This window comes from Rhineura floridana, chromosome 1, assembly GCF_030035675.1.
Source record: "Rhineura floridana isolate rRhiFlo1 chromosome 1, rRhiFlo1.hap2, whole genome shotgun sequence".
NCBI lineage: Eukaryota > Metazoa > Chordata > Lepidosauria > Squamata > Rhineuridae > Rhineura > Rhineura floridana.
The window spans coordinates 21,679,114-21,801,009 of record NC_084480.1 but is presented as its reverse complement, the minus strand read 5'-3'; the positions used below and the strand labels follow the sequence as shown (position 1 = coordinate 21,801,009).

General features: G+C 44.2%; 2 protein-coding genes across 4 annotated transcripts; both read left to right on the top strand.

Moving 5' to 3' along the window:
- Positions 1–591: 591 nt before the first annotated feature.
- NARS1 (asparaginyl-tRNA synthetase 1) lies at positions 592–44,726 on the top strand. The gene is made up of 18 exons (XM_061615313.1): positions 592–755; positions 3,156–3,199; positions 3,595–3,635; positions 7,397–7,447; positions 12,639–12,721; positions 13,700–13,765; positions 14,575–14,667; positions 17,678–17,767; positions 23,309–23,387; positions 26,302–26,372; positions 27,937–28,023; positions 32,261–32,482; positions 34,262–34,461; positions 35,263–35,398; positions 35,512–35,625; positions 38,124–38,255; positions 38,770–38,901; positions 42,861–44,726. Exons 4-18 carry the CDS (start codon positions 7,405–7,407, stop codon positions 42,990–42,992), a joined length of 1,680 nt encoding a protein of 559 aa, XP_061471297.1. The 5' UTR covers positions 592–755; positions 3,156–3,199; positions 3,595–3,635; positions 7,397–7,404; the 3' UTR covers positions 42,993–44,726.
- Positions 44,727–53,815: 9,089 nt separating this feature from the next.
- Positions 53,816–93,472, top strand: FECH (ferrochelatase). Of its 3 annotated transcripts, none has more exons than XM_061615237.1 (11): positions 53,816–54,094; positions 57,344–57,464; positions 59,002–59,121; positions 60,675–60,823; positions 72,017–72,151; positions 75,475–75,581; positions 76,687–76,785; positions 80,816–80,923; positions 82,796–82,960; positions 85,555–85,614; positions 88,281–93,472. In XM_061615237.1, the coding sequence occupies exons 1-11, from the start codon at positions 54,028–54,030 to the stop codon at positions 88,413–88,415; spliced, it is 1,266 nt and encodes a 421-aa protein (XP_061471221.1). In that variant the 5' UTR covers positions 53,816–54,027; the 3' UTR covers positions 88,416–93,472. The 3 variants fall into 3 exon arrangements, with proteins under 3 accessions (XP_061471221.1, XP_061471231.1, XP_061471211.1); XM_061615227.1 differs by lacking the exon at positions 53,816–54,094 and adding an exon at positions 54,569–54,695; XM_061615247.1 differs by lacking the exons at positions 53,816–54,094; positions 76,687–76,785 and adding an exon at positions 54,565–54,695.
- Positions 93,473–121,896: the final 28,424 nt, after the last annotated feature.

Below are 121,896 nucleotides of genomic sequence, written 5' to 3'. Positions count from 1 at the left end.
CAGGAACCTCATGTACTATCACATCACATATTGTGCTAGGTCTACAAACATTTGAGTAACAATGTGGCAGTACCTTTAAGGGAACTTTCAGAGGAGAAACTTGAATGCTGGATGGTGAGTTCAGTTCATAGTCCTCCAAGTATCTGGAACATGTCCTTTTTGCCCTTAGATTGTTTAACAGATTCTGCATTTTGTTTATGACCTCACTTTGTTCATTCTCAGTGAATGTATGGAAACTATTTAATAGTTCCTCCTCTCCCTCACAAGCAAAGTCAAATGCAAGATCTTGATTTTCCTTACTGTTTACCAGAGAAGGAGGTGACTGTAACGGAACGAAAATGGGAGCTGGTGGTGGGGAGGAGCTTACTTCATCCAAAATAATAAGATCAGAGTTTATGGAGTTAAGTGTTTCAAAGTTTAATGTTTCTTGTGCTGGGGGAGTCAAAGGGGATAAATTCTTTTCCAGCATAGTTGGTCCTAATGATAGAGAAGAGCAGTTCATGTTTAATGTGCTTTTAAGAGGAAGCTGTTCCAGGAATGGATCCAAGTTTCCAGAGTTTGATATATTTTTGCTGCTGTTCGAGGAAAACTTCCTCCTCTCATGTGAAGAGATAAGGTTTGTTGTTGGAGTTCTCTTTGTGAACAAGGAAATTGGACTGGCCAGGTTTGTGAAATGTCTCTGAACGGATATTCCATGGTAGCTGAGAAGGGATTTATTTGCAATTATCCGTGCTGTTGTCTCAGCCGATTTAAAGGTAAGTAAAGCAGACGTTTTTGTTGAGGGGTTGTAAAGGAATTCCACATACGAGATATCGTCAGGCCGTAAATCCATTACACCTAACGACTGGAGGGCGTAACACACTCTTTGCTTCCTGATGTTTACTTTTTCTTTGATGTTAAGAAGAGGAAGATTCAGCAGTGCAAGTTTGTTTGAATTATATTTGAGAAGCCAATTCCCATTTGTATTCTCTCGTCGTGAAATCTTGTTATTGGTAGAGCATATTCCGCTATAGGACCTCGGGTTGGGGTGAGTAAGTAGCTCTGGAAGATTTGGACTTTTTTTGCTTTCTGGTAAGGCTTTGCAATAAGATCTAGGGGGTGTTCTCGCTGTAGATGAAGCAGATAAATTCTTTGTTTGCGAAGCTGTTTGCTGTTGAGCTTTAAGTACTTTAAAAAGTTTCTGAAAGTTCATCTTCTTACTCCTTGGCGGTTTGTAATTTTTTATGTTTTTGGATTTTTTCTCCTTATGTGCAATACGAGGTTTCTTTCTGTTTGCACACTTCAGTGTTGTTGTTGTTTTGTGGGGGGGAAGAGTGTAGTTTAGGCTCAAATATAGTTTGGATAGTTCTTCCATAAATGATTTTAGAAGGTTGTTTGTTTCTTCCAAAAAAGCTTTGATGTTTTCAGTCTCTTTTGCCACAATGGCTAATTGTAACTGCAGACATTTTTGGCCAGTTAGAAGTAGTTTTTGGCCAATTTGTGCCAGTTCCGTGGTTTCAGTAACTTCTGTAGAGCAGGCAGAAGATGGCTGTGATTGAGTAAAAATGGGAGTCTGGCTGTCGATGTCTGTAGCATGCACAGTAGACAGAATGTCTAAGGGGGAATGTAAGTCAGTGTCCTTGTACAGAGAGGAAGATGGCGTCTCCTTGCTTTCAGGTACCTGCAGCAGAGAGTTGATCAGACTAGGTGTATGCGTCTGCCCAAAAAGGGGATCTGTGGATGTTCCATACACCAGGCTTTGTATAATTTCTGGGTCATCCCTTGCCTGGAATTCCTCACTCAAGCAGGAACAGAATTGTTCTGTTTCGATTTGGGAAGGGGTTTTCTCAATAGATCGTGACGCATTTCTCTTTGTCTTATCCGCTTTGGTTGGTAAAAAGAAGTTTGTAATTTTAAGCTGTTGATCCCCATTCCCAGATTCTTCCAAAACCTGTTCTGATTTATGGTCATGTTCATAACATCTTTTCCTTGTTTGAACCATTTTAAAAACTATAAGGTTTGCCTTTTAAACTCTAAGATGAACGGAGGTATAATTATAAATTGTCGACTCCAAGGCTAAGTAGTTTTATCTTAGGAATCCTTAGATTTTGTTATGGTAAATTATATTCCTTGAGTTAGTAATGCGAAGCAGAGTTGTGACTCACCGGCTGATAAAGAGTCTGTTTTCTTGCTGATAAAATGGTTCCATAGCCTTCAAAAAATAGGTGTTGTTGATGCTGTTAGGTTCCAGAATAAAAATTTCCAAAGAATAACTCTAAAGATAGCAAAAAAAGAGGCGAGGTGGGTATGAGCTCCAGAGCTCGCTAGTGGACCTGCCTGCCAGCAGCCATCTTCCGAGAAGCAGGCCGGGCTCATCCATACTTCTGTTTAATCTGCAAGGGAAGCCCCTGAGTCTCCATGAATTCTCCCTCTTCCACATGAAGGTTGGCCTCTAATCACTGCCTTCCCACACGTTTCCCTCCCTTAATCTGCAGTTTCTCATACAAGTTATACTGTGAAAATGAGAGATTATACGGAAGGATGCCGGTTGCATTTTCTCGCATTTTCACCTCCCTCCCCATTTCCTGCTTCTTTGGGGTACCCTCATCCCTCTCCCTTCTGATCTGAGCAAATCAGCAACACAACAAGATGAGAAGGAGGGAGGGGGAGTTTGTCAAGAAAAAAGGGCATGCCTACAAGTATGGATGAAGAAAAGGTTTGATTCAAGTGCAAAGAAAGTGCAGAGCAGTCAGGTTTGGACTACAAGCGGACAGTTCCAATAAAGAAAATGTGGGTTTTCAGTATGGTCTGGATGAGCCCAAAGATAAAAATTACATCCATTGCTTCAGCCACTTTTGTCTCTGGCCATGCCCACCACTGGATGCAGTTGCCAGAAGATTGCCCAGGACAGAATCTGGTCCTCAAGCTGAAAAATGTTCCCTGATCTAAACCAATGAATCTCCAGTAAATTGGATATAAAGGAAGGTTTGATGCCAACTTGAACATATTAAGAATGCATTTTAGGGTCACTTTGTGAGAAGATGCTTCATGTTTAATTGGAGGTGGATATACATCACAGAATATCCCAATATTATTTTTCTGCAAGAAACACCTGGCTCTATTGAGATTATAGCTCTCAATTATCAATAACAGGATTTTTTTCTTATTTCTCATAGCTGCTATTTACTGGATGAAATTTTCAGATGGTCTGTCATCCAAGGTGAGCACCTTTCTGGGCTGGAATGAAGCTGAAGTCAGTCAAAGTGAGGCATGGCTATTGTAGATGTTCTTCTAGGCAAAGGTGTAAGAACACTGTTGGTGAATTATGCATATGGTCGAAAAGTGCATCTTCCAGTGCATCTAGCAACTGCGGCAAAAGAAAAGCTTGGTGGGCGGGTAGGATGCCTAAACTAGCTTATATTAGTGTGATCTACAACAAGCAGAAAAATCATGAAGTGGTCTGCCAAGACCCAAGGCAATTTTCAAGTGGCCTGTGGGGGGGCAGTTTGGGAATCACAGACCTAGCAGATTAGGTAGGCAGCAAACGTCCCCTAAAAGAATAACAAAAGGCCCATCTATTCATTATTAATGTTGGGATGTATCTGTTTTTTATAGGAGCTGGCACAACTGTATGAAACTGAGCTGAAATCATTGTGGTAAGAAGAATTTTTAGACAGGAATTCTTCTTAAATGCAACAGTCACTAGGCTGAGCATTACTCCCTGTTGGTGCCTTCTGGGTGGATCCCTAGGCCGGAGACTAGGCTGATCAGAAACAACAGGACAACATTCTCTCTGTGGATACTTCAGGTTTAACATAATAATAATTAAGGTTGAAATGTTATACCTGGGTGTAAACCCCACTGAACTAGATGGGGCTTATGTCAGGGTAGATATATACAGGATTGCGTGGTCACTTGAGAGGGTATGGTTCTTCTAGAACAGTCGAGGACAACAAGCAAGGTTTTCTCCAAATACTCCCACCAGCTACCTGGGACAATCTGCCTCTGTACCCAGAAGCTCCTCTTGATGTCTTCCTGGCTATCTGGACAGTTTAGCCAACTTAAAAAAACCACTTGTATCACTTCCCTCTGGTAAGAGACTTACACAGGGCTGCGTCTGAGTTCTCTCACAATTCTGTCACTCGCTCCCTGAGCCTGTTCTTCCTCAGGCAAGTATAACCAACACACTGGGTATTCATATACAGGCCTCCACAGTAGTGGCACCAGAGAAAAATGTATGGGGGGGTCACAGAAGGGGCAAAGTATATTTATAGGAGAGCAAAATATTCTAGGTGGGGGGAGACAAGCTCCTTGTTTGGGGGGTTTGCCACTCCCTCTTTGGCACTACCCCTGCAGTTTTCCCCTCAGCTAAATCTCTGGCCTTATTCTTCAAACTGCCCTCCTGAACCAACTCCCTATCTCCTCAACTAACTCTGACTGACTCTGCAACTGATAGTTAACTCCCAACTGACTGGAATTTCCAGCCAATCAGAATGAACTGACCTGATCCAGGCCACAGCTAGTACATTCTAAAAGTGATCCCTTCCTTTCTCTCCCGTCTCAGAACCTGTCACCAAGCAACCAACCACTAAGCAGGCTTGTGACAATGTTAACAACACAAGGCCTCATGACAGTTACAGAGGCCCCAGAAAATACATTTTTTACCCTCTAACACAAAACACAACATATATGCAGAATTTCTCCAGTGTCCAAGAGAGACCTCCCAAGTCATGGGCCAATGAAATCCAAGCCCTGCCACAGAGCAAACATGGTTTTTTCTCTGAGGAAGCCCCCACAGCCAAACTGCATGCTTGGAAGCAGTCATTAGTCCCCACAGTAATTGCATGCTTGGAAGCAGTCATTAGCACCCACAGTGGGTCTGCAATATAAAACCCAGCTCCCTAAATTCTGTTGGAATGTATGAGGTTCAACTCCAGCTTGTGGGTTGAGGCTGCATGGGGCTAAAGGCGTAGCTAGAGAGGAGACCTCTTGGTTGCTAGGCTATACCTATATCTTTGATCTCCTGCTGTCTCTTCCCTTCCTGCTAGACTGATATGCAGAAGGATGTTGATCTCAGTTCCTTCCCTCCTTCCAGTCGTCTTCTTTCTCAAAAGGGGAGCAGACATATTTCCTTTGTCTCTCCTCTCAACCAGCATGAGGGCTAGCGCTGGGACCAGTGCCGGCTGCTCCAGCATAGCTAGTTAGCTAGATATAGGACTCTTTCCTATCAAGCATGTACTTCCAGAATAGTTATTTCTTACTTTAAAGCTTAAAGTATCTGTCTGACTAATTTGCAGAGAAGATAGAATCTTAGCAAAGATTCAAACACACACACATAAGCTCGCTCAATACTCTCTGTTCCGCTACGCAACTCTGCAGGGTCCTACAGGACATTGGGCTCAATGTTCTATAAATTCCTCCTTTATTGATTTCATATGGAAGTGACACTCCTGCCTCCTTTGCTAAGTCCTGGTCTGGCAGTAGGCTAAGTGAACTCTTGCCCACATTCACACCAGTCATTTATTCCACTCTAAACAGTCATGGCTTCCCCCAAAGAAACATGGGAAGTGTAATTTGTTAAGGATGCTGAGAGCTGTTGTTGTTGTTGTTATGTGCCTTCAAGTCAATTACGACTTATGGCGACCCTATGAATCAGTGACCTCCAAGAGCATCTGTCATGAACCACCCTGTTCAGATCTTGTAAGTTCAGGTCTGTGGCTTCCTTGATGGAATCAATCCATCTCTTGTTTGGCCTTCCTCTTTTTCTACTCCCTGCTGTTTTCCCCAGCATTATTGTCTTTTCTAGTGCATCATGTCTTCTCATGATGTGTCCAAAGTAGGATAACCTCAGTTTCATCATTTTAGCTTCTAGTGACAGTTCTGGTTTCATTTGTTCTAACACCCAATTATTTGTCTTTTTCGCAGTCCATGGTATGCGCAAAGCTCTCCTCCAACTGTTAGGAGACCTCTATTCCCCTGACAAGAGCTACAGTTTGGCAGAGTGGTTTAACAGTGCCTTCCTCTTCCCAGAAAACTCTTGAGATTTGTAGCTCTTTGAGGGGAACAGAAGTCTTCTAACAGCTTTCAGAACCCTTCACAAACTACACTTCCCAGGATTCTTTGGGGGAATCCATGGAATAATAGTGGAATAAATGTCTGGTGTGAATGTGTCCCCACGCCCAGCACCAACCTTGGCACCCATTCCAAGCCTGCTGCTTTCCCCTTGGTCCTTTTTTCAGGTGGGAGAGTGGGTGCCGGGTGTGTGTGTACGACTTTCTCTTTCCCAAAATGCAATTAATTAATTACATTAACATGAGACATTGCATCTTGGAAAAGACAAGATACCTCTCACGTAAAAAAAGCACCAAGGCCATATAGCAGTGGGGGTTGGAGTGTCTGTAAGCTGCCATGTCCTGCCTGCCCCCACATGGCAGAGGCCAGCAGCCACTTCTGGAGAGAGTCCGATGTCCAGTGTTGGTGGTGATGGTAGGCTGAGGGGTCACATTGAACCCGGCAGCTCTGCAAGTCTGCGCCAGGCTGCCAAGAAAAATATTTGATTTTATGTATTTCCACCCTGGGACCTTCGGGTGAAGGGCAGAGTATAAATGTGGTAAACGAATGAATGAATGAATAAAGTTGGCATATTTCCGCCTCTTTTCGCTACTGTTCTCTTCTGTCCAAAGGAAATCCTCATTGAAAACCAAGACGACTACGGTTGTACCTGAATGGCCAGCCTGCGTGCAATATTCTGTCAGCGATGGAGGGACATTTGTTTGTTAATTGCATTGTTCTAAGCAGATGGTTGTAAAATTTGTTATATATATGTACGGGTGTGTAATAAGTTTGTTGAGATTTTGTATTTGGCCTTCCTTCTATTTTCAAGCCCTTTCCTAGTGATCCTCAACGTAGAACTCATCGTTTTCACAGCTGTATTTAACAATCACAGATAACAGTTATTGGAAAGCCGCCTTGTATATCAGGATTGCAAGAGAAGAGCAGGGCAAAAAAAATATCTTAGCGAATACATCAATTACCCATGAAAAGATTGCGCAGGAAACGGAACCGCGCCCACTAAGGGCTCTGGGTCTGCGGCTGCTATTGCACTCGCTCTTTTTCAAGGGCCAAGGGATCAAGCTGCTGCGTGCAAAGGCCCTCCAATCCGGGCCTTCTGCATGTCGCTTCCGACGGCCCTGCTTCTCCTCCGGGAGGTGTCGCTGCGCGCAGTGGGTGGAGGCAGCCGAGCCGAGCGCAGCACCGGGAGGAGCGACTGCCGCAACCAGTCTCGCTTTGCGGCAGGGCTGACTTGTGCAGCGTGTGCCTGATGCAATCTTTCTGTCGGGAGGCGTAATCGCCGGATAAAAGGGAAAGCAAAAGCAGCCGCCGCCACCTGTCTCCTTTGGATTGCCCCCTTTTGCAGGAGCTGCGATGTCTGCGGTGATCATCGAGAAGGCGGGCCAGCTGGCCCTAGGTGAGTTTGGCAAAGAGAGCCTGAAAGTGAAGCCTTTAAAGGCCCGGTATGTCTGGGAAGGGAGAGAGGGCTTCATCCATTCATTTTTTTAAAAATAACAATATAATTAATAAATCACATCAGGTTGGATTGTGTAGCTTTTGAATGGGACAAAAGAATCGTGTGTTCCTTCCTTTATTGCGTTTTGCATTGTAGTCAAACTCTGGTTTTGACGGATAAGGGCCACCATCCGCACGCGCTGATTTCCCCCCTTCCACTTATTCATTCCATCCATCATGCCAGATTTCGGAGCAGTGTAGGCCGTAAGCCATTGAACTGCAAGCTCTGTGTATGTCAACCCTTCCTCCCTTCCGTTCCTGTGCAGCTGCCTCAAGAACTGAAAGCACCACAAGGTGCTACTAAGAAGAAAATTGCCAATTCACAGCCGTCCTTTGTCTCGGGGACCCCTTGTCAGAAATCTCTTTGGGAAGAGGCATTAGATACTCTAGGGCTGCTGATTCTATGAGGGGAAGGCTCCATTTTCTCTGCTGGTCCAATAACCGCTTCCGTGTGCTTTCCTATTCAGGAGCTCGGTGTGAGAGGATAGGCGGCTCTTCATCTTCCCTTCTGTCAGTCCCTGTCGGTAAAGTGCCGTGTAGCAATGAGTTAAGAAATGCAGCAGGATTTATCCAGTTGGGGACTGAAAGAAAGGGAGGGTAGGGCCCATCTTGGTTGATATGCGGTGGTACTTTGCAATAGGGTCACACTATTGAAACACGGCTTCCCCCAAAGCATCCTAGGAACTGTAGCTTACTCCTCACACAGCTGCAGTTCCTAGTTCCCTTAACAAACTACAGTTCCCAGGATGCATTGGGGGAAGCCATGTGCTTTAAATATATAGTGTGGATGTGTCCTAAGTCTCCTCCTTCCCTCTGTTACTGATGCCCAGGTGGTGAGTGCTGTGCCTTATGCAGCTAAAATGGCACCATCCAGGCACAAGAGGGAGGTATCTGCAGGCCTAAGGTTTACAGAAGTACAATAAGATTTAGATTGTAAACCTGTGGGCAGGGACTGTCTTGGGTTGATTGATTGTATATAAGCCACTCTGGGAACCTTTTTGGTTGAAGAGTGGGGTGCAAATGCTCTAAATAATAGTGATAGTAGTAATAATAATAATCTTTAGGGATAACATCCTCAGAGGTGGGTCCCCAAAGCAGCCCAGTAATGATTCACTGTGCAAACATACTGTTGGGAGGGGGAAATGACAGAAAACAGGAAGGGACATGCCATAGAGTAGCTATAATCCTGCACAGCAGTACTCTGCACAGCAGCATTTTGTTGCAGATCCTTCTTGTCATTTCCTCCCCAGCAAAGTGAGTAATCTTTTGTCATCTGGGAGGGGGATTCCCCAAAACAGAGAACCACAGCAGCTTGAGGGGAGAGCACTGGCAGTTAGTAGGCCTGGTGGCATTAGGCAGGGGGTGGGCGGCAAATGGGGAGGGGCACACTGTGGGCCCCTCCAGACTGGTGTTTTATTGTGGGTGTATTCTGCATCATGTTTGTAACACAGTCATAGTACATTAGAACACAGTAATAGTATGCTAGTGGTGGATTTATTCTGCTTTACTAGCTGTTCTGTGATGCTTCTCCAGTTCTACCACATACTGCTCTCTGGAGGAGCAATAGCGCAACGAAAGCAGGACAGAAATAAACCAGAACATTTGTGATATAAAAAGTTATGGGATTTGAGCAGGAAGTTATGGGGTGTGCGCCAGTTGAAAGTGAAGCAGTGTGACCGCTGCAAAATGTTTGCAGGAACAAACAGTTAGTGAAAGCGGGATTGTACGATCATGAGCACAAATCATCGTGAACGTGCAATAAAAAGAATGACTGGAGCGACACTGAGTGGAGTCCTGAATAGCTTGATGAAGTATCCTGCAGCAGGAGAGAAGTTGGATTCATGTACTCTCTAACCCGATTTTCCCTCATAGCATTTTGTTACAGCACAGGGAGCTGGAGATACAAACATGTCTCTCCCAGTGTGGACCTGAATGCTTTACTTGGTATGTTGGAAAGTTTTATGCTTTTGTGCCAGACCAAGGCATAACTAATGTGGTGCCCTCCAGAAGTTTTGGACTGAAACCCCATCAGCCCTAGCCAGTGTGGCCACAGTGTGTGATGAGGCTTGTAGTCCACAACTTCTGGAGGGCAGCACATGGGCTATCCTTGGGCCAGGGGCTGTGGTTGCAGCTTTTGCCAACCTGGTGATCTCCAGATGTTTTGGACTGCAACTCCCATCAGTCTCGGCAAGCACAGGTTGGTCTGAAGGGACAGGATAGCGATGGAACCTTGCTGTAGGTGGTTTCTGAGAAGCCTGTGCGTATTGAGCATTGAACTTGTCAAGGATTATCAATCCCTTGGCACAGTCATTAACCAAAACGGAGACAATAGTCAAGAAATTAGAAGAAGGCTAGGACTAGGAGGGCAGCTATGAGAGAAGTAGAAAAGGTCCTCAAATGAAAGATGTATCACTGAAGACTAAAGTCAGGATCATTCAGACTATGGTATTCCCGATCTCTATGTATGGATGTGAAAGCTGGATAGTGAAAAAAGCGGATAGAAGAAAAATCAACTCATTTGAAATGAGGTGTTGGAGGAGAGCTTTGCAGATACCATAGACTGTGAAAACGGCAAATAATTGGGTGTTAGAACAAATTAAACCAGAACTAGGAGGTCACTGATTCATAGGGTCACCATAAGTCAAAATCGACTTGAAGGCACATAACAACAATAGTTCAGCTCTATTGAAGAAAAGCAGGATATTGATGCCATAAACAAAACTGGATGCCTGTGGGATATTGGATTCTGATTTTCTTTCCAACCCTTTCCCTTGAATAATAAAAAGAAGCAATAAGTAAATAAATCAGCCTTCCCTTCCTTCTCTGTAGCACTCAAATGATAAAATTTGAGTGCTGATATGATAAGATTTAACTCTCAACTGGCACTTCTAAAGGAAGGTTTGGTGGAACAGCAGCAGCATAAACCAGAGCTGCCTTTTACTGAGTCAGACCACTGGTCCATCTAGCTCAGTACTGTCTACACTGACAGGCAGTGGCTCTCCAGGATTTCAAACAGGGTTCTGTCACATCCTTACATAGAGATGCCGAGGACTGAACCTGGAACCTTGTGCATGCAAGGGAAATGCTCTACCACTGAGCTATGGCTCCATATCTTCCCCAAACCTTCTACACTCCGCTCTTGTTGAAACCCCTCAACAGCGGTAGCCATTGTGGTGCCCTCCTGATGTTGGGTTGCAGCTCTCATTGGCCATGCTGGCTGGGGCTGATGGGAGTTGGTGCCCTTCAGATGTTGCTGAATTCCATGTTGGCTACCCTTGCTATACAGAGTTATTTTTTTAGGAAAGTGAAACAGAAAGTGGTGTAGATAATTGTTTTCATTAGTAGCAGGTCTTAGGCGTGTTCTCTCGGTTATCAGTAGAAAAATACATCCTTTTTTGTTTGTTGTTGAAAGAAAAATGCAATTCAATATAAACAAGTGTAAAATTATGCATATTGGAGCAAAAAATCTTAATTTCACATATACGCTCATGGGGTCTGAACTGGCGGTGACCGACCAGGAGAGAGACCTTGGGGTTGTAGTGGACAGCACGATGAAAATGTCGACCCAGTGTGCGGCAGCTGTGAAAAAGGCAAATTCCATGCTAGCGATAATTAGGAAAGGTATTGAAAATAAAACAGCCGATATCATCATGCCATTGTATAAATCTATGGTGCGGCTGCATTTGGAATACTGTGTACAGTTCTGGTCGCCTCATCTCAAAAAGGATATTATAGAGTTGGAAAAGGTTCAGAAGAGGGCAACCAGAATGATCAAGGGGATGGAGCGACTCCCTTACGAGGAAAGGTTGCAGCATTTGGGGCTTTTTAGTTTAGAGAAAAGGCGGGTCAGAGGAGACATGATAGAAGTGTATAAAATTATGCATGGCATTGAGAAAGTGGATAGAGAAAAGTTCTTCTCCCTCTCTCATAATACTAGAACTCGTGGACATTCAAAGAAGCTGAATGTTGGAAGATTCAGGACAGACAAAAGGAAGTACTTCTTTACTCAGCGCATAGTTAAACTATGGAATTTGCTCCCACAAGATGCAGTAATGGCCACCAGCTTGGACGGCTTTAAAAGAAGATTAGACAAATTCATGGAGGACAGGGCTATCAATGGCTACTAGCCATGATGGCTGTGCTCTGCCACCCTAGTCAGAGGCAGCATGCTTCTGAAAACCAGTTGCCGGAAGCCTCAGGAGGGGAGAGTGTTCTTGCACTCGGGTCCTGCTTGCGGGCTTCTCCCAGGCACCTGGTTGGCCACTGTGAGAATAGGATGCTGGACTAGATGGGCCACTGGCCTGATCCAGCAGGCTTTTCTTATGTTCTTATGTTCTTATGTTCTTAAAAAGAAACCTTCCAGAATCCTGATTTCAGAGAAGCTGTTCACCTGGGGCTTAGGTCTGCAGCAGCCCTGAAGTGCTTGGGTTTTGTGGGGGGGGGGCTGCTCTGGACCTTCCTATAACAGTATAGATTCAGCCACCAACACCATCCCCCCAAAATTCCTACTTCTAAGGGATGTATCCCTAATCTAAATGTTTTATGGGAAGGTGGGTACATGTGAGATGGGCTTGTCTGGGTCTGGGAAGGGCTTTTTACAAATAGGGTGCCACTACTGAAAAGGCCCTTCACTTGTCGCCACCTGCCATGCCTCACTTGGTGGGGGCCCTTAAAGAAGGGCCCCAGATGCCTTGTTGTGCTTTCCCCACACCTACTGATAACATTCTCCCGTGTATGGATGTTGCCGTTTTGGATACAAAAGGACTGTCACTCAGAGAATGAGTTTGCTATTGGCTGTTTCAGAAAGAAGGCTGGCACTTATTGTGCATGAGCCCCAATCAGAGTCAGTCAGTCGGCATTCTCCATCTTCTGAGGTTGTTGGAGCCCAGCTCCCACCAGCCCCAACCACCGTGGCCAATGGTCAGGCACGAAGGGAATTGGAGTCTTGTAACATCTAGAGCGATCACAGGTTCCCCACCAGTTTTGGAGTTTGATTAGTGCAGACCACCATTGTGTATAAATTGAGCCTCTGTCTGTGCGTGCGCACACACTATGTATGTAGTCAAGACTGATTTTTATGTATGCTCTTACAGGAGAGGTCTATGTCTCTGATCAAGATGGCTGTGATGCCACCGGAGATGGGACAGCAGAGAGGCCTTTCAAAACTGCTCTGCAGGTACATGACTGTCCTTGGTTGTGCTCTTCTATGGAAAAATGTAACGTATCAACTGGGCAATTCTGTGAAAATTCCTGTGATGATGACAGTTGGAAGAAGCTTGGTGCAATGACAGATTGTGCAAATTGCTGTAATGTGTATGCTTGCCTCCTTCACACATTACATTTGTCCATGTGAGGGGGTTCTTGAGAGCATTCAGGGCTCTTTGCTACATACAAGCTATATGTTGATTGAACCCAGTCCTTAGTTAATATATCAATGATTATTATAATCTAACCATGATGTATAAATTAACTGTTTTAACTGTTAGGTTCTTTTAATGGACTTGTTTATTGTACATTTTAATAACGAATGTCTTAATGTTTTGATGAAATTGTTGTACTATGTCTTTTAATTATGGTAGTCTGCTGTAATGGTTAGAGTGTCTGACTAGGACCTGGGAGACTAGGGTCTGGATCCCCACTCAGCCGTGAAGCTCACTGGGTGATTTTGAGCCAATCGCTGCCTCTCAGCCTAACCTACCTCACAGTTTTTTTGTGGGGATTAAATGAGTGGGAGAACCATCTGTGCCACCTTGAGCTCCTTAGAGAAAAGGTGGGATATGAAAGAAAGAAAACAGTTTCATAATTTGTTTTATACTTGTTTTGCTGTTGGCTTTTATTTGTTCGTGAACTGTCTTGGTATTTCTTCTTGAAATGAAAGGGGGGTATGTAAATTCTTTTAATAATCATCATCACTGATTAAGAATACTGCAATATAGGAGGCTAGCAAGGAAGTTACTAACCTGATAGGGCAGGGGTTGCCAAAATGGTCTTGGACTCCAGTTCCATTAATCCCAGCCAGTATGGCCAAGGGGGAGGGATGATGGAAGTTATCATGTAGTGACATCTGGAGGGTGCCATGTTGGCTGCCCCTGTGTTCGAAGTTGTTTCTTTTTAATACAGCTAAAGTTTTTGTTTTTCCATTTTATTTTTTAAGGCTTTGATATCTGCTGGAAAGGAGCCATTTCCCGCTATCTATGTGGACTCGCAGAAAGAAGACCAGGTACTAATAATGGATGTTTTTGCCTTTCCCACAATAAAAGGATTAGTCTTGATTGGCAGTAGATTCAGGACAGACAAAGTAGAGTGCCCTACATATAACACATAACTAATGTATGTTATTTGCAAGAGGGTAGTGACAGACATCATTTTAGGTAATTTTAAAAGGGGATTAAACAAATACACAGAGAATACATGGATTCCTGCATTGAGCAGGAGGTTGGACTAGATGGCTTTATAGGCCCCTTCCAACTCTACTATTCTGTGACTAATCAGTGGTGATTAGTGATGAGAAGTGCAACCTGCAACAAAATGTTGCAGTCTGGAGTTGTCCTGCTCAATCTACCAGCCATATCCGCACCTTCCTTCCTGGTACTCCATTACATTCTCCCCGCTGTGCAGGATCTGCATTTTGTGCACACTGAATACACTGAATTCATGTTGGAGTTTCCCCCAGAGTTTGCTGAAATACAAAAATGTTTCAGGGAAAAAAAACCTAGGTTTGTGTGTATGTGTGTGTGTACATATATAATTGTATTTCTGCAAACTTTGGGCAGTCTTGCTGATAACTCCTCTTGCCCCTGGATGGTGCCATGTTGGCCATGTAACTAACAAAGCACATAGCTTGGAAATATGTTGGAAATAATGTTCTATGGAATGTGCCTGTTCAGGGGCACTAGCAACTGAATGCCAGGTGCTTGGGAGCAACAGCGGAAGATGGCTTCCCAGGGGCATATGGTTGGCCGCTAGATGGACCAGGGTTTTAATGTTTTCATTGGAAAGCAAAAATGTATCTCTTTTCGCCTGCCCTAGAGATGGGAAACTATTTCCAAGACCCAGTTCAAGAATGTTAAAAAGTTGTGGCAGAGGGAACAACAGAAAGCTGAAGCCAGAGAAAAGAAAGAGGTAGGTTTATTTCATTTATTTATTAAATGTATATCCTGCCCTTCCTTCCAAAGGTTAGCAAATGTCATTCCTTTCTTGTGCTATCTTCAAGGTTCTGGGTAAGCTAGAACTTTGTTATTTTTTTTTCTTTTCAGAAAACAGATATATCTGTATGAGTAACTTGCTGCAAAGCAGGGGTTCACAAACTTGGGCTCACCTTTCTGGTCCAGCAAGGGGCAGGCTCTCTCCCCAGGCTACACTTCCTCAGCCATACCCCCTCTCCCCTGGCCACACCCCTCACTAGCTCTACTTTGCACCCTCCCTGAGTGTTTTTACCAGGCTGAAATGTGTCCCTGATAATGCCTACTTGGTGGAGGATATAGTGTGTGTGTGTGTATATATATATAGTGTGTATGTGTGTATGTGTAAAACTAGTCAACTGTACAAATGTAAATGTACAATTTACATTCATTATTCTCCCCACTTTTGCCCTGACTTGTCGCTCCCAGAAATTTGCCCAGAAGGGAACGCTGTCTCTGGTGTGAAAAAGGTTCATGGTGTCGCCACTGACCTCATGTTACATCTCAGTTGCGGCACAAGTTCAGTGGGAAATTTATTTATTTATTTATTTATTATACTTGTATACCGCCCCATAGCCAAAGCTCTCTGGGCGGTTTACAGTAACTAAAAACAAATACAATTTAAAATACATCTTTTAAACAACAATTTAAAACACAATTTTAAAATTTAAAACAATATAAAACACATGCTAAAATGCCTGGGAGAAGAGGAAAGTCTTGACCTGGCACCAAAAAGATAACAGTGTTGGCACCAGGCGCACCTCGTCAGGAAGATCATTCCATAATTTGGGGGCCACCACTGAGAAGGCCCTCTCTCTTGTTGCCATTCTCCGAGCTTCTCTTGGAGTAGGCATCCGGAGGAGGGCCTTTGATCTTGACCGTAGTGTACGGGTGGGTTCGTATCAGGAGAGGTGTTCCATCAGGTATTGTGGTCCCAAGCTGTGTAAATCTGCTCCTTTTCTCACTTGTAAACTGGGAGCTTGGAGAGACCAAAAAACAAGCCCCTTTCCCAACAGTTTGGAGCTGGAGGGGGCAGAGGCTTGCCACGTCTTTACACCAGGTGGGCCCTCCAGCCTCAGAGCTAAAACGGGGAAGGGGAAGCTCGTGAGCTTGCCCTGGCTGTATGCTCAGTGGGGCATTGAGCGATAGAGCACTTGGTTTGCATGCAGAAGGTCCCAGCTTCAATTCCGGGGGTCTGTAGATAGGACTTGAGCTGACAAGATCTGAACTTAAAGACCTGAACTGACAAGATCTGAACAGGGTGGTTTGTAACAGATGCTATTGGAGGTCACTCATTCATAGGGTCGCCATAAGTCGTAATCGACTTGAAGGCATGTAACAACAACCAGATAGGACTGGGAATGACTCCTGTCTGAAACCCAGGAGAGTTGCTGTGAGTCAGTGGAGACAGTGCTGAGCTAGATGGACCAAGAGTCTGACTCTGTATAAGGTGGCTTTTGATGATCTCCCTATTTTATTTTTTAAAAGGTTCTGTTTTAACTTTCATCGTTGCTAATCCTAGGGCAGGTGGCATCATATAATACATGATAACAACACAGTAAAATTCGAGCAGAAAGTGGTGCAGTGATTAGGACACATTATGCAAATCCTGTTAAAATTCAGTGGGTGTTGCAAAGATTCCACACACTTTATATCACGTAACTTCCTGGGAAAACAGCCACATTTTTAAGTTGAATTGTTTGAAATTTGGACCATGGAGTCCCGGGTTCAAATATTCACTTAAGTTATAAAACCCAGTAGGTGGCATTGGGCCAGTCGCCGTCTCTCAGCCTAATCCACCTTATAGGGCTGTTGTGAAGATAAAATGTAGAGATGAAAAAGATGTGTGGAATCCTGAGGAAGAAGTGTGTGATGCAATTATGATAGAAATCTGTCATAAAGGGAAGGTAGAGTATCTGCCTTGCTTTCAGAAGGTGCCAGGTTCAATTCTCCAGCATCTCCAGGTAGAACTGGGAGAGATTCTCTGTCTGAAATCCGGGAAAGCAACTGCCACTCAGCGTAGACATTTCTGAGCTAGATGAACCAATGGTCTCGCTTCCTGTGTTCCAAAATGGGATGCCAATTATCTATAGTTTAAGCGGAAGAGGCTGGGTGTCAAAGAGCACTTTGATAACCTGATATCAGCTACCGGAGTCTTGCTAATTTATATCCCTTTGGGCTCATTTCTATGTTGCCTGTTTATAGCGGAGGCTTGCATCTGTCTGTGATGATGCCTCTTTTGGTAACTCGGGAATGGCTGTACCAGAATAATTGGGGTGTTTTTCCTCCCCTCCAGCAAGGACATAATAAGAAAGGCATGGTTGCTGTGAATCTAGGTTGCTTTGACTCTTTGTTTCTGATGTTCACACCTAGGAGAGGACTAGAACCTTTTTCAGAATGGCAGCTCAAGTTTTCAGGAACTGGAGGATCCTGGACATTCCTCATGCTTTGGGGTTTTTATGTTGGGTTGCCCCATCTGACCTGTAATGACCCTTCAAGGTCTTTCCCAGTCTTGCTCCTTGAGATCCTTTTGAGTGGATTGAACATGGAGATTTCTGCATGCGTGGCTGCTGCACCTCTTTGAGCTACAGTCCCACCCCACTTTCTAGATGCAGTCCAAATTCCACTGCAAGTTAATGCTGAGATTCCCATTGGTTCTAGAATGCACCTCATGTGCTTTTCTTTAAAGTAGAGTCTTGAATAAACTGCTGTTAAAAAAAAAAGAAGGACATACTCCAGTTGGGAAGGGACATAGCTCAGTGGTAGAGCATCTGCTTTGCATGCAGAAGGTCCGAGGTTCATTCCCCATCATACCCAGGTCGGGTTGGGAGAGAACCCTTTCTGAAACCCTGGAGAGCCACTGCCAGTCAGTGTAGACAATACTGAGCTAGTTGGACCGTTGGTCTGACCTGGTGTAAGGCAACTTCTTACGTTCCTACAACAATCCACAGGCAGAAGACCTCTTGCGCCGTGAAAAGAACTTGGAGGAAGCAAAGAAGATAATAATCAAGAACGATTCTAGTCTCCCAGAGCCCAAATGTGTGAGTAGAACTTAATCCTTGAGAAGACATTCTTAGCCAGCTGTTTTCAGAAGTGTTGGAAGGGAGAGGGAGAGGGTCTGTAAATAGCATCCTCTAGAGGAGTCCAGGTGTTGTTGGAGTCCACTTCCCATTATCCTTGACCATTGGTCATGTGGGGTGGGGCTGATGGGAGGCGGAGCCCAATATTTGGAGGGCCACAGGTTCCAGACTCCTCATCTAAAACAATAGCAGGAGACTCCAAAAGATGAATGGGACCTGTATTGTGTGTTGTCATGGACTAGCACATTTCAAATTCTTTAGCGTTTATTTGTTTTGTTTTGTTTTTGAGGGTTGAAACCCAAGTATTTCTAAACATCTAAATCATTAGACAAATCCATGGAGGATATGGCTCTGTTCTACTTCCACTGTTGGAGGAAGTATGTCTCTGAATGTCAGTTGCTGGGAATCGCAGGCGGGGGGAGTGCTGTTGCGCTCAGGTTTTCCTTGTAGGCTTCCCATGAACATCCAGTTGACCAGAGTGAGTGCTGGACTGGATGGACCCAGCAAAGCTTTTTAAAATGTTCTTAAATTGGATAAGCCTCTGGATTCATGCTTGAAATCACTAATGTCGATTAAAATCTTTGCTTCTGCCCTAAACATTCCTTGAAATGGTAGTGAAAAATCTGATCGTATGACTGGATGGCTAAAGGGCAACTATCAGCACGTTCCTATACATGTTTACTTGAAATGAAATCCCTCTGTTCTGATGAGGCTTTCAGTCAAATTTAAATGTGCATGGCAGCCACAGTGTGTTAGCTGTTTGAAGTGGCCTTGAGTGTGTTCCTCTAGACGAGCTGTCAGATCTTGCAGAAATACATAAAATGGGCTTGCCAGACCACCAGAACGTTTTCCCTCTTCTGGAGGGAGAAATGGATTGGACACAGATTTTCACTTCAACCAAATCTTGGGCATTTTTAATTCTTTTTCCTGGTAAGCAGGGCTATTACAAACGTGCTAAATCTACACTTACAGTCTCATTAAAACAAATTAATGGCTCTGTCACATGAACACACATTGAGTTACCTACCAGTCAAATGTGGGTACAGTAGGGCCCACTCATACGGCAGGTTAGGTTCCAGACCCCCGCCAAAAAGCGGATTAGCTGTAGCGCGGGGGCCTGGAACGTAACCCGCTGATCGCGCCGGAGGAGGAGAAGATCAGCTGTAACGCACTACAGCTGATCTTGCCCTCCTCCAGCACGATCAGCTCAAGCGTGGGAGTCTGATCCCACCGGAGAAGATCAGCTGTAGCGCTCTACAGCTGATCTTCCCCTCCTCTGGCGAGATCAGCTGGAGCGCGGGGAGCTCCAGCCCCCCCTCCAGCTGAGCGCCCCGCTGGCGCAGTATTAGCAGAATGTCGAAAAGCAGGGTGCCGAGAAGCAGGGCCCTACTGTATTCATTTCAGTTTTTCATCTCATGAAAATGGCTCTTCCCTGCCTATCTACAAACTCTTCCTTCTTGGAAGTTCTGGACTTCGAGCTTCTGTTTCTCTGACTAAAGTTACATGCGCAAAGACACAGGCTGGATGGGAATGGGATTGTTCTGAGTTTATGCGGCTGTAGAGCTGGGCTACCTAAGGCAAAGGAATTAGGACAGAGCAATATAGAAAAGGATAGTTGGAGGCAGAGTGGAAAGGAAATGGCTGGAAAGAAAAAAGGGAAGCCATTCTAGTACAGACACAGTTAAACATAGTGGCCTGGCTGGGTCCACCAGAAGGCCCGGGAATTAATCATGGAATGCTCCATGTTGGCAGCATCGAACAAGTGCAGCAGGCACCATGTTCAACAGACAGCATCAGGCTAAACCCAACGCCAAGCAGACCCAGTCATGACACTCTGGGGCCCCAGGTGGGGGGCAGGCTACAATTATTTGCCAATGTCTGGGCAACCTCCATGTCTGACAGATGGGTACTAGAAACTGTTACGAAGGGGTATTCCCTGGAGTTTTCAACTGTTCCCAGAGACAAGAGGAGGTCAGTGCTACCATCGCGCAACCCGGAAAAACGACAGAGGACACTAAACGCTATAAAGCACCTCATCGATACAGGCGCTGTAGAGCCTGTGCCAGAGCTTCAGCGTTCCTCTGGGGTCTTCTATCCAGCATCGCTGGTTTCTGCATTTTGCCAACAGTCAGTATCAATGCTAATACAGGCCATGCTGTTCGGCCTCTCATCTGCCCCTCACGTGTTCACAAAGCTTGAGGTGACCATAGTGGAACATCTGCGCACTCGGGGGGTGCATGTATATCCATATCTGGGCAACCTTCTGGTTTGAGCACCATGGATTCAGGAGGCTTGACAGAGCATGGCAACTGCCCTCAGTTGCTTAGAGGACCAAGGGTTTGTCATCAATCAGGCCAAGAGCCATCTGATACCCATGCAACGCCTACAACATCTGGGGGGGGTGATAGACACAGTTCAGGTCAAGTTGTTCCTGTCGATGGACAGGATATCCAAGATTCAGGGTCAGTTCCTCAACTGCCTGCCCAACCACCAGGTCCCCTTGATGGACTTAACCAGCTTACAAGCCTCCATGATAGCACCCAATGACTCAGTTCCCTGGGTGCAGTTCCATGCCTGGGCATTACAGAGGCTCCTGCTGCCCTATCAGGACAAGATCGCCTAGCGGTGGATGGGCACCATAAGGGTCACAAGAGAGGTGAGGGAATCTCTGTGGGGTCATCAGCCCAATCTGCTGGAAGGGCTTCCACTCAGAAATCCCTCAGCCACAGTCATCACCACAGACACCAGCCTTTGGTGTAGAGGGCCACATGCCTGACCCACTTTGCTCAGACAGGAATGCAAACAGTCAGTCCACTGGCTGGAACTCAGGGCGATCAAGCAGTTCCTACCCATTCTACCCCAGGACCACGTGTTGATCTGGACCAACAGCAACACGGCCAAAGCACATTTGAACTGTCGGGGGGGGCATGAGATTGGGCCCTCTACAGATGGAGACCAATCTTCTATTCAGATGGGGAGAACAGCACCTCGTGTCCATATCAGCAATTCACGTGAAGGGGAATCTGAACATTCAGGCAGATTGGCTGAGCAGGGAACAGATACACCAGGGCGAGTGGGCGCTCCACAGAGATGTACTGTATTCTGACAACTAGCAGAGAGGTGGGGCACCCCATGTATAGACATTTTTGCCTCAGAACAAAATGCCCAGCTGGACACGTACATGTCCCAGTGCTGGGAACCCAAAGCTCAGGAGGTAGATGCTCTCTCAGCCACCTGGCCCCGGGGTCTCCTGTATGCCTTTCCACCCTTACCATTCCTTACCAGATTCCTTCGCAGGGTCAGAGCACTATAAGCCCAAGCAGTGGTCATAGCTCCCTGCTGGCCCAGACGCCCATGGTTCTCTGGAGAATCTCAACTCTGCCTCACCCTGGCAACTCCCCCAGAGACCAGATCTTCTCTCTCAGGGGGCTTTTCTCCATCCGGATCCAGACTGGCTACAGCTCAGAGCTTGGAAAAGTTACTTTTTTCGAACTGCAACTCCCATCAGCCCCAGCCAGCATGGCCACTGGATTGGGCTGATGGGAGTTGTAGTTCAAAAAAAGTAACTTTTCCAAGCTCTGCTACAGCTACATGCATGGAGAGTGGCACTCGTTAAAAGGGGAAGGTCTGTCCGATAGAGTCGTCAACACCGTATTGGCCTCACAGGGCCTCCACACATAGAATTTATGAGACCATGTGGAAGGCCTTCAACCGGTGGTGCAGGCGCAAGCACCTGCTGGACAGAGAATGTCAGGTACATGTAGTCCTAGACTTTCTTCAGGATGGCCCGGAGCAAGGGCTGGCTCCTGACATCCTGAAGCAACAAGCAGCAGCACTGGGTAGCTTGTTTCCATTGGTAGGGGGACACTCCATAGTGAGCCATCCTAAGGTTAAGCATTTCCAAAGGGGAGCAGCCATCCTCATCCGCCCACTCTGCACAGATTTCCTTCATGGGATCTTTCATTAGTTCTCAAAGCCCTTTGTTTTTCACCTTTGGAACTGGCCAGCTCCACTTCACTCAAGACACTTACTCTTAAGATGGTGTTTCTGGTGGTGGTTACATTAGCTAGGAGAGTGGGGGAAATCTGGGCGCTTTCCATCAGGGAGAAGCTCTGCACATTCCACCCTGATAAGGTGGTACTTCGACCTGACTCTTTCTTCCAAAGGTTAATTCCGTGTTTCACAGGCAACAGGACGTTACATTACCTACCTTCTGTCCTAACCCAATTCATGGCAGGGAAAAGGAATGGCACAAGTTAGACGTTAAGCGCATTCTCAGAATATACCTAGACCAGACTGAGCCTTTCCGTAAGACAGAGTCCTTGTTTGTTTTGTTCAAGAAGGAGGCTCAAGGACATAAGGTGTCTAGATTGACCATTAGCAGGTGGGTCAGGGAGTGTGTGGCCCTGGCATATCAGGCGAAAGCCAAAAGCCCGCCTCAGGACATTACGGCTCATTCAGTTAGAGGGGCTGCCATCACAGCTGCACTCCACAGGGAGGCGCCACTGGAGGAAATCTGCAAGGTGGCTATCTGTCCACCTTTATTAGATACTACAAGGTGGATAAGTTCGCCTCCGCTGATGCAGCCTTCGGCAGGAGGATTCTTCAAAGAGTAGTGGCCTAGGCCTGCATCCCTCCTAGGGATGTTAGGTTCACAGTTTCGGTACATCCCGTTCCTGTATGCTCCACTGCCCTGCTGACTGAGAGCGGAAGGTTGGCCTTACAGTGAAGTGTCCTTCTAGTCAGCGGGGAGTGGAGCACCTGCAGGGGTGCCTAGGCCAAAGGGTGGGAAGGACCTCCTCTCCAAGGCCCCTAGGCGGTTCGCGTTTGCATGGTAACCTGGACAGTGTAGGGAGGTCCTCCCTTGACAGCCTTCTCTACTGTCTTATATTCTTTGTTCTCTTACTAGCCACTAGGATATTTTGGTGGCCAGCCTTGCCGGTTCAGCTTTGTTATGACTGGCAGTTAGAGGGTGGTTTCCTCCACTTCCAGCTGGCGACCCTTCTAAGACTTTTTTTGAAAGTTTGACTCTGCCTCCAGGAAGAGTTGTGTGTACAGTACAAACACTCCCCATGTCAGCCTGATGGCAATTTAAGGATTCTCTGAAGAATCCCATGATATAAGCAGTATTACACTGTATATTACTTTATATAATTTTTCTTTTTTCTTTGCCATATACTCAAAGGCACATGTTAGCAAATACTTCCAAGCTGCACAGGAAGTGGATTGGACTGTGAAAGACCAACCCAAATTGTGTTTGCATTTTGACAAATTTGTAGGGCAGTACAATATCTCAGAGAGGAGGTCAGGTCTCCTGCTCCCCTGGTGCATTCACTATAGCTGCCCAATTTCCCTGCTTTTTAAAGTTTGATAGAAATACCTGTTGGCTATAGGTATGCTCTTAAACTGCAAGGTTTTTTTGCCTATTAGTGAATAATAGTCTGTGTTTATAGGTCAATGAGATTTTAAACAAATAGAATTTACTTAGCTGCCTTCTAACAGGTAAAGATTCGTGATTTAGAAGCCCACAGAGGGGAGAGAGTCAAGGTGTTTGGCTGGGTCCACAGACTGCGTAGACAAGGTGAGTGTTGTGTTAAAAGGAATAAATTCACTTTTATTGTGAATAAAGGGAGAATGATCAACTCCCTGACAGGCAGTGTGGTGTAGTGGTTTGAGTGTTGGACTGGGACCTGGGAGGCCAGGGTTCAAATCCCCATTCAGCCATGAAGCTCACTGGGTGACCTTGGGCCAGTCACTGTCTTTGTCTCTTAGCCTAACCTACCTCAAAAAGGGTTGTTGTGAAGGTAAAATGGGGAGGGGGAAGACCATGTTAATATGCCACCTTGAACTTCTTAGAGGAGAGGTGGTATATGAATGTAATAATAACAACAATTCTGCAATACCTTTGCAAGACTCTGAGCTTTACAAGAGTTGAAAAAATTAAGACTTCGTATGAACTCAGTTCCCTTTCCTCATTTACCACAGTTCTCTATTTTATTTATTGATTTATTATTTGATGTATATCCTGCCCTTCCTCCCAGCAGGAGCCCAGGGTGGCAAACAAAAGCGCTAAAAACACTTGAAAACATCATAAAAACAGACTTTAAAATACATTAAAACAAAACATCTTTAAAAACATTTTAAAAAAGCTTTCAAGACATCTTCAAAAAAGGTTAAAAACATATTAAAAAGCAATTCCAACACAGACGCAGACTGGGATAAGGTCTCTTCTTAAAAGGTTTGTTGAAAGAGGTAGATCTTCGATAGGCGCTGAAAAGATAACAGAGATGGCGCCTGTCTAATATTTAAAGGGAGGGAATTCTTTATGCCACCATAAAGGTAAAGGTAAAGGTGTCCCTGCACTTGTAGTGCGAGTCGTTTCTGACTCATAGGGTGACGTCTTGTGACGTTTACTAGGCAGGCTATATATATGGGGTGGGATTGCCAGTTCCATCCCCGGCCTTTCTTTACCCCCCAGCATATGCCGGGTACTTATTTTACCGACCACGGATGGATGGAAGGCTGAGCGGACCTCGACCCCTTTTACCGGAGATTCGACTTCCTCCTTTCGTTGGAATCGAACTCCAGCCGTGAGCAGAGCTTCGGCTGCATTACCGCCACTTACCACTCTGCGCCACGGTCTATTTCCTATGTTGTGCGGAACAGACCTTCTGATAAGATGGTATCTGCAGGAGGCCCTCACCTGCAGAACATAGTGGTCTGTAGTCTGTGAGGTACATGGAGCATCTAGTCAGAAGCAGCAACAGTCGATGGGGCAGCAGCACTTACCTGACCTCCCGTCACTTGCAGTGCTGCAGCTTACCAGGGGTAAGATCAACATGGTATGAATGTACTGATGGGAGCATCTGATTGGCTCTGCCAGTGCATTTACACTGTGCCAACCTTACTGCTACCATATGCCTCCCTGAAGGCCGCAGCGACATTGGTGATGGGAAGTCAGGTAAGCACTCCCACCAGCTGCTACTGTCAGAAGCCTCAACCAAGCAAGGAGATGCCATCTTGAATTATATTTCCTTGAGTGGATCACATGTGGAAAAAGCTTTGGAAAGATAAGAAGCTGCTTTATACCAAGTCACACCATTGGTCTGTCTAGCTGAATGCTGCCTGCACGGGCTAACAGCGATTCTCCAGGGTTTCAGATAGGAGTCTTTCCCTGCCTTAATGGAGATGCCAAGGACTGAACCTGGGACCTTTTGCATGCCAAGCAGTTGCTCTGCCACTGAGCTACAACTCTTTCCCAAACTGTGTCACATCTAGAGATGCACCTGTATTGCTGGCTTAAGCTGATCTAACTGATGTGGGTCTCCCTGCTCTGGGAATTGTTTGTTTAGAATATGGCCTACAACTCAATTTTAAATAAAAAATCTCAGAGCAAATGGCAATAATAATTTTAAACAGGTTAATATGAAACTTTTAAAACAGAATCGGCAAAACAACAGATTTATATAGCAAAATTTGTTCTTAAAAAACAACGCAGTGGCAATAGAAATCCAACTTCAGATGCGAGAGCAATTACAATCATTCCATATATAAAAGGCCAGTAGGTCACTTTTTGGTAAAATTATAATTTTGTGAGAGAACTAGGGAACACTTCCAGAAATTCCTCAGCATCATTACACAGTTGTAATTTTGGAAGCAGTTTAATTTTATGGGGTGACATAGTTTGTGGTACTTATCAAAGCAGTTTATACTTTGTCTTGGGCTGCTATTTCAAAGCACTTTTTCTTCAGAAACTGATTCAATTCTAGTTTCGTATGAATTTGGGCCCAGAATAGCAGAGCCCTTTTTATTTCATGGCCTTTCAACTCCTCTGTTCACAACTGAAATGGATAGTTCAGAGCGGTAACTTTGCATCTCTGTTAAGAAAGTAGCTGTCTTCTGAGGCTATAAGATCTCTGCAAACTCTTTAGGCTTTCTGATCTTTGCATCAATGCTTGCAAGCACATTTTAATTGGTATCTTAATTGGATTGTTTTATTGTCCCTTTAATTGTGGGTGTTTGTAGTTTTCTGTAACTGGTTTCTATACTTTGCAAACCGCTTATTTATTTATTTATTACTTTTGTATACCGCCCCATAGCCAAAGCTCTCGGCTAATAGAAGCCTATTCTATCATTAAGTGGTATATAAATAATAATAATAATAATAATAATAATAATAATAATTCTTTTCTTCACTTGTCTATCTTTGCCTGTGTTCAGGGTAACATGGAAACAAGCCTGTGTTTTCATCTTCCTCTCTCTGCTTCTTCCACATACAATTCTAATAGTCCACCCCAAAAAAAGGTGTGTTTAGGATGCCATGGGACTTGTCTCTCTTTGTTTTTTCTTGGAATCATTTAGCCACAGTTTTCCCTGTTTTTTTTTTTTGATAGCCAAAAGAGTTTTTGAGGGTGTGGAAGGGAAAGGGAAGAAGGAGGCCTTTCAACACAATGGAATTTATATTCTAAAACTATTAACTTTTTTTTTTTTGCTAGGGAAAACCTTGATGTTTATCGTGTTAAGAGATGGCACAGGGTTTCTTCAATGTGTCTTGTCAGATGAACTGGTAAGTTTCTTCGGCTGTCCCTGTGAAGTGGATGTGTGCTCTCTCTCACTCTCACTCTCACTCACACACACATTCACACACTCACACACACCTATGCTTGCTTTTTCTCTTCTTCCATTCCCAGGGAAAGAGACAGAGAGAAGATCTGGATCTGCAGCATCCTTGGGTCTCTTTGATAGTCAAGGATTATGGAAGTTGTAATCCAGCAACATCCTTGCCCTATGCTGTCAGATGCTTGCTTTGTGCAGTCCCCCTCACTATATATACTTCCTTTCTGTTGTGCAGCTGTAGAAAGGACCAGAATTGGGAGGAACATGGCATGGTCAACCCACCTTTTAGGGAGGAAATTTAATGATGTCAGGATGTGTAAAGATTGGGGATGGACAGACCCGTTACAGTTCAGTCCATCTCAGTTCTGCACAGGGATTGGATTAAGTCCGTCCCCTCCTGTTTTCCTGAGGATTTTAAAGAAGAAACCCTTTGAAATCTGTGTGGCACTAAAGGTAAAGGTGTCCCTGCACTTGTAGTGCGAGTCGTTTCTGACTCTTAGGGTGATGTCTTGCGACGTTTACTAGGCAGACCGTACATATGGGGTGGGATTGCCAGTTCCTTCCCCGGCCTTTCTTTACCCCCCAGCATATGCCGGGTACTCATTTTACCGACCACAAATGGATGGAAGGCTGAGTGGACCTCGACCCCTTTTACCGGAGATTTGACTTCCTCCTTCCATTGGAATCGAACTCCGGCCATGAGCAGAGCTTCGGATGCGTTACCACCGCTTACCACTCTGCGCCATGGATGATCTTTTGTGTGGCACTACAAATGTATAAAAAATTAAAGTACTTACAAGGTGATCCAGAGGCTGCAGTGCTGTCTCTTGTTGGGGTGTGGGTGTGTGTATGTTTTAATTCTTTTACAAAGCTCTATATGTCATCCATCCACTCACAGCCTGGAGTGGCTGGCGCACAGAGCTCCTTCATGGCGCATGGTTCGAACAGAATATAGCAAGTCCTCCTGGGGCGATGGGACTTAGTGATGTTCCATTGCACTTGGAGGGAGTTGTACAGCAAAAACATGGCTGTCCCCAGTTTTTACATGGGTGCAGCCATGGTTTTTCCACATATAATTCCCTCTAAGAGCAATGGATGCCATCAAGTCCCATCATTCCCTGGGGGACTTGCTCTATTCTCCTATTCAAAGCACACAGCAGTTCCTGTGCCCTAGCCACTCCACGCTGCGAGTGGCTGCATGACATCTGTGAAAGGAGGGAAAATTAACTGACAGGCAGCGCTTCAGCTCTCAAACCTCCGCATAATGGCATCAGCAGGACTGCAGATCCTAATGTGGACTCATATCTTCCTTGATTGAATCAGGCGAGTTTGCTTTGAAATCCCAACTTCCATGGATTCCTCCGCCATCCCTAGGCAAGATGTAACTCTTGGCTCTTGTGATATACCTTTCAACAACGCCTTGGAAATTATGTGTGTGTCCCCCGCATTTTTTAATCGGAGGTAGAAGTTTAACACACGCAGTCTGAATTTTCTCCTCTGTTTTTCCCTTCTAGTGTCAGTGTTACAATGGAGTTGTCCTCTCCACGGAGAGCAGTGTTGCCGTATATGGAACCCTCAACCTTCTCCCCGAAGGCAAACAGGTGAGTTGCGTGTTGCAGTGGCAGGGACCTGCTGGCTCTTGCTGATACCGAGGGAAAGGTCGTAGCTCTGGAGTGGAACACCTGCTCTGCCTACAAAAGGTCTTACATTTCATCTTTGGCATTTCCACGGGCATGGAAAGACGCCTGTCTGAAACCCTGACTAGGAGGGGTCAGTTAGCTCCCAGCAATAGCTCCACATTTTGAAGGGTCCTTTGGCAAGATTCCCTTGGTGCCCCCCCCTTCCGCCTCTGCCCATTCCCTTCCTCTCTCCCTTGGAGCCCAATCTGCACAACTCCCCAGAGGAAAGTCAAGGCATAAGAACAGAGGAAGCCGCCTTATACTAAGTCAGACCACTGGTCCATCTAGGTCAGTGTTGTCTACACTGACTGGCAGCAGCTCTCCAGGGTTTCAGGCAGACGTCTCTTCCAGCCTTACCTGGAGATGCCGGATCTCGAACCTGGGACCTTCTGCATGCAAGGCAGATGCTCTACCTGGGAGCTATGGCCCTCCCCCAAGGCTGCTGCTGTGAAAGATGGGAAGGGATGTTGCGCCATCTCTTTGCTCGTTACTGCTACAAGACAGGTACAGCAAAGCGGAGGCTGGAGGCTCAGGGCGGGTGGTGGTGGTCAACAGTAGGCCCCCTGCAGGGATGTGAGCTTCTGCAGGTTGCCCAGCCATGCCCACTTCTGATCCTGACCCCTCTAGCATTGTTTCACTGTTTCCAAACTGCCCATTTTTATCTCGCTTTTGGTTTGCTTGGAAATTATGTTTCCCCACCACCACCTTGAAAAAAGGCAGGAAGTTTGTCTGCTTACCTCTTTGACTCCATATCCAAACGTCCAGACATGGTGGGGGAAGGGCTGTGGCTCAGCAGCAGAGCACTTGCTTTGCGTGCAAAAGGTCCCAGGTTCAATCCTCAGCACCTCCAGGTAGGGTTGGGAGAGACTCCTGCCTGAAATGCTGGAGAGCCGCTACCAAGTAGTGTAGATCACGGTGGGGAACCTCATGTGCGCTGGCCGAATGTGGCCCTCCAAGCCTTTCTGTCCGGCCCTCTGGACTTTCACTAGGTTATGCCGCCTCTCCTGGCCACCTCTCTTATCGGCTCTGCCCTCGTTTGCCATAGCGGCTGGTGGCTCCATGTCAGTAAGGCAGTGGAATCCACTCGGGTGTTTTATTCTGAACTTTCAAGGAGCTGTCCAAGGTGCTTCAGTGTGAACTAAAACCCGGAGCAGATTCCACTGCTGCGCTGACATGGAGCCGCCAGCCGCCACGCCGCCTCATTTGGAAATGTCTGGCTTTTGCATGGCTGGAATGTAGCTCAAGTATAAAAGTCGCATTCCCTTGTCCTGCCACTTTTGCCTCTGGCTCTGCCCAGCAATTAGCATGCGGCCCCCAGAAAGAGGAATGCGGCCCTCAGGCTGGAGAAAGGTTTCCTGCCTTTGATAATAGATAATAATGAGCCAGGTAAAAGGCAGGTTCCTGTGTCACATGGGAAACTAGTACATAGTCTGTGCAGCCAAAATAATCTCCCTGTTCTATAGGCAGCAGGCATTTCTAAAAGCGAGAGGAGTGTCCAGACATGTGGTTTCTGCCGCCAGCAGTTGGTCGTAGACTAGTCCAGTAGACGCTGGACTGCGCAATTCTGCTGACTGTATAGGTCTGCTCTTGCACTGATGTGGAGATGAGAATCTAAACAGCCCCAAAGTTGGGAAGCTCTGGGAAATCTCCATTTCAAATACAGTGTGCATGGTGGAGAAGTGCTGATGTAGCCCCATGTAAACAATGCATCTGTTGTTCACCTGCTAAATATCTGAATGCCTCTTTTTCTGCCCCCCTCTCACCTGCACATCACAAGCCATTTGAACAAAGGACTGCCAGGTTGGCTTAACATAACATATACAATGGACAATGAAGAACAGGATTCTGAGTGTTATCTTCCCCAATCAAGTTTTTTGACTGTGATATATATTTCAGTTAGAAATTCCTTGCAAGGAAATCTGTGCCCTTTCCATACATTTTAGATAATGTGTTTGTAGTATAAACCGGTAGGGGGAGCTCTTGGAGTAACTTGTGAAAGAACATAATCATCCTGAGAAATACACTGGCCTCTTGGGTCTGTTTGGTACCATTCATGTTGTAATATTAGCTTAGATATAAAGAACAGAACAATGCAATAAAATGTTTTTATGGAACACTTTTTAAAAGACATTTTATGAATCACTGTAAATATAGATTAAAATAGTTCATGAAGTCATGTTGGCCCATTAGAAAAGATTGACTAAAAATGTCAAAGCAGTGAGTTTCACATAATACTTCCTCAGACTTGATGCAGTCTGGGATGTTATAGGCCTGGTTTGCATGTAACACTGTTTTAACAAGCCATAAGTTGTCCCACAGATAACCATGATAACCTGATAACCATGGCTTATTTCTCCAGTACTTGGTTTGCTTTCCCGCTGCTCGTCTCTTGCCTTTATAGCATGACAGGCACCTGCGGGGTGGTGGTCAAACAAACCATGGCTAAGGCAGGGTGCTGGGCTCATATGTAATGCCAAGATATAGTTAAAACAAACTAAGGTTCATTAGCCATGGTTTCAGATCATGGTTTGGTGGCAGTAAACAAACCATAGTTAAACCACTAGGCAGTGTTCAGTTAAGCAAACCATGGTTTAATAAGCCTTAGCTTAGTGTTATGTGTTAATCGTACCACAGTGACTATAAGATATTGGAGACGGCAACCTGTCACCTTTTGGACTGGACAGAAATTAACCTGTCAAGAGCTTCCTGAATCGCCGATCTTGGCAGAATAATCCTAACACCAGTCAGGGATGGTGGATCCACCACTGTACCTGAAGTCTTACTAGCTGATGCCAGCTAAAGCAGAAGGTATATTTGTGGGGCTATTTATTGTTTTACCGGCTCCAGGCAGGCGTAGCATCCTACCTTAAAACACCTCATTATAGGACTTCCAGCTTCATGCTGCAAGGGCAAGAATTGCCATCTGACTGGACAAAGCTGGGACTTTCACCAATATAGAGCCCCCCCCCCCGCAATGTTTCTCTCTAGCAGGAGAAGCTGGTAGAGAGCAGACTACATACCATCCTAACCCCTGCCCTATCAGCCATCAACATCCAGGTGGTGGTTGTGAAGATTGCACTCTTAAGACTAGCACTTGTTGAGGTCCCCTTCTCTCTTTACCCTCACTGCTTTTTAAAATATTCCCTATATTGATGATAATATTGATATTGTATTATAAGATATACAGTATTATAATTAAAAGATTTGGGGGGGGGAGAGAAGAGGACCTCAACATGCGCTAAGAAACATTTTAATGAAAAGATCCACATACAATAGTCTTACAATGGTGACTCGGAAAGGTCTTTGCAGTTTAGTTTCTGTCCAAAAGGTGGCAGGTTGCCTCTGAAGAAGGTTTGTATGCCATAGGTTCCCCAGCCCTGCTCTCCAGGGAGTTCGTTGCAACCTTGAGTGCTGCAATAGAAAAAAGGCCCTGCCTCTTCTGTATTGATGAGCCCCTTACTCCCGTCCTTTTTGACCTGATTCTCCCACCATGCCTGCAGCTTTCTGAAAGTCTTCAGGTATACAAAATCTCCATAGAGCTTAAACTGTGTAGGGGATGTACATGCTGCTAGTGCTCCCAGTGACCCCATGCACACAATCCCTATCCTCTCCTGACCTTGCATTTAACAGGAAGGCCCGCAGGGAGATTCGAACAGCATTTAGCTGAGCACGGTTAGAATCCTCCCTTTGATTAGGAAACCTGATCGTGGGAAGGGTTCTAACCTAGAGATGTGAAGGTCTGGAAAAAACACAAAAATTTGGGGGGTGGGGAGGTTTTTCCCCAGTTCTTTATTTTTCCTCCCACCCCGAATAATTGGGAAGTAACCTCCTGTTTGTCCCCCAATTTTTTTCTGGGCCTTCACATCTCTGTTCTAACCACGCTCAGCTGACTGTGGTTAGAATCCCCCTGCAGACCTTCATGGTCAATGTGTGAAGGGCCAGAGAGGAGCCAGGACATGGACAGTTTTTGGGGAGACGGGCTTGCATGTGTGCCCTCATCTCACGTTCAAGCCCACACATGTTCTTTTGAACACCTGAAGAGGGCTGCTGCTTGCTGACAGAACCAACCTTGTCGGTAGCATTTTTGGGGTGATATTAACAAGTGCAACGTTTGTGTTACATCTCTCTCTCCTCTCTTTTTTAAACACCAACTCTGTAGGCTCCAGGAGGCCATGAGCTGTGTTGTGACTACTGGGAGCTCGTTGGCCTGGCTCCTGCTGGGGGAGCTGACAACCTGGTCAATGAAGAGTCGGATGTGGATGTCCAGCTCAACAACCGGCACATGATGATTCGGGGGGAGACCCTGAGCAGAATCTTTAAGGTGCGCTCCATGGTCATCCAGTGCTTCAGGGATCACTTCTTTGACCGAGGGTATTATGAAGTAAGTATATCTGCTGTTCTGCTCACCTTAAATGCAGTTTCTCCAGTCTCTGAGATCTCTCCCTCCCACCTCTGCCCCAAGAATTACATTTGCAATTTCTTAGAAAACTGTCTCAAAATGCTCTGTAAAGGGAGATTTGTGTACCTTGTTCCTAGGACCAAAGCACCAAGCGGGGAAAGAAGCTCTGTGATCCAGCTTGGGGACCTTCATGGTTGCAAACCTATTACCACGAGGGGAATAAATGAGGCTAAATTGTTGATCATGCTTGAGGATGTTTATGCAGTTATGTCCCTGTTATATAGATGTGTCCAGATCTTGTAAGACAGGGTTGGCTAATCTGTCTTCCTCCAGAATCTGGCCGTTAGCCATGCTGGCTGGGTCCAATAGGAGTTGGAGTCCAGTAACATCTACTGCTTTGTGTTCCGCACAGAAATAAGAATATTAACCACAGAACTGGGTGATATCACTGTTGGGAAAAGAAAAAAAAAAAAGGGAGAAACTCCAAATAGCGTTTATTGTGAGCACAACGTTCTTTGGAAAAATCCCTCTATCAAGGGATGTTATTTGTAAATGGGCAAGTGACATAAATAAGAAAAGGATAATTAGTACAATATAAAATAAAGTGAAATATGTTCTCATGAACTCGTGTTAAACTATCAAATTCCTTTGTACGAAGTATGCTACAAACAGAATAAATGTTAGCAAAGTCGGATAAATAACACAGATGAAGTCCAGAGAAAAGTCTTGATGGCATTTCACTGAGCAAACTCAACAGCAAAACAATGAGGAACAGAAGAGGCTTTTGTCTTTTTGTTCAGGCCTTGCACATAGCAGGGAGACATGCAACCAAGCAAAGCAAGCAGACCTTTAGTGTTGTGGCACCTACCCTTTAGAATTCACTCCCCTTAAATATTAGACAGGCCCTTTCTCTGTTGTCTTTTCAGCACTGAATTGTTTTTTAATATGTTTTGTTTTTGAGCTGTTTTCAGTGCTTTATCATTTGTTTGGTGCCCTGGGTTCCCTTTTGGAGGAAGGGCAGGATATAAATATAATAACAATAATTAGGAAGGGCTCAGTAGTAAAGCATCTGCTTTGTGTTCAGAAGGTCCCAGGGTCAAACTCTAGCGTCTCTCCAGGTAGGTCTGGGAGAGACTCCCATCTGAAACCCTGAAGAGTCACTGCCAGTCAGTGTAGACAGTACTGAGCTAGGTGGATCAATGGTCTGACTCAGTATAAGGCAACTTCCTATGCTCATCATCTTCATCATAATGATGATGCTAACTTCCCTGGTTGCTGTGCAGCACCTCCATTCCCTCTTGGGTAGCTGACTAGCAGAGTGAACAGAATTAACCCTTATGTTACAAATGGAATGATCCCTGCTGTTGTACTCCCAACAATATGCCTGTATCAAAATATGCCTCACAAAACCAAGTTAGGAATACAGAAATAGGGCGTTTCCTGTCTGTTGATAATGCTGTATGACCCCTCCCCCATCGTTTGAGTTGATATATAATGCTCAGATTACTTCATGCATTTGAAAACATGGATCTCCGACTCACGAAAGCCACAGTATATTTTATGAGTTCTTAAGATGATGCAGGACTCTGTGTTTTTTTGCTATAGCAGACAGACAGTACTTCTGTCCTAATAAAAATTAGTCTTTCAGGACTGTACACAAAAGAATCTGAAATGTTGCTCTTTGGAATAAGTTAGCTTTTCTCAGAGGGAAAGAAAGTGGTGTTACTCAGAAGTAATATATAATCTTATCCCCCCTTCTAGATCACCCCTCCAACATTGGTTCAGACACAGGTTGAAGGAGGCTCCACGCTCTTCAAAATGGACTATTTTGGCGAAGAAGCCTTTTTGACACAGTCATCCCAGCTGTACCTGGAAACCTGTATCCCAGCACTGGGCGACACTTTTTGCATTGCCCAGTCATACCGAGCTGAACAGTCTCGGACACGCAGGCACCTGGCTGAGTAAGAGACCATTTGTGAGATGGAACTTGTTTGGTGCTATTTCAGGGCAAGGGAGGAAGCGGCCTGCAGGTAGCTAGAAGCGACACTTCACTGACTTTTTAAAAGAACCGTTAGACTGACGGAGGTGATGAGGTTGAGTTATGTAGGCAGGAGAAGTGCAGCACCTTTGGCTGTTCCCACCGCTGCAGCACCCTGGGGAACGACGTAGCACCTGACGAAGTGTCTGCTCCTGGACCAGTGCCTGGAAGCAGTCGTGGGATGGATGAGGGGAAATAAGCTGAGCTTGAATCCCAGCAAGACGGAAGCATTGTAGTTCCCTTGTCCAAGAAATTAGGCAATTGCTTGCCCTGGGTGGGGTTGCACTCCCCCTGAAGGAGCAGGTAGACTGTCCGGGTGTGCTTCTGGCTCCAGCTTTGTCACTGGAGGCCCAGGTAAACTCAGTGTCTAGAAGCGCCTTTTACCAGCTGCAGTTGGTACAACAGCTATGACCGTTCCTGGACCGGGAAAGCTTGACCTCAGTAGTTCAGGCACTGGCGACTTTTAAGATTCCTGTAACCTTGTTACCTGGCCAAGTTCAAGGAGTTAGTATTGGTATATAAAGCCCCGAAGAGCTTGGAACCAGTTTACTTGCAGGATCGCCTTACCCGTGCACCTGCTCAACTGCTTCGATCTCCGGAACCATATTAAAAGAAAGATGCTCAGGCAGTGGTAGATGAATATGTGGAGGTGTGTAGCTTGCAGGCAATAAGTCAGCAAGTTCCCAACCCGTCTTATAGAGAAGGCATCAATTTTCTCCTGCAGGTACACACACATTGAAGCTGAATGCCCTTTCATGACCTATGAAGACCTACTGAACCGTTTGGAGGATCTTGTCTGTGATGTAGTGGACAGAGTCTTGAAATCACCTGCGTCTGACTTGCTGTATGCCCTGAACCCTGTAAGCGGCAGTGACAAAAACAAAAGTTTTCCTCATTCTGTGTCTTTCTAAATTGGGGTTTGCCTTTGGGATGCTGTAGTCTTTTCAGATCTTTTCTTCCTCTATGATTGCAGAACTTTGAACGCCCCAAGCGCCCCTTCAAGCGAATGAACTACATAGATGCTCTTGTATGGCTTAAGGAACATGATGTGAAGAAGGAAGATGGCACGTACTATGAATTTGGAGAGGTAAACCACTTTGTTTATTTTTGAATCTCCCTTTGCCTGCTTCTGTTTCCTAAAAGCTATTAGATTACTGCAATGTGTTCTACACAGGGCTGACTTTTATAGACTGTTTGCATACTTCAGCTAGTTCAGGATTCTGCATCTGAACTGTTGACCAGGGCCAGTTATAGGGAAGGCATTCCTCCTAGGTTATAACACCTACACTAGCTTCGGGTCTGTTTCCGGAGCAGGTGCAGGTTATGACATTTTAAAGTACTTGATGGTTTGGGACCAGGTTATTTGAAGGACTGTCTTGTTCTGTGTGAGACTGCCTGGAGTTGAGATCTTCAGAAGGTGTCCTTTTCTGGTGGGAAGTCAAGAAAGGGCTCACTCAGTGACTCCAACATTGGAAATCCCTCTTGAGGGAGGATTGTCTAGTCCTTCTGCCATCAGGTAGAAAGCTTTTTTGTTTAATCAGATGCTTGGCTTATTGCACTTATTTGTGCTTCTCTGCTGCCCTGTGTTTTAATTGGTGTTTTAGGGTATGTTCCTAGAGTGTGTTGGGGGGGGGGTATGGGAGGAACCAAAGATGGTCTAACCACTTCATCCAATGCCAAAGTGAGGGTAGAGGAACACTCTGTGTTCTGTCTGTTTACGGGTTCCATTTTTGCCTATTTTCAGTTGTAAGGAAATGGGAGGGAGAGGTTTAAATATGCCCAGAAGCATGTCTGAATTTCCCTGTGGTTTGGGGCCATGATGGGGGACTGGGAGGGCTTAGGATCCTTCAGTTTCCAATATGGACCCCTTATGGATATGGATATCACACCTCTGATGTCAATATACTGTAGCTAGAATGTTGGAGCAGCCAGCACCATTGGAGGAGTCTCCAACACCAGACTTCCCTCTTCAAAGTTGGAGCTCTATCTTGAACATCAGAGGATCCATCCTGTTACCCCCTATGATGCCGTCCCAGGGAGCATAGGATTGCACCCTTAATTATGTTTCTAATGGGCTGCCCGTCTGGTTTTGTTTTTTTTTTTGTAAATTTTTGTAGTATTATGGCTTATTCGGTGCGGATTTGGCTATTTGGCACTGAAGAGTTGGGGAAGGGACTCAGTAGTAGAGCATCTGCCATGGATACAGAAGGTTCCAGGTTCAATCCCCGGTATCTCTTGGTAGGGCTGGGAGAGACTGGAGAGCCGCTGCCAGTCCGTGTTTACTGCCTTCAAGTCGATTCTGACTTATGGTGACCCTATGAATTGGGTTTTCATGAGGTTGAGAGGCAGTGACTGGCCCAAGGTCACCCAGTGAGCTTCATGGCTATGTGGGGATTCGAACCCTGGTCTCCCAGGTCGTAGTCCAACACCTTAACCGTTTGTGTGACTCTGTAAAAGGCAGCTTTCTATGTTCCTATGAGAGAGATATATATATATATATATATATATTAGGATCCTCTCTAGCTGTGAATGTAATTTGTTTTAAACTGTTTTTAATGCATTTTATATTGTTGTGGTCTGCCCTGGGGCCTACTGATGAAGGACAGGTAATAAATTATTGTTATTATTATTAATTGTGGATTTTATCGCTAGCTGCCTTGGGTGTTTTTATGGCGAGATGGAGTATGAATGTAACAAAAACAATATATAAATTAAAGTGCTGTGTTTCCACTTCAAGTCCTCCACCTCATTTAAGGGGAATCTTTTCCCCTAAAGATTTTTTTGGGTATTCCTGCGAAGTGTAGCATCTCCCCACTCCCACCCCCTCCAGCTGCCCAAGCCTGCTGATACTTCCCTCTTTGGGCTGTTCTAGCTACATAAGGATCCTGATTTGGAGAGTGAGTTTGCTATTAATCTATAGCAGTCTTTCCCAACTTGGTGCCCTCCAGGTGTCTTGGACTACAGTTCCTCTGTGCCCCAGCCTAGGTTTCCTCCTCTGCCGCCAGGCGATGCTCTGAAGCATTTGAAAAGGCAGGCTGCCATCACTATCTGAGCATTTATTGGTTTCATGGGATATGTGACTGTAGCCAAATACGCAATTCCTGGCTACATGCATAAATGAGCAGTAGTAGCTAAGGCCAGATTTACACCATACTTTTATTCCGCTATCATTCCACTTTAAACAGGCATGGCCTACCCCAAAGAATCCTGGGAAGTGTAGTTCATGAAAAGTGCTAAGAGTTGTTAAGAGACCCCTACCCTCCTCACAGAGCTACAGTTGCCACAGTGGTTTAACAGTTCCCTCTTCCCAGAGAACTCTGGGAACTGTAGCTGTGTGAGGGGAAAAGGGGTCTCCTAACAACTCTCAGCACCCTTTAGAAACCACACTTTCCAGGATTCTTTGGAGGAAGCCATGACTGCTTAAAGTGGAATAAGTGCATGGTGTGAATGCAGTCCTACGTGAGTATTTGGGTGTTTCAGAAAGCACTTTGCCTCTTGAGAAGGGAAGTGGCTTAACAAATGGAAGCAGGGCAGAGCTGTTCTTAGGCAGTAGATGAGCTAATAAGTCTTGTTCTTTAACCCTAGGATATTCCAGAGGCCCCAGAGAGACAGATGACGGATGCCATTAATGAGCCAATCTTGCTGTGTCGATTTCCTGCTGAGATAAAGTCTTTCTACATGCAGCGCTGCCCCGAGGATCCCCGCCTTACCGAATCTGTCAGTTTGTGTTCCTTGCACATGTTGCATGCAGGGTTTGGATGCTGGGGGTGGGGGAGCTGTTAGACATCTTCTTAATGGATGTTTTCCCCCCCCATCTAAAAGGCTCCATAAATGTATTTAAAAAGAGGCTCGAATGTGAGGATTGCCAAACAGTTGCAGTCATCTTTGTTGTTACTGTTTCTGTCCATGGCTTCTCACTTGGAAGTGTTACATTTCTCCATCCAGACACGTCATGCGAAGGAAGAATTCATTGTGTGACCCTGCCCTATAATCAAAAGCATTTGAGGTTCTCCATAGACTGTTGGTTTATGCACACTGGAACTAGCTAGTCTAGGACTTCTGTTGCCATTTTACAAGAAAAGCATTGGGCTACATGCATTGGATGGCACCAGAAGTCTTTGTTTGGCATGTCATCTGTTCCTGGAGCCACAAAAACAGGGTTTCGGGAAACGCCTGGTGTGCACAGTACGGCCAGAAGCTGACTTTGTGGCTTTGACTTGCCTCTTTTTAGGTTGATGTGTTGATGCCCAACGTTGGCGAGATTGTTGGAGGCTCAATGCGTATTTGGGACAGTGATGAGCTGCTGGAAGGCTACAAGAGAGAAGGCATCGATCCTACACCTTATTATTGGTATACAGACCAGGTCCGTAGTACTGAGTGTTGACGATCTTGTTGTTTTTACCAACTATTGCAGCACAGCTACATTGCTCAAAGGCAAAACAGACCGAGGCAGAAAACGGCCTTTTGGTGGACCAACTAGTATTTAAAACACTTAAAACTTTTGAATTGCACGCTTTTCAGTTGGCTGAAGTTTTCTGAGCAAAACAGGCGAGACGCAGATTGATTGCTAAGTGGTGAGTCTAGGACGGTGGTTCCCAAATGGACCACTTGAAAATTGCTGATGGTCTTGCCAGACCGCTTAATGATTTTTCTGCCCACAGTAGCAATTATAATGTGCTGTGCTAGATGCTGTGTGATATTTAATTGTATTTTTATTGCTTCTTTTATTTCTTATAACTCCATAGAATTCAAAGTGTAATACAGTAAAAAAACAAGATAAGAAATAAAAGCAATAAAATACAATTAAAAATCAATATGAATTTGTAATGCAGATATGTTGTGTACCACCTTAATGAAGCTTGTGGTCCATGGACCACAGTTTTGGGAACCCCTGAACTAGGAGGTTGTGACAGATGTGGTGGGGACGTATCTGTCCCTGACCTTCTGCATTGACAGTTGTCAGTTGTCACCTTGCTAATTGCATGAATGGTGTCTTGTCTGGTTTGGCCCATGGCCACCATAAGCAGCCAAGCACCTGCCTCTTTGTTTGAAGATCCTGAAACCATTTGACCAATTACATTCACAAGCCCAGGGCTTGCAGGAGATCTTTAAACGTTTTAACTAACTAAATATTCCAAGGCTGCAATTGTGGCATTGGCACCAGTGTTAACGTTAGCTTGTTTGCTTGCTTGCTTGTTTCAATAATTTATATACCTCTTAATACTGTAGTTTCTAAACTGGGTAGGATGGGGATACAGTATAAAAGCAATTAAAATTAACCATAAAATGGGGGAGGGTGTCAAAGTGCTCGCTGAAATAAAGCACTGGGAGAGAAGGCCTGTCTGATCTCAGGAGGGAGTTTCACAGAACTGGTATTTCCTATGAACCAGGATTTGCAAGAGGTCAGTTAGCCAATTCTAGTTAAGGAAGCTTAGATAACTTCAGTGGCGGTGTAACATCTTGTACCTCTATCATAATTTCTCAACCAGAATGTCCACTAACTACTACGGAAAACTTTTACATCATGATGATGATTGACCTTCTATGAGGCACCCCAGAGCGGTTACAAAATAATAACAGTTACATAAGTAAAAACAGTTAAAACAATTGGTTGAAAATAATACCAGAACACGGGGCCTCCTGATAGGATGGCTGCTGTAGGATGCTCTGTCCTGCAGAACATAGTGATCAGATGGGTATGTACTAAGTGATACCCAACGACAGCATAAAGCCCAGATTCTGGCACCGTATCATCATCTCCTGGCCTGATCAAGATGCATGCTGGGTAAGGAGGGCTGGGAGAGGAACTTTTCTTCATTCCTGGCAATTGGTGCCCCATAGCCTCCGTCTCTTATGAACTGTTGCTGCTTCACGTTCTTTTGAATTGCACTTAGCTTGGCAACTTGGGACTCATCTGGCAGGAGGAATTGGAAACTGTCTCTGGCTCAGAGACTCCCTCCTTCTTTTCTCCAGCCCTTGGGTGACCCAAATGGTCATCCTTGACACATGGCACGTTGCAGCTGGCTGGTTTCTGTGGCAGGGGAAGACTTCCCCCCCCCTTCTGTGTTCACTGAAGGAGCAATTCTTCCAATGTGTGCCATTTCCCATTGCCATTTCTTACACGGAGGCTGAAGCACCAGCCTAAACTGTCGTGTTCAGACATTCTCTCTCTTTTTCTTTATCCTGCTGGTTTTTATGATTTTCAAAAACACCATCTGTTCTGCAAGTGCTCTGTGCCAACAGAGTGTGGTCTGATTGGGCTGATTTTACTGAGCTGGTGACCCAAGGCAGCAGTTCGCAGGGGCTGGCAGAAGGGTCCTAGCTGGAGCGTAAAGCAAACTTCTTGGTTTTGCGCTCTTTTGCGCAAAGCAAACATCTGCATTTGCCAACACTAAGACAAAGCTTGAGGCACTGGGGCCCTCCTCGCTGCTCCTTTTGGGGCCACTGTTGGTTCTGTTTGCTCACCCATGGGTTGGCAGTGCCACGTGGGCAAGGGGAGGCAAGGACCAGATCCCCTCTTACCCCCTTGAGCAGCCCACTGTGTGTATATTGGGTCAGGAAGCAGCAGGAAGTCTTAGGCAGCAGGGTTGGCCTGAACGGTGGATCCCCACTCAAACACAAGGGGTTGGCTGTGGCCCTAACTGGAACATAGGAAGTTGCCTTATTCTGAGTCAGAGTTGCCAGAAGCCGCAGGAAGGGAAAGTGCTCTTGTGCTCAGGTTCTGCTTGCAGGCTTCCAACGGGCATCTGGTTGGCCCCTGTGAGAAGAGAAAGCTGGACTAGATAGGCCTTATCCAGCAGGCTCTTCTTAGGTTCTTATGATTAGCACTGGTTCTCCAGGGTTCCCGACTGGGTTGTCTACCAGCCCTACCTGGAGATGCCGGGGATTGTACCTGGGGCCTTCTGCACGCAAGGCAGATGCTCTACCACTGAGCTACGGCCCTTCCCCTAAGTCCGTGTGGGATTGAACTGGGGACCTTTCACATGTGAAGCGAACGTGATAACCGCTACTCTATGGAAACTTGCATTGCTGGCAAAGTGGACAAATTGCTGTCATGGTGATCTCTTCTAGGCCTTTGTGAATGTTTCCCCTCTTTCCAACCCATCTTCCCCCACCTGGAAAAAATAGGGGGGGGGAGGTCTGTATACTTACTTTACTGTTTTAAGGGCATAACATGCATCATCTATCATCATCATGGTTTATTTGTATGCCGCCTTTCCATAGAAATCTATTTTCAAGGCGGCTTACAACATGAAAAGATTACATAATTCAAATTCCAGTAGTCAAATAAGTTAAAGAAAACATCTTAAGAAATGTACAATAAATTTGAAACACTATTGGACTGCCTACAAGTTGATCCCGACTTATAGCAACCCTATGAATAGGATTTTCACGGTAAGTGGTATTCAGAGGTGGTTTGCCATTGCCTTCCTCTGAGGCTGAGAGGCAGTGACTGGCCCAAGGTCACCCAGGGAGCTTCATGGCTGTGTGGGGATTCGAACCCTGGTCTCCCGGGTTGTAGTCCAACACTCTTACCACTATGCCACACTGGCTCTCTGAAACACAGTTATAATTCCTAATAAGGTCTAACAAATACAAAAAAAAATCCCAATAAAAGCAAAAATAACTGACCAGCAGAATTAAATTTTGGCCCAAACAGAAGCCCTTAACACCCCACAATCAAGATGGTCTCTGGCAAGTTCAGGTAGTAGCAGCTTTTATAGCTGCAGTCAGGCAGCCTCCTGCCCCAAGCCAGGTGGAAAGAGCCTGGCAAGCAGGGTATAACGGTATATGCTCCTCTCTTGATGATGAAGCACCCTATAGGTGCAGAAATGTAGCATAGATCTGAGCGTTATATATCTCTGATACAGCATACACAGGAATTATCATTGCCTAATGCTGTAGAGGTTGCCTTGCATAAAATGCTCATTCTACACATTTGAAGTGAGTGAAACCATGTCTTAAAGAGCATTTCACTCACTCCAAAAGAGAAAATATTTCATAGGATTCCCTTGCCCCCTTGTTCCCTGAAATTGATGGGTTTTTTCCAGTTAGTAAAATTGAAAAAAAAATGGGTAAACTTCCTTCTACCCTCCCCTGGATTTTCCCATCTTTTCCCTAAATTCCTTTTGAGGAAGGATGGGATTATAAATGTAAATAAATAATCTTGTGTGTGCACCAGCGCTGGGACTCTCTGCTCTTGGCATCAAACTTTAAGGCAGCTGGAAGCATACATATATGTGGGTTCTGCTCATAGCATCTTCCTTCTGTCTCTTGGGTCAGTTGAGTGACTATGTTTCTCTTTTTCGTTTGGCTCTGCAGCGTAAATATGGCACGTGCCCCCACGGTGGCTATGGCTTGGGCTTGGAAAGATTCCTAACCTGGATCCTGAACAGACACCACATTCGGGACGTGTGTCTATACCCACGCTTTGTCCAGCGCTGCAAACCTTAATCAAGATCACTTGTCCAGCCATCTTTAAGCAAATCCCTCCTCTTAGCTTCAGAGAGTATATTTCATCATCCTGGACAGCAACCTGCCAAGAGAATCAACAGATCAACTTTCTTCTTTTCCAAATGAGAATATTCTTTGTTTTGAATTTGAACTTGACTTGCAGTCCACTGATTCCAGAAATTCCTTCTCTGTTCTTTGCTTAGTCCCTGCCCATGAGTTCTGTTGATATATTTGAACTTATTGCTAGTTTAAACAAGCAGTGTGCAACCTTGGTCATGATTTCTGTAATAGTGCTGTTAACCTGCAGCTCTTACGGGCCCATTATTAATTGGGTCATTTGATTACTTTAAAAAGTAGTTAGATGCAGGGCTTGACTTTTGGTTAAGGGAACTACTACTGAAAAGTGGAATATCAGGTAGCAAATGGAAGATGCAATGTGCTGCAACAGGGGTGGTGAACTGCCAGCCTCCAGGCCAAAGCCAGCCCACTCCTGAGTTTTTCTGCCCCCCCCCCCCAATTTTGACAAAGGTCCATAATATTGAATTTAAGCCTATCTGCCCAGTCCAACTCCACAGTGGGGAGGAAAATCGCACAATGTCCACTTGGAGATGACACAGTTTTCCTCCCCATTATGGCAGAGAGATTTCTAGTGATGAGTATGATATAAATAACATAGTGTAAAGAACTATCCAGGGGAGCGGGAGATAAACTCTGGTCCACTTTTAACCCCCTTCCTTAAAGTTTTCCGTTTGGAATCTTAAAAGGGATGGGGATGGGTGGGCCCAACCATATAACTCTGCCTTGAAAATGTCTTCAAAGTTACACTAACAAAATGTTGCCTTGAAGTTAGTACAGTTGTAAAATGTACTAACCTAATTACTAATAAGTAGCAACCAAATTGCTAATTAGTCCCTAATTGCAATGACTTGCTATGTGAAGCTGGGATAAGGTTAAAAGATGTGCCCCTGTAATGGTGGAATGTGCATTCATGGCATACTTTTTCGCCTTTCAGATGAAATTAGTTTTTGTAATTAGAGTATCCCCAGCTGAGACAACAGTGAAAATCAACGCTAAACAATTCTACTTGTAGGGAGGTTGATATATCCCTACCTGCCACTGTATTTTCATTATATCTGTATTTTGAACTAAATTAATGACTTGGCTTTCTGGAGAAAGGCTCCCAGTTCCATAAAAAGAAATTTCAGCACATGCGCTCTTGGGAGAAGCCTCTGATATTTCACACTTGGCTGGTTTGCTTTCCAACATGTCTCCACTATACAGTTGGTTCAGCGTTTTTTTGTTGACATGACTTCCCTACAAAGAGCACTGGGAATTATAGCTTTGAGAAGGTGCTGATCATTTTCAGTTTCTTGCTCACTTACTGAACTACAGCGTTCAGGATTTCTTGGGAAAGGAGATCCAGGTAAAATTTCTAGATGCGCCCTTAATATCTGCTAGCTTGCAAGTGACTAAACTGACTGACCTCTTTATTGCTGCTTCTCCTTCCAGCAAGTGTTATGAAAATAGTTTTTAGCTATCGGAATAACTTTTAACCGGAACTGCAGAAAGAGGAACACTTGGGATGCTCTAGATTCCTGCTGTCTGGTCAGCTTTCTCTTATTCTTCTCAACTTTGCATTTTTTATAACAATTGTGCATGTCCCATTTTCAAACCTGGTTGAACCTGGCAATCAATAAATTCATAACATCGGAGGAGAAGATAGACTTAGTTCTATTACTGCACTGTGTGTTCTCATTTTGCCATTTCTTCTGTGTGTGTGTGTATGTATGTATTATATATAATAAAATTATTTGGTGGGGGGAGGGAAAAGGGCCATAGCTTGGTGGCAGAGCATTTGCTCTGCTTGCAGAAGGTTGCAGGTTCAACCTCCAGCACCTCCAAGTAGGGCTGGGAGAGAGTCCTGTATGAAATCCTGGAGAGCTGCTGCCATCAGGGTAGATGATATTGAGCAAGATGGATCAATGGGTCTGACTCAGTATAGCTTCTTTTGTTGCTAAGTTAGATCCAACAATGGTTAGGTATTATCTGACAACCCTACGGCCGTGTTTCCTTCTCTTGCAGCTGAGCGTACTCGGCCAGTACACATAGTTTAGATTTTTTTAAAAAATAAAGATCTTGTTATTGACACCAAGGACATGAGAAAAAACAAGTTGGTTAAGAGTGCTAACCACCTTTAACTATCGTTGCTCTGTATCCCTCCTCAGCTTGGGCTATTTCATTCTAGTAGCCATTTTGAAAATGGGTAGGAAGAAACTAAAATGGTCCATTTTGACAGCATTTTGACACTTGCATTGACTTTTTTAAAAAAACACTTTTTTTGCCTTCCTGCATAACTACCTCTAATGATAGAAGTATCCTATCCTCCCACATCTTTTCCAACCTAATGGGCTCACCATCTGGTTATTCATTTGATTGATTGATTGATTGCACTTGTATACCGCCCCATAGCCGAAGCTCTCTGGGCGGTTTACAGCAATCAAAAACATTAAAACAAATATACAATTTAAAACACAATTTTAAAATTTAAAACAATATAAAAACAATTTAAAACACATGCTAGAATGCCTGGGAGAAGAGGAAAGTCTTGACCTGGCGCCAAAGAGATAAGTGTTGGCGCCAGGCACACTGTCAGGGAGATCATTCCATAATTTGGGGGCCACCACTGAGAAGGCCCTCTCGTTGCCACCCTCCGAGCTTCCCTTGGAGTAGGCACCCGGAGGAGGGCCTTTGATCTTGACCATAGTGTACGGGTGGGTTCGTATCGGGAGAGGTGTTCCATCAGGTACTGTGGTCCCAAGCTGTGTAAGGCTTTATAGGTGAAAACCAGCAGATTCAGGACAGGGTTAAGGAATCTCAGGCTCAGGTGTTGCATGTGATCCTCCAGGCCTCTATTAGTACTCTCCCTAGGCCACCCCCTTAAGTGTTTTTGCCTGGCATCTTGCTTCCCTCAATTGGGGAATGAAGAGTTGTGTTGAGTGTAATGCACAAATCTTGACATTTAAATAGTAGGAATGTAGGCCTACTGTACAAAGGTAACAACGGCAGCCATTGCTCCACCCACTTTTGCTTCTGGCCCCACTCACCAGTAGCATGTGGTCTCTGGAAGGTTGCTCATGAAGGAATGCTGAAAAAGGTTCCCTAACCCTGATTTAGGATAAGTGGGGTACAGTATCATTTCTATACTGAGGTATGCCAGTTGGATTAGACAAATTCATGGAAGGTAGACTTTGCCCCCATTAATTTGTCTAATCCAACTGGCACAGATCTGACAGAAGCATGTTTGTTGGCTGCCACAGTTCAGTCTAGCAAAGTATGAATCCTGCTTGTGTGCACAATCTGAGCATGTGCAAATGGGCTGTGTCTGTTTTGCTGTTCTTAATGTGAAAAAATGCCTTAGGTCATGGTAGACGCTTGATGGTGCATTTGGGTGCTAAATGTAGCTGCATTCTTTCCAAACTGTTTTTATGACGAAAAGCAGAGGATGGGGTGAGCATAGCTTTTTCCCCTGCTTCAGCCTAGTCACAATGCGGTTCTTTTATATATAAAATCTCTGCATTTCTCCTGCCAGACAGCTGTTTAGTCTTGCGTTTGCTTCCCTTTGTGGTCTATTGTAGGCCATTTTTGAGTGCACTCAAGCACACAATGCAGAGTTCAACTCCATAAAACATCAGAGACTTAATCTGAGTGGTAAACCAAGGAGCTTCTCTGCTGCAGTGATTCCTGAAATGAAACCTTTCCTTGGTTTAATGGCTCTTTGTTTTGCCCTGGGCATTCAGTAGCTCTTGTCTAACCCCTGAGAAATCCCCAGCTGGTTGAAATGCAGTAACTCTTGCTAAAATAACAGGAAAGCCAAACAAAATGTCTAGAAAAATGTCTGAGCTATGTATTAAAGTGGTGTATAAAATTCTGTCAGTTGTAGACTGCATTCACACTATACATTTCTTCCACTATTATTCCACTTTAAACAGCCATGGCTTCCCCCAAAGAATCCTGGGAAGTGTAGATTGTGAAAGGTGCTGTGAATTGATGAGACGCCTATTACCCTCACAGAGCTACAATTGTCAGAGTGGTTTAAAAGTCAGCCCCACTTCCCAGAGTACCCTGGCAGCTGTATCTCCATGAGGGGCACAGGGGTGTCCTAACAACTCTCTAGTTTGTGATCAGACTTCACTTCCCAGGATTCTGTGGCGGAAACCATGACTGTTTAAAGTGGAATAAATGTATAGAGTGAATTCCCAGGAACCCCTTTCTGTCTCTAGATGGAAACTCTTTAAGTTTGGGGCATGTGAAAAATTGGATTGGCCTCATGTTGCTTGTCACTGCTGAAAGTCATCCCAAAATTGCTCTCAGACTGACACGTGTGGGTCATCCTGTGTAGTGAATCCTTTAGCGGTCTTTCTCCCCAACCTGGTGCCTTCCAGAAGTTCCTGAACTACAACTTCCATCATATTTGACCACTGACCATGACGGCTAGGGGAGATGGGAGTTGTAGTCCAAAACATCTGGAAGGTACCAGGTTGAGGAAGCCTTTAAAAATATTCAGCAATGATCTGCCAGCTTTATGTGAAGCTAGGCAGTGGGCCACGGGGCTGAACAGCAGAATAACACTTGAAAGAGTCAAGCCATTTTGGCACATTAGTGGTATATAAATATAATAAAGAATCATAATAGACAGATTCTGTGAGTATACACAATTATATTAACTGTGCACATCTGTCAAGCAGGTTGTGCATCTTTGACTCAAGTGCTATTTTTGCACAGGCAAAATCAATGCATAACTCAACCATGCAAAAGCCTGGATAGGTCTGATCCTTATAAACTGAGTGACTTCCCAACCTCCTTTTATATGGAAATAAAATAAAGAATGCTGATGGGTTGGTCAGGCCCACTGTGGATGGTTGATTTTTTAAAAACCGTTACTAGGGTGTGATGTGGCTACACAGGGCTGTGGGATTCCCTCCATCTGTATTGATCTGGAGACAGATCAATACATTTTGGTGCCTGAAACAGAAAAGGCAATTGCCCCTCTCCATAAACACACATGCTCCATCCTAGGGGGCTGCTTTATACCAAGTCAGACCATTGATCCATCTAGCCCAGTATTGTCTACACTGGCTGGCAGTGTCTCTCCAGAATTGCAGATGGAGGTCTCTCCCTGTCCTACCTGCCGATGCCAGGGATTGAACCTGAAACCTACTGCATGAAAGGCAGATCCTTTACCACTGAGCTACAGCCCTGCCCCTACATCTTGTCTGCATGTAACACAAGGAAATGGGAGCTTCTGCACAAGTCTCATGGAAATGGATGGGAACTGAGCGACTCTGTTCCTGCTTAGTTTCAAATGGGCCCCTGTCGCAGATTTTCCCCATGAACAAATATCCTGTGGGTTGTCATCTGTTTCATCCTAAATGGTACCCCAAGTCTGCTGCCCGAGGCCAGCACTTCAACCTTGCCTCCTGGCAGGGCTACCTGCGTGACTACCTAAAATTAAAGGTTATTGCATCGTCCTTTGAAGACACAACAGCTCATGCGTTAAGTAGTTAGTGTTCTTTGGGTTGGTGGATACAAAAGAACTGAAGGAGATGATGTGCTTACTGACCTGACACAATTATCACATTTAACCTTGCTTATACCCTGGAATATAAGCATGTTCTTCCCTCTACAAGAGCCCCCCCCCCCAAAACCATGACATGACAGGATTGATTAATACTTACCCTGTGGCAAAAAGTCCACATCATGTGCACTCTTGCAGCATCTGGAAAAAAAACCCAGCTGTCTGGGCTCTTAAACTGGAACAAATATCAACTGAACATCTGGAATACTGACATACGTGCATTCCTCATCTCAGCAAAACATACAGTTTTTAAAAGTTGGCTCCACAGCACAGAATCTGGGCACTTCAGTATTCATTGTTTTATTTATTTCTGATATTTACATTCTGCCCAATAATGAAGGTTTATTATTTTATTTATAGCCCACCTTTCCTCCAAGAAGCTCAAGGTGGCATACTTGGCTCTCTCCCCATTTTATCCTCACAAGAATCCTGTGAGGTAGGTTAGACCGAGGCAACATCTGCACTGTTTAAAGCACTATGATACCACTTTAATAGTCATGCCTTCTCCCAAAGAATCCTGGGAAATGTAGTTTGTTAAGGGTGCTAAGAATTGTTAGGAGATCTCTGTTCCCCCCACAGTTACAATGTCTAGAGTTCCTTGGGAAGAGGAACTGACTGTTAAACACTCTAGAATGCCTAGGATTCTTTGAGGGAAGCCATGACAGTTTCAAGTGGTAGTGCTTTAAATGTATAGTGCAGATGCGGTTTGGGGGACAGTAACTAGCCCAAGGTCTCTAGTGAGCTTCACGATTAACAATCAGGTTCTCCAGGTGATTTACAGTAAAATTAAAACTATAGAGAGAAATAAAGCACAAGCATGAAACCTAAAACAAAATAAAACAAGTAACACCAAAAAAACCAGAGTAAAACCAGCAATAGCTGGTGTGTTGATTTTTCCTACCGAAAAGGTAAAATAAAAATATGTCTACCGTAGACATTCACTCCCTGTGTCCCTAACAGGTGAGAAATTCCAGGGGCTCTGCTACCAGGCTTAGTGTCCTTTGAGTGAAAGCATTCTGGAGAATTAGGATTGTGCTGTTGGTAAGGCTTGACCAGGAATCCTCTGGAAAGATATCCATATCAAAGCAGTCTTGGCAACCCCCTGCCTGGAATGCCCTGCCTGCCTTTTAACATGGCTACTCCAAACTTCTTTACAGACTTGACCACCACAGAGCGAGAGTGGTATGAGAAATGAGTAAGAGTTTTCTCTACCCTTTCCTGCCTACCCTGTGCGCTGCTATAAACTCACTTTGACACTCAACCCAATTCCAGTGAGTAATAATTGGCAGAGATAAAACATACATGGTTAGGTCTACCTTCATAGGCAGTAGCTTGGGAACAACAGCAATTGAAGCCACACTTCCCAGTATGTGAATTCCCTTTCACCACTATTGGGCAAGCAACAAGCCATCATGCAAACAACAAAGTACATCATCAGTGGGTTTAAGGGGGTTGAGCTGACTACATGGAACCATTGTTGTTGCTTCTATTGATGTTAGGAAGTGAGGGCAGAGAGCTTGGAAAAGTTACTTTTTTTGAACTACAACTCCCATCAGCCCAATCCAGTGGCCACGCTGGCTTGGGCTGATGGGAGTTGTAGTTCAAAAAAAGTAACTTTTCCAAGCTCTCAGAGGTAAATGAAATGCAAACAGAAAAAGGCAGTAATGATTTCCCAAATGCGATACTGTACCAACCTCAACAAGATTCCTATGAGTAAGGCAGAAAACTCAGCATCCCATAACCAGTCCGGGTTCCCAAAACTAAAAAAAAATTCCTGACAGCCAGTCAGCCAAGGTCACAGAAATCTCCATGCAGCACAATGTGATCCTGGGCCTGCAGTTTGTGCAGAATGCTGTGGCACGATCAGCACATAATACCTCTGCTATCAAATCTGTATGTATGTATGCGTACTACCTTCAAGTCGATTCCAACTTATGACGACCCTATGAATTGGGTTTTCATGAGGCTGAGAGGTGTGACTGGCCCAAGGTCACCCAGTGAGCTTCATGGCTATGTGGGGATTCGAACCCTGCTCTCCCAGGTCATAATCCAACACCTTAACCACTACACAACACAGGCTCTCACATCAAATCTATACTGGTTGCCAATTTGCTACCAGGCCAAGTTCAAAGTTGCTTTCCATGTTACAGATGCCACAGAGTATTTGTTCTGCTCTTGTAAGAAATCGATTCTTTAGTATGGCAGCACCAACGCTTTGGAACTCCCTACCTATTGACATTAGGCAGGCACCTTCATTAAACTTTTTGGCACCTGCTAAAAACATTTTTGTTTAGGCACGCCTACTCCGGCATGTGGAACCTATTATATTTTTTATCTGTTTTTAATTTATCGTTTGGTTTTATTATTTTGAATGTTTTTAAATACCCATCTTTAATTGTTTTTGCCAATAATTTCATTGTTTAATTCCTTCTGTAAACCACTTTCAGGTTTTTTACAATAAAGCAGTGTAAATAAAACACATCAATACATTTCAGAGTCACTGTAGCCCTTGGGTCTCTTTCCTCTTTTAGGAACAAAGGAATCTGCCTTATACAGACACAGGCCATTTTGGTACCATCTAGTTCAGTACTGATGACATGGACTAGCATTGGCTCTCCAGGATTCCAAGCAATAGTCTTTTCCAGAGATTGGATTTTGGACCTTCACATGCAAAGCATATGCCCTACCGCTGAGCTACAGCCCTTCCCATTTAAAAAAAAATATTTTAAAATTGTTCTTTTCAATTCACTAATGAATGTACAGCATAACTTGGGTAGATGCACACAATTCATCTAAAGCACATTCAACACACATTTGAAGCACATGAATCACACCACAGAATCATGGGGACTGTAGTTTGTTACGGGTGGTGGGAACTATAACTGTGAGGGGGAGACTACACTTCTCAGGATTCTTTGGGGGAAGTCATGGCTTTAAATGCAAGTTGGATGTGCTTTGAATGTATTATGTGGATCTGCATTACTTCATAAACTTTGCCTGCATATAAATCATTTTAATTAGATTTAAAAATTAAAATCAGCTACGAAGTTTACTAGGTGATCATGGGCTACTCACCATCTCTCAGCCTAATCTGCCCCTTAAATTGAAAACAACAGAGGGGGACCATGACCACCCCAAGGAAGAAGGGCACATTTAAAATGTAGAGGAAATAATAATGTACAGCCATAGGGTGAAATCAAATACCTATCAGGACATAGTATGAAGAAATACTTATATAAGCATGACTGTCAAAGATGTTCGTTATTTACACAACCTGTAAAGATATTTAAAGTGCGATCCTATGCATGTTTACTCAGAAGCAAGTCCCAAAGAATTCAATGGAGCTTACTCAAACAGGGAAGCATGCACAGGACTGCAACCTCAGATGATAAGAAACCTCACTCACTCAACCCAAAATTCAGAATCATGCCACTTTAAGCTGTTTTGCAACTATTTTACATTTGTTTTATTGTTATTGGATTTTAAATGGATTTTTTCTTGTGGTGAGTTGCCTTGGTTTCCAGCCCTACCTCAGAGGGTTGTTGAAAAGATTCCATATATACACACACTGGAGATGTAAAAATATATACACCCCATATAATAGTTCATTGCCAAAACCAGTTGTTCATTGCAGAACTTTTTTAAAAAATAAATTCAGTATTAGTTTCCTACAAAATAAAAGCAGTGACACCTAGGTAAGCCCTACCTAATTGCTTTAAAAAGTAGGATTGGAGAGGAAAGGAAAGATTTAAAATACTAACACAATCCTTTGCTGTGTTTACTCGAAAGTCCCATTGATTTACAGCACAATCCTAACCATGTCTACTCAAGAGTAAGTTCTGCTGAATTCAGTGGGGTTTACTCCAGATATGTGGGATGATATGTGGGATGAGCATTGCAGCTTTTATCCCAGAAAAGTGAGTAAAAGGCTTCTTACTGGGAAGGTTTTCAAAACAGACTATAAATTATTAGACAAATAAACTGCCCTCTTCAACAGGCCAGAAATTTTTTAACTTGTTTGACTCCTCATAATTAGAGAAGTATAACAAATTGTAATGGCATCATAAGCTACATGTACACTTTAAAATAATTCTGTTCAAAATTATTTGGAAGATAAAATGTATATGCTACTTTTGCAATTAAAAAACTCTGCATGTACACTTTTATTAAACTTATAACTGAAATTGTTTACATGAAACAACTGCCTACGAAGATCCTGCTGTGATTTCTTGTTCTACATCTCCTGACCTGCACATAATTTATGAGATTTTCATACAAGCGGGAAAAGACAACCGTTTTCTGGCCTTGCAATGGGTTCTAGCTATTGTCTGAACGTCAACAAATCCCTTGTCAATCACAACCCTGACTTCACTTATTGGCTACAAACCTGAAAGGGCAGTGTTAGAACAGCCAGATACCAGCTCATTTAACAGAACTTGCAGGGGGTGGGGATAGCTGATGTTTTGGTGTATACCTCTTCAACCAGACCACATAGAAACCTTATTTTAAACAAAAGTTGAGTCCAGAGATTGGGATGACTCACCAGGAAAGGACCCCAAACATCTGGAGTCTCTGGACAAAAACTGAAGTCCTGGCAACCCTATGCATAACACACACACACACACAAAATTAAAAGCTGAAACACCATCTCACACACTATCTCCCCATCTGGAATGTATTTTTTCTGTTTCTCTCTCTCTCTCTCTCTCCCATTACTCCTGGCTTTGAACTGAAACAAAACCACACATCTTCCCCCTCCCCCTTTTTTGCTGCTGGGTTGAGAACCAGACTGTAGTTAATGTCTTCCCCCACGACAACAGACACCCCTAATAGCCAATCGGCATGAAAGGGCAGTTTGCTAGCTACTGAGCAGACTCTTCTCAGTAGCTGATTCACCTTTCACTGTTTGGCTCCAATCATCAGGACAGGACACTGGAGACATAGGGACCCTGCTGGAACCCTGCTTCCAAAAAAGTAAGGGGTCTAAGACCCCCTGAGACCCTGGACGACTGGCTATCACGGTTACTTTGTTTTTCTTTTTAAAAATAAAGATAGGATGAGGCATTAAGGTGCCATCCTAACCAGAAATGCCGAGTTACTCCTGCTGCCGTCGCTGGCACCTGAATCAATCCGCGTTTCAGCCCACGACTCTCCTTTTACTACTGGCTGTGGAAAGAGCTGAGAAGGAGGCGTCGCCTTCCTCCCCTTTTGCACAAAGGAAGGCTCGCCGCCCCGCCCCTGTCGCTGGTTTGTCACAGCAGCCAAGGCGACTTCTGAGATCTCAAGCGAGATTAATATATATAAAAGCGTGGCAGAGACTCCCGGGGAAGGGATGCAACAAAGCCGCTCAGTTAACTTGAGGGAGGAACTCTACTACTCCGGCTGCGGCAGAGTCAGGGAATGTATTTGCTTAACACAAACATGGCGGCCGCCGCCTGCCGAGTTGCAAACCGAGTCTTGTTCCCATGTAAGTGAATAACCAGTTGCCTGTTTTTAAAAGGTTTGTTGCAATGCCTGTTTCCTCCCCCAGTCCTTGCTAATATGATATCTCCCCCCCCCCCTTCTCACGAATGGGAATTGGGAAAGGGAGAGTCCTTGTAACGGTTGATTTTGCAAGCTGCCTTCATGAAGCTCTGGCCTTGTACTGCCTCCTCGCTTTCCGCGTTGGCCAGAGCTGACCCGTTGGGGGTTGTTCTCGCGGATATGGTGGTGTAATTGAAGGAGAGCCTCGCGGGGCTGGGGAGAAACGGGCAGTGTTAGGCAAACAGCATTTTGCTCTGCCTGACCTTTCTTATATAAGGACCTCTGGAAAAGGCATTGCTTGAAAACCCGAAATACGACAGCGCTGAAACTGCGTTTTCACAATTCTTTATAAGGTCAGAACGCGTATGGCGGGGGGTTCTTCTAAGGGCTGGGCGGAGAAATGATGAACAAGGTTTTCAGCAAGCTTTGCATAGACCAAGAAAATAAGGCAAGCCTGGCTGGTACTGAGCGAGCGAAAAGATTATTATTATCATCATCCACACCCACCCGAGACACATGGAGTGATTATAGAGTAGACTTGCCAGGTAGGGTTAAGGAACGCGCGGTCGTGGGTTTTTTTTGCAACCGAGAGTTGTTTTGGGTGCGAAAAGAAGCGGAAGTAGATCCGCTTTGCTGATGCTAAGATCTTGTTGCACAATGTGTCTGTCAGCTAGCAGAATTTGCAGAAAGAGATCAACACAAAAAACCGGCGGTTCGGGGACCTTGTGGCTAGCATGCAGCGTTAGGGAAGGGGCATGAGGAAGGAAAAAGTGCCCTGCCTTCTGTAACGGCAGGGAGTTTAGATAAAGTACTTTAGGGAGTAATTTCTGTTAGGCTTGGAACGGTTTTGCTTGTTTTTTTTTAACCTTTTTAAGTGTCTTTATCTGTTTTTATAGCTGTACATTGTGATGCTGTAACCTGCCCTAAGAACTTATGGTGAAATATAATAAAGATGATAATGCCAGCTGTTTTGCTGGGCTGCCTCTTGGCTAGATTGATAGATGGCAAGCTGATTTTTAAGCTTGTATGCCTGTCTTATAACTTTCTCCTGCCCCGTCTCCCAATTAGGTATAACTTCCTTTAGTTGGGGTGAATGTTAGAAGTTTTGTAGCCTAAAGGGGGGTTATCAGCATGCTAGGGAATCTCAAGGTCTGGAGAACAAAAAATATTTAAGGGGGGGGGATGTAAGCAGGCAAACAGCCCAGTGAGGATGCTCAGTAGTTTGTTGAACTGGCACTAATGTACTTTCCCACAAAAACAAAATGTTAAAGTGCCACACTGGAAATGCATTTTAGTGTTGCCGGATTTACAAGTGGAGATGAACAGTTTGCACTACTGTTTTCTGCTGTGAAGTAGATAGCCTGTGACAGGTGCTCTCCTTACAACTCCCTAGACCAGGGAAAGCCAATATCATCCCAGAGTGCAGGACACAGAATAATGGGCTTAAGCCATATTTTGGCTGAACATTAGGAAAAACTTCCTAACAGAGCGGTACGAGAGTGGAACCAATTACCTAGGGAGGTGGTGGGCTGTCCAACACTGGAGACATTCAAAAGGCAACTGGACAGCCACCTGTTGGGCATGCTTTAATTCGGATTCCGGCATTGAACAGAGGGTTGGACTCAGTGGTGTTATAGGCACCTTCCAACTCTACGATTCTGTGATAATATGGTGTTCTCTTGATATTGTGGGACTCCAAGCAAGCATGGCCAGTGGTCAGAGACTATGGGAGCTGGAGTCCAGCAACATCTAGAGGGTCCCACGTTGCCTACCCCGCCCTACACAGTCAACTGTACGCGAGTCCAGCCCAGATTATAATTGTTCTTGTTTTCTACACTGTCAGTGTGATGTCACAGTGTTTCATAAAGTACAAGATCACATGCTCCTTGGACAGGGAAATGTTTTCTAAAATACAGCATGTCAACTTCTGATTTAAAAAAAAAGTTTAAGAATGTTTATTTTTTACTTAATAGATTTCTAGCCTGTTTTTCAGAATGCAAACTCTCACAAAGTGGATTACAGCATACTTAGAGATGCAAAGGACTGAAAAAACCAAAACATTTGGAGGAGGGGGAATGCTTCCCCTTCCCCAGCCTTTGCATCTCTGAGCATACTTCAAAATACAGAGAAAATAATCAAACAGAAACCACAGGTAACAATTGTCAGTACAAAAATTGTTGTAATAACAGAGTGCAGTTCTAACCCAGTAGCAGGGCTTGACAGTGGAGCATAGCCACTGTTGACACCCACATTGCTGCTCCTCCCACCGACTGGGGCGGGCAAAACCTTGCACTGTGTTATATCAGCTTGGACCTGGCATAGTGATTGGGCCCAGACAGTGCTATCCAGTGATGCCAGGTGGGCAGTTCAGCCCTGGAACACCCTGGTTTGGGGGCATTCTCATGGGATACCATCCATGGGAAGCCCACCAGTGGTACTTTCAGTGAGCAGAATGGGGAGCTCTGCAACAGAGGAGCAATGCTGGTCACTCTATGGGCAGAGGTGAGGGAAGCTGTTTTGGGTGAGCTGTGTAGAAGCCATACGTTGAAAACACAATGAAAGCCCCAAAATCCTGGGAACTGTAGTTTACCTGTCACAGAGCTGCAGTGACCAGCACCTTTAAGAAATTACAGTTCCCATGCTTCTTGGGAGGGGGGTGCTTTAAGTGTGCTTCAGATATATGGTGTGCAGCCCTATTCCCCATATAATCCCCCTCTTTCCCTATTGTGGCAGATTGGGGGTTTGGATTGCAACCTCAAGATTGCAGCAACAGATAAAAGCTAGGTTAAAAGCACAGTGCATTAAACGTTTCCAAGTGCAGAATGAAATAAATAAGTCCTTAGAATTCTCTTAAAGGCCATACTAGAGAGGCGTGCATACTTCCCTGGGGGAGGTTGTATGATTTTTCTGTTGTGTTTACTTTCTGATTGTGTTTGAAATTGTGTGTGTGTGTGTGTGTGAGTGAAGCACCATAGCTTGTGCGAGAGTATATGCTTTACATGCAAAAAGCTCCCAGGTCAATTCCTGGAGGTCAGTGTTAACTGTACCAGGCTTGATAGACAAATGGTATGACTTAGTAATATGGTGGCTTCTTATTGGTTTTATATGAATAAAATATTTATTGTAAAAATCACAATGTTTCCTAGACAGATAAACTCAGTGTGGGTTGTTCTGTTTTTGTTGCTCTGTTTAGGCACCAAAAGCAACAGCTGCATTCAGGTGAAAGTCCAGCTGCAATGGAGATGTCAGTCAACAGCAACAGCTGCAACTGTACAGTTCAAAAAAACAAAGCCTCAGATCCAACCTGAAAAGAGGTAGGGAACTTCTCTGTGTGTTCAACTATGCAGGGATTGATCGAAGTATACATACAGTTGTAGTTTATACTGTAGAAACCCAGAAAAGTAACATTTTAGAGTTGGGGGTAGGGACCGGTGACTTTCCTGATATTGTTGGACTCCAATTCCCATCAGCCCCAGCCTGCATGGCCAACAGTCAGGGATGATGGGACTTGCAGTCCAAAAACATCTGTAGGACTGCAGGTTCCCTACCCCTGCTAAACTAGAGTTATATTAGGCTGTGCACATATACCTAGCAGTAACACAGAGAGCCTTTGGGCTTAGGGCGGTATATAAATTAAATAAATAAAATAAATAAATAAATAAGACTTACTTAAGAATAAACATACCTTGGGGCAAAAGAGGTTAGGATATTTGAAATATTTCATTTCATTTCAAATATCCTAACCTTTTTGTGTGCAGAGTAAAAACCAGTTAGTTACTGCCTGGGACAGATGACTGGGAGACTGCAAAGAAGGTAGAACTTTGAATGAATTACTTGAAAAGTTGTATATAGTGTCTGGGAAAGGAATTCTTAGTCATACGGTGTAGGCCTGATGCAGATAACTGCATGCCCCTTAGGTGCATGTGCCTATCTACCTAGCAAGAAGGCTCATGTAACAAGCTCTGATTACTTATTTATTCAATTAATTTATTAGATTTATATCCTGCCCTTCCTCCCAGAAGGAGCCCAGGGTGGCAAACAAATGTTAAAATACTAAAAACATCTTAAAAACAAAACATTTAAAAAACATTTTAAAAAAATAAGTAAAAAATCTTAGAAACCATTCCAGCACAGATGCAGACTGGGATAAGGTCTCTACTTAAAAGGTCTGTTGAAAGAGGAAGGTCTCTCAGTAGGCACCAAAAAGAGAACAGAGATGGTGTCTGTCTAATATTTAAGGGGAGGGAATTCCAAAGGGTAGGTATCATAACACTAAAGGTCCGCGTTCTATGTTGTGCCAAGTGGACCTCCGGATGAGATGGGATCTGCAGGAAGCCCTCACCTGCAGAGCACAGTGACCGACTGGGTATATAAGGTGTAAGATGATTTTCCAGGTATCCTGGTCCCATGCTGTATAGGGCTTTATACACCAAAATCAGCACGTTGTTTTGTGGTGGTGCAGGGATATGGTTAGCTCTGGATCCAGTTCTGTCTACCCCTAAACAGCCGATTGATGCTGTCAGCTTTGCCGTGGTGAGTTTCTTGATCAAGCCAGATATACCAATGGTCTGACTTGATATAAGGCAGATTCCTGTATTTCTGCTTCAAACATAGAACTACCTGGCAGAGTCAAGCCAAGTTCCATCTGATCCAGCCATTCTGTTCCTTAAAACAGCAGCCAACAACATATTGAGGGCATCATGTTGGCTGCCCCCTAGTTATAAATATAGGTAAATGGGCAACAAAAGTTTTGCAAAGTGGAAGACAGCTGTCATTCTTTTATGTCAGCCTTGAATAATCGGCATATTAAACTTGCATTGCTTGTTTTCTATTCCCCGCCCCGCATAATAGGAAACCTAAAACGGGGATCTTGATGTTAAACATGGGAGGGCCAGAGACCCTGGGAGATGTCCATGGTTTCCTGCTTAGACTTTTCCTGGACAGAGACCTAATGACAATTCCTATCCAAAAGTAAGTCCACGTGCATTTGCCTGCCAGAAGTTACGCTGAATTGCTTGCTGTTTAGTTAGGAGGCTGAAGAACTGTTTAATGATTCTGTTTAAACACCTGGCTTTAGCATAATTCTTTGCCCTGTGCCTCTGCCTGGGAACTGGCTTAATTATTTGCTATCCTGCCATTTACAGCCTTTTTTCAGAGTGGTTTAACAATCAGTTTCTCTTCTCAGCAACTCTGGGAATTGTAGCTCTGTGAAGGGAATAGGGGTCTTCCAACAACCTTAAACACCCTTAACAAACTACAGTTCCCAGGATTCTTCAGGGGAAGCCATAACTGTTTAAAGTGGTATGATACTGCTTTTAATGTATAGTGGAGATGGACTCCGAGGTTTGTGGTTATTATATAAGATATAGCATGTCTGAAACTAATAGTTTTAGTTTTTTAATGATGTTATTTGTTATTTAATATTTGTAAATTGTATTGTTTTATTGATGTATTTCTATATTTGTGTTTTTCTTGTAAGCTGCTTTGAGAGCCTTTCAGCCATAAGGCAGGGTATAAATAAACTATAATAATAATAATAAATAAGTGTGCATTGGTTTGCATGTACCTGTTTCCATGTCCTGTTGGCATTCACCTATTTTTAAATTGTTTTGCAAGTTAGTTGCATTTTAAAAACCAGATGGGATTCACCTCTTTCTCCACAGTATGAGAGGGCTGCAACTTCTGGGCAGGAAAGGGGGTGGCTGATTTTTCTGCCTTTGTTGCTGCTTGTATTACATTTGCTTTAAATGTGATGCAGGCAAGCAGGAAGCTTGCAACTTCATGTAGCATATTGTCATCATCATTATTAATTAGATTTATCAGTCTCCAATTACTTACTACATCATTAGAAACAAAAGTAAATACATAATACCATAAAACAAAATAATAAAGCACCACAGCCACAGAAAGCTTGGACAGTACACTAATACAATCATCCTTTTAGTCTATCAAGTGCCTGGGAAAAAGGTAATTCTTTACCGGGTGTTGAAAAGATGTCAATGAAGGTGTCAGGTGGATCTCACTGGGGAGTGTATTCCACAGATGGGGAGCCACAACTGAAAAGGCCCTCTCTCTGATCACCACCCTCTGAGCTCCCTCAGAGGAGGGACCCGGAGAAAGGGCTCAGAAAAAGCAGAGCTTGGAAAAGTTACTTTTTTGAACTACAACTCCCATCAGCCCAATCCAGTGGCCATGCTGGATGGGGCTGATGGGAGCTGTAGTTCAAAAAAAGTAACTTTTCCAAGCTCTGAGAAAAATATCTAAGGCTCCAGGTAAGTTCATAACAGGAGAGGCATTCAGAAGATATTGGGGTCTTGAGCTGTGAAGAGCTTCATAGGTCTAAACCAGCACTTCAGCTCCTTCAAATGCATGGCTAGTGTTTCAGTGCCATGCCAGCCAGTCTATGGATCCTAGGCGTACCCTCACAATATATGTGTAAGCTCAATTTAAAAACAAAACAATTTTTTAAAGATGGTCTATTGTAATGGTCTGCTATTACTAACAGTTGTCTCTCAACTTTTTAGTAAGCTGGCGCCTTTCATTGCAAAGCGGCGCACCCCCAGAATCCAGGAGCAATACAGTCGTATTGGTGGAGGGTCGCCTATTAAGAAATGGACTGCTCTGCAGGGGGAAGGCATGGTGAAGCTGCTGGATGAAATGTCTCCTCACTCTGGTATTTGAGTCCTTTCATTATGTGTGTCCTGCTTTTTTCTTTTCTTTTATACATAAAAGTGTATACTGCTAAATCAAGAGAAGACTTCTCATCCAAGAGATGTATGTAATAAATGCAACATGGCATAATAAAATCGGAGACAAAAACCCCACTGGGGAAAGGTTATAGCTCAGCGGTAGTACATTTGCTTTGCATGCAGAGGGCCACAAGTTCCATTTCTGGGGAGGAGTGGGAATGCCCCCCCCTCTGGAATGCTGGCAAGCTGCTGCCAGTCAATGTAGGCAATGCTGAGCTAGATGGACCAATAATCTGCTCGCTATAAGGCATCTTTTTGTGCTCCTATAAAAAAGGCAAAAATCATAAGAATAGAAAAATGGGTCACGTGGCAGGGTAAGCTTGTGTAAGTGGGAACCTTGAGCTCGCACCTAAACAAAAAACGCAGAATCAACCTGCCTAGTATGAAAAGTTAATTAATTCCACAGTGTAGCTGCTTCCACTAAATAGCCCCATTCTGTCTGGTCATCAAATCGATGTAGTAAGGCAGCCTTTCCCATCATTCCTGACCATTGGCCATCCTGGCTGGGGCTGATGGGAGTTGTAGTCCCACAGGGACGCAAAGGCTGGGAAACACTGTTGCAAGGGACAGTTAGCAGTGCTTCCCCAACCAGTGTCATAGAACAGGCAGGAAGGGCCGTAGCTCAGTGGTAGAGCATCTGCTTAGCACACAGAAGGTCCCAGGTTCAGTCCTCACTATGCCCAGGTCATGCTGAGAGAGAGCCCTGTTTGAAACCCTGGAGAGCCACTGCCATTCAATGTGGGCAGTTCTTACACTCAGTATAAGGCAGATTTCTGTGTCCCTATGAATATATGGAGAAAGGTGGTCCTTCAGGTAGGCAGGTCTCAAATTGTTCAGGGCTTTGTGCACTAAAATTGTAATACCTTAAATCTGTCCCAGTAGCATTCTGGCAGCGTACTGTTCTGTATGAGGTTTTTCCCCCAGAAAAAAATGTTCAGTGATTCTTTTATTTAAAGTACCCATTTAGGTGCCTTTGTAAGTCACAATGCACTCCTCCCCCAGGTAGTGTCATTGGATGGCTTGTTCAAAAGAAAAACAAGGATGAGTGTGCTCCAGAAAGTCCCCAAAGCTAGTCTAGCTTTGAATTCTGTAGGTCTTGCTGGTTTCCATAACATGCAAAGCAGCTGTGTAACTTTAATCTGTACATCTCCCGGAGAACTCTTGATTATTTGAGTGACCCATCAATGGAGCCAATTAATAAAATGTGAACCACTGAGGAGGGGTGGGGGAGACTGAAAAGGTTCCCAGTTTGCTGGAGTCCCTCCTTCCCCCCCCATGCTTGAAGTAGAGAAACTGTCATCAGCCCCACCCAGTATTTGTGAGGTTCCTCCCTTGAATACAGGCTGGATGATAAGGAAGAACTAACGGTTTGGTTGAGAACAGACTAGGGACATACCTAAATCTTTCTCTCTGTGCTTGTCCTCTGCGGCTTGGGGACTTGTTAGAGCTGGTAGAAGCTGCATGTTGGCTTGTCCTCCCAGTAAACTAGTTTCTTGGGGAGAAAGTGAAGCTAGAATCCTCTGATTTGTCAGCTTTCCATGTCTGTGACTTTTTTAAAAAATGGTTTAAAAAAAAATTAATATGGGGAAGCATTCTGAAGTCATCCTCTCCTCCCTTCTTCCCCTCCCCGAAATTCTGAAATAACTTGCCTCAGTCAATTAGTCTTTATAGCCAAAGCAAGGTTTGAAGATGTGTAACAAAAGGAGTAACAGTGGATCTCTTGGAAAAGCATGTAGGATATAAATAAAGCTTAGGCTCTTACATCCAAGAAGCACCCCTGCTGGATCACTGGGTCCAGGATTCTGTTCTCACAAGGGCCAACCAGATGCCACAAGCCAGGACATGAATGTAATAGCAGTCTCTTGCTGTTGTTCCACAGAGACTGGTACTTGGAGGCAATATATAGCCATCATAACTAGTAGCTGATTATCCAGTTGTATGGCCCTTTAAGGGTACGCGCGCACACACACACGTGTGTGTGTGTGTATAGATGTACATACAATATATATCTGAATATATATACACATTCTCAGTTACTTGAGACTGAGGGAATCCATACCATTCATACTGAATCCATACTATGCTGTTAACCATAGCTTCGCCTGAGACACAGATTTAGGCTTCTGTTTACTCTTTCCTTCTGTTGTCTGTAGAATGCAGCTGGCCCCAACCTGGCACCTTCCAGATGGTTTGGACTACAACTCCCATCATCCCTGAACATTGGCCATGCTGGCTGGGGCTGATGGGAGTTGTAGTCCAAAACTTCTGGAGGTTGCCAGACTGGGGAAGGCTGGTATAAAGTGCTGGATCAGGCCAGTGGCCCATCTAGTCCAGCATCCTGTTCTCACAGTGGCCAACCAGGTGCCCGGGGGAAGCCCGCAAGCAGGACCCGAGTGCAAGAACACTCTCCCCTCCTGAGGCTTCCGGCAACTGGTTTTCAGAAGCATGCTGCCTCTGACTAGGGTGGCAGAGCACAGCCATCATGGCTAGTAGCCATTGATAGCCCTGTCCTCCATGAATTTGTCTAATCTTCTTTTAAAGCCATCCAAGCTGGTGGCCATTACTGCATCTTGTGGGAGCAAATTCCATAGTTTCACTATGCGCTGAGTAAAGAAGTACTTCCTTTTGTCTGTCCTGAATCTTCCAACATTCAGCTTCTTTGAATGTCCACGAGTTCTAGTATTATGAGAGAGGGAGAAGAACTTTTCTCTATCCACTTTCTCAATGCCATGCATAATTTTATACACTTCTATCATGTCTCCTCTGACCCGCCTTTTCTCTAAACTAAAAAGCCCCAAATGCTGCAACCTTTCCTTGTAAGGGAGTCGCTCCATCCCCTTGATCATTCTGGTTGCCCTCTTCTGAACCTTTTCCAACTCTATAATATCCTTTTTGAGATGAGGCGACCAGAACTGTACACAGTATTCCAAATGCGGCCGCACCATAGATTTATACAACGGCATTATGATATCGGCTGTTTTATTTTCAATACCTTTCCTAATTATCGCTAGCATGGAATTTGCCTTTTTCACAGCTGCCACACACTGGGTCGACATTTTCATCGTGCTGTCCACTACAACCCCGAGGTCTCTCTCCTGGTCGGTCACCGCCAGTTCAGACCCCATGAGCGTATATGTGAAATTAAGATTTTTTGCTCCAATATGCATAATTTTACACTTGTTTATATTGAATTGCATTTGCCATTTTTCCGCCCATTCACTCAGTTTGGAGAGGTCTTTTTGGAGCTCTTCGCAATCCCTTTTTGTTTTAACAACCCTGAACAATTTAGTGTCGTCAGCAAACTTGGCCACTTCACTGCTCACTCCTAATTCTAGGTCATTAATGAACAAGTTGAAAAGTACAGGTCCCAATACCGATCCTTGAGGGACTCCACTTTCTACAGCCCTCCATTGGGAGAACTGTCCGTTTATTCCTACTCTCTGCTTTCTGCTTCTTAACCAATTCCTTATCCACAAGAGGACCTCTCCTCTTATTCCATGACTGCTAAGCTTCCTCAGAAGTCTTTGGTAAGGTACCTTGTCAAACGCTTTTTGAAAGTCTAAGTACACTATGTCCACTGGATCACCTCTATCTATATGCTTGTTGACACTCTCAAAGAATTCTAATAGGTTACTGAGACAGGACTTTCCCTTGCAGAAGCCATGCTGGCTCTGCTTCAGCAAGGCTTGTTCTTCTATGTGCTTAGTTAATCTAGCTTTAATTATACTTTCTACCAGTTTTCCAGGGACAGAAGTTAAGCTAACTGGCCTGTAATTTCCGGGATCCCCTCTGGATCCCTTTTTGAAGATTGGCGTTACATTTGCCACTTTCCAGTCCTCAGGCACGGAGGAGGACCCAAGGGACAAGTTACATATTTTAGTTAGCAGATCAGCAATTTCACATTTGAGTTCTTTGAGAACTCTCGGGTGGATGCCATCCGGGCCCGGTGATTTGTCAGTTTTTATATTGTCCATTAAGCTTAGAACTTCCTCTCTCGTTACCACTATTTGTCTCAGTTCCTCAGAATCCCTTCCTGCAAATGTTAGTTCAGGTTCAGGGATCTGCCCTATATCTTCCACTGTGAAGACAGATGCAAAGAATTCATTTAGCTTCTCTGCAGTCTCCTTATCGTTCTTTAGTACACCTTTGACTCCCTTATCATCCAAGGGTCCAATTGTCTCCCTAGATGGTCTCCTGCTTTGAATGTATTTATAGAATTTTTTGTTGTTGGTTTTTATGTTCTTAGCAATGTGCTCCTCAAATTCATTTTTAGCATCCCTTATTGTCTTCTTGCATTTAATTTGCCAGAGTTTGTGTTCTTTTTTATTTTCTTCATTCGGACAAGACTTCCATTTTCTGAAGGAAGACTTTTTGCCTCTAAGAGCTTCCTTGACTTTGCTCGTTAACCATGCTGGCATCTTCTTGGCCTTTTTTGATCTGCGGTATGCACTCCAGTTGAGCTTCTAATATAGTGTTTTTAAACAACTTCCAAGCATTTTCGAGTGATGTGACCCTCTGGACTTTGTTTTTCAGCTTTCTTTTTACCAGTCCCCTCATTTTTGTGAAGTTTCCTCTTTTGAAGTCAAATGTGACCGTGTTGGATTTTCTTGGCAATTGGCCAGTTACATGTATGTTTAATTTAATAGCACTGTGGTCACTGCTCCCAATCGGTTCAACAACACTTACATCTTGCACCAGGTCCTGGTCCCCACTGAGGATTAAGTCCAGGGTTGCCGTTCCTCTGGTCGGTTCCATGACCAACTGATCTAGGGAATAGTCATTTAGAATATCTAGAAACTTTGCTTCTTTGTCATGACTGGAACACATATGCAGCCAGTCTATGTCCGGGTAGTTGAAGTCACCCATTACTACCACATTTCCTAGTCTGGATGCTTCCTCAATTTCATATCTCATCTCCAGGTCTCCCTGAGCATTTTGATCAGGGGGATGATAGATCGTTCCCAGTATTAAGTCCCTCCTGGGGCACGGTATCACCACCCACAACGATTCTGTGGAGGAGTCTGCCTCTTTTGGGGTTTCGAGCTTGCTGGATTCAATGCAGTGTTTCACTGCTTGGCTTAATATAGGGAGGGCCCATAATTCGGTAGTAGAGCACATGAACAACAACATTTCTTAAGTCACTTTTTAAACAAACAAAGTCTCAAGTGACCTAACAAGATAATGCACAACAGATAAAAACGTTGCTTTGCTTTGCATGCTGAAAGTCCCAGCTTGTGTCTCTGGCACCTTCGGCTAAAAGGAGCAGGTTATACGAAATACTTGCCTGAGCTGCTGCCAGTCAGAACAGACAGTACTATACTAGGTGGATTAATGGTGCAAGGCAACTTCATATTGTGGGATGATTCATAGTTAGTTCTGTGGTAGCACACCAACTTGGCATGCAGAATGTCCTCTAATTTCAATCCTTTTTCTCCTATCTTTTTTTTAAAAGAATTTGGTAGCAGGTGATGAGAAAAGCCTTTGCCTGAGACCTTAGAGAACTGCTGCCAATCAAAGTAGACTAGCCTTTTCCCCAATGTGGTACCATCCAGATGTTTCAGGCTACAACTCCCATCAGCCCCAGCCAGCACGGTTGGTGTTTATGGATGATGGGAGCTGTAGTCCAACAACACTTGCAGGGCCCCAAGATAGGAAAGGCTGAAGTAGACCACATTAGACTAGATGGGCCAACTCTGTAGAAGCTTCATGTATAGAACATGGGGGGGAAATATGTTGGCACCAAGAATCAGATCTCTTTCCCCTTCCCAGTTAACGTAATTTAGTATCTGAAGTCTCCCCATAAATAGTCCCAAATGAGGATGGGTCTGGTTATTATGCACGCCTACCTGCCACTTAATCAGGTCCTGTGTAATTTTTTAGAATTGGTTTTAAACAAAATTTATGTACCGCTTGATGATAGAAAACCTCTAAGAGGTTTACAAAAACATTAAAATTATCAATAAGAACAGTTAAAAACAAGTAATTAAAACATTTCAAAACAGTTAAAGGAGCAATAGACTCAAAAAGAGTTTAAAACACATCAACATAGGCAAAAAAGTTTTAAGCAGGTACCAAAAAGAATACAGTGAAGACACCTGCGTGATGTGAATAGGCAGGGAGTTCCAAAATGTAGGTGCTGCCACACTAAAAGAATTGGCTTTTTTTACAAATTTGGAAGGAGTTTTATGTGGTACTTGTAATAGTTCCGCACTGACTGTAAATCAGCCATTCCAGATCAAAGCCACAGAGACGGAACTTTGATATTGACGAACGCAATGCTTTTATTTATTTATTTATTTATTGTACGTATATACTGCCCCATATCTGAAGCTCTCTGGACGGTTTACAGTAACCAGAGCTGTGGAGTCTGTACGCCAAACCTTTGACTCCAACTCCTCTATTTTTCTACTGTCCGACTCCACCCAAAATTGCTTCCGACTCCACAGCCCTGGAAAGCTCTGTAAATGTCTTTTAAACAGCCCTAACAGTAACTAAAAACATTAAAACAAATATACAAATTTAAAAACACATCTTTTAAAAACAATTTAAAACACAAATTAAAAATTTAGAACACATGCTGAAATGCCTGGGAGAAGAGGAAATCTGTTTTAGTGGAATCTGTTCATGTGAGTCACCAGATGACGTGCAGCACAGCACAATGCTTATGAAACCTGCAAGAGATAACCTTACCCCTTACATGCCCAGCCGATCACTATGCTGTGCAGGTGAGGGCCTTGTGCAGATACCATCTCATCAGGAGCTCCATTCTGCACAACGTAGGAAGCGGGCCTTTAGCATTGTGGCACTTACCTTTTGGAATTCCTTCCCCTTAGATATTAGAGAGGCACCGTCTCTGTTGTCTTTTCGGTGCCTACTGAAGACCTTCCTCTTTCAACAGGCCTTTTAAGTGGAGACTTTATCCTAGTTTGCATCTATGTTGGAATTACTTTCTTAGATTTTTTTAAAGCTTTTTTTTTTTTTTTTTTTAGAAAAGATGCTTGTTTCAATATGTTTTGTTTTTAAGATGTTTCAGAATATTTTTAGTGGTTTTGTTTACCACCTTGGGCTCTTCTAGGAGGATGGGTGGGATATAAATTTAATAAATAAATAAAATAAGAGCAGGACTAGTGCATGCGTATATATTTCTTGACACAAGGAAGGAAGCTGAAGGATCCGAATGAGAGTCTCGAACTGTCCCTTAACAGGCAAGTCGGTAGCTTTTTTTAAAAAACAACACAAAATTAGTCTGTTTAAAGGGGCTGGGGACTCGGGAGCATTAAGTTAATGGTTTAGGGAGTGTTATCTGCTCCTTTCAGACCTCGTCACTCCCTTTTGCTTTACAACATGGCTTCCCAAGTGAAAGCCGCCCTGTCTTTTATCTGTTTGTACATCCTTTGCATCTTAACTTGCACTCCCATTATGTCAGGGAAGTTTGTTCTGCTTCTTATACTTTGGCTGCATGCTAATTCTTTTTTGCTAGGGAAATACAAAGCAGGGAGGCAGAGGAGCGACACTCGGAGCAATGCTTGCAACTGTGACTCTTGACATGGTGGAAATCTTTGCTTACTTGGAGTTCTGTTTAGAACGGATGGTTTCTCCTTTCTGAGTTCTCCTTTCCAGCAACCAAAATCAAATCAGATTGGCAACATTTTCACAGCTAGTGGGTCATTGGGAGTTTTTGTAATCTTTCTCGTCTGCCTACTAAAAGTGCTGTTTTAAAAAGAAATATGCAAATCAGCAAGTTTCTCTTCTGGACCAAAATACAAGAGTTGAAAATATAATGGCACAATCCACCCACGGTTAACCACATTGGTTTCAGTGGGAGAGCATAAGTATGTGCTTAGTTCTCTCCCATTGCAAATGCGATTGTGTCTCATGTAAGTAAATTATTTTTTACTATTTGAGGATTTATGTGGCACCCTTCTGGTGCAAATTCACCAGTCAGGGAGACTTGCAGCATATAACATTACAGTTTCATAAAAACATGCCAACACAGGCAGAGCTAGCAGTTGGAGATGAGGAGGAATCATAAAAACGTTGTTTGCATCATAAAATAATAGCCTGCCAGGATAAAGAAGTCTTCAATAACTGGAGGCAGCCAACTGCACTTTATAGGTAAAGTGTTCTGTAATCTGGGTGTAGACACTGAGAAGGCCCTGTTTCTTGTCCCACCCAGTCAAGCCTCCACCTTAGGCAGGGCACATAGAAAGGCCTCTCCTTATAAGGGAGTGGGTAGGTGGAAGGAAAGGAGGTGATCCCTAAGGCATTCTAAGACCTAAGCTATTAGGCTTTCATTTCCCAGAGTGCAGGACATGGAATAATGGGCTGAAGTTACAGGAAGCCAGATTTGAACTGAACATCAGGAAAAACTTCCTAACTGTTAAGAGTGGTACGACAGTGGAACCAATTATCTGAGGAGGTGGTGGGCTCTCCAACACTGGAAGCATTCAAGAGGCAGCTGGACAGCCACCTGTTGGGAATGCTTTAATTTGGATTCCTGCATTGAGCAGAGGGTTGGACTTGATGGCCTTAAAGGCCCCTTCTAACTCTTAAGATTCTATGAGTCATTTTGGCAATGCTTTGCAGTTTGCCCAGAACATAAGGAAGTCCCTGCTGGATCAGGACAAAGGCCAGTCTAGTCCAGCATCCTGTTCTCACAGTGACCAACCTGATGCTTGTAGGAAGCCCAGAAGGAGGACATCAGTGCAACAGGAAATTGGTAACCAGTGTAATATGATCCCACCAAGACCTTGTTATTTCAGGGTCCTCTTCTCCTCCTCCTACCCCCCCTTTTATTTTCCCAAGAGGCAGGCATTACATACCATAGTCCTGCCCTTCCATTGCAACCAGATTGTTTTTTCTACATGCTAGCAGGTAGCTCTGTTCCAGCAGAATAGCTCTTCTGGAAAAGACTGAAGCTTTGTCTTGTACAGCATCTTCTTTCCTATAGTGGCCCACCAGATGTCCAAGAGTAGCCCCAAAGCAAGTCATCAGAGCAGCAGTCCTGTCCCACTGGTGTTCCCCAGTGACTGGCATTCAGTGGCACGCTGCCCCTGAACACGGCCATTGCATATAGCCATCATGACTAGTAGCCATTGGTAGTCTTATTCTCCATGATCCCCATTGAGAACTTCTCCATTACAGTAATACGTCAGTTAACAAGGCTCCTAGCGGGAGGAAGGGCATGATATAAATCAAATAATAAATAAACAAATCCTCCAGGAAAGAAGCTCCTTTTAACAAAGTATTGGGTGCGGCGGGCTTGGGGGAGGCACACACTCTGATATAGTCAGAATGTGGCTCCTTGTTAATATTAGACTGCAGCTGCTGCAGGCAGCTCTCTCATGTGTGACTGGAATGGCGCTCCTTGCCAGGTGGCACAGGTGCCTGTGCAGTAAAGAGTGCTTCTGGGGGCACTAGAAGCACTGTTTACTGCAGGTGTCTGCTTGAGTGTAAGGGAGGATGGCAGAGAGAGAGACCAAGCGCAGGGTGGTGGTGATGGTTCACCCTTGTCTGCCTGCTCGAGGGTACAGAGAGGAGAACTGAGCTCAAAGCTTTAGATTGCTATAGAGAGATGCTGCATGATCAAAGAAAAAAGGCAAGGCAGGCATCCCTGGAAGCATTTTGGAAGAAGCCTTTAAGTGATCTGCATGTAAGGCTTACCCGACCTGGTTGTTTCATTTCAGACATGTGGTATTAATTTTCAATAACAAGTTTGCTAAAATATGTTGAACTGCTGTTCTTTTTTATGAGGTAGGAACCTGTCTCTATTCTTCCATGTTATTCCTACCTCTGGTACCAAAGCTGCTGTTAAAGAAGTAATGTCCAGGAACACACGTGGTTCAATAACTGAGGTATTCCTGTACTTTATACCTCCACTGTCGGAGGCAGTATGCCTCTGAGTAGCAATCGCTGGGAATGGCAAGTGGGGACGGTGCTCTTGCACTTGGGTCCTGCTTGCAGGTTTTCTATAGGCATTTGGCTGGAGTGCAAGAGCCTTTGGTGTCATCCAGCAGAGCATTTCTGATGTTCTTCTATTGTGATCCTTCTGCTACTATTACAGGAATGGAACTAACTGTATTGTTGTATTACAAAAATGAATACCCAGAAAATGTATTACCTGGGCAAGCTTTTAGCACATAGGAAACTGCCTTAAACCAGCCCAGACTGTTTTAGCAATCTAGCTTGGTATTGTCAGCTCTTAAGAACGTAAGAAGAGCCTGCTGGATCAGGCCAATGGCCATCTAGTCCAGCATCTTGTTCTCACAGTGGCCAACCAGGTGCCCGGGGGAAGCCCACAAGCAGGACCCGAGCGCAAGAGCACTCTCCCCTCCTGCAGCTTCCAACAACTGGTTTTCAGAAGCATCTTGCCTCTGGCTATGGTGGCAGAGCACAGCCATCATGGCTGGTAGCCATTGATAGCCGTATCCTCCATGAATTTGTCTAATCTTTTAAAGCAATCGAAGTTGGTGGCCATCACTGTCTCTTGTGGGAGCAAATTCCATAGTTTCACCATGAGCTTTGTGAAGAAGTGCTTTCTCTTATCTGTCCTGCGTCTTCCAACATTCAGCTTCGTTGGGTGTCCATGAGTTCTAATGTTAAGAGAGAGGGAGAAAAGCTTTTATCTGTCCACTTTCCTCTTCTCCAGGGTGTCATGCAGAGAGCGGTTCTCCATTTCCTGCAACCCAGTCCTTTTTTAACTGGAGATGGCAACCTGGGACCTTCTGCCTGCAAAGCCTGCGCTGTTATCAGCAATTAGGGCCCCGTGTATCAAATAACCACCACCTAGCATATGAAATAATTTACCATGGAGGTGGTTGTACTTCCAGATGTGCAGGCGTAGGAAGTTTTTTGTCTCTCTCTTTTAAAAAATATTTCTAAGGAAGGTGGAAAGGGCCCCAAGGTGATTGTTCCTGTAACTGAAAGACACAGGCAGTGCTTGCATCGGCTTTTGCCAACCTGACACCCTCTAGAAGTTTTGGACTGCAACTCCCATCAGCCCCAACCAGCACGTGTCCAGAACAACTGGATGGCGCCAGGTTGGTGAAGGATGGCTTACGTAATGCGAGATCATATTGCTGCACAAAGGACAATCACGCGCTGTCTCTTGCTTCCAGCTCCTCACAAGTATTACATCGGTTTCCGCTACGTCCACCCTCTGACGGAAGAAGCCATTGCGGAGATGGAGAAAGATGGCATTGAAAGGGCTGTTGCTTTCACGCAGTATCCGCAGTACAGCTGTTCCACCACAGGTGAGCTCTTACCTGAAGGACAGGGTCAGTCCCCAGCACCAAGAGCAGGCTTAGAGCTAAGCCAAGGGCCAGCCGCGGGACTGCTTATGTTATGCCTCGAGCAATAATATGCCAGGCTCTGGTCTGAAGGCACATGTGGCCAGCTCCCTGCTGAAGCTAAGCAGGGTCAGGTCTGGTCAGTGCCTGGATGGGAGACCGCCTGGGAACCATATGTAAGCCGCCTTGGGTTTCTACCATGAAAAGAAAGGCGGGGTATAAATGTAATAAATAAAATAATAAATAATAAGGTGATAGCAAAGAGTTTGCCTCTGAGCACGTGTAGAGTGTTCTCCTCTCATTGTTGAGTAACCACAGTCTGTCCTGTACCTCTGGTATTAGGGAACAGGTTCGGATCAGGTTCTAGCATCCAGGCTGGCTAGAACCTCCAACGCTTTTTTTAAAAAAATCATTCGGAATGTACAGGCACATTTCACTATCTGCTGCTCAGTGGATTATGTCCATCTTTAGCCTGTGCCACCGTTGTTTTGGAGTAGGTGAGGAGGAGGCATGGTGGGATCACAGGATTGAGAAAGCCACCATATTCCAATTCAGACCTTTTGCACTTCTCAGTGGGGTGCTCTGCCTTCTAACCGACCCCCCCCCTTTGACATTCCTCGGAATGCCAGACCACCTTTGCTTCAGAGTACACGTGGGGAGCCCTTTGTTCTCAGAACACAGGAACCTGGTTCATCACCCCCCCCCAATGGGTTTCTCCTACCCTCTTGTGCTCAGATTCCTCCCCCTTCCTTCTAGGCTGGCCTCTGTACTCAATTACCCCAGGCCATGCTGTTGCTTTTTTCCTGTCCCTAGTAACCTTCCTTTTGGCTCCCTCGGGATTGAGGTTGCAAGCCTCTTACTTTGCCTGTCATCGTTGGATCTCCTGCAGCACTGAGGCAGAGGGAGCCACCGGTCTGTGCCTTAGTGTGTTTCTCTTGGAAATGCCAGACGCTGCGGGGCTTTTCCTGCAGCCGTATCTGCCAACTGTCCTCTCCCTCTCTCTGTCCCCCTCAAGCCCACACCTCCCTCTCGGCGTTGGTTTTACTTCTGTATGCTGACAGAAGGGGTGTGCCCTCCAGCCTCACCTTGGTTGCTGGGGAAACTTCCTGCAAATACTCACAACAGCATGAGCCAATGAAAAGTGCCTCCTTGCAGACCCTTGGTCCACCTAGCTTAAACTCATTATTTGCACTGACTAACAGTCCAGTGTTTCAGGCAGGATTTTTTCCAAGCCCTAACTGGAGATGCTGTGGATTGCATCTGGGACATTCTTCAGGCAAATCAGGTGCTCTGCTACTTGAGCTATGGACCTGTCCGAGGAGCAACATCAATACAGGGTTCTCCTTTGCATTTTGGCCCCACGGCTCATCATACAATTTTTGCGGTCTTGCTTTCATAGAATCATAGAATAGTAGAGTTGGAAGGGGCCTATAAGGCCATCAAGTCCAACCCCCTGCTCAGTGCAGGAATCCAAATCAAAGAATTCCCGACAGATGGCTGTCCAGCTGCCTCTTGAATGCCTCCAGTGTTGGAGAGCCCATTACCGCTCTAGGTAATTGGTTCCATTGTTGTATGGCTCTAACAGTTATGAAGTTTTTCCTGATGTCCAGTCGAAATGTGGCTTCTTGCAACTTGAGCCCATTATTCTGTGTCCTGCACTCTGGGACGATTGAGGAGAGATCCCGGCCCTCCTGTATGTCACAACCTTTCATGTACTTGAAGAGTGCTATCATATCTCCCCTCAGTCTTCTCTTCTTCAGCCTAAACATGCCCAGTTCTTTCAGTCTCTCCTCATAGGGCTCTGTTTCCAGTCCCCTGGTCATCTTTGTTGCCCTCCTCTGAACCTGTTCCAGTTTGTCTGCATCCTTCTTGAAGTGTGGAGACCAGAACTGGATGCAGTATTCAGTTCTAACCAGTGCTGAATAGAGGGGAACTAGTACTTCATGCGATTTGGAAACTGTACTTCTGTTAATGCAGCCTAATATAGCATTTGCCTTTTTTGCAGCCACATCACCCTGTTGGCTCATATTCAGCTTGTGATCAACGACAATTCCAAGATCCTTCTCACATGTCATATTGCTGAGCCAAGTATCCCCCATCTTATAACTGTGCATTTGGTTTCTTTTTCCTAAGTGTAGAACTTTGCGTTTATCCCTGTTGAATTTTATTCTATTGTTTTCAGCCCAATACTCTAGCCCTTTGAATTTCCTTTCTCTCTTCCACAGTATTAGCTATGCCCCCCAACTTTGTATCATCTGCAGATTTAATAAGCATGCTTTATACCTCCTCATCCAAGTAGTTAATAAAAATGTTGAAGAGCACTGGGCCCAGGACCAAGCCCTGTGGTACCCCACTCGTTACTTCTGCCCAGTTGGAGAAGGAACCATTGATAAGCACTCTTTGAGTACGATTCTGGAGCCAACTGTGGATCCACCTGATAGTTGTTCCATCCAGCCCACATTTAGCTAGCTTGCTAATCAGAATAGCCAAAAGTGAGGTGTTGATTACATCAGCAAGTACCCAGGGAGGTATATTTTAAGTCAGAAGTGATCCAGATGGACATGCAGACTTTAAAACTGGTTTAGAACTACTGGATATCTGTTGCTGAAGAACAACATGCAGGGAAGATTTGGAATGTGCTTAGTTTTGCCACAGCCTAATGACTATTGGCTTGTGGTAACACAGAGGTAGGCTTTTTCACTGGTGGCAGCAGTGTTACGGAATTCTCTGCTGAAAGACAAGTGGCCTCATCAGTACTGGCATGCCACCGGCTCTTGAAGGCACACTTGTTTAGACGAGCTTTTCCCTGATCTCCTGACCTGAATCTTCTCTTTCGATGGTTGTGCTGTTTTTATGGGCTTGTTTTATTATGAATTTTTAAGTGTGGATGTTTGTTCTAATGTGTCGATGAACTTGTTTTATTGTGTAATTATGTCTGTTTATTTTTTGTGATTGGTTTTATACTTGTAAACTGCTTATAAGCCACTTTGGCAATTAAGTGCTATATAAATAAATAAATAAATCATCATCATTTGTTGCCCTCACGTCCTGTTTGAGGGCCTTTGCCTTCCTGGAAGCATACCTGTATGGCTCTGGGCGCTATGAACAGCAAGGATGCTGGACTAGATGGCCCTTTGGTGTGATCCAGCAGGGACTCTTTCTGTCTTTAGCGAAGTCCCTGTCAACCCTCCCATTTTACCACAATGCGGCTTTTCTGCCTACCCCCCCCTTCTGATGGGCTCAGTAGCTACATGCTCTGCTAACTTCATTGTTTTTGTTTACTTCAGGGAGCAGTTTAAACACTATTTATCGCTACTATAACGAAAAGGGGGAGAAGCCAGTGATGAAGTGGAGCACAATTGACAGGTGGCCTACACATCCCCTTCTCATTCAGGTATGGAATTCTCAGCAGAAATCAAAGCTAGGCAAGTTAGCATTTGGGGGTTGCTGGGGTTTTTCAAGAAAAAGTGCAAGCTGGCCAGATTTCCCAAAAAGTCATGTATCTAAGAGGATCTCTTTCTCGCTGATGTCATATGCTCCTCAAGGAGTTCAGGGCTGCAGACCTGACACTATCCCATGTGACCTTCCCAATTCCCTTGTGAGGCATCGGAGGCTGAGAGATGTTGATTGACCGAGTTTTGCCTGGTGAGCTTTATATTGGACCTAGGTTTCATCGTCCCAAGCCCAACTGTCTGTTGCTGGGGTGGGGAAACTCAAGCTCAACGGCCACCTTCTTGTCTGGGCAGCTTTCCGGGGGCCTTGTGCCAGCGGTGGAGCAGAGGCAAATAGGCTGGGCAGAGCAATGGATGTAAATTCTACTTCTGTACCATAGGCAAGTTTCTGCATCTACTCTCTTGACCTCTTTCTAGCCTCCATCCAGGCAAGCAAACGAATAAAAATGAAAATTCCTAGCCAAGTGGGATGTCCTTCTGACACAAAGTCAGAGGAATGGAGGTGTAAGGAAGTGTGGTGCAGTAGTTAGAGTGCTCGACTAGGACCTGGGAGACCAGAGTTCAAACCCTCGCCCAGCCATAAAGCTCACTCGGTGACCTTGGCTCAGTCACTCACTTTCTCTGAGGCTAATCTGCCTTACAGGGTTGTTGTGAGGATAAAAATAGGGAGGGGGCAGAAGTGTGTATGCCCCCTTGAGCTCCTTTGAACAAAGGTGGGGTATAAATGTAATAATAAATGAATAAATAATATTAGCTGGTGCTCTGGGTTACCTAGCTGGCTGAATGGTAAGGGTGTCTGACACTGGGCTTTTATTGTATTTTAAAATGGTTTTTTTTTTAATTTACTTGTATGTAAAAATAAATCATCGGCTACCTTCAGTTGGTGTAAGCCTAGAAAGGCAGAACATAAATTCTGGCATAAATAAGATAATTTTTATTTGTATTCAAACTGTCGTTCGTGATTGTGGATTGCTGTTCTGATTGGAGAGGCTGGTATTTTGACTCTTTTTTTAAAAAAAACAAAAAACCTCCGACTTTGTTTTTCAGTGCTTTACAGACCACATACAGAAGGAGCTAGCCTTATTTCCACCCGATAAGAGGAAAGATGTTGTTATACTTTTCTCTGCTCACTCTCTACCAATGCGTGTGAGTAACAGCAATCCATTTCCTTGGATGCATGATGGAATGTTGCTTAGGTTAGATCCATTCACCAGTTTGCTCGTCTATGCACAAAACGCCACCTATCTTTTACAGCAGGGGTGAAGAACCTCCAGCCTGTGGCCCTGCTTAGGTCCCAGTTTGGCCTGTGAGGCAGTTTTCCTCAAACCTGCCTGCCCCAAACCTGTGATCCTGTCAGTGAAACTAGTTAGGAGTGGCTCCACTAGGGAGTTCTCCATCGGGAATTCCCTAGTGCAGCCATGGGAGCTCACTGTTTGCACCAATCAGCTGATCAATGCTTAAGTGAACCCCTTTGAAGGTGCGCTTTCGGTGCTAATCAGCTAATTGGCACTGTCAATGTGTCTTCAAAAGGGCCCGCTGAGAGCCCCGCTTTGTCCGATTGCAAGTGTAGTTTGGATTCAGCTTTGCTACCCTGTGCTCTTTCAGCAGGAAGGGCCGGATATAAATTCAATTAATAATAATAACAACAACAACAACAACAATAATAATATGTTGTTGTCACTTGATGTCATAATGACATATTACCAGGGGAGGGGGGTAAGGGTGGTTGGGATACTGCCCAATGGCGGTAAAGGAGTGGGGACGTCTCTGGAAAATGAAGCAGCTATGCCTTGTTCCCTAAGTAAAGCCGAGCAGCAAGCTTGCACAATGGTTAGGGATATGGCTGCAAAAATAGGGGTAAAGATCAGCTACTGAAAGACTACCACTGTGTAAGAAAGGCCCTAAGCGAAGCCCCAAGCAGCCCCTGCAGCTTGGGGGGCTGGAATTTTGCTCCCCTCCTCCTTCAGACATGTGCAAAGAGGTTCCTTTTATAATAAGAGCAGAACCCTCTAAGGGCTGCAAATCCCCCTTCCCCCTAGTCAAGGTGCTTGGTATCAAAAATTGACTCAATTATTTTGGCACCTGAGGCAGAAAATTCTGGAATCTCTCTGGGAGTAAAAAATCAAATAACAATTCATGACATGCTCTGAGTAGACTGTCTGAGGCGGCCGCCTCACTCACTCCCCTAACAGCTGGGCCCTCCCTCTAGTCCTATCCCCTGGCAGGCTTCCATTACGGCTTAGCCATTTACCTCACGTACAGGACTCTTCAGTAGCTGGCATGGAGAGTACTCTCAACAGGAGTGGCATGGCCCTCTGAGGCATGGGGGGGCCTTCTGCTTTGGGCAAATTGCTTGGCTGTGATGGAGAAAAGGGGTATAAGTGTTCGTCTGTCATCTGCTCTTTAGATGCCAACACAAAGAACGTCGCTGGTGTAGTCAACCTTGGGTGCTAATTTTTTAAAAACCATATAAAGACTTGCTTGTTTGAGAGCGCTTCCAATACAGTTTGTGAGCTGGTCTGGCTCTGTTTTTGCCAGAAGCGGTACAGCATCAAAATGTGGTGGAACAGGGAAACTGATTGCCCTTGGACTCTCCATTCCCGTCAGCCCCGACAGTCAGGCATGATGGGAATTGTAGCCCAGCCAGTACCTGGAGGGCCACAGGCTCCTCATCTCTGCTGCAGAGCTTGGATATGTTGGGTTCTCAATGTCGGTTCAGTAATGCGGGGGATTTTGTGATTTGTGGAAATGTGGTGCCATCTAGTGGTTTTCAGTAGCAGCGAACGTTGCAATAAGTACAAACTTAAGAATAATTTTTAAAATGTTTTTAAAGAAGTTTTGTTTTAATGTATTTTAAAGTCTGTTTTTATGATGCTTTAAACTGTTTTTAGTGCTTTTGTTTGCCGCCCTGGGTTCCTGCTGGAGGAAGGGTGGAATATAAATCAAATAATGAATAAATAAATAAATAAATGATGCAGCTGAAAGGCACAAATGCAGCTTCAGTTGAAGAATAACCAAATTTAAATTGTTCTTATATATCCCCTAATAAAGGTTGCATCAGTCTGAAGTGCTTTGTGCCTTGTGTGAAGGTATCTCCAAGTACGTCCTTATGTAGCCGCCCACATATAAGAGGGAAGTATCAGTAGATTTGGGGGAGCCCAAGTCAACAAAAAAAACCTTTAGGGAACAAAGGAGGTGGGCAAAACGTGGCTGAAGATGTTAAGTGGGGTAGAGTGCTGTTGAGAGAGGAAAAAACCAGAAATGCAGTGTCTGTGGAGGGGATGGGAATGGTGTTTCCGTGAAGATGGTATGGCTGGCTAGTTGTAACCCTGAACTGGGCCATTGCCCACTACAACCTTTTGTTGCATGTCCTGCTTAAAAAAACAGACCTACTTGCTGGACTTGCTCCTAACAACCCACAGAAATACCCATCAAAAATAACTTCTGGCTTTAAAATAGCTTAAATGAAAAAGTACACACTTTGAAACTCATCTTTTTTTCTTCCACTTTGGAAAAAATATTTATTGTGAATTTCAATTCAGGTGAATGAACGATCAAGGTTTCATTGAGTCCTTGGAGACTGCGCACTCATGGTTATCCAGTTAACCACATTTCATCACCTCAAATTTTATTTATGTTTGAGCCTAGTTTGTTTATTTTTAAAGTGCAATGGAGTGAGGTTAGAAAGATATGAAATCTTTTGCACAGAAATAACTTACCAAAATATAGACTTTACCTTAGCATAATCCTTTGCATGTCTGCCACTAAATTCAGGATGTATGTGTAGAATTGCAGTCTGAATCTGTTGTACTACGCTCAATATAATTATCCTTTAATGCAGGGCTCTTCAACCTGGGATCTTTAGATGTTGTTGGACTACACCTCCCATCAACTCCAGTGAGATTAGCCAATGGGCAAGGATGATGGGAGTTGTAGTCCAACAACATCCGGCGACCCAACATTGAAGAACTGTGCTAAGGCAACCTTCTCCATCCTTGGGTCCGTGGACTACAACCCCCATCATCCCTGACTGTTGACTATGATGGCTGGGGATGATGGGGGCTGTAGTAGTCCAACAACATCTAGGGACTGGTAAGGGCTGTTTTAATGAGTTTATGTGTTTATTATTAAATGTCCTGTATTTGTTTGCATAAATCGAAACAGGGAGTTCTGGTTCCTTCAGTTTTTCTGCGTGCAGGTAGCCCATAATATTAACTCCTGACCCTCTGGAGGAGGAGATAGGTGTGAGACATAAGTGATAGGAACATAATTATTGCCTGGCTAGATCAGTCCAAGATCCATCCTGCCCAGCATTCTGTTTCCGTCAGTGGCTAGCCAGAATGCTTCTGGGCATTGACAAGCAAAGCATGAGAGGGTATGGCCTTCCTCTGTTGTTTGTCCCAGCATCTGGTATTCACAGGTATACTACCTCAAGTTCTCTGTACCTGGAGGTTTTATCATAGCCAATATAAGAGAGAATTGCAACCCATTACAGCGGGCTGCCTCTGTGGGAGAGGTGGGAAGCAGGGCAATTCCATCAGCTCTTCTGAAAGACCAGCTCTATTGGGCTCTTCCTGTCCCTGAACTGTTTCTGTAACAGCTGGTTATTATAAAAACTACTGTTTAACTTCAAGAACTGGTACCTGTGTATGTTGCCCCCCTTTCCCTCCCCATCACTTTTTTCTTCTGTGTTGCATCTTTTGGATTTTAAGTCTGCAGGCAGGGACTGTCCTGTTTTAAGTGATTATACGTACGTAAGCTATTCTGGGAGCCTTTCCAGCTGAAGAGTAGCTTTAAAAATGCTCTAAACAAACAAATGCATGAATAATAAATCCTGAGATCATCACGCTCAGCGTTGTAGCCCAGAGAAGGGCTCTGTTTTGTTGAAATGCAAAGTAATACTTTTGTTTGGGATTTCCACCTGCTGTGCAAGAGCCTAACTAGTTATAGGTTGGCAAGGATAAGAACAATCAGGTCCAAGCTTAGGCTGGCACTGCATCTGAAGGGACTGCTGGTGAGCAAAGATGAGCAAGGGGAACCCTTTGACCAGCATCTTCTGTCGTAAGCGTGGACCAATCTGTAGTTGTGTGATAGTGTAGGAAGTTTTTGTGGCATTTGCTTCAATCCCACAAGAGTCGTTCAAGACCTGTAGTTACTTTCCCTTTTTGTGCTGCAGGTGGTTAATCGTGGCGATCCGTATCCACAAGAGGTGGGTGCTACTGTTCAGAGAGTTATGGAGAAACTCAACTATTCCAACCCTTATAGGCTTGTGTGGCAGTCCAAGGTATTTTTTTAAAATTTAATTTACTTGCTTACATCATTTTGTATTGTTGTGGTGTTATGTGCCTTCAAGTCGATTTTGACTTATAGCGACCCTATGAATCAGCGACCTCCAAGAGCATCTGTCATGAACCACCCTGTTCAGTCAGATCTTGTAAGTTCAGGTCTGTGGCTTCCTTTATGGAATCAATCCATCTCTTCTTTGGCCTTCCTCTTTTTCTACTCCCTTCTGTTTTCCCCAGCATCATTGTCTTTTCTAGTGAATCAGGTCTTCTCATTATGCGTCCAAAGTATGATAACCTCAGTTTCAACATTTTAGCTTCTAGGGATAGTTCTGGTTTAATTTGGTCTAACACCCAATAATTTGTCTTTTTCGCAGCCCATGGTATGCTTAAAGCTCTCTTCCAACATCACATTTCAAATGAGCTGATTTTTCTCTTACCTGCTTTTTTCACTGTCCAACTTTCACATCTGTACCTAGAGATTGGGAATACCATGGTCTGAATGATTCTGACTTTGGTGTTCAGTGATACATCTTTGCATTTGAGGACCTTTTCTAGTTCTCTCATAGCTGCCCTCCCAGTCCTAGCCTTCTTCTGATTTCTTGACTATTGGCTCCATTTTGGCTAATGACTGTGCTGAGGTATTGATAATGTTTGACAAGTTCAGTGTCCTTATTGTCAACTGTAAATTTACATAATCTTCTGTTGTCATTATTTTAGTGTTTTTGACGTTCAGCTGTAGTCCTGCTTTTGTGCTTTCCTCTTTAACTTTCATCAGCATTCGTTTCAAATCACTACTGGTTTCTGCTAAGAGTATGGTATCGTCTGCGTATCTTAAATTATTGATATTTCTCCCTCCAGTTTTCACACCTCCTTCATCTTGGTCCAATCCCACTTTCCGTATGATATGTTCTGTGTCAAGATTAAACAAATAGGGTGATAAAATACACCCCTGTCTCACACCCTTTCCGATGGGGAACCATTTGGTTTCACCATATTCTGTCCTTATAGTAGCCTCTTGTGCAGAGTATAGGTTGTGCATCAGGACAATTAGATGCTGTGGCACCCCCATTTCTTTTGAAGCATTCCATAGTTTTTCATGATCTTCACAATCAAAGGCTTTGCTGTAATCTATAAAGCACACGGTGATTTCCTTCTGAAATTCCTTGGTCCTCTCTATTATCCAATGTACATCATTTTGTATACCATCAAATTAATGTCCTCTGGATGATTAACAATAAGCTGTTTGCTTATTCAGAGGGAGCTTTCCCAACCTCCTCCTACACCTCTCTGAATCCATTCTGTGTTTTATCCCCATTGCATTTCCTCCATCCATGCTCGCCCTGGACTGCATCTGTAACTCTTATGAAACGTGAGCTATGTACATCATGCACAAGTGAAATGATCCCTGCCCAAGGTTTGTGTTCAAAGGATCAATTTATACATTCAGGAAAACCACATGGTGTAGTTCTCCAGAGACTATACTGCTTGACAGTTCAGGTGTGTGTTGTTGAGGTGGTGGCGGTGGAGATGTGTGCTTGCTTGCTTAAAAATACCTTGCATCAGGAAACCTAGTTACACTGGAAGGAAGGCCACAGAACCTTGTGTCTCTGATGGTGCTAGCTTACTGCATGAAAGGGAGTTCCTGACCCCTGGAAACCATCTCCATTCTTAAGTAGTGCAGTCCCTTCCCAGTGCTCTTGCACTGCCTTGACTCATCTCAGTAGGGTTGGGGCAAGAGAGCTTTCTGGAGGACTGTGCTTATTACCTCTTGCTTCACATCCCAGCTGTCTTCCCTTCCTGTCTGTCCTACATTCTTTAAGACGCCATGTGTATATTGATGGTGTTTTTCTCTCATTCCCTCTTTGTCCTAGGTTGGCCCGATGTCTTGGCTTGGTCCTCAGACAAATGAGACAATCAAAGGGCTGTGTCAAAGGGGAAAGAAGAACATTTTGCTGGTTCCCATAGCGTTCACTAGTGACCACATTGAAACACTTTATGAACTGGACATCGAATATGCGCAGGTCTTAGCCAACGAGGTAAGCCATTTTGCTTCCAGTGGCATTCCAAGCAGGGGAATGTAAAGTTGGAGGCTGAAGGCTGCAGCTTTTAAGCCTGCCTATCAGGAAGCAAATTCCATGTTAAATGTGATGATGTTTATCTCTGAGTGAACGTGTTTAGTGTGTCCGGCTGTAGGTTTTATTTCCAGAGGGGTATTTGCATTGGCCTGTTGCAGTGGAAAAGAACAAAGAGTCTTTTGGCACCTTGAAGCCCAAGTAGTTCAATTATGGCATCGTTTTTTGTGAATCTCAGTCTACTTCGTCAGCTGCATGAAGTGTTACCCTGAGTTAGGCAGCTAGGGTGTGTGCAGTGATGGCTGGTAGCTCCATGTCATTGAGGCAGTGGAGTCTGCTCTGTGTTTTAGTCTAGGCTTTCAAGGAGCTGTCCAAGGTACTTCATGATTCCTTGAAAGCTCAGATTAAATCCTAGAGGGGATTCCACTGACATGAGCCATCGGATGTCACTGGGTCTCTTTCTCTTTCTGTCTGTCTATAATTTAATTATTATTATTTCATTTATTAAATTTATATCCCACCCTTCCTCCTGGAAAGGAGGCCAGGGAGGCATATATCCCTATAATTGAGGATAATACTTCCTGCATCTAATGGAGTGGATGGCAGTCCATGAAAGATTATGCTATAATAACTTTAGTAATCTTCAAGGTACCACAAGACTTCCTTACTACCTTTTATAGCATGCTTTTCAGCTAAGACTGACTCCTGGAATTTTATTTATTTATAAAAGTATTTATATACCACCATAAAATACCAGGGTGAGTGTTCAACAGTCTGTATTCAAGTTAAACCTAGAACACCATTAAGTGGACCCAGGTTTTTCAGGGCTTTCTATATCAACACAAGAACCTGTCCCAGTTCCAAATGTCTTCATAACAATTAAAGCCCAATACCAAGGGGCCATACATTAAAGATAAAAGGGGGTGCCTCTGGCAGTTGACGACACAGTTCAAGGTTTATCCTGTTTCCTTTCGGAGGGACAGGGTGAAAGGAGCAGGCCACCTGATGGTTAAGATGACCACCCATAGAAGCAGCTCTTTCACTGACCCTCTCTACATAGGCATTTAAAGCAGTATCATGCCACTTTAACCATTCATGGCTTCCCTCAAAAAATGCTGAGAATTGTAGTTTAAGGGCGCAGAGAGTTGTTAGGTGACTCCCTCTTCCCCTCACAGAGCTACAGTTTCCAGAGTGCTTTAACAGTCAATCCTTTTTCCCAGGGAACTCTGAGAATTTGGGGGGGGGGAATAGGGGTCTCCAAACAACTCAGCCCCTTTAACAAATGATGGTTCTCAGGATTCTTTGAGGGAAGCCCTTAATATGGTACTGCTTTGAATGGGGCCAAAATTGTGCTGTTGGTAGGATGCAACCAGTGACTACCCAGTAGAATTTGTCAAAACAGAAGCACTTAATCATATTTGTAAAAATGGGGGGGGCAGAGAGAGTTGGTACAAGTGGTTTGTGGGTGGTTTTTACTTTTTAAGGTGGAGGAGCCGCTTCCCCAGCCCTTGGCAATTTACAGTGTGTCTGCATTAAGGATCCATGTGGTTTGGCCTGTGTGGTTTCCCTCTAAAGACTTCACATGGAGCAGCATGGGGATGAACTGCAGCAGGAGTGAGTGAGGGGAAGGGCTGTAGCTCAGTGGTAGAGCATGTGCCTTGCACGCAGAAGGTCCCAGGTTCAGCCCCCAGCATCTCCAAGTCAGGCTGCAAATGTTCCCTGCTGAAACCTTGGAGAGCCACCGCCAGTCAGTGTGGACAACACTGAGCTAGATGCAGGGCCGGCACCAGATTGCAGTGGGCCCATGGGCCCCTCAAAGATGGCAGCAGTGCGGTGCCAGCAGCAACAGCTGTGCAGTGGCACAACTGCTGCTGCTGCCGCCGATGAGAACTTAAATAAACCTGGCCACATCAGTGCGTTAGCATGTGCACACCTGCCATCACCCAGGATGGCAGTGGGGGCATATTGACACAGCGATGCATGGTCAGCCCGTGGTGGTGGCAGCGGTGGTGACGGGTGTTGCCTGGGAGGGTGATTCCTGCTTCACAATCCACGCCAGCATTGGGTCGCAGGACACACTCTCCACAACTTGATGATACTGCAGAGTGGGAGCCCCACCAGCAGGTGCCCCTCTCAGCAGCAGGGACCATCGGCCAGGACCCAACCTGGCCGCCAACTGGCATCAGGCCTGGCTAGATGGCCCAATGGTCTGATTCAGTATAAGGTAGCTCCCTATGTTCCTAGGAGTGGAGGACCTGTGGCCCTACATATGTTGTTGGACTACAACTCCATCATCCCTGACCTTTGGCCATCCTGGCTGGGGCTGATAGGGAGTAAAAAGTCCAACATCTGGGCCACCATCCCTCAAGAACAGGAAAGCTACGCTGCTGCTGCTACAGAAATGTATTAATTGGGCTCAGTTCTAACTCATTAGTTCCTGTTGTTCTCCACGTCATCACTGAAATAGAAGTACTTCATTTGAGGTCTAGCCAAATACAAGTAGACTTAATCGAGTGATGCAGCATCTCAACCATTTCACCCCCTCTCTCCTTATCCAGTGTGGAGTCGAAAACATCAGGAGAGCAGAATCCCTTAATGGAAATCCATTGTTTACCAAGGTAATTTCACTCCTTGAGGCTCTCCAGTTTCCTAGTTAGGGATGGATAGATCGGTCTGTTTCCAATCAGTGTCAGTTTCGCATGTGTTAATGTATATGTCTGTTTTGTCGCATTTTGGCATCAGTCTAAAATATATTCAAATTTATCACAAAAAGTCTTATTTAGATGTGCATATCATTCCAATGTATCCATTTCTTAATGTATTTTGTACTAAAGTATGTTTGGTGGTGGTGGTTGTTTTAATGCATTTTGGTACTTCCTTGTGTCATAAATTTGGAGAAGTGCAAGATCCGAAAGATACTTGCAGTTCGGGAGTTGCAAGTGAGGTCAGTTTACTTATAAAGCCAGACAGAACAGAATTCTCCTATATCTCTACTCTTAGCTGCCAGAAATCTCAGAGCCACCTCATTTTCTTCCCTATCTGCTAAGTCTCCAACAACACAATTTCACATTTTCTTTTGGGGTGGCGATGGGCTGTAGGAAAAAACGGAAAATCTGAAGCAGCTCTGTCCCATTTAGGATCACAGCTCCCTGGGCATAGCTGGGCAGGCAGACCACTTGTAGATCTCCATTGAACTCCTCAGGAAGGGATTGAAGAGAGAGGAGCCATCTTTAGGCACTTGGCCAGAGGAATGAGCTCTGGCGCCTACGCCTAACCCTCCCCTCCCACCCTCTTTAGAGGTCCCAAGTACTTAACAACCCTCTGAGTATATCTTTCAAACGTCTTGCTTGCTTGGTCTCCTTTTGAGGGCCATTTAAAATAGTTTTCATTCAGAATGAAATTTCTTACAGCCAGAAATTCCTTATAGGCCTCAGGTTTTTCTGTAGCTTCTTTTAAGCAGGGGGAGGGCTGCGCTCAGCCGTGAAGCATCTGCTTTGTATGCTCACGACTAGTCGCACACAACTGGAGCAAGATTAACAGCTTGGGACCAGTTTTTACTTGCGGGACCCCCTTACACCTTAAGTGCCCACTCGACGGCTTTCATGTGTGGAACAGGCACTGTGGCAGGATCTGCACTTGTAAGAAATTGATCTTTTACTGTGGTGGCACTGAAACTTTGGAACTCCCTGCCTATTGACATCAGGCAGGCGCCTTCACTGTACTCTTTTTGGCGCCTGCTTCAAACATTTTTGTTTAGGCAAGTTTAACCAGGCATGTAGATGCCATCCAGTGTTTTTATCTCTTTTTAGGTTACTATTGATTTTAATTTATCTTTTTAATGTTTTTAAATATCTGTTTTTAAATGTCTTTTATTGATAATTTCAATGTTTTAATTGTTTTGTTGTTGCAAGCCACTTAGAGATTTTATTAACAATCAAGCAGTATATACATTTTAAATAAGATGGAGGCTAGAAAGTAACTATCCTATCAGTTAATGATAGGAGCTTGAGAATCTGCCTTCTGCTGAATAAGACCATTGGTCCAGCTAGGTCAGTATTTTCTGTACTGACTGACAGGGCCTCAAATGGGACATTCTGAACCGTACCTGGAGATACCAAGGACCTTTTGCCTGCAAAGCAGATTCTCTACCACTGACCTCTTGTTCAGATATGGAGAAATTATTGTACCGTTTAGGGCTAGTTTTCTCTTTAGGCAGAGCAATTCTAACTTGCTGAAGGCAGGCTGAGGGGAGGGGGTTTGAATGGGTCGGACGAGTGGCTTTGCTGGCAGGACAGTCTGCCTGCCCTGGAGGCCCCCAGTATTCTCATGGAAAGTTCCCCAGTATAGAGGTACCACCTGCAGTGCTTCTGTGGCTGTGCAGCCCATTCTGGGGGTATGTTGAAGGCACCCTTCGATCCAGTGAATAAAACTCCGCCTGCTGTCCCAAATTGGGTCATTTAATTAACTGTGCCAAGCTGAAGCCATCACAGTAAATGTCCCTCCCATTGTTTTTTTTTGGGGGGGTGAGAGAGAAAAAGATGCCCTCCCACCCTGGCTACAGTGAGATAGCAGAGCTTTGGAAGCAGTGCGTTGTCCACCTTTTAACTCCCCCTCCCCTACACACACATACCTTAAGATTGCTTTGTAACTCCCTTGTCTAACACTGAGCATTCCATATGAGCTTGCCCATATGCTCATTGAAAGAGGATCTGCTTTCTGTGGTGTGTGCATGGAACAGGGCCTTCTCGGTGGTGGTGGCCAGGCTGTAGGATTTGGTCCCTCTCTGCCTTCCAGCAACCAGTAAAATGGTGCAATTGGAATTCTTAGAGTAGTTCTTGGAGTGACCTGAGAATTTGGCTGACATGTGCTGTGGGACTTAACTTGCTAACTGCTACTGTAATGTTGGCTTTGGGGTGTGTGTGTCAGTATCACTTACTAACACACACACTTATGATTTGGAGCTCCTTTTATGGGATGGGAGGACTGGGGTATAATCAGTGTAATAAATAACTAAGATACTCAATATTCTATTTAAACACACCTGAAAGATTTGAGCTAGAGAATTCTTCCTGATCCCATTATTTTCCTAAAAATAATTGATGTACTTCCCATTGATGTACTTTCCCTTGTAAATAAATCCAATGTGGCGGTGCTAATATTTCTGTACGAAAGCAATGCGATCACTTACTAGCTCTGACTTCAGTTTGCTTTGTCAGTCAGAAGCCTGCTGTGCGGGGGCTTTGTTTTTTTTGTTTTTAAAAAACTTTTCTTCTTAAATTTTCAGGCCCTGGCAGACTTAGTTTTTTCACATCTCCAGTCAAATGAAATCTGCTCCAAGCAATTAACCCTTGATTGTCCACTTTGTGTGAATCCCACTTGCCGAAAGACAAAATTGTTCTTCACCGGTCAAGAGCTGTGATGCAGAGGGACAGCCTCAGCTCGTCTGACGGAGTTAACCCTGTGGATCCTGCTCTGCAAAGCGTGCTCCTTTACACTGCTTTCTGTTGTCCCTCTCAGGGTCACTACACACGTGATTATTGCCTCCTGTGTAAAGTGGGTCCCGCATGGGGTTTGCACTGGGCTGAAAAAGAGATAGATTTGAAACATTTTTAATTTTTTTTTCTACTGAAGGATCTTGCTTTGGAAGGGAAGTAAGTTTTTAAGGGCTCCATCCTGTGGGTTCCTGAGAACACACTTGTCTTATAAAACTGATAGGCATTCAGGGGACTCTTAGTACTTCACAGTATCAAGCCAGCACTATAGGCACTGAAATATCAGCGAAATGTCTCACACACAGTTTGTTCACCCTGAGCTGCTTATACTGCAGTAGTTCATAGACTGATGAATAGTTCATAAGATTCAGCTATAATGTTGAAAAACTGGCTGGTGGATATCAGCTTGTAGGAACTGCCCGCTGCCCAGGCTAGTTTTATTACTTAAAAAAGGACTATTCCAAAGATTTGGTTTGCAACACAGATGTCTTTGCAGTTGCCAAAGTACTATTTTTTATTTTTCCAAGTAGGATAACTACTAATTTTTGTGTGTTTATCTTTGTTTTTTACACTAGCTAACAACACTGACCAGCACGCTGCTCTCAGTGGTTTGTTTCAAATCAACTGACTCCTAATTTTTTTAAAAAGCATGTGCATTTAAAAAAAAAAATAGAGACTTGCGTTCTTTCTCAGTGGGGTCCCCTGCTCCCCTTATGCAGGATTAATTCTAAACAAGCCCAGCAGTGTTCTGTTTCTTGGACAGCAGAATTCTCCAGATGGCATTTACATAGTTTTGTTTGTTTTTCTCTTGGGAGCTCTCCAGTCTTGCAGGATTTCGGCGGCAGCATTTCCACGTATAACAATAAGCCAGGGATTGGGAACTTGTGGGCTTCCCAGATGTTGCTGGACTCCAGGTCCCATCGGCCCCACCCAGCATGGCCAGTGCTCAGGGGTGATGGGAGTTGTAGTACAACAACCTTGGGAGAGCCATAGATTCCCCATCGCTGACATCAGCCCATAACCGTAGCATAAGAAGTCATACCGTGTTCTGTCCCTCTGGCTTCCCTTATCCCTTGGCTGAGCCTGGTAAACAACCCAGCTTAGCTCAACACCCCAACCCAAGATCATGGCTTATTTCTCCCTAACAAGCCAGGACTCATTAAGCCAGCAACAAACCTTGGATTGTTAAGGAGAAACCAACCATGATCTCAGGTTCTGACGCTGAGGTGAGCTGATGCTGTCTGGAGTGAAAGTGAGAGCGATTGGGCTATGTACACAAGCATGCTGCTTGCCCACCGTACAGTGTATCAAGCTGAGTTTCGGAGCTTATCATTACGAGTCAATGTGGCCAGTGTTTGTATGAAGGGACAGCTTTTTGTACTTGGAAAACGTGTAAAGAAGGACTCGGTTTTCTTGTTTGGGGGTGAAGCTGTTGGAGAGAATGTTGATTGATAATGTGTATCTGTGGTTCAACTTTCAGAGTATAACTTTCTCTCCACGTCTTCTGGATTAGGATCATGGTAGTTCTGCATGTAAAAGGCTTGTACCTCAAGCGTGGCTGTCCTTTCTTTCTTCAGCCTGAGGACCATATTCACTTTTGGCCAATCCTTCAGGAACTGCATACCAGTAGCATGTGTGCCCAAAAGTGGCTGTGGATACCCACACTTTCACATGCGCCCACACACACACATCAGACACATTTGGCACACAGCTTCCCACTCCCTCAGCTGATCTGCGCAGATCAGTTGAGAAGGGGGATTATCACCGAGCACTTTGTATACTTCAAGTTGTTTTTTTGTAGTGCCACCACCATTTGTGGGCTGTTGGAGGACCAGAAAAAATTGTGTGTGTGTGTGTGTGTGTGTGTGTGTGTGTGTGTGTGTGTGGCTTATCAGGCCTCCAAAATGGAGGTTAAGCCACCCTTGATTCTACAAGCTAAGGACTAGTTTCAGTTAGAGACCTTCTAAGAGCAAGTTGTCTGGGTGATATTTCCATATCAATGTGTATAAATGGTGATGGTTGTGTACCTTCACACATAGGGTTGTATCCAGCTGTGTCCCACTCAGAGTGGACCCACTGGAATTAATAGACCTAAGTTAGCCATTAATTTCAGTGGGTCTGCTCTCAGTAGGCCTAGTATCGAATGCAACCCATTAATGTGCAGGGCTGCCACCAGACTGCAGTGGGCCCTCAAAGGTGGTGGTGGTGGTGATGATGATGGTGACATGGTAGCATTGCCACTGCTGCTGCCAGGGGAATTAAATAGGCCTGGCTGCATTAGCATGCTGCACATGCACGCATGCCTGATATCACTCAAGATGGTGGCAGGACCATGTTGATTCCCCCACTGCCATATTGGGTGATGGCAAGCATGCGTGCACTGATGCAACCAGGCCTGTTTAAGCCCTTGTTGGTTGCAGTAGTGTGACGGGAAGTGGTGTGGCCAGCTGGTGGTGGGGAGGAGTTGCATGGGAGGGTGGCCCCCACTCTGACCTGTGCCAGCTTCAGGACGCAGGGAGCATGCTCCATGACCCAATGCAGTGTGGATCTTGGAGTGGGAGCTACACCTGCCCAGCGGCAAGAGCCCCTCTGATCTGTTAAGACATGTGTCGATTGCGAACCTGAGTGTGTGAACCGGTACCACCCACGTGTCCCATTAAATACACCTCCTTGAGAGGAGGGGTCTGTGTCTTTTGCTGGAGATAAAACAAGCGCTTTGCCGTGAAATGTGCTTAAACAGTATGTGTATAACCCAAAAAATGCAGATCCAAACCAGACTAAAGCATGGCTTTCTTTTATTGAGAGAAAAAGGAACAGCATTACAAAATTACTGGGCGGGCGGCAGCATTAATCATTAATACACTAACCCATTCTTAACTCTACACTAAAGAAATCAAAGCTCGCTATTGCTATAAGGAATGACGGGTAGCAGAGATTACCTATCCTAGGCCCAGGAATGGGCAGTGGAATACAGCTGAAGTGATGTGAAAGAGCTCTGACCAAAAAGTAGGAAGGAATCTCTTTGCCTCAAGGTTTGCACTGAGACACAGACTCCCTTCCTGATCTGTGGCCTGTAGGCCTGCACTTCGTTACTTGAGAGCAGAGTTACACGTTTTGGAGGTCAGATTGCCACCCCCTGTTTGGGTTTCAAACCTCACTCTTAAATAAGGTGCTGGACTACGTCCTGGGAGACCAGGATTCGAATCCCCACTCAGCCATGAAGTTCACTGGGTGACCTTGGGCCAGTCACTGCCTCTCAGCCTCAGAGGGAGGCAGTGGTAAACCACTTCTGAATACCGCTTACCATGAAAAGCCTATTCATAGGGTTGCCATAAGTTGGGATGGACTTGAAGGCAGTCCATTTCCATTTTCTTACAAATCAATGTGACAAAGGAGGGGTTTGAGTATGAGGTGATCTCATGTTGCGTGTGTGTTTCTTGCTGACACTCAGAGAAACTAAGGCTACTTTCTAATGCTTTCTTTAAACAATGGGATCGTTCTACTGAGCTTGAGGGAAGCCTGCCAAGGAAGAAGATAACATTTAGTTCAGTTTCTCGTTGTTCTTTTAGTTGTGCACAGAATGGCCTTGCTTCAGTCCTCTTTCACAGTCCTTCAGGAATGCACAACAAGTCAGAAATCGGGGTGTGAGGTGGCAATTGTAGTCCAGAATACTCCAGGGCCTTGCCACTCCTTTGACTCCAAAGGAACCAAAGTGGGGGTTAGCCTGGGCACTCATTACAGAGCTGATGCCCAACCCGAACACCTGCTGGCACTAGGCCTGGTAATCTGGAGTATATGTGCAAATTTGACTTAATGGGGAATACTCCACTTTGTCCAGTTAATATGGATAATTGCTATTCATATTGAAGAATGTGAACTGATCAGAGGTGTCTTTTTACATTCTCCATTTGATATGTGTAGTCTCTATGTGAATTCTGTATTTTGGTGCATATTCCTTGAAGGCTATACTGGATATTGTATATTTAAAAAAAGGCTCTTGATCACCTGTGTATATTCTTCACACCTGTGTATATTCTTCACACCTGTGATTGTGGGTGCAGCTATTGGTGTTTATAAACCTACTTCCATTAACCACAACTTGTGCGCATGCATCTCATTGGGATGGATGTTGGATTTTTGCAAATTGCCTGGCTGATACCTATGAACTGGAACTGTCAGTTCAGGCTCTATTTATGAGACCCTCTGATTTTACATCCAGTTTTTTGGGATCGTTTATAAGCAACATGTCAGATTTGGTGAATGTTGCCATTTATTGGTAGATCTTAAGATTTGAGGAGGCCCACTGGCAAATGTCAGAAATGTGTGTCGTAAGGGCTTGTTCTTAACATTTTACACCAGGGCATAGTAAACTGCCTGTTCCAGCAAATTATGGAACTAAGAATGCCACTTGGGCACTTCCTTAATAGCAAACCTTTGAGATTTCCGGGTGAATGTCAACATTCTCCGCAATTCTTTGAGGATCTCCTAAGAATTGCCAGTAAATGTAAAACATTCACCAAAGTGTTTTGACAACAGGTGCAGTTTGTACACCAGTGCAGAAGCTACCTTGTTAAAATGTAACCTATTGTCAGAATGGAGTGCTGTAGTTTCACCATAACCCTGGTGCTTCTGTGTGAGGAGTCTCATCTCTGTAACCAGCCTTCTATTCTTCACAGAGGGCTTCCTTCTCTTCGAACAAATCAGAATATGAGACCGTTCTTCAGAGCTGCGTTATAGATCTGCTTATCGTTTTCCAGCTGTCAAGCCACTGTGGTTTTTGTGGGATTTCTATGGATGCAAATTGATCTGGATTTAATTCATGCTGTCAATTAAACTCTAAATGATCTATTAGAACGTTTTTCTTTTTCAACTGGCGGTGAACGCACAAGACTGTTGGCGGCAAGCTTGTTGTTGGCAAGCAGAGGATTATAAATTTCCTGAACTCAAATAAATAAAATGTTGGACTCTATGTATGGTGGTGGTGGTTTTTAAAGGACTCGTACAGGTAGTGTGGGGAAGTAGGCTTTATGCAATGCAACAGGATTAGGAGAATGATTCTGTCTTCATGTCATCTGGTCTTTAAATAGTTTTGCTTTGGAACAGGGATGGTGAACTTGTGCGCCCCCCCCCCACCCACCCCCGATGTTGCTGGACTAAAACTCCCATCATCCTTGACTTGGCCATGCAGGCAGGGACTGATGGGAGCTGGAATCCAGCAACATCTGGGAAACCACAGGTTCCCCAGCCCTGCTTTAGAAAGCCCACAAATTGTTGATCTGCCACAGCTCCAGACCTAGTGTGGCTATGTAAGCCAGGAGTGCTCTCCTTCAAATCATACATTAACCACAAGCTGATAGCATAGGCAAACCCATCATTCTCTGTTTCCCCTCTGTATTATGTGGGTAAAAATACCAGCCTGTCTTACAAAATTGTATATATCCCTCAGGATAGGTATGTTAAGAGTAGCCAGCGTGGTGCCCTGTAGATGATGTTGGTTGCCAACTCTAATCTTCCTCAGCCAGCATGGCTGGTGGTAAGGGATGATGGGAATTGTAGTCCAATCACAGCTAGAGAGCACCACTTTGGCTGCCTATGATGTATGTGAATGTTTTAAATGTTCAAAGTGCTAAATTAATGCTAAGTGTTAATGTTTAACATAATCCCTCCTTCATTTCTGGCTGGCAAAGGTGCTGGATTTTGTCCAGAAATTACCAACTGCCAGCCATTGATCCTAGAGCAAATTCACACATGGTATTGATCCGTGGTGCAGAGTGGTAAGCGGCGGTAAAGCAGCTGAAGCTCTGCTCACAGCTGGAGTTTGATTCCAACGGAAGGAGGAAGTCGAATCTCTGGTAAAAGGGGTCGAGGTCCACTCAGCCTTCCATCCATCCATGGTTGGTAAAATGAGCACCTGACATTTGCTGGGGGGTAAAGAAAGGCCGGGGAAGGAACGGGCAATCCCACCCCATACATACGGTCTGCCTAGTAAACGTTGCAAGACGTCACCCTAAGAGTCGGAAACTACTCACACTACAAGTGCGGGGACACCTTTACCTTTTTATTGATTGCTGTGGATGCTTTTATCAGTTTCCAGCTTGGTTTTCATTCTGGAGAGTTTTGTCTGGGCAGCAGTTATTAAAGACTGCTTTATTATGGCAGGCTTTTTACTTAACACAGAGAGACACATTTTTTATGTTCGGTTTTAACCGCTGTTTCTGTTTTGTTGGGTGGACTAAGTCCTACTCAGAGTAGAGCCATTGAAATGAATAACCCTGTTAGCCCATAACCTTCAGTGGGTCTACTCTGAGTAGGACTAGCACTGAATACCACCCAGTATATTTTTCTTTTTATGAAATGGTAATTTTAAATGTTGTAAGCAGCCCTAAGTGATGCTTTTGCACCAGAAAGGTGGGATATAATTTTTTAAATAAAATAAGGGGTGAATCCCAGTTGCAGAAGACTTACGTTAGGAAGCACTCTTTGCAACTGCAAGATGACTAACAAAGCCTGTGAGCATCTTTTAGCAATGAGTTCCAAACCATCCAGTTTGTAGCTGTCTCTAGCCTTGGGCCCAGCTTCTGTCATCCTTCAAAAGGGGGAGGAGGGCAGGGGGAGACTTTCCATGCTTTATGAATCCTCAGATTAGAGAACCAGGGAATTTTCAGTGGCAGCCAGGGATGTTGTTGCGCCTTTCAGAATGCAGGCTGCAATTTTAAAGGAACTTTGTGTAGAAAAGCAATCCCCCTTTTAATCCTATTGACAAAATAGACTATTCTGCACCGCTGCTAACAGTAGCGTAGCCCTCGTATCCTTTTGTCATAGTAGCTTAGTGGCAGAACACATGTTTTGCAGGCAAGAGGTTCCATGTTCAATCCCTAGCAACTCCAGGTAGGGCTGGGAATGTCCCATGTTTGAATCTCTTGAGTGTTACTGCCTGTCAGTGTCAGCAGTACTGAGCTAGATGGACCAAGACTTTCACTGGGTATAAGGCAACTTCTTACGTTCTGCCTCCATGCCCTACTTAAAGATTATTTAGAGGGTGGTGTTCCTTTGACAGGAGGCAGGATACTGATTACAACTACACACCAGTCAGCAGTGGTGGTTGGTGGCTCCATGCCAGTGGGGCAGGGGAATCCACTCCTTGGACAGCTTGAAAGTTTGGACTAAAACCGGGAGTGGATTCCCTCTGCCCACTGGCATAGAGCCACCAGTCGCCTCTGCCAGTTAGCATTTGCTGCTATTGTATGTCAACAATTAGACAAGGCCAAATTCTCAGGGCAGAAGGTCTAGAGCCTTGGTGCCAATGGGCCCTAGCATGTGCCTGACACTGCTGAGGGGTTATATTGCATGTAACAATGTCATTATCACTGGTCAGTTCCCCTTTTATTCCAAGCAAACGAATATGTGCCTTGGCTGAGTAAATCTGGTATACAGGCCCAGTAAGCCACTTACAATATTTACAGTGCAATCCCAACTGTTGTCTACTCAGCAGTTAATAGCCCTATGGAAATCAGTGGGTCTTACGGCCAGGTAAATGGGGTTAGGATTGCAGCCTTAGCTGTTCATTTATTAGAGCAACTTTCGATACCATCGACCATGGTATCCTGGGAAGACTGGCTGAGTTGGGAGTGGGAGGGACTGCATGGCGGTGGTTTGGCTCCTACTTGGCGGGTCGGCTCTAGAAGGTGGTGCTTGGGGAACATTGCTAGGCACCCTGGACTCCAGTATGGGGTTCCGTAGGGGTAAGTTCTGTCCTCCATTCTGTTCAACATCTACATGAAACCGTTGGGTGTGGTCATCCGGAGCTTTGGAGTAAACTGTCATCAGTATGCTGATGACACACAGCTCTATTTCTCCTTTTCATCTTCTTCAGGTGAGGCTGTCAATGTGCTGAACCGGTGCCTGGCTGCAACAATGGGCTGGATGAGGGCTAATAAACAGGCTCAATCCAGACAAGACTGAGATGCTGCTAGAGGGTGGTTCTTCTGACCGGATGGTAGATGTCCAATCTGTCCTGGATGGGATTGCATTCCCCCTGAAGGAGCAGGTTCATAGCTTGGGGGTTCTCCTAGAATCATCTCTTGTCACTTGAGGCTAAGGTAGCCTCGGTGGCACGGAGTGCCTTCTACCAACTTCGGTTGGTGGCCCAGCTATGCCCCTATCTGGGCAGGGATAATCTGGCTTCAGTTGTCCATGCTCTGGTAACCTCCAAGTTAGATTACTGCAATGTGCTGTATGTGAGGCTGCCTTTGAAGACGGCTCAGAAACTGCAGCTTGTGCAAAATGCAACGGTCATATTGCTAACAGGGACCAGACGGTTCGAACATATAAAACCGATTCTGGCCCACTTGCATTGGCTGCCTGTATGTTTCCAAGCTCAATTCAAAGTGCTGGTTTTAACCTATAAAGCCTTTCATGGCTTAGGACCACAATACCTGATGGAATGCCTCTCCCGACACAAACCCACCCGTACACTACGCTCAACATCCAAGGCCCTCCTCCAGGTGCCTACTCAGAGAGAAGCTCAGAGGCTGGCAACAAAGGAAAGGGCCTTCTCAGTGGGCCCCCCAAATTATGGAATGATTTGTGTGATGAGGTGCGCCTGGTGCCAACACTCTTATCTTTTGGATGCCAGGTCAAGACTTTCCTCTTCTCCCAGGCATTTTAGCATGTGTTTTTAAATTGCTTTTTTGAAATGTGATTTTAAATTTGTATATTTGTTTTTAATGTTTTTAATTGTAAACTGCCCAGAGAGCTTCAGCTATGGGGTGGTATGCAAATACAATCAATCAGTCAATCAATAATAGAGCCACTAGTGTTTGCCAAAGAGATAGGTGCCTCCTTCCCTAAATGGTGGTCCTGATTCTGTGCAACTTCTTTTAAGGAACTGGGTTCGAATCACCTGCTTGCCATTAATATCCAGCTGTACATAGGATTGTCATTCTTCCCATTTTGCTTCTGCTCCTATGCCTTTAACAGTAGCCTAGCACGCAGAAATTAAGTGAATGAAGATTTTCCTAGTACTAGATGGTAAATTTCTTGTGGGTGCAGACCTGTAAGCTGCATATACATTGATTGCAGTTTATAAATCATACCTAGATTGTTGCAAGGAAAAGCTTGAGATGCTAGATTTGTGTGCATTTATCTGCAGGTAAAAGCAGAGAAGCGGAGACAGAAAAAAACAAAGATTATGGCAACACAAGCCACACAAAACCCAAGGATGGACACTCTCTGTCTTGTCACTTCCTCAGATCTTCACAAACACTACCTGGCTGCCTATGCAGATTTCTTGGAAGTCGGCTGAGAATCTCTGCACGGACTCGAAATCTGAAGGCTTAAGTTTTGTGGGAATGTTATAATGGCTATAAAAATTGATTGGCTTTTTATCTGTGTACCAAAGGAGGGAGGAAGAATTAGCTGGCGTTAATTATGAGGCATCACGTTTTATTCCACAGTTGCAGGAGGTATTTAAAATTCAATTTTTATGTATCCTTAACCTCAAGTGAGATAATTACCTCAACCTGTTTGGTTTACTTTTTGCTATTAGCCCATAATGTAGATAACAATCAATTATCCAGCTTCTAGCAGACAGATGATGAGGGGGAGAACAGCGCTGGTGGTTTTTGATGAGCATGAAGTGTATAATTAGTGCACACACTTTATTTTGCCACATCATTTTGGCAGACATCTTTTCAGTAGCATCAATTATCATAATTTTAGTTGTTTCTACTTACATTTGAAAAGGATGGAAAAGCTAAGGCTCCAGTGTACTGTATGAATTACCTTTCCAAATCATGTAACCTTTTAAATGTACTGCATTGCAAGAAAATCTCAGCAGAGTATCACTGCTTTATTTGGGGTTAGCTAATTTTTGTGCATATTACTTGGCTGGAGACTGCAAAATGAAGAGAAACGCACATTTCAAAGGATGGCTCTTTTTTTGGTTCACATATTGTTTTAGAGAGTGCATTACATAAGTTCACCATTTGAATATGAATTGAATTGAATTTCTCCCCCATTCCTGAATTCAACTTAATCTGAATTGCTAAGTAATGATAATTCAGAGCTTGGAAAAGTTACTTTTTTGAACTACAACTCCCATCAGTCCAATCCAGTGGCCATGCTGGCTGGGGCTGATGGGAGTTGTAGTTCAAAAAAGTAACTTTTCCAAGCTCAACTTCAAGACTGCATGTGAAAACATAACCCTACTGGCTTTAACTCCTGCTCTAAAGTGGAGCAAAATGTTCCACTGTTGGAAGCAGTATGCCTCTGTGTATCAGTTGCTGGTAATCACAACTGGGAAGAGTGCTGTTGCACTCAAGTCCTCCTGCTTATGGGCTTCCTGTAGGCATCTGGTTGGTCACTGTGAGAACAGGATGCTGGACTAGATGAAGGCAAACAGGGCACAAGCTTGTATTGCTATAGGTAAACTCGATAAATGTGCCTTTACACTGGTTGGAAAGAACACGTTAGAAGAGCCCTGCTAGATCAGACCAAAGGTCTATCTCAGCCTTTCCCAACCAGTGTGTCTCCAGATGTTGTTTGACCACAACTCCCATCAGCCTCAGCTAGCATTGCCAATGGTCAGGAAGATGGGAGTTGTAGTCCAACAACATCTGGAGGCACACTGGTTGGGAAAGGCTGGTCTATCTAGTCCAGCATTCTGTTCTCGCATTTGCCAGCCAGATACCTATGGGAAGCTTACAAGCAGGATATGAGCACAATAGTACCCTCTTCTCATGTTCTGTAGCAGCTGGTATTCAGTGGCATACTGCTCCTGATACTGGAGGTAATATATTGCCATAATGTTTAGTGATTCGGAACCATTGACAGCCGCATGCGCCTTGAATGTGTCTAATCCTCTTTTAAAGTCATCCAAGTCGGTGGCCATCACTACAAGTACTTCCTTTTTTTTTTTTGCCTGTCCTGAATCTTTCACCATTCATCTTTATCCACAACACAGTGTGGTGTAGTGATTAGAATGCTGCACAAGGAATGGAGAGACCCAGGTTCAAATCTCCACTCAGCTAAGAAGCTTATTGTGTAATGTTGGGTTGGGTGTTGTCTTTTAGTTTGACCTACCTCACAGGTTTGGAGTGAAGATAAAATGTTGGGGAGGGGAAAATATGCATTCCACCCTGAGCTCCTTGGAATAAAGATCTTTATAATTATTTATTATTTTATTGTTGATTTCATTTATGGGTCGCCTCATACTCAATGGTCTCTAGGTAACTTACAACAGATTTAAAAACGTAGAATATAACACAAAATTTAAAACATACAATATAAAAACCTAAAACCTAACTGAAAGAAACTGAGATAGCATAGCTCTAGGGCCAAAGACCTGAGTGAAAAGGAAGGTCTTTGCCTGGCACCTAATAATGATAATAAATATAAAACAACTTGTCTATTAAGAACCTTGGAACTTTTGCAATGTAATCCCTGTGCTATTATTTAACTTATTTAAAAGATTCCTCTTTTGTGTCTTATATACAGGAAGCAGCTCTTTCTTGTAGATGTAGAGTATTCTGGGAGAATTCTGATTATTAGGCAGGTAACATAAGTACGGTTAAAAAATAGAAATAAATATTTTAGGATGCATAATTAACTAAAGACGCTGGCCAGACCGGTTTGACCTCACCATCATCCTATTTCATCTGTGAGAGTGTGCCTTAAAACCTACCAACACCCCTTTGAAGTTGCATATTACATAGGAAAATTGGTAAAAGGAGGGCAAGCTATTTTCCAAGGAAGCTTGTCCTCCATTCCTGGGTGGCAAGCCTCCCAACACGCTTCTGCGGAACACCCCTTCGAAATGACTGCTTTACGCCATTTCCCATACCCTTATCAAAAATCAGCTGAAACCCAAGGACAGCATTAACAAAGAGCTTTAAAAAGATGGCAAGAAAAGGGGGGAGGGAGAGCAAGCAATCTGACCTTGTCTCAAATGAAAACCCACCCACAACTGTTAATTTATTTGGTTATCTATTAACAGTCTCTAGGCAGCTTAGTTTTTACGTTTAAAATTAAGTGCTTGATTGATTATTTTCTGGAACAGTGATGGGATGTTGTTCTATACTTAAGCCAATCCATTAGTGAGCTCTCATTACTGATCTCTGCAATGTGTGTGTGTGTGTGTTTATGTAGAAAAGCATAGAGGTGGGCGGAGGGGGAGACCAGGGTGAGCTCAGATTCAAGATGTTACGGACAGTCATTTTTGTACAGCCAAGATCATTAGTTAAATACAAGGCCAACATTAATGACACTTGGCATGTGCCATCTCTGATCCAAGTCCAGGCAGAATAGTTACTGTAGGTGCGCACCTGCACACACAAACATGATTCTCATTCATGGTTGTATTCAGCCACAGAGAATGAACTGCACACTGTTCCCTTATGGGTAACCTGTCTTCCAGACCACTCTTCCTCACTTCACTTGGCCTAGGCCCTAGATCAGCCTTTCCCAACCAGTGTGCCTCCAGATGTTGTTGGACCACAACTCCCATCTTTCCTGACCATTGGCAATGCTGGCTGAGGCTCATGGGAGTTGTGGTCCAACAACATCTGGAGGCACACTGGTTGGGAAAGGCTGCCCTAGATGCTCACACAGCCGATCCCTGTAGAAGGCAGGACTGAACTTCCTGCACGTCTGCTGTTGCATAGTGATTTCAATCCTGCTTAGTTCAGGTCCTGCGGGGAAGTCACTTGCACACCCAATCCCTGCTGAAAGCAGGATTTAACTCCCTGCACATCAGCTGTTGTGCAGGGAGTTCATTCCTGCTTGGTCACTATCTCCTCTCACCCTGCAGGTCAACTCAGACAGGTGGATAAGATCACCCATCTGTCAATCACCTGATGCCAATATGATATCAGATGATTGACATGTGAGTAGCCCTACCCACTTCTCAAAGTTGATCTACAGGATGGGGGGGGGGAGATAAAGATCCAGCCCAGTGGGCCAATAAGGTTTCTCATGCCTGGTCAGAGATAAACCCTGCTGCAGGCCTTTATTGAGAGCCCTGCCAGAGAGCTGTTTGTACCACTGTTTAATAAACAGCTTACATTACCAACATCTGTACAGAGTCAGAATCTGTACTTGAGGTTCAGTACAATATCACTTGGGTTGCCAGTCTTTCAACCAGCCCCTTGTCCTGTGTCTTTTAGCAATAGCTTAAGTGCACAGGCATTAGCAGTTGATAATGGTTAGCTCAAGGCTGTGAAAAGCTTCACCTACTAATTCTTGCCCTTCCAACAAGACACAAAATCAGGCTAGGCAGGATGCTTTTCTGGTCTGTTGGTAACCCTAAATTGCATGAATAGGGTGTGACTAACTATTATTTCCCAACCAATTGGAGTGTGTGTGTGTAAGAGAGCGAGCGAGCAGAGAGAGAGAGAAGCGAGAGAGCGCAAAAGCATTGTCTCAAGCTGTCCTGGGTCAGTCTGCTGTACCCATTCACTTAAATATAGTAGTCCTTCAAAGGTTTCTTCAAGTCTGCTAATGAAACAGCTATATGATTTTGTATTATCTGTTCTTTTCTTTACAAGGGCTATTATGGGCCCTGTTTTTTAGGCCACATTTTATTTATTTATTTATTTTATTTTATTTATTGCCCTTGTAAACCGCCCCATAGCCAAAGCTCTCTGGGCGGTTTACAGTAACCAAAAACCTTAAAACAAATATACAATTTAAAGCACATATTTTAAAAACAATTTAAAACACAATTAAAAAATTTAAACAATTTAAAACACACAGTTATTTTTCTGACTAACTTAATTCTTTAGATTTCTGAGTGAGGCTGTGAACACACTAGTCTCCTACAGCAAAGCGTTTCCATTAGCGAAATCTGGAGGGTGAACGAGTTGATTTGCTGACTAGTTGTGAAATCTTTTTGTAGCTGAATTTAAAAAACAAAATAAAACACTCAAGCTGCTTCCACCAGGTTTTACAGTAAAAAGGGGTGGGGTTTGACTAGCATTGTGTGCCCCCATTTTCAAAAAAGAGAAGTCGAGGCGCACTGGAACTTGCAGAACAGTGAGTGTGTTTCGACCCTAACTTAATTTTTTTATTGTTCCATAAACAGTTCGATGAGCCATGTGCAAAAGAGAGGTTTGATGCCAAAGACTTAAATCCCTTTACATTAAAAAGGGTAACAGCTTAACCTGCGCTGCTAACAGTGCTGTAGTTATTGTAATCTACAAAAAAGTTAGTGCAAGAAATTCTCTTCAGATCCTTCGTCTATTTGCATCTACTGGAAGCCTATTCCGTATGTGGATTGCCTTCTCTCTGCTGGACTTAGCTAAGAAAGCAATATTCCATCTTGAGTGTGGTTTTGGGTCGTTACAGATTTCCACAGAGCTTTCTTTTGAAGGGACATAATTCTCAGGAGAATTTGAAGGCCCAGTCTTGGCAACCCAGAGATCACTGAATGGAAGTTTGTTTTTATCTGTCATTATTTTTAGAACAATTTTAATTGTTTTTAGAGTGCTTAATTTTTGTTGTTAAAATATTTTGTTGATGTGTTTGCCACCCTGAGCTCCTTGGAAGGAAGGGCGGGATGTAAAATAGATAAATAAATATCACAAGTCCAAAACTGGACCTTTAAAAATTGCTGAGAATTATGCCTCCCCAATGGAAATCTAAAATGGTATTTTGTTTTATTTATTTGATTTATAATCCACACCGCTTCAAGGGCTCAGGGCAGAAAACAAAATCTTTACATGATAAAACTCTAGTTACGATTGTTAGACCATAAGAGCCAGTGTGGCACAGTGGCTGAGTGTTGGACTAGGACCTGGGAGACCAGGGTTCAAATCCCCACACAGCCATGAAGCTTGCTGGGAGACCTTGGGCCAGGCACTGCCTCTCAGACTAACTTTCCTCATAGGATTGTTGTGAGGATAAAATGGAGAGGGTGAAGAACCATGTATACCACCTTGAGCTCATTGAAGGAAAGGTGGGATATAAATGTAGTAAATAAATGTTCACTACATCAGCATGGAGGAGTGGGTAGAAGGTTGGACTGGGTCTAGGCATACCTGCTCAGCCACAGAGCTCATTGGATGTCCATGGGCCATTCACTCTTGTATAACCTAGCCAACCTCACAGGATTGTTGTGAGAATAAAAGATGGGGACGATGTATGTTGCCCTGAAGGCCTTGGAGGAAGGTACAGGGATCAACATGTAATAATCTCATGCTGTCCATGGCAACCAAAAGCAAACTTGATTTTTTTTAAAAAAAAAATTGTTGCAGCAGACATGTCGATTCAATCCTGTGCGCTGCACACATACAATCAATGTGTGGAGGGGGATACTAACATGAAAAGGAGTGCCTATGAATGTACAGTTGGTTGTACATGTGTAGGTGCTTCGTCCAATCAGGATCTTCAGCTTTCTGGGGTGCTGATCACTAGGAGTAACTCTTCATGTACAACAGAACACACAGAGGCAATCCTTTGACAAATCCTGCGCAATGTGCAGATATCAGAAGAAAGCAGTGTGTGGGGGAATGTCAGCCAAATGTGGCCCTTCCCACTTCTGTGTGTTTTCTGCACATGTGCAGCACACATAAGTAGAGTTTCTAATTTGGGCTTTGGAAGGAATTGAATTCCAGTACCATCTGTGACCCCTCAAAGTCCTGACTTGTCATCTAGGTGACAGTTCACGATTTGCATTTTTTAATACAGTCAAAAGAATTTTGTGCGTTGTTTTTTGCCTGGTGAAAATGGTGCAGTGTCGTGTTTAAGACTGTTGGGAGTGAAGCGCCAATGCTTGCAATAAATAACCTGAGCCGGGGTGTGTGTGTGTTTGTGATAGACAGAAAGGCAACTGATTCTTCCTTTACCGATTCCTTCTCTAGTAATCACTTGTTGGTATGTAGGTTGCTTTTCTCAGGCTTTACTTCCTTATTCTTTCTTCTGAGGTAGAATCTGTGAGTGCTCCTTTGATAACTCTTTAACGGCCACATGTATGTCTGTATGGCTTTTATTTTCCAGCAGTAATAAATCTTTAAATTTTCTTTATTCTTTCAACTACCAGTCTTGCTAGACTATTCATTTCTACACTCAGCTGCTATATACACAAACTTCAAAACAGATGTTAACTGCAAAGTCCTCAGTTCAAATCTCACCTTGGCTAAGAACTCACTGGATGGCCTTAGATACATCTGAACCTATTTCATGAGGACTAGCCTCTCCCAGCCCCATCTTTCAGCCATAATTTCCTCTATTTCAGATGTGAGGGCCATTGCATCCAAAATGCAATCGTTCGTGCACAAGAAGAGATTCCCAAGGTTTGCAGAAGTACAAAAAAACTTTAGGGAAAAAACCCTGTAATGGAGAAACCTCCAAGCTGCCCAGTGAGGACGGAGCACGGTCATACAATGCTGATTGGGAGTGGGGGATGGACAACCAGGTAATGGAATGGAGTGACTGGAATCCTGAACAGCAACACTCCACACTGCAACATTATTTTGCAGGACCCACTTCTATATGGATAATTCTCACCCACCTTACAGAGTTGTTGTAAGAACAACTGAGTTACAGAGCAATCCAGCTCCCTCCACCTCCCCCTTACCTGTGCTGTGGAGGATTTGGATTCAGCCAAGGCAAACCTCTGCTCAGCTCTGCTGGCTGAGCCAAACTCCCTCTCCTTTCTCCCTGTGGTAGGCAGGAGGCCTGCTGATGGTATCCCTGCTAGCAGACCCCAACAGAAAGCCCCCAAAGGGGGCACTGACAGAGTAGGACTGAGCGGACCCAGAACTGGGTCTTAAGCCACTCTTGCCTCCATTGGATGATGGCATTGACCTGGTCTGGACCCAGTCACTGTGCCAGCCTTGAGATGGTGCAAGGGTGGGGCCTGATTGTCCTGCCTGTCCCATCTTCTGCTGTGGCTGCTGTGAGCACCTCAGATGCGCAGTGGGCTCATTGCTCTGCAAAGCCCTGTGTGTGGTGGGTGTGCATTAGGACTGCAGCCTTAATATAAGGGGACTGGCCTGAATACTCCAGAATTGTATGTGAGTACAAAGTATGGCCATTGTTTCATTCATCACCATAGAGTGGAATACGATTAACTACATAGAATCATTGAATTGTAGAATAGTAGAGTTGGAAGGGGCCTATAAGGCCATCAAGTCCAACCCCCTGTGCAATGCAGGAATCCAAATCAAAGCATTCCCAACAGATGGCTGTTCAGCTGCCTCTTGAATGCCTCCAGTGTCGGAGAGCCCACTACCTCTCTAGGTAATTGATTCCGTTGTTGTATGGCTCTAACAGTTAGGAGGTTTTTCCTGATGTCCAGTCAAAATCTGGCTTCCTGCAACTTGAGCCCATTATTCTGTGTCCCGCACTCTGGGACGATTGAGAAGAGATCCCGACTCTCCTCTATGTGACAAACTTTCATGTTCTTGAAGAGTGCTATCATATCTCCCCTCAGTCTTCTCTTCTCCAGGCTAAACATACCCAGTTCTTTCAGTCTCTCCTCATAGGGCTTTGTTTCCAGTCCCCTGATCATCCTTGTTGCCCTCCTCTGAACCTGCTCCAGTTTGTCTGCATCCTTCTTGAAGTGCGGAGACCAGAACTGGATGCAGTATTCAAGATGAGACCTAACTAGTGCTGAATATAGGGGAACTAATACTTCACGCGATTTGGAAACTATACTTCTGTTAATGCAGCCTAATATAGCATTTGCCTTTTTTGCAGCCACATCACCCTGTTGGCTCATATTCAGCTTGTGATCAACGACATTCCAAGATCCTTCTCACATGTCGTATTGCTGAGCCAAGTATCCCCCATCTTATAACTGTGCATTTGGTTTCTTTTTCCTAAGTGTAGAACTTTGCGTTTATCCCTGTTGAATTTCATTCTGTTATTTTCAGCCCAATGCTCCAGCCTATGAAGGTCCCTTTGAATTTTGTTTCTGTCTTCCATGGTATTAGCTATGCCCCCCAATTTTGTATCATCTGCAAATTTGATAAGCATGCACTGTACCTCCTCATCCAAGTCGTTAATAAAAATGTTGAAGAGCACTGGGCCCAGGACCGAGCACTATGGTACTCCACTCATTACTTCTGCCCAGTTTGAGAAGGAACCATTGATAAGCAATCTTTGAGTACGATTCTGGAGCCAATGGTGGATCCACCTGATAGTTGTTCCATCCAGCCCACATTTAGCTAGCTTGCTAATCAGAATATCATGGGACACTGTGATGTTCCTATATATTAGTGTATATATGGTAAGTGCTGGTTGTACATGGTAAGTAGTGAAAGAGGAGGGGGAGTGAATGGGCAATAGAATGCTTGATGATTGGCTGAATGTTTAAAATGGCTGACAGTATAAATGAAAGGATGACAGGTAAATCTGGGTGAATGTGAGGTGGTGAATTGTGGAATCTGGGGGGAGAAGAGAAAGAGTGGATTGCTTGGTGGGGTTTAGAGAGTTGTTTACCAGGAGGGAGGTGGAGTTCGGATTAGTATTGAGTAAAACCATATGCTTATGTGCCTTAAGAAGAAATCTTGTTAATCTTGTTAGCTTTGTTATCTTTAATAAATACTTAATTTGGTTTACCAAAGGCCTGATCCTTGGGTGGGGTTTCACAGACCAGAAGGGAGGGTAAGGTAATGACCAAGGCTGAAGGGGAACTGTAACAAATGGTGGCAGCGGTGAAGAGAATAACAATACCAGTATTCAGAGTCTCTGGGAATACTAGTATTGGGACGTTACTGGTGGTTGCCTAGCAGGGGGATCTGTTGAGATCTGTGCTAGAGCGGGGAGAGAAACCATAAGAGAGTGCGGTCCGGACTGGTGGAGTCCCTGGTGGTGCCTAGTGACAGGCAGTAGCCACGTGCAGGTAGGAACCTGACAGGGAGAGCCAGAGAAGGACGCCTCACAGACACTTTGTCAAAAGCTTTGCTGAAGTCAAGATATGTTATGTCCACAGCATTCCCACAGTCTACAAGGGAGGTTACCCAATCAAAAAATGTGATAAGATTAGTTTGGCAGGATTTGTTCTTCATAAATCCATGTTGGCTCCTAGTAACCACTGCATTGTTTTCAAGATGCTTACAGATTGACTGCTTTATAATCTGCTCCAGAGTTTTTCCAGGGATTGATGCTAGGCTGACTGGTCTGTAGTTCCCTGGTTCCTCCTTTTTGCCTTTTTTGAAGATAGGAACAACATTAGCTCTCCTCCAGTCATCCAGCACTTCACCAGTCCTCCATGATTTCGCAAGATAATAGACAGTGGTTCTGAGAGTTCTTCAGCCAGTTCCTTCAATACGCTAGGATGCAGTTTATCAGGCCCTGCCGATTTGAACTCGTTCAAAGTGATTAGGTATTCCTTGACCATTTGTCTATCAATCTCAAGCTCAAATCCTGCCCCTTCTACTTCATGTTTCCCGGGAGGGTCACAGATCCTTTTTTGGGAGAAGACTGAGCCAAAGCAGGAATTGAGGATTTCTGCCTTTTCTTTGTTATCTGTTATCATTTTGCCATTCTCATTGAGTAGCTGTGCCACCGTTTCTCTTCTCTCTCTTTTACTATGGACGTACCTGAAGAAAGCTTTTTTGTTGCTGTTAGCATCCCTTGCTAACCTCAGCTCATTCTCAGCTTTAGCCTTCCTAACACCATCCCTGCAATTCTGTGATTCCTGCCTGTACTCTTCCTTTGTGGCCTGGCCTTCTTTCTACTTCCTGTATGTCTCCTTTTTTGTTTTCAGGTCCTCTCTAAGCTTTTTGTGAAGCCACATTGGCTTCTTCTGTTGTTTCCCCACTGTTTTCATTGTTGGAATTGCTTGCCATTGCGCTTTTATAATTTCATTTTTTAGAAACTCCCACCCATCTTGATCTCCTTTTCTCATTAGGGTGGCTTGCCATGGAACCATATTTACAATTGTTCTGAGTTTATTAAAATCAGCTTTCCTGAAGTCCAGGGTGCATGTATGGCTACTCTCAGCTTTTGCCTCTGTTAAAATCAAGAATTCAAGTATGGGGTGGTCACTTTCCCCCAGAGTTCCCGTAACTGCCATTTCATCCACCAAATCATATATATTGGTTAGGATCAAGACAAGGATAGTTGATCCTCTGGTTGCTTCCTCCACTTTCTGTAGGAGAAAGTTATCAACACAAGTCAGAAATTTCATGGAGGGGCCGTGTTTGGCAGAATTTGTCTCCCAACAGATATTGGGATAATTGAAACCCCCCCATTACTACTACATCATGCCTCCTCGAAACATTGGCAATTTGCTTTTCAAAAGTTACATTCTCGTCTTCTCCTTGAAGTATCGTACAATATCGTAAGTCATTCTACTCCATCCATGCACTGAATCAATGTATGGAGGAAAGAGCAAGATACTATTCACATTTGATTGGTGGCTCAGCCCAGAGGATTATAGGGCAAGGCTAATTGAACTAATTAAAGATATAATAAATGGGCTACGGGATTTCTGTTGATCCTGAAACTGGGGTTTATTATTCATGTATTAAATTCAGTCAGATCAGTATGGCAGCTAGTTAGGGGTGGTGTGAGGGAATAATTTCCCAACATTCATGCTCATATGGAATAAATATGGAAATAATGTAGTTCTCACTGGTAAAATCAAAGTAGGGTGACAACTGATAGGTCTGTAGAAAATAGGGTTTGATTCACTCAATATGGAATTAAGAAGTACAGTGATAATAGGCAGCCATTTTCTTCATGCTAATTTATTATTGTTGTTATTATTATTATTATTAATTAATTGATTGATTGATTGATTGATTAAAATTATATCATTCCCCTCCTTCTAAAGGGAGCTCAGGCCGGCAAACAAATGATAAAGCACTAAGAAATCTTTATTTATTTATTTATTTATTTATTTATTATTTGATTTATATCCCGCCCTTCCTCCCAGCAGGAGCCCATCTTAAAAAGCAATTCCAGCACAGACGCATACTGGGATAAGGCACTGAACAGACAACAGTGGCGTCTAATATTTAAGGGCAGGGAATTCCGAAGGGTAGGCGCCACTACACCAAAGGTCTGTTTCCTGTGTTGTACAAAACGGACCTCCTGATTAGTTGGTATCTGCAGAAGGCCCTTGCCTGCAGAGCACAGTGATCAACTGGGAATATAAGGGGTGAGATAATATTTCAGGTATCCTGGTTCCAAGCTGTATAGGGCTATATACACCAAAACCAGCAGCTTGAACTTAGCCCAGGAGGTAACTGGCTTTCTTTATTCTCATCATAAATTATGGACAAGGCTAATTCCTTTAATTAAAGGTATAATAAATAGGATATGAGTTGTCTATTGATCTCAAAATAAACTTTAACAAATCTTAAACAATTTTGGCCACAATCCTTTGCACACTTCCTTGGGCATAAGGCCTGTTGAATGTAGTGGGACCTACATCTTCATAAGCATGCCTAGGGTTGTGCACTTGGCCAGCTACTTATCCACACTCACAATAGCCACCAGCCTCATCAGGGCGAGGGAGAGGGGGAGCAGGCAGGTAGACCTTTAAACAAGGCCACACTAATATGGTTCACCTTGTCATAGCTCTGAGTACTCCTTTGTCATGTCCATTAAGGAAGTATATTCCCCGTTTCTTGCAGAGAAGGATGAATAGTGCACATTTCTGGCTATCACAGACCTAATCACTGCAAGCAGCAATTCTTCCCAGACAGATTATGAAGTGTTTGTCCACAGCTAAGGAAATACTCCACAGGACTATTGTGGACAAAGAAATCTCAAGACATTCTGATGAAAAAATCTACATGGTGGTACAAAATTTAATTGTCAGTGAAACAAGTGACAATTTGCTGGCTTAAAAATGGCACCCAACACTGGCTGCCTCATTGCCTCAAACAGGTTTCCTCACCCTGCCTAATGATAGAGCTGACCTTACCTCAGCATCCTAAATTTTCCTCTCTTGCGTTTCAGGTATTGAGAGGATTGTTGTTGTTCCATACATTCTGGTAATATTGATTGGGACAGGATGATGATACTATTGACTTAAAACAATAGCAAAAACCTGGGTAATCTCGTCTATATTTGGAGCCAACATTAACATCCTTTCAGCATCAGTTCAAGGCCTCCCAGGCAACTGAGGGAATATTATCATTGTTGTTTCTGTGTTATATTTTATTTATTTATTAGATTTATATCCTGCCCTTCCTCCCAGTAGAAGCCCAGGGCGGCATATATTTGGGGTATATATGTGTATTGTTTCAATTCACATAATATTATAATAAAATTCGATAGTTATTTAAAATGTTGTATGTAAGGGACCTAGTGATGTTTTTAATTAGGCAACAAATAATTTGAATGGGCCGTGGCTCAGTGGCAGAGCATCTGCCTTGCAGGGAGAAGGTCCCAGGTTCAGTCCTCTGCATCTCCAGGTAGGACTGGAAGAGGCTGTGATGCGTCCTTCCCTGGCTCTCCCTGTCAGGTTCCTACCTGCGCATGGTTACTGCCTGTCTCTAGGCACCACCAGGGACTCCACCAGTCCGGACCGCACTCTCTTCTGGTTTACCTCCCCGCTCTAGCACAGATCTCAACAGATCCCCCTGCTAGGCAACCACCAGTAATGTCCCAATACTAGTATTCCCAGAGACTCTGAATACTGGTATTGTTATTCTCTTCACCGCTGCCACCATTTGTTACAGTTCCCCTTCAGCCTTGGTCATTACCTTACCCTCCCTTCTGGTCTGTGAAACCCCACCCAAGGATCAGGCCTTTGCTAAACCAAATTAAGTATTTATTACAGATAACAAAGCTAACAAGATTAACAAGATTTCTTCTTAAGGCACATAAGCATATGGTTTTACTCAATACTAATCCGAACTCCACCCCCCTCCTTCTTCACTCTCTCCTGGCAAACAACTCTCTCAAACCCCACCAAGCAATCCACTCTTTCTCTTCTTTCACCAGATTCCACAATTCACCACCTCACATTCACCCAGATTTACCTGTCATCCTTTCATTTATACTGTCAGCCATTTTAAACATTCAGCCAATCATCAAGCATTCTATTGCCCATTCACTCCCCCTCCTCTTTCACTACTTACCATGTATACTCTAAACAACCAGCACTTACCATATATACACTAATATATAGGAACATCACAGAGGCTTCTGCCTGAAACCCTGCACAGCTACTGCCAATCTGTGTAGACAATACTTAGCTAGATGATGGTCAGACTCAGAATAAGACAGCTTCCTATATTCCTGTGTTCACCATCACTTGACAAGCCTTAGCCAACAAGCAAAGCCGGCATCTTTCCCTCGATCAGATCGCCACGAGGAATGAGTCGCATCTGTCAGTCACGACTTCGAACACCTTCCTGTTGGTTGGACGCCACAATTTCTTCACACCTCACAGAGCTGGCGCAGAGGGACCCTTCTCCCCTGCTCTGATGCTGCTCCCCACCCCCCCTGCAATTCTCCCTCTCGGTCCCCAATACCCAAGGCAAATTTAGATTCAGGGGAGTGAACACCAGGGAGAGCGTCATTTAATTTGTAGGCCGCACTCTGATTGAATGGCATTCTTTATTGTGACCGTGCCGAGATGGATCGTCTCTCAGGGCTTCACAGTCTTTTATCCTCTGGAGTTCAAAGGTTACATCAAAAACTGCCTGCCTGCTGCCTGAGGTGACCTATGAACCGCAAAGGCCAGGAGGTCATGAGGCCACTGAAGAAGGCAAAGGCACTGAGGGTGTCATTCCCATTGTTCTGAAAGGAGAAGTGTTTCAGACTGGATCACATGATTCACACTAGGTGGAATAACAGGATAATGTATGGAGGGGAGAGAGAGAAATGGCACTTGCAACAGCATTGTAATTAAGAACTGGTTGTGAACCTTCGGCTCCGTCTTACGCATCACATGTATTCTGATACGCTTCCCATTTTAGCAAGGGTGTGGTAAATGTTATTTTCTAGTGTGCTCTTTACATCGATAAAGCCAACAATGAAATGTTGAATGTTTTGGCTGCCTCACACATATAAATGCAATGGTGCACTGAGGCTGCTAGATCTCCTGGGTTTTTTGTTGTGGTCAGGATTGCCCAGAAATTCACTGTTATGTCAAATATAAAGAACAATGACTCCCTGTACAGGCCAATTTAAAAAATATATATTTTAAGGACTGTACGTGAAGGAATTGTACTCTTAAAAACAACACTTAAATATTACAAGGAATCTTGTAGCATTTTAAAGAGTAACTCGTTTATTGTAACGTAAGGTTTGACAGGCCAGAGCCCGCTTGCAGCGGATGTACAAAAGCTTATGCCACGGTATATTTATTAGCCTTTACGATGCCACAGTAGTGTGCTCTTGTTTTTGCTACAACAGACTGGTACCACTGCTCCCCTGGAATCCTAAATACTGGATGCAGGAGGAATTCTGCCACCAATTCTATTTTCCCAGCCACAAGCAACTGTTTCCCACAATATGTGGGTTGCCTCAACACATATTTCCTGAGGTCTTTCTACATCCCCGGGCTTCCTGATTCCCCTCCCCCCACTTGATATAATCTACTTCTCAGCAGCATGCATGCATACATTTTCACATGTGGTCGTGCTGCATTATGAGTCTGAATCTTAAAAATACATAAACATTTTGACTAGGATCCATTTTGCAAGCACACTTGATTATTTCCTGAGCTGACTCCAGAAGCATCCCTCTCTGAAAACCTGAACTATTTTTTTTAAACACGGGAGGGTTTAAAAAACAACTTAGGTAATGGCTGTGAGAATTTTTCAAAAGGGGATATAATGCTGATAGGCACAGATTTTCTTTTGTTTCCTTAACAGACAATATACTTAGCATTTCTATAGAGCATTATATAGAGCAAATTATGATACAGTTTGCAGCATTTGGCCTTATATCAGGGATGGGGAAAACTGTGGTCCTCCAGATGTTGCTGGACCCAACTCCCATCAGCCCCAGCCAGCATGACCAATGGTTAGGAGTGATAGGAGTTGTCCAACTGCATTTGGAGGGCCACAATTTCCCCATCTTTTCTTACATGGTAGCATCTCAGAAATATCTGCTTGTGTCTAATGATCTTTAGCAGAGCTTGGAAAAGTTACTTTTTTGAACTACAACTCCCATCAGCCCCAGCCAGCATGCGCTGGCTGGGGCTGATGGGAGTTGTAGTTCAAAAAAGTAACTTTTCCAAGCTCTGATCTTTAGTCAGGGAGGGGGTATCCTATAGCAAATATCAAGCATGAGGGCCTGGTTGATTTCGATTGAGACACTAGTGGGAGCACACTGTTAAAGCCCACACTACTGTCCCAATTTGACTCCCTCGCCATGCCTGCCATTTCCATGACCACACAAGGCCAAACAACATGAATTGCATCATATATGTTTTCCTCCCTTAAATTGTTCAAATATACCATCTCAGGAATCGGTCAGTACTATCTCCATATTGCAACAGGAGGTGGGCGAAGACTGAGAAATTGCCTACAGCCCACTTGATTCATGACAGAGTTGAGATTTAGTTGAACCGTGGAATTCTTCATTCAACTCAGTCTTCCACCCACTGCACTACAGTAACAAACCACACCAACCTCCACATAAGAACCTGCTGGATCAGGCCAGTGGCCCATCTAGACCAGCATTCTGTTCTCATTGACTGTGTTCTCATGGATTGACAGATCCCATTGGTATCTGGTCAACCAGATATCTGTGGGAAGCCTGCAAGCAGGATCTGCATGCAAGAGCACTCACCCCTCCTGTAGTTTCCAGCAACTGGTATTAAGAGGCAATTGGGGAGAACACAGCCATCATGGCTAGTCGCCTTATCCTCCATGCATTTTTCTAATCCTCTTTTAAGGCCATCCAAGCTGGTGGTCATCACTCCCTCTGCCTCCTGGGGGAGCAAATTCCATAATTTCTCTCTCTCTCTCTCTCTCTCTCTCTCTCATGTATGTGTCCATCTGTCTGTCTTGTATATTATCAGAACAAATGTTCCCAGTTTCCATGATCTGCACCTTTGGTTCTTACTCACTCAATTGTCCTGGGTAACTGGGGTGGGTGTAGGTGTGTTGTTACTATCATTCATCCACTCACACGTTGCTTATGCACCCCTCCTCCCCACTCACATGAGTGCTGAGACTATATTCCCTCCCTGACCAAAGATCTTATGACGTTCATTAGGCCCAAGCAGATATTCCTGAAAGCTCTTTTAAGAGCTATTTGTCTTACTAGTAATGGGGGGAATGAAGGAAAAGGAGGGGGAGAGGAACTACCCTCGCTGCTCAAGCAATGGATTAAATAGCTTTTTAAAAAGTGTCATATTAGTAAATTACTGCTTTTTAAAAACAAAGCAAAAACCCAGGAAGACTGGTAGCAATCCAAGCTTCAAAACACAGCAAGATATCATTAGAGGTAGGAACGGATGAGTTTCCCCCCATTTGTTTGTCTCAATTATTCATTTTTCTGGTTCAGTTCTTCACAGTTCCGCATCAGTTTGCTAAAAATAATAATCAGTATTTAGTGTGAGTTTCTCCAGATTAAAATCATTTTTGCAAGGAATTTCCCCCAATACAATGCATTTTTGTATGTCACTTTTCATGAATATATGCATGTTTAGGCACACATTCTCCTAATATACATATTTTTGTACATATTTGGTTGGAGAACTGCAGTGCAAAATTTGGAAAGGTGCGGATTTTGAAGGATAGATGCACATCAGTTTGCGTATTGTTTCAGGACATGCAAATTTGGGAGTTTCATATTGCAGTGCCTCTGCAACTGTATTGGAATTGTTTTCATGTATTTTCATTGTTTTATCGTTGGTGTGTTTGCTGCCCTGGGCTCCTTTGGGAGGGAGGGTGGGGTATAAATTTAATAAATAATAATGCAAACTGAATTTCTACCCACTCCCTAATTAGAGGTAAGAAAATCTGTTTGGAATAAGGGCAGTATTATGTTTTGTGGCTGGCTAGCATAGCAATACACAGCAAATTAAAACAACAAGCTGATGCTTTGAGGGATTGTGCACCCTAGTGCCCCTAAAGACTTTTATGGAAGCCTTGGGTGTTCAGAATTTCCCAGCAAGGCAGTCCTCCACGGAGTACAAGGGAAGTGTCTCAATGTCTCGCTACAAAAATACATTACAAAAAATTAACTTCTGCTGATTTATGCCAAGGCTTCAAAGATCTTTTCAGAAATGCACGTGGAGGCACATTTACACTCCCCAGAGGTCCAGAAAACCTTATACAGCAGCAGAAAAGCAAAATACGCGAGTGAAGCTGAAAGCTTAAGAGCAGCAAGTGCACAGCCGTGTCTGAAAAGAGCCATTATAAATAGAAATCTCTCCTCAAACAATATCCCCTGACGGTCATGATAGTGCACCTAGCTCTGTGCCAGAAGGGCTTTGGAACACAATGTGCACACACACACCAACCATAGATGGTCACATGCTCTCCAGCAATTCACAGATGGAAAAAATTGGAGAGGGAAACTTGTATGTGTTTGCAATGCTCCTAGTTCTCTACCAAGGATTGTTTTCCCTCCCCTCCCCTCCTCCATACATTGCCGAAGCGCCCCCTGTAAATTGTACTAATCCATTCTGCCTTTCTCTGGTTTCTGAAGCAGGCAGGCTAATCAACTGACCCTAACAGTTCGACCTCCCCCCCCTTCTAACACACTCAGCAATGTTCAATTGAAAGTCCATAGACCTGTTGTCCTTACATTAAAAGAACTGCCTGTTTTTAAAGCAACGTGTAGACTGCAATCCTATAAACGCTTACTTGGGAGCAGACTTGCATCGGATTGCACTGTTGCTATTCATTTAGGCAGCCATAGGATGGGCTAGGGGAAATGGAGGTGAAGTCCTTGTGTTTTGTGCACCAGAGGAGCACAAGGAGGTGGGTTAAGCACCCCATGACAAGGGTGGTGAAGTGGTTAGAGTGGTAGAGAAGAACCTGGGAGACCAGAGTTCAAATCCTCTGCTCGGCCATGAAGGTCACTGGGTGACCTTAGGCCAGTCATTGTCTCTCAGCCTAACTTACCTCACAGTGTTGTGAGAAAAAAATGGGGAGGGGGAGAACTATGTATAACGCTTTTGAGCTGCTTGGAGGAAAGGTCGGATATAAATGTAATGATCAACTAGATGTTTTGAAAAGTTGTCCACTATGCATTTGGACACCTCTTGCAACTAAAGTTTGCATGATAGTTTGTGAGATCAAAGAGCAGGCTTTTGTCTATGCTTGAATACAATTGGGCTCCATTTTGAATCAAGATGGCGGACTGGACCTTTCAAAACTGAACTGGTTTTAACCAGATTTTGCATGATAATTCTTGACATCAAGCAGCAGGTTTTGGTCTGTGTTTGGATACAGTTGGGCACCTTTCTGACTCAACATGGTGGACTGAAACTTCACTGATTTTGGGATTTCTTAGAATTCCTGAGCAACGCTTGGTATGAGGCTACGAGTGAATAAATAAATAAAAAGTAGCTTCCTCCACTCCCTGTTCCCAAGATTTCACACCTATTTTTCAGAAATCTGACATGTGGGACAAAGCATTCCATCCCCTCAGAAAGCACTTTGTCCCTTTTTAAAAAAAAATTATATCCTGCCCTTCCTCCCAGCAGGTCCCTTTTGTGACCCCTGTGATTTTTCCCCCTGGTGCCACCACTTCATGTGCTCGTGTTTGCCTATGTGGGCACTAACCAAAGTGGTGAAGTGGTTAGCGTGTTGGATTATGACCTGGGAGACCAGGGTTCACATTCCCACTTCGCCATGAAGCTCACTGGATGACATTAGGCCAGTCACTGTCTCTTAGCCTAACCTACCTCCCAGGGTCATTGTGAGGATAAAATGAAGAGGGGGAGAACCATTTCTCCCACCTTGAGCTCCTTGGAGGAAAGGCAGGATATAAATGCAGTAATAAATAAATAATAAATAAATAAGATGCATCTGCCCCGTATGTGGAGATATAACTTCTAAAGAACCAAAAAAAATGTAGTGGACGTGTGTGAAAACTTCCAATAGTTATTAAAGTGTCTCCCTCAGAGGCAAAATAGGGGCAGTGTTTTACCAGGCACTGGTCCTATAAAGTAGGCAGTATATTTTGTAAATATAGACAGCTGTGGCACATATGTGAGCAGAAGCAGAAATGCTATAGGAATAACACTGGATGTGTGCTATATAAAATGCTATAGGGATAATCAACTGGAGAGTGAGGGTCCATCGAAGTAAGAGGTTTGCCCACCTCCAAACCTGGTTAGCTTTATGCCCAGTTATTAAAGGTTCAGGATCCATTAGGCAAAGCTGCCTACAAAAATGCATTTACTAGGGGAAATTTGTGCTAAAATGCTAAAGAATGTTCATACAGATCTTTTTTTAAAAAAAATGCAAATTGCTGCAGAAATGTGGAGAATGGTATTTAAGACTGGAAAAATTAGAATCTGAGAGGACTGAAATTGGTAGATCCTTCCAACCTATCTGTTTTGTTTTTGTTTTGAGGACACATTTCCCCTCCCCCCTGGCTTTCCCTGATCATTAAAGCTGTCTTCTGTACGTTATAATGCTTTTTTCCGTCCCCAGCAACATATCTGGAAGAGTTAACTTTCTCACACTATAGATTCCTGTTCTCATGTGCAAGATTCAACTGTCTGCCATCTGCTCTTTTAACGGGTCGTTTCCAAGGCATCCCTCTAGAAAGACGATATTGTATCTGTAATCAGAACTTGCCTGAAACTTTGGAACATGTCTTACTTAATTGCGAGATATATAATGACCCAAGAGCCAAATTGATTTTACCTTCCATTTCTGCCTTTTCTGATAGAACTCCAGAATGGATTGTTTACTTTCTCCTGTCTGATAAAGACAAAATTTTAACAGAATTAGTTGCCAAATTTCCAGAGCTTGGAAGATTACTTTTAAAAAGTAATAAATTACAGTTACAATTACTTGGCCCAAAAAGTAGTAATTACCGTTACAATTACAATTGCTCTGAAAGTAACTGATTACTTTGCTTTTTCTCAAAAGTAATCACTACAATTACATTTCAGTTACTTTTTAAAAAAAAACTCCTACAAGGTGCTGGCCTTGGCTGCTGCACATCTAAGAAGCCTAAAACAATATTAAAAATAAACACACACACACAGGGGGTAGTAGAATAAAAAAATGTATCCTTAAGAATAACATAGTGGCATAACAGAATCTCACATCCCCCCAAGCAATGAAGATACCCCAACTCTTGAAATCAAATTTTACACTTGAAATGCTTTTATAATATGTTTCTGTTATGTCTCAAAAGAACAAGATGCTCAAAGAGCATGTCAGACAAGGAATGTCTTTTTACAGTCATTACGTTGCCACCAGTACTGAACAGGCGTTCTATTGCGGCGCTTGAAGGCATGCCTGTGTTGTGCTGCAAAAAACACCGCAGCACATGTGGAAAGCCATGGAGTGATGACACTTCCCTGCTGGGAGACCTCAGGTACCTCACCAGTTCCTCCTCAGCAGTGTCCACTGCTGACTTCTTGCCCTGGGGCAGAAAGTTAAAGAAGTCATCTTCTAAGTCATCTCCTTCCTGGTCTTTATCTGAAGACTGATCACTGTCCTCATTAAGTACACCCATCTTTATTTCAGCTTTCAACAAGGCTTCCATTGTGTATCTAAGAAAGAGAGATGATACGTTAACACATATATGTTAGGAAACCATCATCTGCTCTTCATTTCCTGATGCTTGTCATGTCCCCTGGTTCAGGGTCCAGCCTGAGCCTGTGGATGATGACATGGAAGGTAGGAAGGTGACCAAGTCACCACACTCATGGGGCAGCACAGCAGACCCTTAAGGATTACCTGCAGCAACCCAAGGTTGTGATGAGGAGCCCCAGGAAGAAAAGGCCCAGCCCCTGCCTACCACCTTAAGCCCTCTGATGCCTCCCTTGAGACAACATTTCCCTTGGAGTAATCCACCCAGAGGGCTTCCCTAATGTTCTTACTTGTTGGTATGGGTGGTGGCCTGACACGATTCCAGCCGATCTAGTTTGAAGCGAGAGTGTACACAGGCTGCCAGAAGAAGCAGATCCCTGCCAGATCCCCACCTCTCAAGGGTTGTCTGCTGCTGCTTCAGCATTTTGGGAGGAGGGGTGTCATGCATTGGTTCAGGAAGGCCACGTCTCCTTGCCTTTATTGCTTCTTCAATTGCTCTCAGCTTCTCAGGGTGTGCCCTCTGAGGAAGAAGAACAAAGCATGAATCCAAGAAAAAATGGAAGAGGAACTTCACAATTTAAACATCAATAGACAATGGACACTCTTTGAGGACCAGCATGACAAAGGCTTACCTCAAAATGTTTCTTCACATTGGATGAGGGGGAAACAGCTGATCTCAGATTTTTGATCCTTGGAAGGCAGTAATTGCATTGTACAACAACATTTTTCCCACTCTGGCTCACAAATGTACAAGCTTTCTCAAAGCCAAACCATGGTACTTGCTGTTCTGCAGATGTGGCTGTGGGCAACTGGCACTGCTTCATGCCCTCCTCCTCCTCGTGCACAGGGCCTCCTTTCTGAACCTCACTTTCTAGTTTTGCCTCCTCAGGATCAACAAGCTGTGACTCAAGTGGCCGCACTAACTGACTGCTGCTCTCAGCAGCAAAACCTGCAACAGGCGTCTCTGTAATAAACAAGAGATAATGCTCCTATATGGGTGAACTTCAGCTGTGATGTGCCCCCATCTCTTCCCCATGCTGCAAGATGCCCCAGTCAGAGTGGAAGTAAGCAGGTTGATAGCACAATTAAAAGAGATCCTATTTGCATCATTTTTGCTCACTGAATAACCCTGCCTGGGCCAGTCTAACCTACTATCTCACAGGGTTGTTGTGAGAACAAAATGAGACTAGGGTTCAAATCCCCACATAGCCATGAAGCTCACTGGGTGACCTTGGGCCAGTCACTGCCTCTCAGCTTCATGAAAACCCTATTCATAGGGTCACCATAAGTTGGAATCAACTTGAAGGCGGTACATATATTTTTTATTTTGAATATGATGATTATGATAATAAATATGCAGCATTTCAAATTAATTCTGTATGAGAAGCATTCCATGCCAAGCTTGGAAAACCAAGGATGAGGTATAAAATGTAGACAAAAATACTTTTGACAAAATGCCGTTTATCTTTTATATCTATATCTATAATTAGCAATACAGCTGAATGATGTATGTAAAGTATTTTTTCTTTCCCTTTTCTTTTTTATTAATATTTTAGTACTACTGCTAAAGTTCTGATGAAAGAATAAAGCATTCATTAGCCAAATTCAAATGATTAGAACACATCACATAAATTCCACTGAAGTTGGGAGTTTTTGCCATAGAAAATGAAAAAAACATATAACCTATCATAGCCCAATAGACAATCAGAACTAATATAAAACCCTATTGCTTCTCATTTGCAAATCTTGCAAGATCTAAGGTAACTCTAGATCATGTGAGTTCAGGTGATGCATGTTATGTACATTTGTATAGATATTAGCAGAGATTGTCAACAGTCTATCTCTCTCTGGGACTGGGAATCTCTCTCTTTCTCACAGAACATGAGTTTGAGAGCTGGGGGACTGAGAGGAGGAGCTGCAAGGACCCTACTTCTCACCTCATCTCTCCCAAGAACAAAAAAATCAGCCTTAAGCCATTTATTATATGCCTAATGATTTATTATTATTATTATTATTATTACTGAGACAGTTTTTGTCCCACATACAATTCAATCTTGTGATTAAACAGGACAAAAATACAAATAAAAAGAAAGATGGAGTTCAAATAAATATACAATAAAAAGCTAGCCGGCATTTTAAAAGGCAGGAGTGCTCTGTCTGGATAAATACAGCACACAGGTATGCATAGGAACAAGGGGAAGAGTTCAAAAAGGGGGGGAAGGAAGAGAAGTAGGGCCAGAGCTTGGAAAAGTTACAGCTCCCATCAGCCTAATCCAGTGGCCATGTTGCCTAGGGCTGATGGGAGTTGTAGTTCAAAAAAGTAACTTTTCCAAGCTCTGGCCCTACTTCTCTTCCTTCCCCCCCTTTTTGAACTCTCCCCCTTGTTCCTATGCATACCTAGGCAAGGAGAGGCAGTGGGGGGGCAAAATGGGCCACGGGGGGCCGTGGGGACGCACACACACACACACACACACACACACAAATCATCGTCACTCACCTCCACAGCTCTTCACCATTCTGCTGCTGCCTTCCTTGCCCTGGCTTTTTCCTCCGGCGTCCATTTTGTCCTCTCAGATGCTAGCAGGCCCTGCCTATTCACCTCTTCCCTCATGCCTCCTAACACAGATCACGAGGGAAGAGACAGTCTGCGCAGAGCTCCAATCAGTGTGAGGCACATGTCTTGTGTTAACCAATCACAGCCAGGAGCTGACTTCTCCTTGTTCCCGCCCCCAAGTAACATCCAACCTAACGTGAAAAC

Excerpts from the sequence above, each read along its gene's own strand:
- NARS1 (XM_061615313.1), top strand. The coding sequence starts at position 7,405 with ATGTCTGCGGTGATCATCGAGAAGGCGGGCCAGCTGGCCCTAG. Across the intron at positions 17,768-23,308 it reads GTCTCCCAGAGCCCAAATGT|GTAAAGATTCGTGATTTAGA; the intron begins GTGAGTAGAACT and ends GCCTTCTAACAG. Across the intron at positions 32,483-34,261 it reads TTGACCGAGGGTATTATGAA|ATCACCCCTCCAACATTGGT; the intron begins GTAAGTATATCT and ends CCCCCCTTCTAG.
- FECH (XM_061615237.1), top strand. The coding sequence starts at position 54,028 with ATGTATTTGCTTAACACAAACATGGCGGCCGCCGCCTGCCGAGTTGCA. Across the intron at positions 59,122-60,674 it reads ATGACAATTCCTATCCAAAA|TAAGCTGGCGCCTTTCATTG; the intron begins GTAAGTCCACGT and ends TCAACTTTTTAG. Across the intron at positions 72,152-75,474 it reads GTACAGCTGTTCCACCACAG|GGAGCAGTTTAAACACTATT; the intron begins GTGAGCTCTTAC and ends TGTTTACTTCAG.